This window comes from Xenopus tropicalis, chromosome 1 (assembly GCF_000004195.4).
Source record: "Xenopus tropicalis strain Nigerian chromosome 1, UCB_Xtro_10.0, whole genome shotgun sequence".
Lineage (NCBI taxonomy): Eukaryota > Metazoa > Chordata > Amphibia > Anura > Pipidae > Xenopus > Xenopus tropicalis.
Genome location: NC_030677.2, coordinates 176,479,361 through 176,581,001, shown reverse-complemented (window position 1 = coordinate 176,581,001; position 101,641 = coordinate 176,479,361). Strand labels below are relative to the sequence as shown.

The window sequence follows — 101,641 nt, the reverse complement described above, 5'->3', positions numbered from 1 at the left end:
GGGATCCCTTTTTAAATAACGGCACCACATTAGCAATCCGCCAGTCTCTTGGCACCATGCCAAACCTCAATGAATCCTGAAAAATTAAGTGAAGAGGCTTGGCAATCACAGCGCTCAGCTCATTTAATACCCTGGGATGAATCCCATCCGGCCCTGGACCTTTGTTTACCTTTACATGTTCAAGTCTCTTTTGAATTTCCTCCCGAGTGACCCATGCGTCCGTAGCTAAATTACTAGAACTGGGCATATTACAAGGGAAGCCTTCATTATCTGGCTCCTCAGATGTATAGACAGATGAAAAATAAGAGTTCAAAATTTCAGCTTTTTCCCCGTTTTCATCAACCAACGTACCCCCCCGTGATAATAAAGTTCCCACCCCTTCTTGCTTCATTTTTTTACTATTCACATAATTAAAAAATAATTTTGGATTCTTTTTACTCCTAGCTGCAATATCCCTTTCCATCTCTATTTTAGCTTGCCTGATAGCTTTTTTGCATGCTTTATTTGCTTCCTTGTACCTGATGAAAGTTTCCACTGTCCCAGCTAACTTGAGTGCCCTAAAAGCACGTTTTTATTGCACGTTTTTATTGCAACAAATAGAGATTCGTATAGCAATAAATCATATCTGCAGAGAACTGAACATGTAAACTGAGTGATGTACTCACAACCCAAAGTGCAAGCAGCACAGAATTTTTTTTTTTTTACATTTTCATATTTTTAAACAACATGTGTATAACATGGCTTGTACAGGCAGAAGGGCATGGGGCACTAAAAAGGCTAAAATAATTTGGTCTGCTGTGTGGGACAATAGTTTGACAGCTGGGTTAGATCTGAAAGTAGAATACAGGGGGAAGGGAATGATAATAAACAACTGTACTGACAGTGAGGAGAGGATCAGTGGCAAAGATAAATGTCAGTTGTGAGTAGACGGAATGAGATATTAAATATTGGTTAATATTGATTAGTAATAACATTAAATGAATAACAAAGTACAGATATGGGATCCCTTATCCAGAGACCCATTATCCAAAAAGTTCCAAATTACGGAAAGGACATCTCCCATAGACTCCATTATAAGCAAATAATTCTAAGTTTTCTTTCTGTTCTTTTTCTGTGTAATAATAAAACAGTACCTTGTACTTGATCCCAACTAAGATATAATTACCCCTTATTGGGGGCAAAACTATCCTATTGGGTTTATTCAATATTTAAATTTTAGCAGACTTTAGTTATGGAGATCCAAATTACGGAAAGATCCTTTATCCGGAAAACCCCAGGTCCCAAGTATTCTGGATATCAGGTCCCATACCTGTATAAGACTTGTTACTGTAAAATAAGCAGCAGTTTGTGTTTGGGAGTAGTGATGTGCAGCTTCAGTACAGATAGATGTGTCCTAAAGTGTTCAGAAGGAATATAGAGAAAAAAAGAAAGAAAGCAGGGGTTTTTCAAACATCAACTGTGGGTTGAAGTCTCTCTTACAAAAATAGCTACACTCCTTTCATGGGTCTATCTCTATATTTAACCCCCTCTCCTTCCACTCAAGAAATGTCCACTGAGTAGCAAACATTGTTGGGTCCAGTGGCCATTGAGCACACATGCCTCTTTCTTAAGTCTCCATCATGATTTGTTATTCTCCTTGGATACTTGTTGTCATGTTCAGCATGTGGAGGCAGGACGCAGACCCACTGGCAGAGGATGATAAGAGGTGATTGACTAGAAAGGAGTGCTTAGAGTCAAATGGCTCAAGGTTTTGGGCAGGAAGTGAAGAACAACCACTTCCTGCCCACTGACCAAGGGTATGTATGAAGGCGATACAGGAGAAACACAGTAGGAATCGTACAGTTGCAGTTATGGTTGTGCAACTTTTGGCACAGTTTTGGACAAAGTTTTTCCGTTCATTAAAAGGACTTGAGTCAAAATCCGCTCCACAGTCTTCCTAATAGTTGAACCACTGCCTTTATTCAAACTCCTGTTCCAAATTTTCTACAAATGTGTCTATTGAGTCCCGCCACCTCAAAGGGTTCCCACAGTGGCCTGTGTCAATAGGCGCAGCACAATTGCACCTAAAACAATCACACACAAATGTAGTTTTGATGGTGAGAGACAGAAAGGACAAAACCCTGACTAGAAAGGTTTTCAGTGCTACTGTGGTTGATTCACGGTGAGCAAGTGCAGTCGTGCTAGTTTTAATGCATCGGACAAAATTGTTTCAGACACATCTCCTTCTTATGGGGGAAATTATAGGGGAAAATGCAGCATTGTTGGTAAAAAAAAAATATGACAACTTGCACTCAGAATTGCACTTTGCACACTGCACTTGTAAATGACCCCAGCAAATACCTAATCCTGTGTCTTTGCTGTGTTTCTATTTTCATGTATTAACCTGGGTCCACTAAACGAAGTACTTGCCAATCAGACCAATTCATTACACTAACTGAAGATTTCATTTTGATTTTTGAACATTGGCATCGATCTCCTTGACACTGTCACAGCCAATGCCTCATCATCCCATCTGCTTGCCTTGCTAGGAGACTTAGATTAGAGATGCACATATGGATAACATTCCCTACGCTCCTGCTTGTCCATTAATCAAAAAGTATGTGTGATAGGAACCACTGCTGTAAAACTTCAGTAATGCTTTCACAGTACCTAATCCACCTCTCCTGTCCATAGCAGCATAAATAAATGGGGAGAAAAGCTTCCATCATGCAGATACTATGCTGCAAACACTATAAATAACACAGCATGGTGTGAGCTACAACACTTCCAGCTTAAAGTTTTTTGAAAACCTCTTTTGCACATTTCTCCTAAATCATAAAGCCCCTTGGGTTTATACATTTGGCCTTAGAAATTTTGGAAAAAAACCTGCTGACAAAATGTTCCTAATTATTACAATAACACAAATGGAATAGATGTACTACTTGCACCTGGAGTATTCTTCCTGGAATTATTTTAGTTTAGCAGTAATAATAATGTATTGCTCTAATGTTTTGGACAACACCTTGCTTGGTTTTTCACATTCAGTTCCTTCCTGATCTCCTTCACAAGCCATCTGTAGCCTGATTATCCCCTGGTCTAGTCTAGTAGCCAAGTTATTGGCTTGATGGTTTGGGGGTACTGGGGAAAGTAGGGTCAGATGAAAGAAGAACAGCAAAGAAAAAAACCCCAAAAGCCCTCTTTGCCATAAATATTTTCTTCTATACGTCATTAAAGTGGCACATCAGCTAGACACAGGTAACTAGATATAAAGGGATTATACAGAGACTCCTGGATTGGTAACAGGGAGCAGGTGCCATGATGGGGCTAGCAGGGGGATGCAATATTGTGCAGCAGGATGGGGGGGGGGGGTAACATAGACAGGAACTGGAAGTCAGGGCAGTACATGGCAGGGGGCAGCCTCCCCCCCCCTTTTTTTTAATCTTTCTTGAAGATACAGATTATCTGGCGGTAAAGTTTTTGTTTCTGTTTATTGTCTTTCTGACACAGCTTGTGTGAATAATATCCAAGGCTACTGTGATTCTAAAATCTACAATTAGTATAGATATTGGTATATATAGTTTATATATGTGAGTGTATAGATAGGTCGGTAGGAGTGTGCTTATATATGTGCACTGGGGTTCATTTGGAAAGGTTGAACTTGGTCTTTTTTCAACCCAACTGAACTATGTAACTATGGTATGGAGGCCTAAGGTTGATAGGACTAATAGCCAACAGTTAGATTGTTAAGTCACTCCATGAGCATGAGTTACTAACTGGATAACACTGGATACACTGTGAGTGGGAGATTATTCCAGCATACTACAATGAGTCTCAGGGAGGTACTGAGTATGATATGCTGAACTAGTCCTCTATACGTTTTAGAGATGAGTGTTCCAGCTATACACTATGTTAATATCTGACACAATGATTTGAATTATGCACATATGTGGACTAAATGTATATTTCTTAACACTTTTCTATATATAAGAATTTTCAAGTATTGGTTGTCAGTATGCACATACGGGGTTAAATTGTTGTAATTAACCATGCTATCACTGGAGTAGGGGAGGTTTTCTCTATCCCCACCCATTTCACAACCTTTATAAGTTGAACACTAAATAGTGCACCATTAGCTTGAGAAAGGGTCCCGAAACGTTGCTCTTGTTTTTTGTATGTACTTGGGCAAATAAAAACTTTTTTACACGGCTTGCAAAAAGTGTGCTACTGGATTAATTTGCTGTTGGATATTGACCCCCATGCAAGGTGAGGTTCTTCCAGTATTTGCACCTGATACCCGTTTGGGTAAGTTAACAGAGAGTTGAGCTCCCCAATACTGCTATTACTCCATGAGCATGGGTCTTGAAAGGAGACCAGTCTGGTTGCCTATCTTTATTTTCCTGCGCGGTCTGCCTGGGTTGGTAACTGGCATGGTCAGGTAACTCATAATGCGATGTGGCTTCAGGTTAATGTAGTCATTCCTAAAGTCATTGTCAACTCATAAATTCTAAGATGTTTGTACTAATTATAGTTTGTAACTGTGGCTCTTCAATCCCATACTGGGCTTGTCATTTGTCATTGTGCACTAGGGGTTATGTGTGCTATTACGTTCAGTCATGGTAGGCAAATGTCCTCTACTGTTAAGTCAACGCTGCACCAGTCAAGGAGTAGTAATACCCGGGTCAGGAGAAACTCAACCCGCACCAAACCCTAACCCGTAAAACCTTAACCCACACCAGACCCTAACCTGCAATACTTTAACCCACACCAGACCCTAACCTACAATACTTTAACCCACACCAGACCCTAACCTGCAATAGTTTAACCCACACCTGACCCTAACCTGCAATACTTTAACCCACACCTAACCCTAACCTGCAATACTTTAACCCACACCTAACCCTAACCTGCAATACTTTAACCAGCAAAATATTGCCATTGTAGGATCTGCACCCAACCCGTACCCATGTCTTTTTGCTCTGAACGCTACTTCTGCTTGTGCCTTAGGTTCCAAGACAGGAAAACTTTGGGAGCAGAGTGTAATTCCTCAGTCTGACTTGCACCCAACCTGAACCCACACTGGGTGCCCAAATTTCAACCCTAACCCGCTTGACCAAAGGGTAAACCCTAGGGTCCAGAAGGTTGCTGGTCAACCCACACCTCAAGGAGGCCTATGGGAGATAAGGAAGAATGTGACCAGCCTCTTTATAACTAAAGTGTCCCTTTCACCCTGATAATTGCACAGTTACCCCTTTCAGTAGATAAGGGAGCTCCATAAGTCTGCACTGAATGATACTGTATGTTCTAGAATTATACTGTATGTTATAGAATGATACTGAATACTGATATTACTCTGTGCAACCCAATATGTAGATATCTCGGCTATATCCATGTCCGGTTTTTTTACCAGTTCACATAATTAAAGGCAGATATTTTGGTCCAATACTTAAACTGCCTTGTCTATGTCAAGATATATTTGTACTTGATTTCATTTAACTTATCTGGTGAGCAATGTCAGCCTGTCAGCTTCTATTACTGATAAAAGTCCTTCTTTGTTGAAGATTTTTTGGACATTTTAATCCTTGCTCAGCAGAGTGCATTGGAACTGGCAGCTTTACATTAATTCCACTTGAAAATAAATTAGCTTTACATGCCAATGACAATTTTATCAGCTACCTTATAAAATTCCATGGAAGGCCGCCATTGAGCAACTGCACTTACTGGAAGCTTCTCACATTTTAGTATGACTAATGATAAACCATTTTCATGCATAAATAACTGAAAATTAATTCCAGATTGAGTACAATTCATATCTAAGGATACAGAGCAGTGGATTTGGTGAGGTTCTCTCCAGCACACTCTTCAAATAAATAACACATTTGTGTGAGTGAAGGAAGCGAGAAACCCCTCAGTTGGTGGAGCAAGCACACATCAGAATAGAATTCTGTTCCAGCCTAGATTATTTTTCCTATCATGGAAATAGAAAAGCTTAGAAATCTAACAAATGGAAACATTAAAGGATAAAAACCCAGGAAAATTAAAAACTTATGAGAAACAGGTAAAAATAGGCAGCATTTTCTAATGATTAATGTTATACAGGTATAGGACCCATTATCCAGAATGCTCAGGACCAAGGGTATTCCGAATAAGAGGTCTTTCTGTAATTTGGATCTCCATACCTTAAGTCTACTAAAAAATCAATTAAATATTAATTAAAGCCAATAGGATTGTTTTGCATTCAATAAGGATCAATTACAAGGTACTGTTTTATTACTACAGAAAAAAAGGAAATCAGTTTTAAAATTCTGAATTATTTGATTAAAATGTAGTCTATGGGAGACAAGCTTTCCGTAATTCGGAGCTTTCTGATTAATGGATTTCCAGATAAGGGATCCCATACCTGTATAAATATTAGCAAGAAAAATGAGTAAAAAATATTGGTAGTGTAGGCTTTAAGGCTGATGGCCCATGGGGCAATTAGTTGCCGAGATTATACCTCTGTAACCGCGGGTGACTTCAGAAACAAAGTGACGAGTATGCCTTTATTGCTGGGGAAATGCATTTCAGGGAGATTAGTAGACAAGATTACTGCAGGGAACTAATTGCCCTGTGGGCCATTGCTCTAACAGTGCAAGCAATAGCAAGCTGGTTGTCTAAATCCCAGGGGTGCTATTGGTCCAGCACAGTGAAGTATGACACACACCATTTTTCCCTTATTGCAGTCGCTAATGAGGTTATGTAATAAACGACACTAAGTTTGACCGGGAGCAGAAAACTATAGCAACCAATCAGTGGGTAGCATTTTCTGGTCACCTGTTTAAAAGTAAATGTCTTATTGGTTGCTATGGGTTACTGCTCCCGGTCAAACTAGGGGGCCCATTTATCAGAGTACGATCGCTTCCGAATACAAAAAAAGAATTTGCGCAACTTTTTCGTACTGTGTGTCAAAAACTATGCGACAAAATCGCATTGTCGCAACAAGTACGAAAGTTTTGGATTCATTCAAGCTTCGGTATCGTGACTTTCCTTGGGCCAGGTTGGAGCTGCAGAGTGCCATTGAGCCCTATGGGAGACTTTCCTTGGGCCAGGTTGGAGCTGCAGAGTGCCATTGAGCCCTATGGGAGACTTTCCTTGGGCCAGGTTGGAGCTGCAGAGTGCCAATGAGCCCTATGGGAGACTTTCCTTGGGCCAGGTTGGAGCTGCAGAGTGCCATTGAGCCCTATGGGAGACTTTCCTTGGGCCAGGTTGGAGCTGCAGAGTGCCATTGAGCCCTATGGGAGACTTTCCTTGGGCCAGGTTGGAGCTGCAGAGTGCCATTGAGCCCTATGGGAGACTTTCCTTGGGCCAGGTTGGAGCTGCAGAGTGCCATTGAGCCCTATGGGAGACTTTCCTTGGGCCGGGTTGGAGCTGCAGAGTGCCATTGAGCCCTATGGGAGACTTTCCTTGGGCCGGGTTGGAGCTGCAGAGTGCCATTGAGCCCTATGGGAGACTTTCCTTGGGCCGGGTTGGAGCTGCAGAGTGCCATTGAGCCCTATGGGAGACTTTCCTTGGGCCGGGTTGGAGCTGCAGGGTGCCATTGAGCCCTATGGGAGACTTTCCTTGGGCCGGGTTGGAGCTGCAGTGTGCCATTGAGCCCTATGGGAGACTTTCCTTGGGCCGGGTTGGAGCTGCAGTGTGCCATTGAGCCCTATGGGAGACTTTCCTTGGGCCAGGTTGGAGCTGCAGAGTGCCATTGAGTCCTATGGGAGACTTTCCTTGGGCCAGGTTGGAGCTGCAGAGTGCCATTGAGTCCTATGGGAGGCTTCCAAAATCATGCACAGAAGGTTCAAAGTCAGGAAGGTTTTCCCGCCGTTTGCAATCATTCGGATATGAAAATTTCATTACTTTCAGATCTCCAATACGATATTATAGTGACTAATACAATTTTTTCGTAAGCATTTTTGTGGCATTTGCGATCATCAGAAATGATCGTGTCTTTTTTGGGGGTCATATTGGGGTAAGTCACAAAGCATCCTGTTGCATATACAACACAAAGGGCCACGATAAAATGACAATATTAAAAGTCAAATATATACTTGCTTTATTTGTACCAGCATCTATGATGATTTTACATTCCTTTAGCCTTGTATTAGCAGCCACTCTGTCTCACTGCAGCCTGATCAAAAACTCCTATGGGTTTATAATGTCATTACAAGGGCCACAAGAGACGTGATCTACCAGTACAGGGGACTAATAGTGGTGTGGCTAGCCAAAGGGGGATATCACAGTTACTGTATATAGGCTGCAATGAGAGGTACCATAGTTCTATAGCTTATATGTTACTGTGCACAATTATGCTACAAAGTGTGAAGGTATACTTGCCCTTCAAAACTATTATTGAAAAAGGATATTTACTGTATATTCAACATTCAGTGGCGTCTAGTGACTTTGTAAAAAGACACTGACATTTTAAAAAGGTTATTGTATATGCATAGGGAACAAGGACTGAGTGGCTTTTACATGATAACCCGTTCCATCTCCCAGCTACACTGCAGCACTTTGCACTAGAGAGGGACATGGACAAGTGTGGCACATAACCTGACACAGGAGTCAGTGCAGAACGAGTCTTAGTGGGGGATTTTCTACATTTTTTTTCAGATGGGACCCTGATAAAATCTGGGAGTTGGCTTATCAATTCACGTTTTGTTTTTTTTTCTCTTCATATTACTACATAGATGAGATCAAACATAAATAGCCTTGAATTACAAAAAGTATATTACTTTTTATTTGGCTTTGCTATATTTTTCACCCAAGAACTGAAGAAATGCAAAAAGTGTTTCTAAAAAAATATTTTATTAGTATAATGTTTTAGATTTTAACAATCACATGTACTTTCTGTATATCAATAAGAAGTGAAAAAGGGTAACTTAGTAATAAAAGAAAGAGAACATACACATGGATACATGGAAACATGGACGTTGTTATTCCTGTAATACCAACTATATGTGTCAGGCCTAACAAATGATCTAACAGGAAGTGCAAAAAATACAGTAAGTGCAGCAAGCTTATCTAGACCAGACTAAGAGGTTCCTGCCCCTGAGAGCTGACAATCTGATTGTGAATCTGCAAGCTAGTCTTATTTTTACAAAATATTCACACACTTTAGGCTTGCATATGTAGCCGATGGTAAGGAAAGCTGTTGATGCATTTAGTAAATGTGAAAGAGGGAGGTGTCAAGTTGTTCTGGGGTGTATTGTGGGAGGGAGTGAAATGCTGGGTGTTTTTAGGGTGTATAACAAAACCATTCTAATTAAGTACCCTGTACACTCTTATATGACTTTTATCCATTCCTGGTAGCTACACATGGTTTTGGTTTTCATGAGCCAATATGTGTAATCAATATGTACCGTACTGTTGCTAGGCAAAACAGCTTATTATTTTGTATTTTGATATAATGTTATTTAGATACACCAAAATCACACAATGACTGCTGACCCTCAGTTATAATCTCACACTTTAACTCTCAAAGCCTGGGTCGTGTTTAGAACCTGTTCATGCTCGGAAAGTTCATACCTTAAGAAGTCTCTTTATTAAACAATGAGACTGTAGCAATATAAAATCCCAGCCTAAAATTTTTTGGAAATGAAGTTTTCTAATATTCTTGAAATTTATAGATGGAAAAAAAAAATAAATGGAACAATGCCTTTTCTTATTTTCCCATAAACTAATGTGATCAAGGTTTTTCTAATGCCAGCAATGGAGCAAAAACAAGCCAGCTTGCACAAACATTCAGTTGAGTTTAATCCCAATTATTTTTTTGCTATAGGAACATCAGAAAACATTAGAAAATTGCTAAATTTCACTCCAAGCCTCCAACCTGCTGCCTAAACATTGGATAAATGTGGAGGCAAGATTTTATTTTTTGGACAAGGCCCTTAAGAGTTTGTGAATTAGAATTTGTTTTCTAAATGAATAAACTTGCATATTGAATGCTCGCTTAAACGCGTCAGAATAAAAAAACTGGAATACCTCGAATTTTTGAGTTTACAAACTCAAAAAAAATCTGAAAACTTGAATATCTCAAATTAAAAATACCGCTTGATATTGCTTAGGACAACTCCCATTGACTTCTATAGAAACTCGCAAGCTTTTAGATGGCAAATTTTTGCATTTGAGTTTTTGGGTTTTTTGCATTTAATAAATACCAGACATTTGAGTTTTTGAACCATAATTGGAATTCGAGTTTTTTTAGAGCAAAAAACCTTGAATCATGAAAAAAAATCTTGAACTTTGATAAATCTGCCCCCTAAGACAATTTCATTAACATGATATGGTCTTAAAAACACAAAAGAAGAGCCGTAAGGGCACCGTATTCAGTCACCAGCTGGTGCATCTGCCATAACTAAATAAAAAATGTTAATATACTAATTGAATTGTCTTTTAAAAATGATGTTTTCAGCTGTGAGTTAATACATTAAATATATATCTAACACCAGTCGTCAGTGCTACTAAATGAATCTGGAATATTTTCCTGTGGAAATCTATTGGGCAGATGTAGAACCCTTCTCTTATTACACTATCCAAGATGAAGGCAATATGGTAAAGCCTTGCTCCATCAAACTGACGTGCTTCACTGGCAGAAGCCTCCCATGATCGTCATGTAAATAAACGGCCACATCTGCATTATTCCTTGTTTAATCAGAAGGTACGCTACATATAAATAAATAAAAAGACAAGCGGAGACACTTATCTGCCTTATCCTAGCAGAAAAGAATTGGCTCTAAATGCCAAAGTTTGAATTTTTTTTTGTATTCAAGTTTACGCTGCAGAGCTATAAAGCATTTGTTAGCTAAACAGAACATGCTTTGAAATGTATAGTTCAAAGAGAAATGTCTAAAAGTGATCCCTTATTGTTTAAGCTGGGTGGCCTTATGGATAAGCATTTGCAGAACACGTTTCTAGTCTCTGTTCCTCCAGCCTTATATGAAAGAAACACATTTACTAGTGATAACCATTTAACGTAAGGTCCATTTGATCAGGGATTCTGGAGGATGTAATGCAGTCACCATAGATATGGCTAAGGGCTAAGCCCAAGATTTCCTTCTTTTCTTTGTAGAACCGCAGCTCTCGCCCTGCTTTCCTGGATTCCTCGAGTTCCCGCAGAGCCAGCTGAAGCTCTTGAGATATGATCCCTGGCGCCTCTTCTTCCTTCATTATCCAGTCGAGTGCCATGTGACTTCGCATTCGCTCATCTAGGGAATATTGGGAGTAGTAGGCAATGACTTCCTGTTTCATAAAAAGAACAAGAAATGTATTGAAATGATATGTTTATTGTATACACAGCTATATTTTGATAATCAAAGAGTCATGGTTGGCCATATAGCTAATGAAGTTCCTACACCCCAATAATTTTGCCAGGATAAGCACTGATTCCATAGAATAACATTCATCCCCATTTAATTCACCATTTTTCAGCCATATTCTTTTAGAGTAATACACACATGCAACCAGTATATTGTACTTTATCTTGAAATGCGGCTACAGGAATATAAAAAAAAAGTACATCTTTAATATATTCAACATGTAAGAATAAAACAAAAAACCCCTCTTTAAACTTGGAATTCTAAGCTTGGGCTTTTCTGTTTGAAGCACCACAGAATGAACGGCAAACATATTTTTAGCTGCAGAAAACTCAGCCCGGACCTTCTTCAACACATGGTTTGTATAGGGCCGTTTCCCCCCCATAACACATGGTATTTGTTTGAGATTTTCAAGTAGATTAACAATAGTTATTCAGTGACTGAAACACAGGATATGTTGCAAAGAGGCAATTTTATAAATCCAAGATGAGACTAAAGTGGCATGTTCAGCTTCTAGCAATTACTTGTGTTTGGCTTTTTCTAGGCTTAGGGGCAGATTTATGAAAATGTAAGATTAGAGCTCGCCATAGAAAAATTCACCCACTTTCTATTCATTCCTATGGGATCTTTAAAGGTAAATTTTTCAATGGGTAAAAGTAACTATTTGATAAATAAGCTTCTAAAAATCCCATAGGAATGAAAGAAAGTGGGCAAATTATTCTGCGGCGAGCTGATCTGACATTTTGGTAAACCTACCCCTTAGTGATGAATACAGGGATGGAAAGCGGAGGGAGCAGCGCACACTATATAAACAGATACATACCTTTTTCCTTATAACCCATATATGTTAACATACCTTAATATTTGTGTTTTATAATGAAAGTGAAAGTAGAAATTTAATTCATGTTGTACCAAATATATAAACACTAGCAGGAGAAAATGTTGAATCCAGATAAGCCTTCAGTAAAGTTTCAAAGCATTTCCTTCAGGTACTGCACATTAGTGGCAGCCAATCTGCTCACTTAAACCATTAGCCAATATTTGGCACCTAACCTGATTGTAAAAGCTCATTCTAATTACCCCCTTAAGGGGCAATTACTTTTTCACACCTGTGATTGTGTGTTTCATTATCATCTGGACCAATAAATTACTCGAAAACAATAAAGTCATTTTTAAAGACTCTATGGAAACATTTACCAACTCATGGGCTACATCACTAACTCTTCCACCACCCTAATTAAAGCACTTATCATTTATTAGCCATTTGTTTTACTTCCTTTATTTCTGACATAGATTTCTGGCTGTCTTTCCACCATCTGGCACCCCATGTCTGTATGATTTCGACTGTCATATTAATGAACCCATCAAACTTGTCCTTCTTGCTTTGTGTCCCTAACCACTAATTAAGTTCTAGGTAAGAAGCCTGACACAACAGCATTCACTTTGATGGATTTTCCCTAGATCTTGCCTGTCCTAGAAATCAAACCTTAGAAGAGTTCTGTCCCTTACCTTTTGCTTTTTAGGCTCCCAATCTGAAACACAAACCCTCTCATCTCTTGAAAAAGATGTCTCTGTTAGAAATTTATAGGGAATCTAAACCCAAATAATTTATGCAAAGGTACTGTGAACACTTTTGCAATTTACATTCATTTTCCATTTTTAGTTGATACTTGGATAGTACCTGTTTAGGCTGCTATTAGCAGGCTTTCATCTTAAAAGCATCCTTCGAAGGTAGTGACCATAACCATGCACTTTTTTTGCACTTTCTATAGCGTCAGTTAACCCTAGGGTTGCCAACTTTCTAACTTTCAAAGAGAGCTGCTGAACAAAAGCCTGATATTAGCTGCGTAAAACTGTTACCTGAAAACTGTTAACTGAAACCACTGAAAATAGAGAATTAATGTATATTGCAAATCAGTTTGAATGATCATTCTGAAATACTTTCATTAAGCTAGAGGTTCTAGAATCTAGAGTATCTCAAACAGACAGTCTTTAATCCAGGTCTTGGATAGTGCAAAAAAAATGTGAAATAGCTACATTGCAACTAATTCCAGATATTGTATTGAAGTTAATGGAAAGGCATTTTTTTCTGCAAGTTTTTCTTCCCGTGAAATAAAAAGCAAATAATTGCCGGCACAACGAGAGTGATGTAAGTGGGGCTAAGCCTGATGAAGGGGTATGTTGCTGCTGTACTTTGAATACACACGCAGGGGCTAAGCCCACTTGCATCACACTTGTTGTGCCTGTCAATTTTTTGCTGGATTCCTGTGAAAGTGCTGACTCTCTAAGCTCTCGGGTCTAATATTGGAGGAGGTAAGGGTGTGCTAGTGGAACTTTTTGTCTTACAGAACTTTTAATATTGACATTTTCATTCTTATCCAGTGCAAAAAACTTGTTCTGCCAAAACGAAAGGCATGGCAAAATTGTAGTGTGGATTTGCCAAAAATATCCTGTAAGTTCTATCCTTATAAACAGTGCTTGTTGATGTCATCAGTTATTTGTGATGTCATTTCTGTTACATGGCTCACAGAAACTGCTGTATTATAATAAATAATGCGCCCCCTGTAGTAAAATATGAGGATATGCCCTGTATACAAGCACTCAGCCTCAGGATTTATATGGTCGGCAACCTATATTATAATTATATTTTACAACAGGGGTACATTATTCACTATAGAATTATCAAGACATGCATTGTAGCCTTTGCAATTAAATAAACCACACAGAGCTGACGTCTATAATTAACAGTATAACCTATAAAGGTTTTGTCTGCTCTAGTGGCTTGGAGGTTCCACCATGTAAGGATACGTTAGTGATTTATATTTTACATGTACATTAATGGTTGGAAATAAAAGAAAAGGCATAAAGATGAGACAGCAGCTCAGAAGTAAGAGTGCAAAGAGGGTTGTTTATAATGCAACTTGTACGCTGCTACATTGCTTCAAAACAGTAACTTCCTCATACAAACGAATTCAATTTATTATATTAAAACAACAAAGCAGAAGACTAGGAAATATAATTTTTACCATATGGTGTTTAATCACTCTCCAATTTTCCTTAGCCTTTCTTCTAAGTTCCAAATAAAACCAATTAAAATGAACATAATCCTCTGCTGATAATTTCATCAATGTCTATATGATTCCTCTCCAGCTTCACCCACTTATCTGTGCAAGCCACAAGCACACTGACTCTGCAGTGAACCCCGGCATATGTCTGCAAGTAGATTTCCCATTAAAGCACGAAACATCGAAAGTGAACTTGAACAAGACAATGAAATCAGATTTCCGACGACAGAAACGGGAAATTAAATATGAACAGGAATGTAAGTGATTTGCAAAGCGCAGAATATACATCCAAAAATATGACTCTCCCGCTCAAAGAAATGTTTGATCTGTTATGTTCCATCTATGAATTTACTGTCTAAGACAACAGATTAAAGGGCCATAATGATAATGATTTAATATGATATGATTTAATACTAAGCACTCAATGCACTGGGAATCTAAAATACTTTTATGAAGATATATTAGTAACAGAATGAGAGTAAATGCAATATTTAGGCAGTACAGTGGCTCTGTGGTTAGCAATCCTGAGTCTGATCCATCTGCCAGGAATTTGTATGTTCTCTCAGTGTCTGTGTGGGTTTCCTTTGGGTATTCCGCTTTTCTCCAAACTCCAAACTCATACAGACAGGTTAATTGGCTCTTGATTAAACTAACCCTAGCATGATGTGTGGCTGGGCACAATAAGGATAACCTACCAAGAGTCTTTCATTGTTTTAAATGTAATGAAAAAAAAGTTATGCTTTTGGTCAAGCAGTATTGTAGGGCTTAATTTTGGGGTATTTCCTGTACTTCCCCCTTGGGGAGCACTACTGAGCATTCAACAGACCAGCGCACTGAAATCTTTGTTCATGGGAAAATATAACCCCTTTTTGACATGAACTCATTCAGTTGGGTTTATGTAGAAAAGGTGCATAAAAACTGAACTGTCAGATTTAAATATAAATGTATTTTTTACACAGACCTACCCGATTCCACAGATTGAAAGGCAACCATGATATTCATAAAAGAAATTAAAAACAAACATTTTTTTTAAACCCTTCTTAAGCTTACAGTGTAATATAACCCTTCCCACACCTTGTTTCATTGTGAAGAAATGGATTCTGGGACTTGAAGTCCATCTGCTTTCCATAGTGTATGGTATACAGGTTCTCTGGAAAGCAGAGGGACTGCAAGTCCCACTCTTTGAGCCTAAGGCTGATGCCACACCAGGCGTAGGGCTGATTTTTTCGGCAAGCGGATAAACGCTTGCCGAAAATTCAGCCCTACGCCTGCTACTTGTGCCTGCACCCGAATGAATGGGATACGCTCGGGTGCAGGCACATGTAGCCGATATACGCAAGAAAACGCGTATCCCATTCATTTGGGTGCAGGCACAAGTAGCAGGCGTAGGGCTGAATTTTCGGCAAGCGTTTTTCCGCTTGCCGAAAAAATCAGCCCTACGCCTGGTGTCGCATTAGCCTAAAGGGGTGGGGAAATCATAGTTTCCTTTCAATATGTGAAATTGGCTATGCCTGGTTAAAAAAATACATTTATATTTATTTTTGGAAGTTTAGATAGTGTTTATGCACTTTTTCTGCAGAAGTTCAACTGAAAATGGAGGGGGAGTTATTTTCCCTTACCTACTTACCACTGCAACAATGCACAACAATGGCATCACATGGGTTCTGTTTCCAGGCTTTATTCAAATGCCAAATCTGGTAAGCTCTTACCTACAAAATCTATTATGATCAAAGTTGTGATGGGCAACCTAATAATTCCCATGGCCCATAAGGCCTTCTATATGCCATCAATAATTTGTCCCTAAACCTTAACATTGTTTCTGGCGTTCATGCCCTAAAATCAGCCTTTAGCAACCTATCTCTATAGGTCTGAAGTGTTTCCATTTCATAGGCAGTTCTTCTATATACAGAGGTGGCTTCTCCCACTGACACGTTGGTTTTAAGCCAAACTATTGTATCAATAGACAAATGAAATCTATGCTACCAATAATGATTTGTAAATATCAAGTGGATTGCTCAAGGGACTCATTCTACATGGGCAGTACTTGTGGGATTCTTCGTAGGTATCATAATTATAAAAGAAGTAACAGTCTTGGTACATTAAAAAAGCCATTATTTTTATGCAGGTGTCCGCCTCTTTAGTACATATCTTAACTAATAATTAGAGCCTACCTAAGCTACAGACTTATGAAGGAGCCAGCCACAAGTGAAATGATGCCCCCTTTTTTGCTACATGCTAGCTTTCAGTATCCAAAATGAAAGAGCTAAACCCCTTTCAGTCTGTGCACGCTATGCTTCCCAGGTCTTTACCAAGTTGTTCTACTCATATACAATGAAATTCAATACAATCAGAAATTAATGTCTGGAAAGCAGTAGATAATTACCAAAAAATAAGATACTAGATTCTTTGAGTTTTGGAACATATATTTCACTGAGCTTTCATCATCATAATTCTCCAAGGTGGGACAAAGGCTACACATGGTAATAATATCTGTAGAGCAGCAGATGCTGGAAATGATAAAGTACACTTTGTGTTTTTCCCTGACACCCACTGAATACATTCCTTACCTAATAAAATAATGAAAAAAAAAGAAGAAAACATTAAAACAAACCATGGAGATAAAAACAAATGGGAAATAAACAAGGGTAAGGAATTATATAGATAGAAAAGGGTTCAATATCAATTCTGTTAGTGGAAACATAGTTCAACCAACTTATGAATAAACGGCAAGAGTGGACGCCACTGCTAAGTATTCTGGGGGATCCCTAGAGTGTGATTGCCCAAAACAAAACATGGTAAAACCAATGAAATCATTTCATGTGTTTTGGACTTTAAAGAACCCCAAAATTTACTTAACCAGTCCAAAACCTATGGATCAGTGCACTATGGCCATCCTTATTTGTAGCTAGATTACACTAATATCTGAGCAATCATTCAAATATCCCACTACATGGCCTGTATGTGACCAGCTTTAGGCACTTTTTTGCACTGTTTATACTGTTTGTCCCTTTTGGCTGCTGATCAGCAAACATGTTAATAGAAAAAAAGAAATCTTAGTTAATCCACAAACCTAGAAAAATGGTCTTTGATATCAAGGTTAGAAAACACAATAAGTGGTTAGTTGGGCCAAGGTTGTAATGGCCAAGTTCACTATTTATCACTTCCCCCTTTATAGTACACAATTCTATCGGTAGGATTACTGTATCCATAGGACTATACATATCCTTTCCCAGTTAGTTATCCCCCCTCTTTCTTTCTTTCCCACCCCATAAACAGTATCTATTTGATATCCCAATCTCTTTCCCTTTCTAGACGTACATAACAAGTTAAATGGATAGCACGTCATCCTCTCCCAACAAAGACATTAATCATAACACATTGATAGTCCTATTCTTATTCTTTATAACAAATTCCAGTATATCAGTGCCCAATCTAAACCAGTTTGGGAAAGTAAGAGATTCTCAAATAAACTACAATAAATCCTACTCTCAAATTATTTTACTTCCATCACAAATGGTTCAAGGCCTATCTCAGTTCCTGTGTAAGTGGCGCCAAATAATATTACATATCTCGGCCTTGAGTTAACTATGATACATGAGGAATACTAAACTGTGCTCAGTTATTTAAAAAAAATCAAGGTTTATCTTAAAAAATGGAAAACTGGTACATTATATTGGTTTGGGCACAAGGTGAACACACTTCCTAGTTTATTGTATCTCTTTTAAGCTCTCCCTATTAAGTACCCAAACAGTTGGCTAAATAAATTCCAAGCATCCATAACTAAGTTCATTTGGCTAGATAAATTCCCCAGGTTAAGCAAACAAATCCTTATTAGATCAGGTGGAACTATGCTTCCAGATAAATACTATAAGGCGGCCATACTGAATAGATTACTGGACTGGTCTCACAATTTAGACAACAAACTATGGGCTGACAAATTTCTACCTCCAAACACCTCCTTCCTTCACCTTTTTCTGGATAGCCAAATCACATTGGAGGCTCTTATCATCCATTCACTAAATAATACCACCAACAATTCAGCATTTCCCCCAACCTTGAATAGGGAACTGAACCCTAAAAATGAATATGGCTAAAAATGACATTTTATATACCGAACTTACTGCACCAGCCTAAAGTTTCAGCATCTCAATAGCAGCAATGATCCAGGACTTCAAACTTGTCACAGGAGTTCCCCATTTTGGAAAGTGTCAGTGACACTCACATGCTCAGTGCGCTCTGGGCAGCTCCTGAAAAGTTAATCTTAGAGGTCTTAGAGGCACCATCAAGATTACACAGTATGTTTCCTAACTCCAGTCACCTTTGAAGGAGATGCAAGGGAGATATAGGCACTGTATTACATATTTTATGGACCTGTCCTCTTATTTTGCCATACTAGAACTCTGTAATTTAAATATGCTCACATACAGTGGCTTGCAAAAGTATTCGGCCCCCTTGAACTTTTCCACATTTTGTCACATTACAGCCACAAACATGAATCAATTTTATTGGAATTCCACGTGAAAGACCAATACAAAGTGGTGTACACGTGAGAAGTGGAACCAAAATCATACATGATTCCAAACATTTTTTACAAATAAATAACTGCAAAGTGGGGTGTGCGTAATTATTCAGCCCCCCGAGTCAATACTTTGTAGAACCACCTTTTGCTGCAATTACAGCTGCCAGTCTTTTAGGGTATGTCTCTACCCGCTTTGCCCATCTACAGACTGAAATCCTTGCCCATTCTTCTTTGCAAAACAGCTCCAGCCATGGGCGTCCACAGAAGGGGGCAAGAGGGGGCACTTGCCCCCCCCTGGAAAAGTAGCAAAAAAACAAAAACCTTACTCCGTTTCTGCATTTTCCCCTCAAGCCCGTTTTTGCTGTGCTCCGATTGGATCTTTCTTCTTGTGGATTCTCCAATCAGAGCACAGCTTCCTTGACAGACAGTAAAATTGACCAATCAGAGCACAGATGCACACAGGGATCGGGAGATTTTGCAAACTGGAAACAGAAATGAAGAAGCTGTAACTTTACCTAAGAACCAACTCTCAACTTTTGCTGCAGTTTTCATCCCACAGGTACTATACCCAGGCACTATACCCAGGCACTATACCCAGGCACTATACCCAGGCACTATACCCAGGTACTATACCCAGGCACTATACCCAGGCACTATACCCAGGTACTATACCCAGGTACTATACACAGGTACTATACCCAGGCACTATACCCAGGCACTATACACAGGCACTATACCCAGGTACTATACCCAGGTACTATACCCAGGCACTATACCCAGGTACTATACCCAGGCACTATACACAGGTACTATACACAGGCACTATACCCAGGCACTATACCCAGGTACTATACCCAGGTACTATACCCAGGCACTATACCCAGGCACTATACCCAGGTACTATACCCAGGCACTATACACAGGTACTATACCCAGGCACTATACACAGGCACTATACCCAGGTACTATACCCAGGTACTATACCCAGGCACTATACCCAGGCACTATACCCAGGTACTATACCCAGGCACTATACACAGGTACTATACCCAGGCACTATACACAGGCACTATACCCAGGCACTATACCCAGGCACTATACCCAGGTACTATACCCAGGCACTATACACAGGTACTATACCCAGGCACTATACACAGGCACTATACCCAGGCACTATACACAGGCACTATACCCAGGTACTATACCCAGGTACTATACCCAGGCACTATACCCAGGCACTATACCCAGGCACTATACCCAGGCACTATACCCAGGCACTATACACAGGTACTATACCCAGGCACTATACCCAGGTACTATACACAGGTACTATACCCAGGCACTATACCCAGGCACTATACCCAGGCACTATACCCAGGTACTATACACAGGTACTATACCCAGGCACTATACCCAGGTACTATACCCAGGTACTATACCCAGGCACTATACCCAGGCACTATACCCAGGTACTATACCCAGGCACTATACACAGGTACTATACCCAGGCACTATACACAGGCACTATACCCAGGTACTATACCCAGGTACTATACCCAGGCACTATACCCAGGCACTATACCCAGGTACTATACCCAGGCACTATACACAGGTACTATACCCAGGCACTATACACAGGCACTATACCCAGGCACTATACCCAGGCACTATACCCAGGTACTATACCCAGGCACTATACACAGGTACTATACCCAGGCACTATACACAGGCACTATACCCAGGCACTATACACAGGCACTATACCCAGGTACTATACCCAGGTACTATACCCAGGCACTATACCCAGGCACTATACCCAGGCACTATACCCAGGCACTATACCCAGGTACTATACCCAGGCACTATACCCAGGTACTATACACAGGTACTATACCCAGGCACTATACCCAGGCACTATACCCAGGCACTATACCCAGGTACTATACACAGGTACTATACCCAGGCACTATACCCAGGCACTATACCCAGGCACTATACACAGGTACTATACCCAGGCACTATACACAGGCACTATACCCAGGCACTATACACAGGCACTATACACAGGTACTATACCCAGGTACTATACCCAGGTACTATACACAGGTACTATACACAGGTACTATACCCAGGTACTATACCCAGGTACTATACCCAGGTACTATACACAGGCACTATACCCAGGTACTATACCCAGGTACTATACACAGGTACTATACCCAGGCACTATACACAGGCACTATACCCAGGTACTATACACAGGTACTATACCCAGGCACTATACACAGGCACTATACACAGGCACTATACCCAGGCACTATACACAGGCACTATACACAGGTACTATACCCAGGTACTATACCCAGGCACTATACCCAGGTACTATACACAGGTACTATACCCAGGTACTATACCCAGGTACTATACCCAGGTACTATACACAGGCACTATACCCAGGTACTATACCCAGGTACTATACACAGGCACTATACCCAGGTACTATACACAGGCACTATACACAGGTACTATACCCAGGTACTATACCCAGGTACTATACCCAGGTACTATACACAGGCACTATACACAGGCACTATACACAGGCACTATACCCAGGTACTATACACAGGTACTATACCCAGGTACTATACCCAGGTACTATACCCAGGCACTATACCCAGGTACTATACACAGGCACTATACACAGGTACTATACACAGGTACTATACCCAGGTACTATACACAGGTACTATACCCAGGTACTATACCCAGGTACTATACACAGGCACTATACCCAGGTACTATACCCAGGTACTATACACAGGCACTATACACAGGTACTATACCCAGGTACTATACCCAGGTACTATACCCAGGTACTATACACAGGTACTATACCCAGGTACTATACCCAGGTACTATACCCAGGTACTATACACAGGCACTATACACAGGCACTATACCCAGGTACTATACCCAGGTACTATACCCAGGCACTATACCCAGGTACTATACCCAGGCACTATACACAGGTACTATACACAGGTACTATACCCAGGTACTATACCCAGGTACTATACACAGGCACTATACACAGGTACTATACACAGGTACTATACCCAGGTACTATACACAGGTACTATACACAGGTACTATACCCAGGTACTATACCCAGGTACTATACCCAGGCACTATACACAGGCACTATACCCAGGTACTATACCCAGGCACTATACCCAGGCACTATACCCAGGTACTATACCCAGGCACTATACACAGGTACTATACACAGGTACTATACCCAGGTACTATACCCAGGTACTATACACAGGCACTATACACAGGCACTATACACAGGTACTATATACACAGGCACTATACCCAGGCACTATATACACAGGTACTATACCCAGGTACTATACACAGGTACTATATACACAGGCACTATACACAGGCACTATACACAGGCACTATACACAGGTACTATACACAGGCACTATACACAGGTACTATACCCAGGTACTATACCCAGGTACTATATACACAGGCACTATACACAGGTACTATACCCAGGCACTATACCCAGGTACTATACCCAGGCACTATACACAGGTACTATATACACAGGTACTATACCCAGGCACTATACCCAGGTACTATACACAGGTACTATACCCAGGCACTATACACAGGTACTATACCCAGGCACTATACACAGGTACTATATACACAGGTACTATACACAGGTACTATACCCAGGCACTATACACAGGTACTATATACACAGGTACTATACACAGGTACTATACCCAGGCACTATACCCAGGTACTATACACAGGTACTATACCCAGGCACTATACACAGGCACTATACCCAGGCACTATACCCAGGCACTATACACAGGCACTATACCCAGGCACTATACCCCGGTACTATACCCAGGTACTATACCCAGGCACTATACCCAGGCACTATACACAGGCACTATACCCAGGCACTATACACCGGTACTATACCCAGGCACTATACCCAGGCACTATACCCAGGCACTATACCCAGGCACTATACCCAGGCACTATACCCAGGTGCTATACAGTTCTAAAGAATCACTAGCTGACATTAAATTGTTTTTTGCCTGACCTGACAATTAAAATAATATATAATCTATCCCCTACCCTAACACATGGAGGGTAAGTTAACTCTTTCCCTCTGAAAAAGCTCATTGTGTGTTTATATATGTGTTGTTGTTTTTTGCACTTACTATTTTTTTTTTTTTTTTTGTCATTGTTTTGTTCATTTATAGTAAGTTACAGTGGGGCCAATGCTGTGTATCAGTGCCAGTGTTATAGTGCCAGGGCCTGAATATCTGCCATCAGTACCCACTGCTCCTCATGGCATATAATGTGCTGGGTTTGTAAATACGGACTGCGTCTCACTGTATATAATGGGGAGTCAGTACCCACTGCCTTTCTTGCTATAAAACTAACATAAACACATCTAAAGGGGAGGTTCACTTTTAAGTTAACCTTTAGTATGTTATAAAATGGCCTATTCCTAGCAACTTTGCAATTGGTCTTCCTAATTAATTTTTTTGAATAATTTGCCTTTCTCTTCTGCCTCTATACAGATTTCAAATGGGGGCCAAAAAATATTGCTCAGTGAGGCTACAATTTTATTATTATTATAATTTTGTATTACTTATTTTTCCAAGTAGGCCCCTTAACTATTCATATTCCCATCTCTTGTTTAAACCACTACCTGGTTGCTAGGGTAAATAAGACCCTAGCAACCAGATAGCTGCTGAAATACCAAATGGAGAGCTGCTGAACAAAAAGCTAAATAACTGAAAAACCATTAAAAATAAAAGTGAATTCGAATGCGAACTACCCCTTTAAGCTAACTGATCACAAACACAAATGTTTGCAGATCCCCTAACAGAAGTGCGCGTATGAATACTTTTACTACTAATACTAAACATTTTAGGGTAAAAAAAAAAAGCACCCCCACCCGCACTTTTGTACAGTATCCCTGGGAGTCAGTGGGAACGGCAAGAGGCAGTTGGGAGGTTAACTTTTTACGCCAGCAGCGAATCCACTAAGTGTCACATTAGCTGTAGGTCAGTCTGTGTATGGGCCATATTTAGCCTCCCCTAGTATCATCCTGCAAAAAAAAAATATATATTTATATATATATATATATATATATATTTGTCTGTTGCAGGATGATACTAGCTTACTTGCCCCCCCTTGGAAAATTTTCTGCGGACGCCCATGGCTCCAGCTCAGTCAGATTAGATGGACAGCGTTTGGGAACAGCAGTTTTCAGATCTTGCCACAGATTCTCGATTGGATTTAGATCTGGACTGTGTCCCCCACATGGCTTGTGGCAAACTGCAAATGGGACTTCTTATGGTTTTCTGTTAACAATGGCTTTCTTCTTGCCACTCTTCCATAAAGGCCAACTTTGTGCAGTGCACGACTAATAGTTGTCCTATGGACAGATTCCCCCACCTGAGCTGTAGATCTCTGCAGCTCCCCCAGAGTCACCATGGGCCTCTTGGCTGCATTTCTGATCAGCGCTCTCCTTGTTCGGCCCGTGAGTTTAGGTGGACGGCCTTGTCTTGGTAGGTTTACAGTTGTGCCATACTCCTTCCATTTCTGAATGATCGCTTGAACAGTGCTCCGTGGGATGTTCAAGGCTTTGGAAATCTTTTTGTAGCCTAAGCCTGCTTTAAATTTCTCAATAACTTCATCCCTGACCTGTCTGGTGTGTTCTTTGGACTTCATGGTGTTGTTGCTCCCAATATTCTCTTAGACAACCTCTGAGGCCGTCACAGAGCAGCTGTATTTGTACTGACATTAGATTACACACAGGTGCACACCCAACTTTGCAGTTATTTATTTGTAAAAAATGTTTGGAATCATGTATGATTTTGGTTCCACTTCTCACGTGTACACCACTTTGTATTGGTCTTTCACGTGGAATTCCAATATAATTGATTCATGTTTGTGGCTGTAATGTGACAAAATGTGGAAAAGTTCAAGGGGGCCGAATGCTTTTGCAAGCCACTGTATATCTAGAGCGAGAAGCCTATCCAACTCTTCCTACACACTGCTCTTGCATATGTCCTTAGGTGACAGATTGAATTATCAGTAACTCTGCCCACATCAATTTAACGCAGCTAAACTGCTAATCCCCAGATACTTGAAGTCCCAGCAGGTACCAACACTAGGGGAATGGCTATTACAAGTTGAGGAGAGACAAGGTTTTGAGGAACGCTACTCATTCCCTTCGCCTCCTCATACCCCCCTATTCTGTTCCTACTCTTATTTGATGTAAAGTTCCATTTCTGTACTTTTTGTATTACACTTACTACTGCAGACTTCTGTGCAAATTGTACAAAATTGATGTTACCCCATTAAAACTAATAATAATAATAATAATAATAACAATAAAGGGAAAAAAAAGTCTTATTTATCTGACATTATGCAGCTTTATTTTATATTTCTCTCTATGTGACAGACACATGCAAGTAGAAAAATAATATTTTTGACCAGTCTCCCTTCCCCCCTTCAAAGATATACAGGCAAGCTAATGGGGGGCGGTTGAATAAAGAATTTGTGGCATAATACTGTTTGGGCACATTTAGCCTTAGGATCAAATGTAATAATTTTTTCTTGGAAAGAGGAGGAGATTACACAATGTAGATTAAGTTTTGTTATACATTTCACATTGCAACTTGACCTAATCACTTGTGCATATATAAATATCAAAGATGTACAAAAGCTATTTGAATAGTTTAGCCATATGATATTTATGCATTGAATATTAAACACATGCTGCCTTAACAGCCTTTCCTGCTCGTTATGGTTTAAATATAATTGAATTTCGTAGGCATCCTTCAAAATCATTGCTTCACAGTATACTGCCAATGCAATGTGGGACCCTAAGGCAATGAATGTGGGAATGCCTATATAAATTAATTTGTTTTAAAAAATATATATATTTATATATAGGAGTTTGGCTGAAAGATTTCAGAGGGAACAGAACCTGGAAAATGTATGCAACAAAGATGTGGATTAATAATAATAATCAGACATTCACAGATTTCTGTGCTAGCTACAACTAAGACTCCCAGCATGCTTAGCTTTAGGTAAAATCAAACCACGGTTATATTGCTGAGATGATTAAACAATGTGGACATTTAAATAGTGTTTGGATTGGTGACACATTTATTAGCAAGTCAGTTCATCAAACCTTAAATGACTATTATTACACTTTTTATTACGGGAAACACTGCCACAAATATAACATAAACCTGTGGCAGGCCTCCTTTGGTATAGAAGTGAACCACAAAAATAAAATACCAAAACAAGAGCTGCAGCCTTAAAGGACAATGAAAGGTTAATATAAATTAAAAGCAAGTTTAAAGGCATTCTTTTTATGTGCTTACTGCATATCTAAATTCCCAGATCCCTGCTTGCTTCTCTGAGATATGGTGCTGGCAGCCTACATCAGTGTGAAGACTACAGTGACATCACTGAAATCTCTCTCCCCTTCCTGTAGGTGCCAGCGGCAGCATTCCTATTCTCTGAGCATGTGTGTAACTTGATCCTGTCTCCTGTTCTGAGCTACACATACCCACCAGCCGATCAGAAGCGGATCTGGCCGAGGGGAGGGGGGGAGGGAATGAAACACATGTGCAGTATGAAGCAAGGAGGGAAAGGAAGGGAGAATACCTTTTTAAAGATGGCTGCCTGTTCTAGAAAATGTGAGTAAGTGTGACTGAGTAAATATTTGATTAGGTGAGCCAAAAGTGTGGCGTTTTTACTAAACAATAGGAGGACTATTGGGCAGTATGCTTTTTACATTTGCATTCTCCTTTAACAATCTATGCAGGTTGATAAGCACACTTGTGCTTGGTTTTTCTCAAGCCAGGGACACCACTTTTTTGCCACATATCCTTGTGTCCTGTAGCCCACGATACTTGCTAGCCTTTTAGCTCTCAGATAAACAGATCTTTGCATGAACACTACCAAATGCATGGCACAGCTTGGTGAGTCTTTCTTCCTCTGACAGGGCATTGGGTACTGCACAATGCACAAAACCCTTCAGGGGCTTATTTTGTTGCTTATTTTGTTAAAAATAGTACCTCTTGTCCCTAACTTCCATCAGCAACCTTCTGTTTTATAGGAGCAAAAGGAATGGCACATCCAGAACCCTCTCTGACTAAAAGGGTCATTTACTATGCACCACACAGTGTACTAAGTAAAAACAAAAAAAGGGTCCAATAAGTAGTGCGCGGCTTACCCAAGTGACAGTTTAGTAAAGTTAATTGCTAGACAGGATAACATTCACTGAAGGCTCTGCCCAGGAACTGCTTTTGGACAGTGCCAGGTAAACTTTGAAGACTTGGTCACTATCAAGTAGATCAGTGATTCCTAACCAGTGGCTCATGGACAACCCATGCTACCAGTGGACTTAAAGCAGGTGCTTATTTATGAATTCCTGTTTTGAAGGCACATTGTAATTGCGTTAAAATCATAAGTATTACTAAACAGAGCCTCCTTTAGGCTATTAGTCCACATTTGGCACCCCCTGAACCTTTAGTATGCTTGTGTTGCTCTGCAACTTTTGTTTACATTTAAATGTGGATCATGAGTAAAAAAATGTTGGGGACACCTAATGTACATGAATGGTGGTGAATTAAGTCACCCATGATAGATCTCTGCTACTGAGGGTGACGGATCACTCCGAAATTCCTTTCCACTGGCAAAGGCTTATGCATCGTTTTGGTTTTCCGAAGTTGTGCAAAGTTTCCTCCTGCAGGCAAATTTGTGCGACTTCAGAAAGAGATGTGTAACCTTTCCACCTGCGATTGCCTTTGTTGCCAGTGGAAAGGCATTTAGAAGAGACTAGTCACCAACAGGAGCAAAGATCTATTGCAGGCGACTAACCTCTGTGTGGGACATCAGCCTTAACCCTATATTACTCCCAAATTCCCATAAGTTATGGTTAGAAACTACATAGAACACAGCAACTCTTCTTTACCTAGTTGTAGGAAACAGAACAGTTTAGACAACAAACTAAGTAGCTCTAGCATACACGTTCTTTGAAAAACAAAGTTGAGTTTTGGATGTGAATCTTGGCCAAATTTATCATCAAAGAACAGCTTAGAAGTCACAGTGTAAAAGAAGGGTGGTGTGAAATAGCACTCTTTAGTAAATGTATCATTACCCGGAATCCAAACAATAGACTAGAATAAGATATCCTGCTGTTAAAGTGTTCATTCCACTGTGATGTCTCAGTGTGCTTTACAAAAATGTTAGGTGAAGATTTGTTTCCATTCTCCACTTTGCTATAATCTGGGCCAAATCGTGGAGTTTATTTTGTTTGGGCCAGGCACCATACTTTTATGATGACTTGTGTACTTTAAGTTAGCATCTGCTTTGAGAACCTATTCCATGTATTATTGCCTTAGCCTAAACCTTAATTATAGTTTTCTTTCTTTGTTGGAAAATAAGTAGTGTACTAAAACCGAAGGAAACAAGCATAATGAGAAATAAAACATCAGGATTTTGAACAAAATGTTCTTGTGTTAAAATGCCCTCAACTCCATCAATCTGTCAATCAATACCCACCAGCCCAGGCCTTTGTGTTAATTGGAGTTTAAGAACAGCCCAGTTTTTTTGGCACATAAAACCCCACTTCCAGCTGGCTTCTGTACAGTTATTGGAACATTATTCTCTGTTGTGCTATATACCAGGAAAAAGGCTCCCAACAGAACCAAGAACTTTTAATTTAATTTTTAAAGGCAACACGATTTTGGGAACGGATGTACATTGACAGAGTGTTTATAGGTTGGGAGTGGTGAATAATATGTTTGCCATGTCTCACCTGGCGGGAGCACTTTGTTTCTCTGAGGGCTTTAAGGCTTCCATTCCAGTGCAGAAGTTGAAAGACTATCATAAGTTCCTGTAACAGAAAAGTAAAAATAAATGGTGTCACCAATATAATATAAATATAATAAAAAGTCCTTCAAGAATTCTAATCTACAAACATATGGTATTGGTAATGCAATGAAGCAAACATATAGATATCAAGGTAACAACTGCATATCCAAACCAGGAGACAAAGCAAGATGAGCCATTAGTACTCTCTGGCCCTTTGGCTTTTCCCTATACCTTTAGGGGCACATTTACTAACCCACGAACGGGCCGAATGCGTCCGATTGCGTTTTTTTCTTAATGATCGGTAATTTTGCGATTTTTTCGGCGTCTTTACAATTTTTGCGTAAAAACGCGATTTTTTCGGGGTCTTTACGCTTTTTGCGTAAAAACGCGAGTTTTTCGGGGTCTTTACGATTTTTGCGTAAAAACTCGAGTTTTTCGTAGCCATTACGAAAGTTGCGCAAAGTCGCGATTTTTTCGTAGCGTTAAAACTTGCGCGAAACGTCGCGCCTTTTAAGTTTTAACGCTACGAAAAAGGCGCGACTTTGCGCGCAAGTGTTAACGCTACGAAAAAATCGCGACTTTGCGCAACTTTCGTAATGGCTACGAAAAACTCGTGTTTTTACGCAAAAATCGCAAAGACGCCGTTTCCAATCGGAATTTTTCCAATTCGGATTCGAAATCGTGTCTTAGTAAATCAGCCCCATAGTCTTTTGCACCTTGTTTGCAGTACTGTTAGTGCCATTATATTACTATCTGACTACACAATGCAAATTTTTCTAGATGTAGTTAATGCTCACTTGTGAGCAGAGACATGGCAATATATATATTATATAAAGCAAGATAGTCTTAGATATACAGCAAACTTGGCATAGTGGTTTGATCTTATTAGATTTCATCAACTCCTTGGATTTATGAAGAATTGGTGTTCTACAAATATATTATCTAGACTAAATATATTATTTAGTCTGGTTGCATTGCACATTCACCCTCTGCATTCTCTGCATATTTACATTACATCAACATTCTTGGTAAATGCTCCCTTAATTACTAACTGGACAAAAAAGGTTAGTAAGATTAGTTAATATAGTGTTTGCCATTGAGGAGGCACAGCCAATGTGACAATGCAAGCTGGATAGTGGAAAGAACAAAAGATAAGCATTTCAAGCATATTTTGTCCTGTTTGGAATTGAAGTCCACTATGTTTATTGCACTATAGGGTCTTGAAAAATTGCTGGAGGTCTGTGTTCTGTATTCCTGAGGGGTAAGTGGGAGTGGCACATACAGTAGGCGTGCTCCCTCCCATACCTATTCCTTAACTTGCACATGATTCAGACGGGGCCCTGTGTCACAGGACAGGCATTAAGTACAGTTCTGCTTTGCCTTTGAAGTGCCCGACTGCCAGTTTGGGGCTAGGTGATTCCAGACCCCCCAGAGTGCAGCCAGACCCCAAATGCAAGTGCTTTTAGAATAAGCAAGGGGCAAGCTTTTGCACTTTTTAATGCTCTTACCCTTGGGTCCTGGTATCTGTTAATTAACCCACATTATATTTTTTGGAGTTACAGCAAGAAAAAAAATGCAAATTTAATTGTGCTAAATGCCTTAAATCTAGAATAATAATCTGATGCTGAGTGAAGATAAGGTTACTGCAATTCACAGAATGACCCATTTCAGGGACAATAATATATTACAAAATAATTTGGTGATATTAAATGTTTAGAGAGCAGATATATAAGTGCAGAGTGGAAGACACTTACCCCCTGCTTAGCAGATCCCTTATCAGAGAAATGGATTCAAATGTAGAAAGTACAATAATAATGTTCTGCCCAGAAATACTGTGTTTGATGGAATGTGGAAGTTTGCAACTGAATCTGTAACTAAAGATCTATGCATATTTCTTCCACTTCCCCCTTGAATCCTATATCCAAGGCAATCATGTAATACTCTTTGCATGAAGAATCTCATATTGTAGTACCTTCTTCACTTCAAAAGGGCATGGTACCAATAATTCATAAAGGACGTCCTGAGTTTAAAAATTAAAAATGTCATGCAAAGGCATCAAATGTTTTGGGCTTTTATAAATGAAAATATTTAACGCACAGCAAGGAGCAGCCTTTTGAAACCCTTGGATAGAAATGGAATTCATATATTCTCTTTGAAGGAAAAGGAGCAGCTGACTTAATCGGATCCGTATTCAGATTTGCTAAGTTTAAAAAACTGAAATACTGAGCATCAGTAAAAGATTGAAATTAAAAAAGGGGCACTGGCAGATCTGGAAACCTAAGCATTGTGAGAAGAGACGACGGTCCAGAAGTTGATGAAAGATTTTGTAAGATTCACTGGAATATGCTTTCAAAGAAGTCACGTTCCGAATTTCCTTAGAGCAATGAGCTCTGAGAATGTGGTGTCAAAAAATGTAAAGTAATTGCTAAAGACTACCTACCCATGTGAACACCAAGTATTTCTTAAATGTAGAGCAACAGCATTGAAGGGAGGGAAATCTCCAGCCGAATTATTTCTGGGAAAGGAAATATAGACCACATTTCCTGCACTGTTACTGATGTGTGACTACATTTGTGAAAAGGAGCAACACATGCAGAAGAGACAACCAAATATACGTAAAATATGTTCAAATATGAACCCACAGAAGGTGTATAATATGTAGATGGAGCATCCACAGGCACAAAAATGCACGATTTGGCTCATTTTTGTCATTCATGTTGTTAGGCAACATGAGGAACAAGAGAAAAGCACAGAGCTTACAATGCAAAGACTCTGATGTAGAGGAAAACAATTCCCCCGAACTACTGTTTGTAGGTCTCTATAAAAATATATTGCATAAACAGCTCAGATGTAAAGCCCTGCTTCATCTAAATAAACTACTTCCATAAAAATATACTTTTTTAGTTGTATGTGCTATTGGGTAATCCTAAATAGAAAATTGAAATTTTAATGGGATTCTGTCATGATTTTTATGGGGTACTTTTTATTTCTAAATTACACTGTTTACATAGCAAATAATTCACTCTACCATTTAAATTGTTATTCTTGAACTAAATGTATTTTTTTAGCTGTAATATTGGTGTGTAGGTGCATTGTGCCTGAGTCTGAGCTTTCAGAGTGCCACCGCTACACATTAGAACTGCATTCAGGTAACCTATTGTTTCTCCTACTCCCATGTAACTGGAGGAGTCCCAAGCCGGACTTGGATTTCTTACTATTGAGTGCTATTCTGATACCTACTGGGAGCTGCTATCTTGCTCCCTTCCCATTGTTCTGCTGATTGGCTGCTGGGGGGGGGGTGATATCACTCCAACTTGCAGCGCAGCAGTAATGTGTGACAGAAGTTTATCAGAGCACAAGTCACATAGCTGTGGCACCCTGGGAAATGAATATGACTAGCCCCATGTGAAACTTTAAGATTAAATATAAAAAAATATTCTAAAAACAATGGATTTCAATGCAGGATTCTGCTGGAGAAACTCTATTAACTGATGCGTTTTAAAAAAAAGAAACATGTTTTCCCATGACAGTAAGATGCACGGTGCACACAAACAAGCCAAAGCCTCACATACGTGTTAGGTCACATCAGCCAATTAATAGACAGAGTTCTGCCTTTTGCTCCCACACTACTTCCTGTTACAGATAAAGCTGCATTATTTCCTGTCAGGTGATCTCTGAGGGAGCACACAGCCCAGCACAAAATGGTGGATCTAGAGAAAAGATGTAAAAGGGCAATATTTACTGATATATATATTCCAGTTTGGTAAGACTCTTTAATAGGCCACTTAATATGATATAAACTGTGGGTTAAGTATTCATTCTGGGGGTATAGTTTTACTTTAAGTAAAAGGGAAGATGCAATATTTAAGGCAGCAATGAATCTACACTAAAACATGAATGAAAAGCCCTAGGAGAAAAGAGAAAGAAAGGGTTTTGTCATCAATAGAAGTCACCTATGGTTCCACTGTTCACTATTAATGGACATTGTTAAGACATTTTCTATGCTGTCATTCATATTTACTTCCAGTTGTTGTTATTGTTAATAAATACATGAATATGTTTATAGATTTACATTTTAAATAAACATCTTTTCATGAACATTAGCGGGGCCCAGATGAGAACCAAAGTTCAGTTTGTTATTCTACTAACTGTGGTGTAATCATATCTCTGGTGTTATGTTTCTACACAGCAAGACTGTTTGATTATTTGTTGGCCTCCCAAAACTGTCTGAAATGAAAAAGGAACAATTAGTGAGAAAAAGAGTAAAACTGGGCTAAGGACGATACTGATGCTTTAGGAATGTCCACATTTTTTGTTGGAGCATGCAGAACTCACATCCATACCTTGTCCATTACAAGTTAAGCCCCCTTTAGGGTAATATCCCATGGGAAGATTAATTGCCCATGATTTATCTCTGCTACTGCAGGTGACTAATATCCTTGAAAAGCCTTTCCACTGGCAACAAAGGGAATCACCAGTGGAAAGGCCTACGTATCGCTTCAGTTTTCCGAAGTCACGTAATTTTGCCTGTAGGAGGAATCTTTTGCGCGACTTCAGAAAACTGAAGCGATGAGTAGGCCTTTCTAATGGCGCTTCCCTTGCCAGTGGAAAGGCTTGTCAGGGAGATTAGTCACTTGCGGTAGCAGAGATTTATTGTGGGCGACTTATCTCCCTGTGGGACATTACCCTTACCCTTTTTGCATGGGTTAAGAACAAGTGCATGGACTGATAAAAAGGAACCCTGGAATTACTGTTAGTCTGAATCTGATGTTAATTCCAGGGTTCTTATTACCTAAAGCCTCAGTAGCTACAATTAACTAGTCCCAAATGAATGCTAATGCAATTACAAATGTTCTTCTACCTTACTTGATGATATGGCATTCAGAATGGCAGAACTCTAAATGGAATACCCTACTAAAGGAGTTGTTTTACTCTGGTTCCTCACTTCACAGCTATCCTCTGGCAGTGTGGATATGTTTTTATTCATCATGATGAATGAAGTATGGATAAGCGGGGATATCCAAGAGCCCATTGCGGATATCAGAGATTAGCCTCCTCTCCTCCTCACATATGTATCCTCTTCTCTCCAATGTTGCCTCATCCTCCTCTATACTCTCCTCTCATAGCCTCCTTCTCACTAGTTTTGCGTATTCCCCCTCTGGCTGATATCTATGTTGCTGCTGCTGCTACAGCTGCATCGTCTGCAAATTTTTTTATGGTGGTGGCCTGTCAAGGGCCCTATTGTCTGTCATTGCTTTTCTGTAATATGCAGTTTTCTTATCTTGGTGGGGGCTAGTTGTCACTCAAGCTGGGTCCTTCTCTCTAGTTTGTATAATCTGGAGCGACACCTGCATTCATGCCAATAACATTCTCTTACCAAATGCTCAAATTTTTCTAAGCTGTTGTCATCACAGGCCTAATGAGTGATACTACAAGTCAAGTCCTACTGCCTCTTAGCGCCTCTTACAACTAGCAGTATGTTTCAGGAGTGCTCAAATGTCTATGAATTGTTGTCATCACAGGCCTAGCTCTAAGCTGTTGTCACAGGTCTAGTGATTCTATTAATTAAGTCCAGCTGCCTCTAAGTGCTCTCTAGAGACACCTGCAATCACAATAATGTCTCTCTAACGAGTGCTGAAATGCCTCTAAGCTGTTGACGTCACTGGCCTAGTGATAATACTGACCAAGCCCTGCTGGTGCTTAGTAGGGACACCTGCAATCATATTAGCAGTCTCTTAAATGAGTGCAGCTGCTAAATCATATTTGTATTAAAGGTTTTTTAAATCTGTTTAATTGGGTATGAAGCTTTTCATTGTCTATGCGGTGTTAAAAAAATGCAGATTGGGATTTGACACCTTTTTTTATCAATAGCAAATGCAGAAAAATGGATGGGCACATCGAAAAATAAACCTCAGAAGGGGTCTGGTTTTGCATAAAAATTGACATACGTATAGAAAAATGAACCGCTGAAGGTGTCTGGTATTGTGTAAAAATTATTGCACATAAACATGATGCAGAGTTTGAGGTGAAAAAAACACATCACAGGGGTATCAAAATAAGCGTGGCACCAGTATTAATAGCCAATGACCAGCCTTTAGAGCTTTAGGAGTGGAAAACTTTTAAGCTGAGTATTGACTTGCCTCAGTAGCCTGGATGCACAGCAAGTGCTACCTCCCCAAATGTGGCAACACAGACTGGGGGGCGGTTTCAGGACCCATCTAACCTCATGTTCCTGCTATTCCAGCAGGTGAATAGTTTGAGGCAGGAGCTACAGGAGGTGAAGAACCTCAAACTAAATCTGAGGGACATCCCTCCTCCTCCTGTGTAAATAATGTCTATAAGCAGTTTAAGCACAATTGTGCTGTCTTTTATTAAAAAGTTTTTCTTCTATTTGGAGTTTTTTCATTTAACTACTCAGTTGTTTGGATTATTAACACAATCGTGACTATTGTCAATGTCAGTCATGTAACATTACATTATATTGTGTTTCAGATTCAATACACTTACACATAAATATATGGTTCAATTACTTTAATGTGGGGTACAAAGCACCCAGATATGGTTGGATTTATTCTTAGGTGTGCCTGTATTTGTAAACTAGTAATACAGTATATAAACTGTAGATGGTACTTTTTGGTTAAAGAGCAACATAGTTACTTAGTATAGTTAGAGTTAGCATTTCAAATCCACCAGAGGTAAAGTCAAACAATCAAGACATGTTTTTAAGAAATTCACAACGTGGAAGCCTTTTTTTTTCTATTGAAAAAGCAGTTGTAGCATAGTGAATAGGAGGTCCTGTAACAATGTAAGGCATGTGTGTAGCAGTAAGAGCAAATAAACACCTGTATTTCACCTTCCCATTAACTACAATATGGCAAATTTTTACCCTGGTTTGTGACTTTTTATACAAAGTGTAAGGCCGCAGATTCACTCATCACTACAGTCAACAAGACTTAAAAATAAGTAGATAATTGTTAGCCCAAAAGCGGGGCAAAAAAGTTTGCAACATAAACAGTCTCCGTGTCAAAAAAGTCTCAGTGATAAAAAAGTAGCTGAAATAAAAGCCCATAAACTTCAAAAATTATCTTGTGAATTATTTTTGCCATTTTGCGAATTTTCTCGTGGTTTCGCTAATATTTCAGCAAAGCATGAAAGAGCATATCAAATATTTTCATTTTGTAAGTCTCTGGGGTCATTGGGTTAGCCTCAAATATTATTGCTCTGTAAAGACTCTTCTATCCTTCTATAATTGTGGAATAACTTTTCCTTCCAATTGTCAAATCTGTCGATTCCTGCTCCTGAATTCCAGTTCTTTTTAATGGTGGAACAATGTTGCGTGATGGAAATCAGTATCAGGAATCATAATGCTATGATTCTTAGCTGTTTAGAGCAAACATGCATCATTCTGATTTAAACAACCATAAAAATGTCTTAAAATACGGGAGGTCTTTATTTGCAGAAGACAAGGACAAATCCTGAGCTAAGCCTGCAAACACATTGCCAAGCCCATGATTACTACCAAGCCCATGATTATTACCAACATGCTGCAGTAGCTAGAGACAAACATACCAATTCATTTAACAGACTAATTCAAATGTTTCCATCTACAACCATATTCTTAGCGTGTACAATTCACTAAACAATGTATTTAGCTTGGGAGTATGTACATTGAACTGTAATTAATGAATGCCAAATTATTTCCTAATCTTAGTTCCAAAATCTTTATTTTGGTTTATTTCCTTTCCTTCTTTATTTCCTATAATGTCACATTTCCAAACTATTTTTCAATCCTAAATGGGCATAAGATGATCTCTCACTTTGATTTCACATTGAGAAAGGCTGGACCTCTAGTTGAAATGTTGGTCCTTGCAATGAAGCACTTTTGGTGTTCTATGTGCTCTTATCTTTTTCTAGACACTTCTTTATAAAGACACATTAAAATAACTGATTTAGGTAGTGGGGAAGAGAAAAAAGATGGTGCTTATAGAAAAAATATAGCTTAAAAGTCACTGCCATTCCCTTCACATACAGAATGAGTAAGCCCTTAATTTGGAACACCTTACTGGGTGAGCAATAGGCAAGAACTAAAAAATGAAACCCAGGTCCCATGTCCCTATTGTATTTATGGGCCTACCAGTTACATACAAGAAACCTTCCTTTATAAGGAAAGAGGGCCAATGATTTCCAAAATATATAATACACATCTGGTCAAACTATATCTATATATATACAGCTTATATTGCCTAATGTGATGATATCTGTGATGCCTTCATGCTTTTTAAAGCCATTTCAGAATTGACCCTGAATAACCCTGATGAAGACACTAACTGATTACGGGTAAGTTCTGAAGGGATACCTAAGTCCAGGTCCAGACTGGAATTTAAATTAGTTCTTGAATGCTCCAAATGGCCTACACCAGTATAAAGGTAACTGTTTATGGCATCTTAGAGCAGCCCTCTGCTCTCAGTCCAGACTGGTGAGATATATTGGGATATTTTATATACAAATATATCCTACCCCTTCACTGGATGCACAAAGGTCTGAGTGCTTTCAAACCTTGATACCTGCAGCAGTTTTTCAATGTGCAGAGCAAGAGTGCAAACAGCCCAGAGAAGTATAAGAAACATGGTAGATCGCACTATTCACTTCCCCCCCAACTTTGAACCCTGCACTACGCAAATTACCCCTCTGGAGTTTTTGGTGAAGGAGAGTTGATTTCTCATACATTGTTTTTATAATCTGGCAAACTGAGAAGGCAATAGCAAAGGACAGGCAGATATTACTTTTAATTACAATATTTTTCATTGCATAAAGAAAAGAAATTAATTTATTTCAGTTTCATTTCAGTATTTCAGTTTTCATTTGAGAAATGTATTCAGGAGCAAATTCAGCTCCCATAGTTATCCCCCATGTCTTATGAAACCACTGAAAAATAGGAAATGCACATTCTATACCCAACAGTGTGGAATCCCAGGATGAAAGGTCATACAAACTCCATGGTTTTATGCCACCCACATGTCATATTTAAGAAAACAGCATGACAATGTGGAAACAGCTGTAGGCTTGCCTTTAATATAGCAGATTTAAAAAAAAACAGAAAGAAAATAAATATTTCTCTGTGTCTCTCAGACATATGAATAGGAGAGGGCCTGCATAGGAAAATAAGTAACAAAAAGTAACAATAACAATAAAATAGTATGTAACCTTCAGGGTCAGTATCGGAGGTGCAGGGCCCCTGCCGCCTTCACACCCCCACACCTCCCCCCCACCGCAGAGGTCCCCAACACCCTCTGACCCCCTCCCCTGAACGCCCCCAAAAAAATCTTACCTGCAAGGCATTGGGGGAGGGAGACGGCGGATCATGGGAGAGCCCTGGGGGGAATTGGATCTGGGCTGCCGAGGCCCACTAGGTGCAGGGCTAGTGTCGGACTGGGATGCCAGGGGCCCACCAGAAAACCTTAAACCATGGGCCCACACTCCAAACTATTTTTCATCCACTTCTTACTCAGTCTCTATATTTTCCTAGTTTTTTAAATCTTTGTAAACTTTAATCTATTCTTCTCTATATTTAGTTGTTTTATTCCCATATAAAAATAATTAATGTCCATGAATTAGGCCAAATGGCTAGAAGCAGGAGGGCCCACTTACACCTGGGCCCACCGGGAATTTTCCTGGTATCCCTGTGGGCCAGTCCGACAATGGGCAGGGTCCACCGGGTTTTTTCCCGGTACCCAGTCTGACGCTGGTAGCCTCACAGAGCAATCGTTTATAGGGAAAGGGCATTCTGTAACATACTGAAAGTTAACTTATAGGTAACCCACCCCTTTAAGTAGCCGTCACATCCATAAGTAATGCTGATTCTACTTTACTAATAGTAATATTATTTCTGATCTTATTGCCCCTTTGAGCCGCTTGTTCTTGTTTAGTCAGAATATTCCTCCCTATGTATACCAGCCTGCACTTTCTTATTCATAATCATTTGCAGTAATAAATACTAAAATTGGCTTCTTTGTTGCACTGGATAAACACACAGCTTGTCATATCTAGGAGCTATTTATACAAGTAAGATACAAATAGCAGATAAATACAATTTACTTTGCTGCATGTGTGGAGCCTTGCGATCTGTATAAGGGCATGTATTTATAAAGAACCATAAATATTATTTGGAAGTTTATAGCCAAGTGTAATAAATTGCATAAAAACCTGCGTAATTTTAAAATTCGTGTGAAATCTCTGTGTTGTTATAAAACTGTTATAAAACATTAACAAAACCTGTGCTATTTTCCCACATTTTACACTGGCTTCTTTTTTTATTGGTCCCATTGATTCCAATGGACTACGCCAGATTCATAGCATATGGCTGTTATTCTCAGTTATTTTGCATAGAACTTTTATTAATATGCAACTAGATATGGAGTTATGCAAACAAAGGAGCTCAGTGTTATTTCGTAAGCTTTAGAACTAGATAAACTGCACTTTCCCTGCTAGATGTGTTACAGGCACCACTAACAGTCCGTCAAATGCAGAAAAATATTACTTACAATTGGAGAGAATTACCAATCCTTATCTAATTATTAGACTTAATTTTACCTTACCCTGAACTCACAGCTCCCAACCTGAATTTAACTCTGTATCCATTGGCCTTATATCCATACCACCCCAGTAATGTCAGAGATAGGTGAAGTATAGACACAGACGTTACAGCAATTGGCAGGATATGCTGTTTACAGAGAAACCGTAATATGTGCGCTGATATAACCAAGGGGAAAATAGAATTCCCATGGTACTGTGCTGTCACCCAGGAGCTTCCCCAGCCATAGGTAAAGCCACTGTTTTTGGCTGAACCATGTACAGGTATAGGACCCGTTATCCAGAATGCTCGGGACCAGGGGTATTCTGGATAAGGGGTCTTTCCGTAATTTGGATCTCTATACCTTAAGTCAACTTAAAAATCAATAAAAGGTTAATTAAACCCAATAGAATTGTTTTGCATCCAATAAGGATTATTTATATCTTAGTTGGGATCAATTACAAGGTACTGTTTTATTATTACAGAGAAAAAGGAAATCAGCTTTAAAATTCTGAATTATTTGATTAAAATGGAGTCTATGGGAGACGGGCTTTCCGTAATTCCGAGCTTTCTGGATAATGGGTTTCCGGATAAGGGACCCCATACCTGTACTAACCACTACTCTCCTGACATACTTCGCCTTCATGTCATTTTGAATGTGTCACAGAAAGGAAGTGCTTGAGGAAAGGGAATTATGGGAAATGTGTCTGTCATCTTGGTTGGGGAAAGGATTGTGAAAGCAATAATTACATTTGGAAAGAAAAATGTAATGCTAAACACAACCCTAACTCATTTAATAAAAAGCTGCTGACTGATTGAAAAGAAGTCTTTTGCTGTTTTGGGGGGCTGACAGCTGAATTTTAGCTTTTCCTCATAATCATTAAGTAAAACATCTGGGTCCTAGGAAATATTTTATTTTAATGTGGTTACAATTTCTTATATTTGTCAATAATTTTTTATTATTACATATCATTCATTTTTTTTTCTGGTGATCAATTTGTTTCTGATGAAAACAAGAACCAAGTAATTGACTCATTTGATCCACAAATAGTTTTATGGGAAAGAATCTAGCTCTGTGAAAACATTTCCCTGGGGAGTGTTTAATGTTTATGGGAATGTTTGGTTTTCTTTTAAAGGGATACAACTAATATTATAGATATAATAAATACCTAAATAGCTGTGCTTTGCCTCAACATTACATCATTTCATTCTATACAAGTCCTGTGAGTGCTGACTTCTATTCAAAATATGTCTGTGTTTCTGCTCTGGCACCCACCCAACTGCATATTGTTTGAGTGATCAGTCTACTTCAAGTTAAATGAAAGCAAACATCTGATTGTTTGCTGTGGGTAACTGCATTTATACAATTTAGCCTATGTTAGTAAATCGGCCTCATTGTCTTTAAATTCACCTTAGTTATTGGCTTGCCTTAGAGCTTGATGGAACTATCCCTATGCTCCCACAGTGTTTTATATTGACTGTTCCCTGGTGTTTGCAGTCATTTGCTGCTAATTAAGCACAAAGTCACAACAATTTCTTACAAAACCTGCTCGAGAGTCCTTTGGAAAACTCTGTGTGCTGAGTTGGGTCTCTCACAATTAAGGTCCCCATACACGGGCAGATAGTAGCTGCCGATATGGGTCTCTTGGACCGATTCGGCAGCTTATCTGCCCGTGTAAGGGCAGAAACGAAGGGCCTGGCCGACTGATATCTGGCCTGAAATTGGGCAGATCTCGATCGGGCAGGTTAGAAAATTCAGTCGGATCGGGGACCGCATCGGCTCGTTGATGCAGTCCCCGAACCGACTGCCCCTTGCCGCCAGTATATTTTTTTTTTAACTACACTCTCCCCGATATCGCCCACCCGATATCACTTGCCAAGCGAGCGGATCTCAGCGTGTATGGGGACCTTTACACATTACAGCGAGCCAAATACCTTGCACTTTCTAACAACTGGGAGCAAGTTGCAGTTAGCATTTGCAGAGTGTTAATAGCATCACCTTTGGTGTAAATGCATACCACAATAAAGGTATTAACATGCGATTTGGTGCAAGTCAGTACTGGCTATTGACACAACCAATTAGGAACCCCTGGAACTCCTGCCATATTCAGGCGGGTGATAATCTCAGGGTTCCTTAGCGTCAGTGGGTGCCCTTGTGCAGTATTCATCAGAGAGCACAGACACTTTGGAGTTCCTGGCATTTTAGTATGCCACAGTTGAAATTGCATGCCCAGAGTCTGGGAGATCTCAGAGGAAGATATATTTACAATTTGCAGATTGTAAGCTCTTTTGGGCAGGGCTCTCTTCACCTCTTGTATCGGTTATTGATTGCTTTATATGTTACTCTGTATGTCCAACGTATAAAACCCACTCATTGTACAGCGCTGCGGAATATGTTGGCGCTTTAATAATCAGAATGCTGCTCTAACTCATATAGCAATGATTAAACAATAAGGCAAATATGTCACAAGGGTGTGTACAATGTGACATATATACAAGATAAAAAGTGCTGCCAGCCTCCCTGAGTGTGCTGGCTACGTTGCTCAGTGCAAGTGGTGTCTTTGTGAAAAGTATTGTACTTATCCCTAGTATCTTTCCTCCTGCTCCTTTAGAATTGTACCTCAAAACCAGCTGAATGTGGCTGCAAACTGCCTATCCCTGTAGTTTGGGGTTCCATAATTCCTATATTGCCCCGGAGCCTCACTTCTCTACCTGCAGTTTGAATAAACTTTCCTTGTTCTGTTTGAACCTTTTTACTAAATGTGATTTGTATATGGAACTAAATGTAAGTAGGAGGGGTTTAAGAATATTCCTTCCAGTTCTGCAGTTTACCAATCCCAAATGAGCAATTTCCAGGTTTTACTTCGCTGTCATATAACTTTTCTCACCTATGTTAAGTGTTGAAGTCCGGAAAGACCTCATTTCCTGCTCAGAATTACAGACAAGCCATTTTACCTATGGGACCCTAATACTTTATTCTCAGCATGTTTTATTCATGGGCATCTTCGGTGTAGCATCAAGTTCTGCTGGGTACTCTCATCACCTACTATATAAACAGACTGTGTGATTTGGAAATGTTTACTTAATCTGCTCTGATAATGGGCCAACGCAGTTTGGATATTACTTTTTTTCCTTTTACAGTCATCTGGTGCCTGTGTTATTTGCTGGCACCATTTATGTTTCTTTTATGTGGTGCTCAAAGCAATGTTTAGTAACAGGATAAAGTACATATCAAAACGCTGGCAGTAAATTACATTTGTTAAACTAACAACAGAAACAATTATTTTGCTTCTTATATTTCCCAATAGCATATGAAATCCTGAAAGTAAAATATCACTGAGGGAAAGTGTTCCTTCAAACACATCGCACCGTGCCACAGAAAATGCTTTCCCAATTAGAGTGAAACGTGAGCAGGTGCCCAGGTATCCACTCATTCTGCCACAGCCTAGGAAAGAATTCAGGGAGCATTTGAGAATAAAATGTCATATGTGATTTTGGGATTTACACCAAAACAATGTTTTCACACCTGTAATATAGCTGTACAAAAAGTAGCAGTTAGAGGTTAGTGAGCTGACCTTGATTTCATGTGCAGGGCTGGAAGTTTGCTTGTCAGTGATGAGTAGAAAGATCTAGCTTACTAGAAACCAGAGATATTTTAGGTAAATGCTAACAGAATGGATTATTCTCGGCCTTATCCCAAGTGGGGCCAAGCAGAAAAAACAGGTTATATAAATGTGGATTGTAGGGAAAAGGGACTGTGGCTGTGGGATAGCAGGTATAGTAGGGAGAGATGGTGCCTATAGTAGCAGTGGGGGGATAATAGCCCCTGGGAAGGGACTGTGGCTGTGGGAGAGCAGGTATAGTAGGGAGAGATGGCGCCTATAGTAGCAGTGGGGATAATAGCCTCTGGGAAGGGGCTGGGGCTGTGGGATAGCAGGTATAGTAGGGAGAGATGGTGCCTATAGTAGCAGTGGGTTAATAGCCTCTGGGAAGGGACTGTGGCTGTGGGATAGCAGGTATAGTAGGGAGAGATGGTGCCTATAGTAGCAGTGGGGATAATAGCCTCTGGGAAGGGACTGTGGCTGTGGCATAGCAGGTATAGTAGGGAGAGATGGTGCCTATAGTAGCAGTGGGTGGGATATTAGCCTCTGGGAAGGGACTGTGGCTGTGGGATAGCAGGTATAGTAGGGAGAGATGGTGCCTATAGTAGCAGTGGGGGATAATAGCCTCTGGGAAGGGACTGTGGCTGTGGGATAGCAGGTATAGTAGGGAGAGATGGTGCCTATAGTCGCAGTGGGGGGATAATAGCCTCTGGGGAGGGACTGTGGCTGTGGGATAGCAGGTATAGTAGGGAGAGATGGTGCCTATAGTAGCAGTGGGTGGGATATTAGCCTCTGGGAAGGGACTGTGGCTGTGGGATAGCAGGTATAGTAGGGAGAGATGGTGCCTATAGTAGCAGTGGGTGGGATAATAGCCTCTGGGGAGGGACTGTGGCTGTGGGATAGCAGGTATAGTAGGGAGAGATGGTGCCTATAGTAGCAGTGGGGGGGGGGGATAATAGCCTCTGGGAAGGGACTGGGGCTGTGGGATAGCAGGTATAGTAGGGAGAGATGGTGCCTATAGTAGCAGTGGGGATAATAGCCTCTGGGAAGGGACTGTGGCTGTGGGATAGCAGGTATAGTAGGGAGAGATGGTGCCTATAGTAGCAGTGGGGATAATAGCCTCTGGGAAGGGACTGTGGCTGTTGGATAGCAGGTATAGTAGGGAGAGATTGTGCCTATAGTAGCAGAGGGATAATAGCCTCTGGGAAGGGACTGTGGCTGTGGGATAGTAGGTATAGTAGGGAGAGATGGTGCCTATAGTAGCAGTGGGATAATAGCCTCTGGGAAGGGACTGTGGCTGTGGGATAGCAGGTATAGTAGGGAGAGATGGTGCCTATAGAAGCAGTGGGATAATAGCCTCTGGGGCAGGACTGTGGCTGTGGGATAGCAGGTATAGTAGGGAGAGATGGTGCCTATAGAAGCAGTGGGATAATAGCCTCTGGGAAGGGACTGGGGCTGTGGAATAGCAGGTATAGTAGGGAGAGATGGTGCCTATAGTAGCAGTGGGATAATAGCCTCTGGGGCAGGACTGTGGCTGTGGGATAGCAGGTATAGTAGGGAGAGATGGTGCCTATAGTAGCAGTGGGATAATAGCCTCTGGGGCAGGACTGTGGCTGTGGGATAGCAGGTATAGTAGGGAGAGTTGGACATAATAATTGTAGATTAGTAGCATTGAATTCTGTGTGTAGTAGCAGTGGGTATAATAGCCAATGAGAAAGTAGTCTCTGTAGGATAGCAGGAACATTGAAAGAAAAGGTAACACGTAATATTGGTGTTGCCCATCCAGTAAACATTTATTGTCTCTTGAATTACAATTCTCTCCGCCTTCCATCAGCTAAAGACTGCCAGGGAGTAGCAATTCAACAACATTGCATACTGTACTTGCAGGATATAAAGTCAATAGTCTTTACTTGCAGTAAAAAACAGGTTTTCCACAGTACCTGAAATTCCAGCATGGTTTTTCCAACGTTAGTCTCAAGCATATAATGGTATGCCCCAACACTTGTGCTTGGATCATCTGCATCAAGTATATTTCCCTGAAACAATAGACAGTAGATTCAGTATAGCTTGTGTTCTGTAAATGTTACAAAGTATAGTAATGGTTATTGTCACATTCATATTTTAGGCTCTTACTCCTGTTAACTGCTCACATCTCCCTATGTGTATGGTTACAATAGGAACTAGGGCAAAATAAATTCATGATCATGAAATCTCAATCTAAAGTTTTCATGAAGTAAAATAAAGTTATGACTTCGTCACCCATGCATTACAACAGTTAACACAAAATTCATGCAAAAATAGAAGCAAATCGCAAAGGCTGACTTTTGAATTACATATGAGATTGTATTGTACATACATACCACATCTTTGCCCTAGTTTTACATAGGCTGCTTTTTGAGAACTTGCTTTTTCTGGATACCTGTCAATAAATACTACGAAAGTCAAGTAAGTAATTTTCCCTATGTCAACACCTATCCCCATGGGTCTCCAGGAAAATACATTGCTGCATTTTACTTTGCTCTCTATTTAGTCCCTTCTTTTTGTTTACCAGCTTGCCTCTGTCTTCCAGTCTATTCCTTTAGCACCTTCTCATCATTCACATCCATGTCCTGTTTCTACTTGTTGAGCCTCTCCCCTACTCTGTTTGAGCCACTTTATTCTCTTTTGCTCTGTTTTCCATCCTTCTTTTGATAGTTTTGCATTCATGAGGCACTCTTGCGTGCCCAAGTTAACATTCAAAAGGTAAGTCTTGACTGCAGACAAGTACAGGAGAGTTACAAAAGAAGAAGAGGCTATTATATGTTGTAGAGAATACATAGATTTAAATTAGATTTAAATTCAGAAGAACAGCACTCAGGATTTGTGAATCAGTGCCAATGTGCCACTGTTTGACTTCTGAAGAAGGTCCCTGTGGGGGACCGAAACGTTGAGCAAAATAATCCTTTGGAAGATCAATTCAGCAAATCCTGTGAATGTGTTTCTTCTGCATTGTTTATATTGTTTCTCAGCTTGGACACACACGTAAAACAACTGTTTATAGTTACATAGTTACATAGTTACATAGGGTTGAAAAAAGACCATTGTGTTTATGGTGTGTACCTTATGTTTTTTCTAGATTTCATTTCAGGTACTTAACTGAAACTTGAAGCATCTGCAAAATAACAGTCAGGGTGCCCATACATGGGCTGATCTCCTACACTCTCTGACCCACCAGCCCAGGGGTGAAACAGACAGAGAACGTTCAAGGGCATCACACAGTGGTTCAATTATTACCATCATTTGTGCAAAAAGTGACTTCTCCTCACTTTCCCATCAGCTGATGCACCATGAACTGCCCAACCTGGTGACTAGGCAGATGACATTTTCAAACCTGAATCATTCCTGAACTGACGGTTATCCTCAGAACAGGTATATTGGTCATGATCTGCTGGCCAGCATGTACACACATATTACTGTATGAAACAAAAGTTTTCATCCGTGCATATGTTTTAAGTCTTCAGTAGACTCACTAAGTATATCTGCAAAAATCCTGAGGTCAACAGTCTATTGTGCATGGCAAAGTGGCACTTGCTTGACATCATATACAGTAATTAATATATAATTATATGTGCTGAGATGAAACACTTTAACCCGAGGAAGACTACACAGAGAGGTTTTGTGAAACCTGTGAATTAATGAAATCATATATCACAACCGCAGTTTTTTCACAATGATTTATTCTGGCTAAATATTGGACGTTAATTTAAGGTAATATATCCTTTTTATGGACATGTCTATGGTTTAAAAGAATAGACTTTGTAGACTTCTGGGCGCGAGTTTCCTCTGGGATATCTAAAAGCCAGCATAAATATTTCAGCGGCGCTGCGTTAATGTTGTTGAATTTAGATGCTATAAATTTTCTGATGCAGCTACACTTAGGAAAATAAAGGTCAAGGCATTTTGGCCCTAAGAATCTTGCAACAGTTGAGTCTATATTCCATTAAACAGGAAACTTTATAAGAACTCTTTTCAGCATAGCTTACATGTGAGAAACCGCAGTGTCACTGCGCACTATATTCCCCGACTTCATTACTCTGCTCATAAAACACATCCTCAGACCTTTCAAAATTAAGCTGAGACTCTGCTTCCAAAGCTTTTAATGGACTACATCATATGAACAATGAAAAGCTAAGCGGGGGGAATGTGACCTCAATAAGTGTGGGCAATTCTTTTGGAAGTCAAAAAAGCTGAATGCAAGAGAATAAACTTATAAATTTATAGGTCTCTATAAAAATATATTGCATAAACAAGCTCATATGTAAAAGCCTGCTTCATCTAAATAAACCAATTTCATAAGAACTTACTTTTTAGCAGTATATGCTATTGGGTAATCCTAAATAGAAAAATGCCATTTTAAGTACTAAAGGCTGCCCCAAGGGATCATAGGATTTACAGTGCTCACAAACAAACCAAAGGCACACATACAGGCTAGGCCCCATCAGCCAATGAATGGACAGAGTTCTGTCTTTCATTCCCACACTTATTCCTGTTACAGTTAGTGCTGCAATATCTCCTGTCAGATGATCATTTAGGTGCTGGTCAGGTGATCTCTGAGGGAACACACAGCCCATCACAAAATAGTTGTTCACGGGGGTAACTCACCTTCACAAAGCTTACTGATTTGCTTAAAGAGGCCCTCCACCGAAAAACTTTTTTTTCTCAAAATAACATTTTTAATGGCTTCAAAAAAATTATACATATTTATATATATATATATATATATATATATGTAATTTCTATTGATAGCTCTTCTGTTTATCCCTTTCTGTTCTCTGGGTCTGACTATGTAATAGGAGTACGTTTAGGTTTTTTGGTCAGCTTAAATCAGCCATTATTTCAGGAGTGCAGATAAAGTAAATAGACATACTGTATATTCCTTTTATTACCAATTATATTTTCAAATAACTTCACAGACATTGAAAATGTGTAATCAATACTGAAAAATTGCTTAGAAATACATTTCATTTGGGTCCCTTTCAGCAACTTTTTGTGGCCTTGTCTTTCACTTTCTGTACCTATTACTGCCATAGGTGGGAATATATATGTCTCCAACGTGGGTTGCGAGTATTTGCACATGGCAAACAATTGTATTGTGACAAGTGCAGGCTTTACTTGTACAGAAATGAGGCTCAGGGCCTGGGGTTTTCCCAATAAAGGATTGCTTTGCTATCAGTGATCATTCATTATGTCTCAGTTGGGCTCAAGTACAAGGCACAGTTTTATTATTACAGAGAAAAAGGGAATCATTTTTAAAATTGTGAATTATTTAATCAAGATGGAGTTGGCCTTTCTTTAATTCTGAACAGGTTTCTGGATAACAGATCACATACCTGTACTGCAGTAAAAAGGATTGGAAAAATGTTGCTGAAGGAACTATTTCCCCCCAAACTGACCTAATTTACTACATATTGCTTGCAAATTATGTTCAGTCCAAATAACAAAGCTCTAGGCTGATGATGGCACGCTGAGTGCTATTTAGCTGCCTGGTGAGTACCCAAACCCCACCAATTCCAACAGAATGAAATAGGTACTTCTTTTTTGCCCACTCTCTGCTCATATGTTCTTAAATCCCATATTTGATTGTTACCTAAGCTAATAGTGTAGATTTTTCCCATCACACAGCTGATACAACTTTATTTTGGAATTAGAAATCTTTAAATACATATAAATGTTCAGAGAAAAAAGTACCTTTTTATTAAAGAGTCCTCAGATTCACATTGATATTTAGACCTTTAGAAACAAGTGTTTCTGACTCTATCCTGATATCTATTTACTTTCAGATCTTAAAGTTGTATTTTCTATATCACCTCCTCCTCTTCATCTTTAAACAGATCTTTCTATTTGCCAGTACTTTAAACCATCTGGCTTCTGTTTATGAGTAATTTAGAAATCTTTAGAGCCGCTGTGGGTATTCTCTGTCTGTTCCTTAATCCAGCACTACAGTACCCTGTTAGTTTTACCTACTGTATATATTGATGAACACATCAATCTTGTTATTTCCATCCTTATTCATTTATCTTACTTTCTCCACATGTATTTCTGTGATTTTTCTATCAGACCTCTAATTCTAAAGGATGAAGAATCCAACTGGAAATAAAAGTTAAGTGTCTCCTTAATAATTTCTTTTGTAAAAAGTACATCTTCCACTACATAAATCTCCAAATCTAAGCAGAAACCTTGAAAATAAACCGCATTATGATGGACTGCAAGCCACCCCAAGCATATGAAATTGAAAGGCTGTATACCAGCTATGCATATTAAGCACACTTTTTTTGTTTTTTTTACTTAATTCAGTGCAACATCCTAGAAATCCTTGCATGGCAAGTAAGTTTTGTGGTTAAAACTTGTTTATTTGCCACCCAGAAGTTAAATAAAATCTTTTAAGCAGCTCGGCATCCAACAGCCATTACTGCAAGGTCAGATTACGAGTATGTACTAGGAACATAACGCACTGCCAATTTCTTCTCTTAGCTGTAAACCTCACAGGAACCAGTTTAACAAGCAATAGGATTATTGCATTGACTATCAATGTATCGATTATTATGAGAAAAGGAAACAGAATGTATAATGGGGATTTTTGTTTTTGCACTGTGTTTTACAAAACTAGCTTTGGCCCTTTGGAATGGTCCTGACTTTGGTAGGGCTTCACTCCAACCAAAGCACATCAACCTGTTATACATACAAGAACAGAATGGCTGTACATGGAACCAGTACACGGACAAAGGGTGTAGAAGTTTTTTAACAGGTGTAACGGTTATAAACACAACAATGATGTATAATCTGCATAGGTTCTTGTGCATATGGAATACTGAGGAAGATCTGGTGGTAGAACAGATGGTTGTTTGTGGATTTAAGGAGCACTTTTGCAGATATGTAGCCAAGCTTTAGCCAAGAGAGTAGTACAAATAATAAGGTGGCCCTGGCTGGGGTAGCTCAGTACTCAAATTCTCCTACATTACAGATAAGACCTAGATTTTAAAAGCCATTCCTAAAGCATGAAGGCCTACCAATTATGACTGATATCCACATACTATGGGTATTCCTTGCACATTGTTAAGCTGGTAATACGATGTGTTGCCCCTGGTATTCTCTTTCTCTTTCTCCATTCGGCCTGTGGACAAATTGGGTTGAGAGTGGGCTCAGTCGGTCCATGTTACACTTCCGTAGAGCAACCTTAGATATACCAACAAACTACCTATCAGTCTCCTCACTACATCTATAAATATTAATGCTGTATAGTAAAAATAAATAGCATGAGGTAATATTAGCCCAAAGCCAAAGTCATGACCCTTTATGTTTAATCTCCTGGGGTTGATTTCCTTGTAAAACAGTGATTTAAAATTCTCAGTTCTTGAGAAGGGATGTGAGCTGAACACCTGTGTTTCAAAAAATCTGCTCTCTTAATAAGGAGACGTAGTTCCATTTCACACATAACAGCAATTAAAAGGTACAGCTTGTTTATGTTCTCAGTTGTAATTTATGTCTACCACCCATGGACATTGTCCAACATTGTAGCCTATGTGATAGTGGTGAATACATTTGTGACCACATTTTGCTGCCAACACACAAATCATTCCTTATGGTTCAGTAAACGCTTGTGTTATATCTTTACAATTAATATAACTAAGTTCTCACACTAAAACTTTCAGGCTCTTGGCACGTACAGATGAAGATGCTGAACGGGTGCCAGATTCTGAAAACCACTTAAAACATATTGGTGTATTTATTTTGGAGAATACTCCAATGGAATAGGTTCAACATTCACAAACTGTTATGTAATTCTGAGCCAATTAAAGTAGTGAGGGAGGCCATTTATCAAAGGCTCTTGAGAGCAAAGATGGTACAGCTTAGATGTGCCGTGCAAGAAGCAGAATATATGCCAAATGTGAACACCAGTTGCATTTCTAATAAGTTCCTTTGCTGATTATGGTTTGTGATATTCCAGTTCAATTTACCCATTTAAAGTATATTAGGAAAACATGACTTTGCTGGTTTTAAATGTAGCTTTTACCAAAATATTTTGCTAAGTATGTTGATATTGAAAGTAAAATAGCTTCAGATTTTGTGGTTTGTATTGCAACAGAGGAAATCTGATTGGCCCAGATCTTTGTCTATTTAATCATAATGCACTGATCAAATGATACTTCAGCACTCATTAATCTATTGTGCTGGGTTGAACAAGGGAGTAACATTTCTAGGTATGACGCATAAAAAACCAGCATACAACCCACACAGCATGTATTGTGCTTATACTCAAGTGCCAGGAGCTCTCAGAAAGCATACTTCTTTTACTGTACAACATGCAGCCATCTGGAATGAAACATTTACAAATAACTAAAACTGTTGGAAAATATGAATTCATGTATGTTGGAAAGTTACTTAGAATTATATTTTCTTTCATAACGCAAAAAACTGTTTTGGGTGGAGGACTAATTTAACAGTTTCTATACCCCTATTACTTTTACCATTTTATTAAGGATCTCAAGTCTATAAAATATGTTTAAGCTTGTGTATGTGTGTATGTACAGTATATATATATATATAAAAAGTCAAAATGCAATACTGGCACTCACGTATAAATCTCAAATCCGCCTGGGTGCAGTCTTCACAGTGAAAATGAGATAAGAAGAAAAAGAAGCCGCTCTCTCAGGACTTAGGTGCAAAAATAAAAAGTAATTTATTGAGTAGAAAACTAGTTCGTCTACTCAATAAATTACTTTTTATTTTTGCACCTAAGTCCTGAGAGAGCGGCTTCTTTTTCTTCTTATATATATATATATATCGAGCCAAGGGTGGCACACCGATTCAATCCCTGTCCCGGGTGCACGGTAAAAGAGTTTAAATATTGAAAAAAAGACCAGCAACACCGGATCTATTGCAAACAATCAATTATATATTGAAAAATACATGAACAGCCAACGTTACGATTCGGTCCCCGTCGGGACCGAAACGTAACGTTGGCTGTTCATGTATTTTTAGGGATATGTATTTTTCAATATATAATTGATTGTTGCAATAGCTCCGGTGTTGCTGGTCTTTTTTTCAATATATATATATATATTTATACAAAGTTCACCTAGAAAAACTGGAAAGATTTTAACAACAAGTTATAGCTCTCCCAAAATGCTCTACAGAGCAAGTGTGGAGAATACCAGGAGCTGTGTTCAGTGAAGCTGGGAAAGCCAGTAAAAGTGTTGGGATTTATGAGTGATCACTTATGGAAACAGGGAGGGGCTGTGAGTGAGCCCTCTGTCAAGGAAGTAGGAAGTGGGAGATGTGATCGTGCAGATTGGGAGATCAGAGAAAATCAGCTTAAGCGTGTGAGTTAGTTCAAATATTTCTGCTTTTCTGGTTGTAGTTGCACTAATATAGGCTGAGGCCTTTTTAAATAGCAAGGTTCCCAAATTTGCTGAAAAAACGGCGTTAAAAACTGTGTAAAATAATTGGAGAGAATCGCCGTCCGAACACCAGATTTTACGCCGTTATTTTACATAAATTCAGGCAGAAGAAAAAACGCATAAAAAAATTACGCCAATTTTACGCCGTTTTTTACACAGCATAATAAATATGCCCCTAAAAGTCACCTCAGGACCTGTATAAATGATATATGGTCATCGAACGCCTTAGTGACTTATAATAAATACAGTATATTCTTTTATTTTACATAACAATATTTTACATAATAATAAAATATTCTTACATTTTACAATGGGGGTACATTATCTACTATATATATGTGCAGATGTATTAAGAGTTAAGCAGTCAAACATATCAACTTTCTTATCTTCAGTATATATGAACTACCACTGCATATATGAAATAAAAAGGCTTAAAATATAACATACAGGTGGTACAATATAGTTCATATTGTACCATAAAATGTACTTATCTTACTTGGTGGCAGACCTGAATGGCTTCCATTTTTAAGTGGCATTTGTATGAATTTAGAAGGGCATAAAGTACAAGTATCAGTGACCAAAAAGTGCTATAACCCTCGGAAGACCCTGTAGCTGATAAATCCATGGAAACATGGAGTTGGTTAGGTAAGAATTGGCTATAACCATACACATATACTAAATCAACACGTAGGCAATCCTCACTGCCAGTTTAACTTAGCTATAAATGTGCATTTAACTGTACTTAGATTGTAAGCCCCTCACTGCTGGGACCTTCTTCATAATCTCTTTTACTACATGCCACTTTTTCTCTGTATATTTATATTCTTGCCCTCCCTGTATGTACTATATTGTACAGTTGAACATCGCTGTGTATCCCAGTAGTGCTATATAAATAAAGTTATACATACATACATACTACACAGAAACATTTATACAACAAAAACAAAGGAGCCCCGTGAGTATAAAAAGATTTATGTCACCACTACAGTTAGATGGCAACACTAAATGGCAACTGTAAATGTAATAATAAATCCACTAAACTTTAGTGAATGTTCATGAATCTTTAAAAAAAAAAAAAATAGTCTAGTACCTAAACATAACTTTTATTTACTGCTACAACAACCAACTGGTGCTGTGAGTTGCATACAGATTTCTCTCATCTAGCATAAATCAGTGACTTAGAATACAGGTATAGGATCTGTTATCCAGAATGCGTGGGACCTGGGGTTTTCCAAATAAGGGATCTTTCCATAATTTGCATCTCTGACTTTAGTCTACTAAAGATCATTTGAACATTAATTAAACCCAATAGGATTGCATTGCCCCTAAAAAGGATTACTTACAGCTTAGTTACCATCAAGTGCAAGTTACTGTTTAATTATTACAGAGAAAAAAGAAAACATGTTTTAAAATTAGAATTATTTGCTTATAATGTAGGGATTTGGCCTTCCTGTAATTCAAACATTTCTGAACAGCAGGTTTGCAGATATTGGATTGCATACCCAACTGCCAAACACCATGACTGGCATGATGGAGCACAATCATTAACCCTATACATCTTAAAAACTATAGGAAAAAGGAAAAGTTTTATTCACTGCATGTTGGAGGAATGTTTATAGCTATTCCAGTTGTGCTTCATTTTAAACAAATAAATAAAATGTTTGAAAATGATTGTGTTTTCTCTGTAATATTAAACCAGTATCTTGTACTTGATCCCAACTAAGATGTAATCAATCCTTATTGGAGGCAAAACAATCTTATGGGGTTTATTTTATGTCTAAATATTTTTTTAGTAGACAAAATATGGTGAAAATTATGACAAATATCTGAAAAAAACACAGGTCCTCAGAAACAGGTCCCATAGTTGTGTACAGTTTCCAGGATTACTAAATGAATCCATTATTTCTCATGTGCACACATAAGTGTTATTATGAGGAATGCAACTGTTTATTATTGCTTTTTATGATATAATATACATGGATGATAAGATAAGAGTCATCATGTCTTTGGGGTTTTTCTTTATGGGTTGAGCAGGCTTCTACCATTTGGGAGCTGTTTATTTATTTTACGGTAAAAATGAAGGAGACACAAAAAAGTGAAGCAACTTAGCACCCAACTTCCATTCATGCACAAAAAGAGACCCTAGCGCTTACAAAAATCAGTGTACCCTAGAAAATAAAACCGCAATATGTTGTTTTTATGTTAAAGGAAAAAACCCCTGTATTTTACGAGAGTGTCCCTACAACGTATTTGGAGAATTTGAGAGGCTGCAACATCAGCCAAAGCTTTAAGGGCAGTTTACAGTTGAAAAGCTTTAGCAATGAAAATTTCATTAGTTCCTTTGAGGGTAGAAAGGTTTGGCAGAAGTTAGACAAGTTCCCTACTATTTCCCAACTTGAACTTAATTGAATCATGGATAGAATGGTGGGAAAAGGCTAAGGGCAGCTTTGGAAATCCTGGCAGATATGTGACGTCCTCGGCAATGCCAGTGAAAGTGAAATAGCAGAAATATGCAGTCGAGGTTTCAAGAAATGAAGTTAATGAAATAACCGGGGTGTTAAATGCTGTGTAGTTATGCATGTGAACCTTTAACTGGAAAGCCTCTGCTTTATAACAAAGTAACCTGCAAGAATTTCTCATCCTTTTACATGCACGGCCACATTGTTTTCTTTGCAATACATCAAGAGTTTTACCTACGGCAGCACGTTCTGTTCAAATTACCAATCATCAGGCAGTCTATTTAAAGTGACCCTGTTGGCCACAGGCATCTGTTCAATGTAATTCAGAGCTTTAAATGTATGTATTGCCATTTGTTTTCCAATATACAGAAAGGTCATGTACATGTGAAATAAGTCACGATAATTCGCTTTTTTGGCTGAAAATGGCAAGAAATTGCATTTGAAAACCACTGCTAAGAGGAGCGACAGTGTGCTGTAAAATTCATGGATTTCCTTGCCAGCAGCAACAGTTTGCAGTAATTACATTGATTGGTCCATTTGGGATAACTGTACATTATTCTAGAACACAAGTCAAATTTCATGCCGAGCCCTATACAATGAACAAAGGAAGCAGAACAGATCTTTTTTTGTGGGCATAAAGGCATGTTATTTTTACCCAAGCTCCAAAGAATTATTGTCCTGTCAATCAAGGGGCAAAAAATGCAATTATGAGCAGTGTTTTTCTAATTTATATTGTATATTTTTTGAGAAGTTTGACCTCTCCTTGAGTTTCCTATTAGGGACAGCGGCATGGCTTCATTCCATTACCATATATTAAACCTATCAAAAACATATACCCAACAATGACTGACTCTAATGAACACAGCTATTTTTGTGGGTGCTTCCGAGAAACTGTCATATTCCATATAAAGCTATCCTCATAGCAGCTGAAGGTTTATATGTTCGATAAAATGGATCTGGACTGTGCTGGAGAAAACTGATGGAAATATTTCCCATGCACATGATATAATCTATAAAAAGGAGGCCAGGGACATCATTAGACTATGGCACTTTTCTTTTAAAAACTAAATACATATCAAAACCTTATTAAGTTGCAACAGAATTGTAGGTAAGTGGCACCCAGTAGCAGCGTATAAAGGTGGCCATACACGTTAAGATCTGCTTGCTTGGCAAGGTCGCCAAGTGAGCGGATCTTCTCCCGATATCCCCACCTACGGGTGGGCGATATCGGGTGAATTCAGGCTAATTCAGTCATTTGGCCCTGGGGCCAAAAGATCGAATTAGAACGCTGATAATAGGCACAGTTGGTTGGAAGGCCGCATCAACGAGCCGATGTGGTCGCCAATCCGACTAAATTTTTTAACCTGCCCAATTGATATCTGGCTGATTTTAGGCCAGATGTTGGTCGTTTGTGCCCCTATCAGCAGATAGAATCAGCCCGTGTATGGACACCTTAAGTCTAAAGCTAGTGACAGTTTGTATAATACCATTACGAACAATTCCTCTACTCACACAGCATTTTACAAACTACAAGACAGATTACAATTGGGGGCTGATTTACTAACCCACGAATCCGACCCGAATCCCCCGTAGGTGGGGGATATGGGGAGAAGATCTGCCAAGCGAGCGGATCTGCCAGTGTATGGGGACCTTTAGAGGGCCTGGGAGACTGAAGCAGATCTTTAACTCTTAGAGCACCAGTCCCCAGGTACATTCATGTATGTATGCGCAACGTTGTGCATCCTGATGGGATTGTGCATTAAGACATCACAGTGTGCCTTCTGACATGTCAGTTTTTGAATTTAAAGGTCTCTTTTACCTGTTAACTGTATAGTGTATAGCAAGATGGCTAGCTACGATGAAAAACTGGACACTGACTGCTGTGACCTTGACTTTGGCTTGAAAAATATGCAAATCTATAGGTATATTAAGAGTACCAGAAGAAGATTACATGTGCAAAGTAAATATAAGAGATGGGGAGTGGTGTTAAAGGAAAAGTAGCCCACTTATATTCTGCAAAGGTTTCTGATACATTGCCACATAAACAACTACTGTATACACAGAGCTACAGTTGCCTTGCGAATTATACTTTCCATGGACAGAGCACAAGTGGTGGGCAATTTAATCTGTTTATTTATGACTTGGGAATTGGCCAACAGCAGAACATAGGTTGAGATGTAGGAAGCAAAGCCTACTTAGCAAAATATTGTCCTGTACTTACAGGTTATAGCCCCATGGGAAACTACTGACTGTAATAGTATAGAGCTGCCTATTTAGAAGCAGGCATTCCAACTCTAAGAACGCAGGATTTAATACATACTTGACATTTCATCAAATGTCTCTAAAGGTTTTTAACATGGGAGGACAAAATAGAAATGTGATTTTTCCTGCAATCTTACTTTTCATATGTTTTGAAATTCTCAAGTAAATTAATAGAAGGATTGTGATTAAAGGAATACTACATTAACAACTTTATGGAATGCTGAAAGTTTGACCGTGTTTTTTGCTGTGACTTTTCAAGGGAAAACTCACAATTTTTTGCTGTGATTTTCTTGAATCCTTGACTTGAATTAATAAGCCCCATTGTACCCATGTAATAAAAGGCACAAAGTACTGTAACCCATAGCAACTATTAAAATGTTTGCTCTTAAACAGGTAATAGTTTCATAGGGCATAGGGCTTTAGGTTATGGGTATGATATGATATGAGAACTCTTATCTAGAAATCAATCATCCAGAAAGCTACGAATCAGGTGAAGGCTATTTCTGGGTTTATTTAATGGGTAAATTAATTTTTTGGTATGGAGATCCAAGTTACTGAAAGATCCCTTCTATATATATATATATATATATGTATCAAAATACGGTGCACAAGGAAAGCTAGAGATACTGCCTGGGTGCAGGATTATGATCATATAATCATTAAGCACAAAAAAAACGCACTCTCAGAACTTATATGAAACAAGAAAATGTAGTTTTTATTTCGGCTCAAAACTTAAGCCATCTTAATCGTTTAAGATTTGAGCCGCAACATTTAATAAAAACACCAGTTTATTGTTTGTTTTAAGTCTGAGAGTATGGTTTTTCGTGCTTAATGATTATATATATATATATATATATATATATATATATATATATATATATATATATATATATATATAGAGAGAGAGAGAGAGAGAGAGAGAGAGAGAGAGAGAGAGAGAGAGAGAGAGAGAGAGAGAGAGAGAGAGAGAGAGAGAGAGAGAGAGAGAGAGAAGGGGATTAAAAGATTGGGCAAACTGTCTTAACTCTGAAACCTATAATACATGTTCTGTATGTTTGTATGAGGAAATGGCATATTATATTTCTACAGCAGGCATGTGTGATCCATGTTTCTTATCATGATGAAATACACTGATAGATCTGCTGGGGTTGCTGACATTGTACAACGAAATACAGATGTAACCCCGCACCTGGGGGTGTATGAGGGGTGCCATGTGACATGAGGCTTCCCCACTAGACATCTGGATGGATCCTGTGTCAGGACCTAGCACGTGTTGTTTTTCTCACTGGCACTCACCAGCAAGCACCATAACCTTTCCCACATCTGTATGCTGAGAGCAGAAACACTGCACCTGCATGGAGTGTTTTTACTATTTTTTTTGCCATGCTATGAACTTTAATCCATTATATATATCTGTTTCCAGATGTACAGTGAAAGAGGAAGCGGTGAGACAAAGACTTCTGAGGTCACAAAAGCCTGAGTACCAAAAGGAGAGCATTCCAAAAAAGCAGAAATAAGTTAGATTTAGAGGTTTTGGAGCAGAATATGGACACTTTAATGGAATTATTCTGTCTTCAGTTTGTATAACTTCATCAGTGTTTATAAGACATTGAGTAATAGTGCCTTCTAATGATTAACAGCTGATACACAACTGAACTGGGAGACCTGCATGAGGGATTAAACCACAAAATGTCCTCTACCGTTGTAAATGTTCCGTGATTGAGCACATCAAACATTGCTTCTTGGGGCTGTTATTTCTGGCATTGCTGCACTGCTTGGAACATACTCACAGCATTTTCACTGTTCTGCGATGGCTAAATTACTACAAACATACTCGGTAATGCTTCAGAACTCTAATAGGGAGACCAAAGCCAGTCTTGCTGAATGTTATTGTGAAAGTACTCCACCCTTGTTCGGACATTTTGTTTATTGTACATTGCAGGGAGCAACATAGAATTCATACTGCCACTAGCGCCAAAGCTGCTAAAGGATACTGCATGCTGAATTAGCTGGCTGCCAGACTTTCTGGATTTATGAAACCATTGGAAGAGTTAGCATATTTATTATTATATAATGCAAGCTTGTAGCATCCACAACAGACACTTCAATTTTATTATAGCTTATTGAAACACAAGGGTAGAAAAAAACATACAAACAACACATAAACCATTTCCCTCTGGGTACTAACTACTACTATAATTCTTCACACCAATGGGGCGCCTTGAAGACCACCAGCAAGACAAATAGAAATTATTGTGGTCATCGCTGTACTCACTCCAGCTGACAGTTCTTTGAGGTAATGCTCATTCTCCTGGCTTTACTGCTCATTGCAGTGCCAGACAGGGCCCCATCCCCCCCACCCAGAGTTCCTTCTACAGTTATGTATCCTTCCTGCAAAGAGATCATCCTATTCTATAAAAGGTATTAACCTTCTTGGAACTTGCCCCACTACAGTGAAGCAAGGAAGACCTTAAAAATGTAGGGCAGGAACTAGTGGTAGGCAGAACAGGCACTTGCCTCGGGCACAATATGTAATAATGTGATGTAATGTGCAGTCACCATCATATATGAACACCTAATAAACTCTGTTGCATAGGTAAGCCCCCTGTTCTAATTTTATAACAGTTTTAAAATTTTAAAGCCCATTAAAGAGCCCAATGTTGCACTGAATAAATTAAATGTGCAGTCCTTCTGCTTGTTATGTGCTCCTCTGTAAAGGTGGCCACACACATGGCGATTTGTGATCGTACAATCAGCCACAACCCGTTCAGGGCTGAAATGGCAGATAAGGAGGTAGAAACAATAGGATTTCTACCTCCTTCTGCCGATTCAGCACTGAAGGCAGATTTTAGTCAGGCGCCTTCTATGACGCCCAATCAAAATCTTTTAGCTGGCCCGATCAGCGAGTCAACCGATATCAGCAGCCTCCTGCGATATCAGTCGACTCGCCGACTTGCCATACACGCACCGAATATCGTATGAAACGAGGTTTCGTACGATATTTCCGGTGCGTGTATGGCCAGCTTAAGTTTGGATATAGCTTATTCCTCAGAAAGGGGTGTACCTTGGGTCTTGTCTATAACAGGAAAAAATCCCAGTGATATCTTAATCTAGTTAATAAGACTTTATGTAGGGAATAAGGGATGTGGCAAACTAAATGGTATTTTAGGTTTATTAATGAATAATATATTATGCCTTTAAGGATTAGTCCTTAGATGACTAAACAAACATTGGTTCATGACTGAAATCCAGACAGGTAACAGGTAACAGGTAAACATCTTTATTTGGTCTGTTTCAGTTAGAATAATTAAATCTAATCTTGAATTAAGTACTGTAAAATATGGCTACTAATTCAGCAGCAGTTTTAGTATGCAGTACATGTTGAACACCAGAAAGGACAACATTATCAAATAAAACTAAGAAAGAATGATTAAGAATTTGGGCAAAACTGTTCAGGAACTGAATTATACAGGGAACAACAGTCACAATGGCAATTGCCTTCGTGGGCCAGGCTTGTTGTACCATAGGAACTAGAGATTTCTTTGTAGCTAAAATCAAATCCTCAGGAGGTTGTGCTATAGGGAGGTAATAGGCCTGGGACTTTCAGTATATACTTTTCAGTATAACAGTGGTTAAGATATCAATCAAAAATAAATGATATATACACAGCAACTTTATATACAGTAGACATCAAACTTACACTGGTGGAGGAGACAGCCTCTTGCACGCTTTTCATGATGAAATCTGTAGTAATCCTTCGAGAGGGCAACTCATTGAAGAGAGAATTGAGTAGAGCCACTTTAGCTGCATCTCTCCGTGCTTCTGCTCTACTTAAACAGCACTGCAAAACAAAAAACTGTATTGTATGTATGTATGAATTTATTTATATAGCACACCATTTAAAGTGCTTTACAAGGTGTGAACACAAACAGGGGCATAGTTATATTACGTTATACAGTAAAAATAGATAAATCAATGCTTAAGCTTTCAGTTTGGATGGGCTCTGTGCCCCAAGGAGCTTATAATCTATTAGAAAAAACAAAAAGGGGTGAGATATAAGTGCATGGGGTAAGGCTGTGTTGCTGCAGGTGAAGGCTTGCAAAGTGCTTCATTTAGAAGGTGGAGATGTGGGTCAGGGAGACCAGCTAGTAATATATTACTTTTTTTTTTTTTACCAAAAAACACAATGTAAAAAGAGTGAGGGAGCCTGAAAAATGTACCTGGGTGTCCCCAATAAGAGCTGTGATTGGCTATTTGGTAGCCCCTATATAGACAGCAGCTTAGATGAGACTCTGTTTGGCGGTACACATGGTTGTTATGCAACCAAACTTGCCTTTGCGGCCACTGGGAGCAACATCCAAGGGGTTGGTGAACAAAATGTTGCACCTGAGCCACTGGCTGGGGGTCACTGGTCTATGGAATGTCATCAAAATAACCGCTGTGATAAATTAAAATTATTGCATGAAATTTAAATCCTATTCTGTGATTTACCAGCCTGTGTTTAGCAGGATCTGGTGGTTATCAATATATATCATTGTCAATGTGCTCGCTTGACAACAGCTTTTAAAATCACATACAGATGGAGCACAATGTATCTGGATATTTGGCTCAAGTGGCTCACCAAGGTCACCATGTTTCTCTTTTTTTTAAAAATACCATCATTACATTTTTTTCCATTGCAATTAATGCTGTGACATGTCATGAACTGTGTGCTCCATCTGTATCAACTGTCACTGGGGAATTAAGTAAATCTAAAGTAAAGTTAAAAAATGCCCATAGAGGTGTGCTCAGAAGGGATATACATTGCTATACAGTAATATGCTCTCAGACACCCATACACTCCCACCCAGTGCTGATATATACAGGGATAGGATCTATTATCCAGACTGCTCATAACCTAAGGCTAAATTATATTTGGTAATTGGAATCACACCACACCTTATGTCAGCTAAAGATTGTTTAAACTTTAAATAAACCTGATAGTATGGTTTCACCATCAATATGGATTCAAGCAGTTTAGTTACCATCACATAGAAGCTACTGTTTTAATATTACAGAGAAAAGAAAAATCAAAGGAAAATGCCCCAACTCTGTAATTCAGAGCTTTCTGGATAACGGTCAGGGATTCCCTACATGTGCTTACATTGTGTAGCTATTCTCTTTTCTCGGGGATAACCATAAACAATAAAGCTAACTTTATTCTGTACAATAGCACATGTTGACCCTAAAACCCTACAGGGAAATGACTATAATCAATTGTAAGAAAATGCAAGACATATAATAGGAATGATTATACACTACAGTGTCCTTGGTGTTAAAGACTTTTGTTTTCCTTTTGTATATTTAAGCTGGGGAATACTTTTCTACTGATACTTTTCATTATCCTTTCATCTGAGTATAGCATTCCAACTCTTCTTACGGAATATTCCTTTCATATCGGCATTCTGACACCTAGTATTAATCACCATGTATACTAACTTGACCTACAACCTCTAAGCTGCAAGATTTTCTGACTGTGTATTTTGTTTTCCTTATGTTCATTGGTAACATTCCCCTTCCAATTTTGGTAGTATGTATCTTTTTGATGGATGTATTTTATACACATTGAATTTTCTTATGAGATAACACAGGTTGAATTAATAAAAATGATCCCCTGAGTTTTAGTCAAGGCTAGCAGTCCTTGGAGGTCATAGTGTAATGAGATCCTTTCTGTAATATATTTCCTTTGCATTAGTCTGACCTCTGGCAACAATAAACTGTGCAATTTACATGAAACCAAACCTGAGCAAGGGTGAAAAGGTGAACAATTTACTAAAATTAAAAAAAATTAAAAATAAAGACATCTTCCCAAGAGCTTTTTACTACTATTTTTTTTCTTGAAAGTATATTTAGTGAAATCTCTTTTGCTTAAAGAGTAGTATGTTATGTAAAATATTGGAACAAGGTAACCCATGCATCAGCAGGCATATAGAATGCAGATTGCTACTTGGAAGTCAGTTGCAAGCGTAGCCATAAGGCATTAAGGCAGTAATATTTCAATTCACGCCCCACTTGATGGTCCAGCTTTTGGTCAGGGCCCTCTCAGCTAATGAAATGGGCACAAATATTGGAAAATATTGCTTTATCAGTCATTCATCCATATAGGCATGAATACTCATGGCGAAAAATACACATTTACCCCAAACCTCACCTGAATTGACTTTTAAGCTAGGCTTTCTAGTATATTTAGGAGAGCAATAAAACACTCTTCCCAATTCTCACCCTAACTGGCCTTCAGGTTCAGCCCCCTTGCCACTGCCTGTAGTCCCCCCACGGAGCCAGTTTAGGAACCACTACTCTAAGGGAACCCTCAAAGTAACAAAAAAGGGAGTTGTGGGTGGTGGGTACACTCCAAGGCTAATAAAAGGGAATGCACATTGATTAGTCCCCTTTCTTTTGTTAACCCTAAAATTCAAGTGTGTCTATGGGCCCTGTAATTTGCACCTAAAAAAAGACCAGCAGAATAGATTCAAATATGTTTGTAAATAATGTTTAACTATTGAAAATGCTTTTAAAGCACACATTTGATCTAAATAGCTGTCCAAGTGCCATTTGTGACTCAGAAAAGAATGTTTTATCCTATGTATAATGTTTCAAAGGACCTTCCCTGTTAAAGTAAGTTAACATTTAGGGTGAAGACACACTTAGTAGCAGCTACTTGTCACGGCTACAAAAAGCAAAAAAAACTCCCTGCCATAGACAATACTGAGAACTGCTAAAACACAAGTAGAGACAATTATCAGTAAATGATCAGCATTGTCTATTTTAGTAGCTGTGACAAGTAGCTGCTACTATAGCTCTGTGTGTCTTCACCCTAAAAGCCAGTCTCCATAATGACAACAGCACTCTGAAATCTGCCATTCAACCTACATGTCTTCAATCCACTAACCCCATTAATCATATCTTAAACATATTTTAAGGGCAATATTTGTTTAACCCAAAATGCATACTGTATATAAGTCCCCTCATAATCACCGGTTAATTAGGGTTATAAAAAACCCCAGCAGGCAAAGCTATGACATCGGGCATTCAATTCCTACCAGATACATCACACCAATAAGAAATATGTTTGTATTTCACCCAATAATCACAATAATATATTTGCAGACAGCAATGTTGATACATGTAAGCAATATTACCCTCATCTACTTATCCCGCACAGCTCCAACTGTGTAATACCTGTTAAGAACCTGAATACTACAAAGGATAAATGGGCACTTTTACATAAGGGAAAAAACTAATCACGTGTATTGGACAATATAAAGGATATAAACTGCAGCAGATTTGCACTCGATAACATATAGAGAATTATCTGAAATGATAAAAATCTTCAATGAAATAAAAAAGAGTGCTTTATGTTATTAAAAGCAAAAACATCTGCTGAAACCATAAGGGCTAAATGGCTGAGTTCAGGAAGAGGGGAGCCAAAAGTCAGATCAGTTGGGGCTAGTGTAGGTCTTACTGTGGGAAATGGAAATTACTGTACAGTTTCATGACCATACCATGTGGTTTTGAGGATTTCACAGACAGCCAAAAAATGGCATAGAAATATTTTTAAAAGCATAGACATGTAATATATGTTGTCAGTAGAAGATGGAAGGATTACTGAATCAGTCACCCACCCAAAACAATGTTACCACAAATATAGTACTCTATATTCTCAAAACATTAGGCTTTCCTCTCAAGGAACATTTTAGTCGAGCACACTATCCTTAAAGCTTTGCCTTTCAAAGCAGAACTTATTAAAAAAAAGAAAACAGAACAACTTTATATAGAGTTATTGTGGAAGGTTGGAAGATTCATGAGCACTTTGTAAAGTTATTTTAATGCATATAATAGTCTGAGTAAAACATATAAATAATAAGATAAGAGGTTATCAGATTTCCTGTCCTTATGGCCAGACTCCATGGCTTCCAATAAATGGGGCATCTTTATTATAGTGTGTAAGTCAACATCAATGGTGATGTTGCCCACAGCAACCAATCAGCAATTATGTTTGAAAGGTCAGATACAAGTTAGAAAATAAAAGCAAAGGTCTTATTGGTTGCTATTGGCAACATCACCATTGATGTTGACTTTATGTCTTGAACATAAAATGATTGGCAGACACCAGTCTTACAAAAAAGGCCCAAGGATATCATGCATACATGCGCAGATTTTTTCATTATCCAAATAAAATTTTCTAAGCTGTCCGATCGACTAAACAGCTGATCACCATGGTACAAAAATTATCGGAACAAAAGTTTAGAGCCCACATAGTCCAAAAATCTTTTTGTATAATTATATTGGTGCGTGTATGGCCAGCTCTAGTGTTTGCTTCTCCCTCACAGTGGGTCTCATATATATTTATATATATATATATATATATATATATACTCAACTTCACTGAAAAGAAAGGCTGCTATAGGTGTTTTTCTGCTAAGGGGGCCCAGCGGAACATTTCCCCATCCCTAAAAAACGGAAGCAGATCCTCAAAATCACTATGATGATACATGGAATGCTCTGAGGAGCAGGCTTTACAGTAAGTATGTGTACTCCTTCCTCACTATCTGTATGTATCTGTATATGAAACATAGATGGGGCCATCATTTTACGCATCTCAAATTGAGAGGAATATGCTGACCTTACTGTTACTCCAGGCAAATGTGAGCATAGAGCCTGCATAGATGGAGAATGATGTCAGCAGTGTCTTTGTACTGCTCTTTGCAGTCTGTCTGTCATTTTCTTATGCTGAGATGTGAGGCTGCAGAACGGAGGCTTGGGAATCAGAACTAGTAGACAGGTACCACTCTGTGGGTGGGGCCCTTCTGCAGTTCCTTCAAGCTCTTCTATGGTTTCTTCAAAGAAGCCATCAGTTCACTGTGTCCATCACTCATACAAGAACATGTTTTTCTGATTGTATCCCATATAATTACAATATAGAGGTATAGGATCCATTATCCAGAATGCTTGGGACCAAGGGTCTTCCGGATAAGGGGTCTTTCCATAATTTGGATCTCCATACCTTAAGTCTACTAAAAAATCAATAAAACGTTAATTAAACCCAATAGGATTGTTTTGCATCCAGTAAGGATTATTTATATCTTAGTTGGGATCAATTACAAGGTCCTGTTTTATTACTACAAAGAAAAAGAAAATCAGTTTTAAAATTCTGAATTATTTAATTAAAATGGAGTCTATGGGAGACAGACTTTCCGTAATTCGGAGCTTTCTGGATAACGGGTTTCCATATAAGGGATTCGATACCCATACTATATTAACACGCAGTGTTAACAGCTGGAGTGCTAAAGTTACATATACCTTCAGAAGGATAAAAAGTGCCTTTTCCTGGCAGCCACTAATACAGAAATAGCTTCTTTCTTTCTCATAATTCTGTAAAACACTGTGTGTCCTGTCGTATATGCTAAGTTCTATTAATGTACTACATCAGTTATATCTATAAAGGACTACAAAATACTTTTTTTTTTAATAGAAAAACAGGTTGCATTTAGTCACACTGGTCATTTACTGCTCTTACACTATTCTATCTAATATTGTTATGTGCTATGAAACTGTATCTTGTGATAATGGTATTTCTCCTATAAGACTCCATTACTGCATTACATAGTATTAAATCTGTTTTATTGCTCCCACATTCTCTAATGGAGAGTTCAAACACGGAACTGCTTCTTTCTTCCCAAAGTCTCATTCAGGCAAACTTTCTAAATACCGCTTAATGATGTTAATAATTCTCCAGAGAACCACTCACTAAAAAAACCCAAAAGCTATGTAAAAGGAAAGAGTCATGTGGGAATTCCATAAATTATAATTTATTTCGGGCTTATCGTGTTTATCTGAAAATGCAACAGAGTGAATTTTTATGATTTCCCCATTTTCCCAGAACATTGAGTTGATTCATGTCTATGACACAAATGATAAAAATGTTGTTCTGATCTAGATAATCTCCTGCAAACGAGTTTTAAATAAAATGCCAACTTGTGAGCAATATTTTTATTGAGATTTCCAGTAACGAGCAGCTGCACTACAATGCAGACAGGACTAAACCAATATAAATTCTCAGAACTCCCATCTTGGTCTTTATATTCTTTCATAGTTTGCGTAAGGATACACTGCACTTTATTTATGTGAGTTTCACCAAACTGGTAACTGGGAGCTCACTCCTGGTGTGGGTAGTGTAGCGCTCAATATGAGCATTTTCTGCCCAAAATAGTATTGTTTCCATCAACCAGATATTCCAAAGATCTGTGTTAAGGATGTTCAATTTGTGTCCCTCCACGGTTTGGATATATCTATTTTAAGTAATTTTCCGACTCTCAGATTGAAAGCAGATTTAATTGACAGGGGAACCAACTTTGACCTGGCCAACTGATAGACAAATATAGATAGATAATATTTAGAATAATGTACCCAATTCAATTGGAAATATACATGGAATAATGAACCCATATTGTAAAGTTTACTGATACTTTACAGTCATTAAGGAATTCCATAATCAAATAAAGGTATGTGTCAAGGCAAAGTGCTTTTTATACAGGTCAAGGCCATGGAATGAGTTATTTCTCATAATACACCAGTTTTACACTTAAACGAAAACTGATGCATTAGCAGTAAAAAGCATGGAAAGTTGCACCAGTTTTAATAACTATATACTTTTTTAGTACCCAATATAGCAGGCAGTATCATGGGCCTGAACACATAACTAGGGCACATAAGTACAATATATACTCGAGTATAAGCCGATCCGAATATAAGCCGAGGTACCTAATTTTACCTAAGAAAACTGAAAAAACTTATTGACTCGAGTATAAGCCTAGGGTGGGAAATGCAGCCGCTACTGCTAAGTTTCAATAATCAAATAATTAATATAGGACACTCAGTGTGACCCCCTGTGAACTCTTCATAAATATATAATGTTGGCAGCTGCAGATTAGGGAAAGGTGGATGGAGGTCATATTCTGTGACCTGCATGCGAGTTCACTGCATGTTCTGTGACCTGCGTGCAAGCTGTGCAATGTGCTCATGAGATTATGCATATGGATGCCAATGTGCCCCTAGTTATACAGTTTTTACACACTTGCATGCTTGACAGCTGTAGGCACAAACACTGGAGGAAGGGGCACTATAGCCAAAAACACTTACAACCATTATATATCCCCTTGGTCCTTACACTTCCGATCTATCCTGCGCTGACATTCATCTCCCCTGTGTCTGCCCGCGTCCGCGTTCGCATGTGCACGCGCATGCGTGCGGACGCGGGCAGACACGGGGGAGACAAATGTCAGTGCATCGTATATCGACTCGAGTATAAGCCGAGGCTGAGCTTTTCAGCACATTTTTTGTGCTGAAAAACTCGGCTTATACTCGAGTATATACGGTATGTTTGAGTAGAGGTTTATCTGGGGTAGGACAGATAGGATACCTAAGGATATTACAGTGCATGACTTTGTTATAAAAGCAGATAGGCAGCATGGAAGTATACATTTTGCTTATCTAAATTACTTCCTGTATATGAGCAATGCTTTCCAGTTGTTCCAGTAGTGGCCAAATATGTCAACAGAGTAATTACTTACAGCTGTGTATGAAGCTTTCCTTTCACTCATTCAGGCCTTGATGTATCTAGTCACAGTGAGTCAAAAATACCCACACTTGTAAACCTTTTACTACTCCCTACATTCAGTTAAGTGTCAGGACAGTTCCTGGAATTTTAACTCTAAAAAGACACTCCCCATGATTCAGTCATCATATGTGCCATGATACTTATTGAGGCAGGTCATAATAATTTGAGTTATATGACTGGAGGTGCAAATGATTACAGAATCACCATAAGCCCAACACCATGGTTCACAAAACTTGCTAAAACATTAATTGTTCATATTTCACAATTGGCGTTGTGTATTGTTGCAAAACCTCAGGGGATACATATGTTAGATGGCACTGTGGCTGATAGGTCACTTTACAGCCCTACTACTTCTGATTAGGGATCTTTTTGCAGCTTGGCTCCTTTCAAACACAATGTTTTCTCTGTCCAAAATGTGTACCGTGCCCTTAAATACTGTAAGTGTCCTGTATCTTTTAGGTAAAGATAGACTTCTGAGTCTTTACTAGTCTTGCAACAGTGCCATAACCCATAGCATCCAATGAAATATTTACTTTCACTGTTAAACTTGAAAGCTGACTAATCAAAGCTAAGAACTAATTGGTTGCTATGTGTCATTGCACTCCTGCAGATTTCCAGTGTTTGTAAATATGCCTAAGTGTCTTAATTCAATGGTTCATTTCATTTATGGTCTTACTTCTGCATTCTATTGGATTCTTGAGGCCTTGTAAGAGCCAACAAGCAGGGACCCATCCATGAAGCCCTTGGGCCCATCGTGTTTTTGGCGCAGAGAAAAAGGCAGACCTGTAATGAATTCCTGAATAGACAGGCATAGGTATCTTTGTTAAGTATCACTTTTTGAAAACAAAAAGTTTATTGTCTATATATGACTTTTTGGCATATTGTTTTTACCTATTTCTCCATGATAGAAGAGAATATGACATTTTTATGTGCAGGTATGGGATCTCTTGGAAACCCTTTATTCAGAAAGCTTTGAATTATGTAAAGACCATCTCATGTAATAAAGTCCATTTTTAATAAATAATTCTATCTTTTAAATTACAGGTCCTTTTACATAACGGAAACTAAGCTGCATTAATCCATATTGGTGGCAAAACAACACTATTGGGTTTATTTAACATTGACATTTTTTTTGCAGCCTTAATGAGATACTGACATTTAAAGTATTTTCCTAATGCTTTTACATTACCTGTCTGATCCCCATGTTCCTCTATGAGGGGGCTGCCATATTTGTGCAGCAGGAGGCCGTTAGCATTAGAAGCTATAACTGACAGGCTGAGAAGGGACAGTCAGGTTGGCAAAACAGTCAGGTTTAGGAACTTTATTACTTACAAAAGCAGCCCTATCAGTGAAAAATAATCAGTGAGACCTATTGGTAAATTTTAATGTACATTAATAATTTGGAGAGTAGTTTTTTTAGTGTTAGTATCACTTTAAGGCAGAGAACCCCAACCAGTGGCTTGTGAGCAATATGTTGCTCCCCAACCCCTTGGATGTTGCTCCCAGTGACCTCAAAGCATTATTTTTGAATTTCTGGTTAGGAGGCAAGTTTTGATTGCATAAAAACCCAGTATAAAGCCAAACAGAGCCTTCTGTGGGCTTCCAGTCAACATAGGGGCTATCAAATAGGCAATTATAGCTCTCATTGGCACCTCCAGGAACTTTTTTGCTCCCCAAAACGTTTTCCATTTGAATGTGGCTCGTGGGTATAAACGGTTGGGGATCCCTGCTTTAAGGTATGGTGATCGATAGAAATGGAATGGAAAGATCCCTTATCTGGAAAACCCCAGGTCCCAAGCATTCCACATAATAGATCCTATACCTGTACTGCAATACCAAGCTTTTACTAAAACCAAGACCAATTAGCCTTGAGATTACATACTAATCAAAAGCAAATCATGACCTGTCTATGCTGTAAATAGTACAGTGCTGCGTACATAAGTAGCGCTTTATAAATAAAGATATACATACATACATACAAAAGATGTATTTGTTTCCATTTACAAGATGCGAATTATAGGGGGAGTGTTGGCTCAGTTTGTGCCTTAAACATTCAACTTTCCCTGTGTGACTTTTCAGAAAGCAAAAGCAGGCATCAGACCTGAGTATAGTCTTTGGCAAAGCATACATAAAATATTTTTATAAATGCATATACATACACAGAGGGGGACGTGCTTTGTGTATGAATTTGTATATTATTTTTATTATTTGTATAATTTAATGTATGTACATGTAGAGACACTAAGATTGAGTTTTATTCCATTGCTTCTGCATGCAATGAGCTGAATAATACAAAGAGCTGTGCCTACTGTGCCCTATTACAGTAGGCAATATTATTACCCATACTGCTCTCCCTTTGCACTTAATTTATACACATTTGCATCCTTTCTCGCATTTTTTTTCTTTCTTTATGCTAGGGGTATAATTTAAGGCAGAATTATAGGCTACTACAAAAGTCCTTCAGGCACTATCGAGTTGTTTCCCTGTGTTTTCTATCACACAGTAAGTAATTTGATCTGCTTCAGTTCCCCTAAGAGGAAAAAGAGATCTACCACCTGGGAGATCTGAAAAGAACACAGCTTTTCCATCAACAGGACCACACAAACGGCAGCTGAGCAAGCCTACGGACCATGACAGCACCGAAGTAGAACAATTACAGCGCAGTGAAATGACAAGGAATTAGGATAACAAATATTGCATGGGGATAACGACAATTATGGCCCAATAAATCAGGGATGGGATTTGTTATTACAGTATGACATCCCTGGAAGGGGAATAAATACATAATCACAAATGATAAAAAGCAGATTTTTACGCCTAAAATTCTGGCTCCTGGTTTACAGTTATGACTTAAGCACAAGTGCAACTCCCAGGGTATCAATCATTGTTATAGTATACATAAATAGTCCTTCTTAGTATAGTACAATGCAATGCACTGTTTCTCTTCATTATTCTTCCCTATAGTATTTCTTTATTGTTTCTGTCTCTTGGCCCCTCAAAGAATTCCGCATCCTGTGCCAAGCTATATAATAAATAAATATTAACAGTCATTTTCCCTCCATCATCCTTATGGTTCTGTTTTTCTGCCCTTCCATCATAAAATTCCACCACCCTCTTCTTTACCCTGTCACTGTCTCTCATGTTTCTATGTGTTCAGATTCCTCTCTCCTACAAATGAGATCCCTACCAGTTCATGCTCTCTTTCCCACAAAATGTTGCCCTCTTTTGCTGAGTCTTCTTAAGTTAAGTGCACCCAAAATGGAGTACATCCACAACCAAAGGAGGCCATACACAGGCCGATAAAGCTGGCAATGAATGGCAAGTTATCATCCTGTGTATGGGTCCCTCAGATGGGCCTGCCCAACCAATATCTGGCTAAAAATCGACCAGATGTCGATCTGGCGGGTTTAAAAATCTCTTTGGACGAGGAGAACATCAGTTGATGCAGTCCTCATGACAACAGGTTCTTGACCAGGTTGTGGGTATATTATTATAATAATGTTTCCTGTTTTCTTAACTTTAGATGCCACCACAATGTAGATTTTAATAAAAAAAACACGGGATAAACAGACACTTATGCACAAACTGTGCTGCTGTCTTCTTTATTATTATATTTATTTATTATTTTGAGCTGTAAGCTCTTTCTCACGTTAATGAAGTCCTTGCCAAGATGGCCTGCATCTTGTCAAAGTGATCTGATCATTTGGCCAAACGATGGAGGACATATTTTGGATCATTTTGCAGCCTCGCTAAACGAACAAATCTTTCATTGTATGTCCAGCTTGACAAAATTGGAATTTTGGAATTCCACTTAGAAAGGCTTATTCTGTCAAGTCTTGCCTTTCTTCTCTGCTTGTTCTTAGTTGTTTACAGGGGAGAATGTTAAGAGTCTTGAAGATGCTTGGCATAAGGTTGTCTGTTGGAGTACCAACATTTTTTAGCCACCATCTCTGTCTTCAGACAGCTGACTGTGCCTAGACCTTGTGTTTTCTTTCTTCTAATAGGCAAGGCAAATACAATTACTAGTATCGGTATGCATTTGTATGTACATCTGTATGTGCCCTACTCCTATTATACTGGTCAGTTTAGAATTTTGCTGGCACAAACTGGATATTCTGGGAATGGAAAAACAGCAGAGATTTCAGTGGAATAAAAATTCCACTGAAATCTCTGCTGTTTATTCATATGTTGATTTGGGACCTATCAGTGGGATATAACTTGCAGATTCCCTCTTCTTAAACCTAATTTATTATTTAAATATTCTGGGAATGGAAGCAAACTTTTTGTTAGTTGATGTTTACATTTATGTTTAGTTGTGAAAGGATTAGTAGTTAAGGTTGTGAAAAATTAAGCAAATCAGATACTTGACTGTACCACCTTACAAGACGATTATCTGCAAAATCTGCTACCAAGTTTGCGATGCTTAAGAATAAATAACTTACAACATTTGGCCTTACCTGGAAGTTACCAAAGCAGCTCCCACCAGGCAGAGTCACGTAGCACACAAATGGAGGGTCTGGGGAGGGAACAGATTCATAAGCCACCAGACTTTCGCTGGGGAAAACTGCTCTTCTTTTTTCTTTGTTTTCCCAGAATTCTTGAAGCAATGCCACTACATTCACTGTACAGAAACAGACAAACAAGAGTGCTATATAAGAAAAAGTAGTAGAAATATGTAAAACTGCTATACACAGGTGTTTGTACTCTATGCAGAAATCAAATCATGTGCAGTTTTATCTGAGGTAATATTTCAAATAATTTTTTTCTTGGGTTCTACTAAGTTCATACATGTCGGTGCTGTATGTTTATGCAGTGTGTACATTTTAATACATGTCATTTTCATCATTTTCAGAATTGATGTGTTAAAGAGTATTACATCAGAGACAGTAATGGTACAGTGCAGCCATGACGTCATCAGCATGACCACTTTTTTGTGATTTTCTATGTCATAAAGGCGGTGATTTATACATTTTTTCTTGTAAAAAAACATGGTAAAACAAAATGGTGACATTTTACCGCAGATTCACAAAAAGTTTCACCATGAATCTGTATCATCCAGAAAAATTGGCTCATCCCTACTCCATACCCTTTTTTGACATAATTATTTTAAAATAAATTGAGATGTGAACATCTAGCATGTCAAATAATCAGCCTACTACATGGAAAAAGTTACTGTTTCTATAGTATTATTTTTTATAAAATAAGTGGCACCGGCCATTCTTAGGTTCAGCCTTGCTCAACTGCAATAAGTAGCCTTTTACTTCTGTACTATTCCCTCTAGTGGCTGCAAGGCATCAGAGCATGTATTATTCCTGTTACTAAAGTTATTAAACTGCTGCTCTACAATGAGATTCGAGCCATCGGTTTAGTAAAGCAGATATTAATCACCACCTGGGAATTTGGAGGATACTTGTATTTTCCTCAAATACAAATACAAGTCATGAAAAAGCAACAGTCTTTTTTAACACTGCATTGCATTGCTTTGACGTAAGTTCCTATTTCAGACATGCATCAAAATGTGCAAATTCCCCTTGTCTGCTCTTATTAACTCAAGTGCAGTCAGATGTTTATGTTCCTAGGGTGGAAGTGGTTGCCTGAAAAACAGTATAATATGCATTTAAGAGCACATTCTGATGATATCAAACATAAAGTCAGGCCGTTCTTGGTTTAAATATGTCGAATGAATGAATGGTTGGAACAGAATTCAAAGTTGAAAGCATTAGAAAAGGCTTACAATAATGTATAGCTGGCCGCACCAGAACCAAAAGAATTTAACTGAAACTGCACATTAAAGAAAACAATCTCTGGCAAGATCAGGCAGTATCATCACAATAGCCTTGTAGTTTATAAAAACCTCGGAAAATTTGCTTTTTTGGAGCAAAAGTGTTCCATGTGCAGTGTGACAGGCGGATGCTAATATTGGCACGATTGGGCCATATTGATGATTTCCCTGCTGGCATAGTTGCACTGGCAGGGAAAATACCATACCTAAACTTATCCTTACTCACCTGAAGCACCAAAATGTAAACTTAACAAAGGTTATTGAGCCTCAGATACAAACACTCCTTAGTGCATGTAAATCAGTCTCAGCTGCTGTAATTTGCCTGCTCAGCATGAACGTCTGAGAGTTTGAAGGATTTTCTGCCTACGGTGTGCAAAGAAATCTTGGTACTCAGCAATCCCACAAGTGTTTGTTGTAGGAGTTGTTATCTTTTCTAACAGCACTGGGAAAACAAGTCTGCACATTCACACCATTTGGTCTTGGGATTTTGGCTTTTTTCAACCCAGTTGGCTTGTTAGTTTAGAGATTTCTTCCCATATTAATATATGATATTTTATTTATTAAAGTTTAATCATCCCTGTAGTTCGTCAAAAATGTTTTCTGCTTACATAAAGGAATTGATGATATCACAACGTGAATCCAAAAGAGACAGCATTATCCAGGCCAGGATTAGGATAGATCTGCTGTTCCTACACACTGGTTCCTACAAACAGAGCTGCAAATGTAGATTGGTATCAATATGTGAAATGAGGCCAAAGAGAACAGAAAAGTACAGCACTGAAGTTTGGCGCTGGTAGCACTGAAATGAAGGGCTGCTTTTCACCAACACCTCTTTCTGGTTGCTAACAACTGCATCTTGGGTGAAGGTTAATTTCTTAGCAGGATAATGTTCCCAAACACAAGAACAAAGTAATAATGGATTCACTTAAGACATTAAAGGTGAATCGCCCAGTCAAAGCCCTGATTTCATTCCAAATAACAATCCCATTCTCAGTCTGTGGCTCTATTTTAAAAACAAAGCACGCAAGTAAAAGGACTAGTATGTACAGGTATGGGACCTATTATCCAGAATGCTCGGGACCTGAGGCTTTCTGGATAAGGGGTCTTTCAGTAATGTGGATCTCTGTCTCTTAGTCAACTAAAAAATCATTTTAACATTAATTCACCCCAATAGGATTGTTTTGCTTCCAGTAAGGATTAATTATACCTTAGTTGGGATCAAGTACAAGGTACTGTTTTATTATTGCAGAGAAAAAGGAAATAATTTTTGAAAATTAGAATTATTTGCTTAAAATGCAGTGGCCTTTCCGTAATTCAGAGCTTTCTGGATAACGGGTTGCCAGATAAAGGAACCCATACCTGTACAACCTACAGTAAATCCGCCTGGAATAATGGTCCTGTCCCTACAAAATATTTACACGCGGGAACTGGATAGTTATACAAGCAACAAACTACTGTTTTTCATTTCTCAAGATTTTTTTCCAAAGGAAAAGTCGTTTTTTAATTTTGTTTGAAATAAAAATATTAAAGCGAATAACATTTCATTATGTTTTTTTACTCAGTCTTAAAACTTTGGCAAGACACTGTTGTGTATTTTATTTAATCTTCTAAAACTTGAGAAAAGTCCCATTAAAAATACCAGCTTCATACTTATGGGGTTCTGCCCAGTCATCAAATAGAGAGAAAGTGCATTGAATGGATCCAGAAGTATAGTGCATGAATTATTATGAAAGCCTGCCAGGAGCATATGCCTCAGCCAGCAAAGTTACAGGGAATGAGGAGTTAGAGGAAAGGTTTTATCAGGCTTAGGCCCTAATTCATACAGCAAAACAGAGTCCCAAGGAAAACAACATTACATTGCAGTTTTTATATAAGAAATAAGATGGACAGGATCCCCCTCTCCACACTCTGGGTAGGAATGGAAGGAGGTGTGTGGGATTTGCAATGTCTAATTTAGGAGCTCAAATGCCCAGAATCTTGATTTTCTTTGGTTTCTCTAATCTTTCACTTTCTTATGACTCGTCTTAAGCAGCCAATAAAGGCAATTCACACCTCATGCTCACCTGCAGTGGAAACAGTATGGTGTTGAGAATAAAGAGATTTAACTAACAACATGCTGGGTCTTTAATGGAAACCTCTGCCTACACAATCCCATGACTGCAAACCTGCCAGTATGTTGACTGATTGAAGCTGAAACAGCCAAACACTGTTTAACTTTGCTGACACACATCCAACATCCCACACACTTACTGTGAAGGGATAAATAGTGGAATTTACAATGAATCACTCGATGAAGAGCGATATCAGAAACCAAAGACACATGTCTACACTAAGGTCCTACTGGTCGTTCATGTTAACTATCACATTCGAATTAATAACAAATATCTTGACTGAGTCATATCCTTAACAATTTTACAGCAATGCTTTTATGGCGAAGCGAAATAATCAAGTATTTTTAATGTCAGGCAAGTCTCATATTACTGGTTTTAATCACTAAAGCACCTAAGCTTGAGAGCTTTCAGAATTCACATTGGGTGGTCGTCTAAATTATTTTACCTTTTCAACTTTATTGGACTAACCCATTCTCTAACTCTCTGCCATGATTTATTGCACTGAAACTAACCTAAACTTTTTTTTATTATTATTGTTGGTTAAAACTGGAATTTTTATTTCTACATTCATTGGAAGCTTATATGCATAAAGCCACACGCCAATGGAATCCTCACCAGAGAGAGTTATGGCTGTTACTGATGTGCAGAATGCTGCCCTGCTAATAGCTGGGTATCTCTGATATATGGTTTGTTTAGATTCACCTTTCAAACAACGGTACCCTTGCACCCTTGGGACTTAAGGGCAGCTTTATCAAAATGTGAGTTTGAGCTTAGTACGTTACAACTCACCCACATTCTATTTATTCCTATGGGATTTTTAGGAGTGTATTTATCAAATGGTGAGTGCTAGCTCTCCCCCATTGATAAATATGCTTCTAAAAATCCCATAGGAATGAATAGAATGTGGGTGAGTTTTTATGTACTAAGCTCTAAACTTATTGTGATAAATCTGCCACTTAATTACCTCTTAATTGTAACATATTAAAAATGTTCTACCTCTGATATACAGATAGAGTCTCCATGTGTGGAGTTACTTTGATATTGCTTTTTTGATTGCCTTTGTAATTATTGTTGACCCAGCATAACATACTTAAATTCGATAACCATAACTCTTACAAACGCAACAGTAATCTTACAGAAATTCTTAGAGAAAGAGTAGGTAAAACATAAGAGAACTAAGAACAAAAACAGGTTTAATTAGATTTCATGCTATGGTATCTTTGTGTAGGCCACATCATGGATAAGTTTATCCAGTGCCCCTGTACGGAGAGAACAGCACCAGCCCGGGGTACCTGCAGCGCTTCCTCCTTCCTTCTTCGCCACGCACGCATGCGCAGTAGAGTGAATAGTGGAACTTTAACAGAGAAGTCTGCGTTTCACTCTACTGCGCATGCGCATGACTCACAGTCAAGGCTGAACGGAGCAGGAAGGAGGAAGCGCATCGCTCCAGGTGCCCCGGGCTGGTGCTGTTTTCTCCTAACAGGGGCACCAGCCCGGGGTACGAGGTAAGCGATTCAAGTCACTTAACATTTTAGCACCCCAAAGTGACTTAGCCTTTCCTTCCCCTTTAAGCTCTAAACTCATCTGGAAAGAAAGACAAATAATACAAAAGGGACAATCTTGCCTTCATCTTCTTCATCTGCTTACCAGATAGCATTTTAAACATCCTATTAGAGTCGAAAAAGAGAAAAAAAAACACACAAAAGTAAAAAATCAAGTTTCAATTGAACCTTAGATTGCGAAATTAATTGTAAGATAAATTAACAAATGAAAGTGCAACCCCTTTAGCGTGCCCATATATTTATTTATATCTATTTTTATCTACGTTGTGATGCAACTTTATATTTCATAGAGTTTGTTTATTTAGTTTTTTTGAAGCTTAGTTAAAAGCCAGCTGTTTAAGTGATTCACAGTGTGGCGGCATCCTTTGGAATGTGGCAGCCTGAAACCCATACCAACTGCCAATTAGTTAAACCACTGTTCTGATCCAAGATATCATGCTGTGCGTTTCCTCTTTGAAAAAGCAGCAGACAAGTTTTTGATATCAAAGAGACTCATAAGAAATCCTCTTAGGAAGATCTTGGCACCAAAGCCCCTTTGTAATTAATGTATGCAATGCATGGCATCCACACTCTGCAAACACCAGGGCGAATACATATGTGAAAAATGTGCTGCTTTGATGTTAATGTCAGCTGTAGCCTAAAGATTTTGAAAAGCTTTATATGTTGTAAAAAGTTGTCTGGTACTATTTCAGATGGGAATATTGCAGTGTTATTAATACATTGTAAGTGTTATTAAAGTGTTGTACATGGTTTTGTCAAAAACATTCCTTGGCATCCCATTATCCCAGCAGTTTCAGCTTTCAGGTGATTTACTGGTGGATTTTAAATGGGGGCACAAGTCTGCCAGAGCCGTTTGAGAGAGAGGCCCTGTATGCCAAGGAACTCTGCGAATGATCAAAACACATCAGAAAAAGTTATTTTACCACGGAATTCTGTGTCATGCTATAAAAAGTTGGGTATCACCTTAATATACAGTTTATATAGAGCAGGGAAGTCCAACCTTCTTTACCCATGATGTAAAAAGTGTTGGTGAACCACTCAAGTATGAAAAAGTCCTTTGGGGATCACAAATAAGGGCTGTGATTGGCTATTTGGTATCCCCATGTGGCCTGCTAGCCTGCAGGAGGCTCTGCTTGGAATAAAACTGTGTTGTTATGTTTCCAATACTTGCCGCCAAGCCAGAAATTTAAAAATGGCACCTACTTTCAGGCCACTGGGAGCAACATCAAAGGGGGTGGTGAGCAACATTTAGCTCACAAACCACTGGTTGGGGATCACTGATATATAGTGACAATAGTGAAAGATGTTTAATCGTCATATAATTGTATGAGCCCATTGGGAGGATTACCCAATGGCACATACTACTAAAAAAGTATATTTTTATGGTTTATTTAGATGAAGCAGGGTTTTACACATGAGCTGTTTATGCAATATATCTTTATAGAGACCTACATTGTTCGGGGGTATAGTATTCCTTTAAGTTATGCCACTGCTGTGGTTTTTAAATCAATAATCATGTCAATTGAAAGTATTTTTATCTGAGATGTCAGTCCAGTATGTAGGATGAAGCGTATCCTCTACCACAGGCAAAATGTTTTCCATTCTTTTGAATGGGAAGTGATGACAGGTGGGAAGTGGGTTCCTCCATGAAAACCCTGTTGTGTTCAAACCCCAAATGTACCATATGCTTTAAACAACTTAGCCAAGTGTAATTACCTTGTTTCAAAAATGTATAGGTTCAGAAAGCATCTTTGTCTTATAGTTTTACAGGTGTTGCTGAACAAATCCTCCAGCACCCTAAGCTGAAAGGTGGCCGCAAAGTGACAAGGTGCTAGGAATTATAGATCAGCAGCCATAGACTGGATACATTTGACATACAGATTATCAGCAGACCCAAAAACCAACAAACAATATTCTTACTGTTCTAGAATTCAAGTTTTTGATTAATCAGACTGCCAAGTATACACATCTAAGCTAGTAATAAAATAATAACAATAGCAAAATAGTAAAAATATAACCTGGGGATTGGTACTTATTTTGAAATACTTACTCTTCATATAATGTGCTCAATCATTTTGTCAGCTTTATCTCCTCTAGGTCAGTGGTTCCCAAATTTGATGCTGGACCCCATGGAAGCAGGGGCATAGAGCAGTGACATGGGGGCTCAGTCTGAATGACAGTCAGGGAGAGATTTGGGGTGAATGCCTATTTATTTTTCTAGATAGACATAGAAGCCCAGCCCAGTCAGTTTAAGATTTGGTGTGAAAAGCTATTTGCTCTCCTTGAGTGACCTTAAGGGCTCTGGCACACGGGGAGATTAGTCGCCAGTGACAAATCTCCCTGTTCGCGGGCGACTAATCTCCCCGAATTGCCATCCCACCGGTGACAATGTAAGTCGCCGATGGGATGGCACATGCTGCGCAGGTGATTTCGGCAAATCGTCGAAGTTGCCTCACGAGGCATTTTCGGCAATTTGCCGAAATCGTGCTGCCTCTTGTGCCATCCCACCGGCGACTTACATTGTCGCCGGTGGGATGGCAACTGATGGCAACTCGGGAAGATTAGTCGCCCGCGAACAGGGAGATTTGTCGCTGGCGACTAATTTCCCCGTGTGCCAGAGCCCTAAGTACCACTGAATGTTTGTTTTGCTGTATCTGTAACCTTGTTATGAGCAAATAGGGACCCTGATAAACAGAAAAAGTCTGAAAAACATTGTTCTAGGTTTTGCAGCTAATGTCTGTGTCAAGGGTTCAAAAACAGCAGAAACTATGCTAACTATTATAATCAAATAAAAGGCTCTTCTATATTCGTGTTCTACTCTTAGAAATATTAAATGCTGCTCGCTCACAACAAAAATAAAACAAAAATTATTTGTATCTTACATGATTATGTTCTTAGTACAAGAGTTTCAGGAGTTGTATTGTTCATTTCAGCTTTTAAGGAGCAATTCCCTCAGTACCATCTACTTCTAACCAAAGCCGTGCTCTTGCTATTGTTGGGGGATTTCCGCAGAAAGCTCTTTTGAGGCATGTAACATTTCAGCTTCATTTATTATGAATACATGCACTGTAATTCTACATTTCATTCTGGATTGTTAATATATTGCAAGATCTCTGTTTGTTATAATATTATTGTAAGACACTGCGTAAAGTGCTGGCACTATTTAACACCATGATCACTTGTACGAACCCAGATCCCATCCAAGTACACCAAATTTTATTAGCAAGATCCAAAGGAACACCTTTTATGGTTGGAGTTTAACAGGGACATGAAATTCTTATCCTGTAAATTAAAGACAATTCCCTTTGACGTACTGGTGCTTAAGTTACACCAGTTATATTGTCAGTAGAAAAATTCCCCTGTGATTAAACTTGGCACAAATATGCAATCTTTGGTATCCATGCTAAAAGCTAAACCTCCTCCACTTGATTAATAGTATATACTACACACATAAAATTAACTGCACTGTTTTCTTTGAAAAAATCCCTAATACTCAGTTCAAACCAGGACACACTCCATTACCTTTTCTATTTACCCTGCGTCTCTTAAACAAGGTAAAACAATATTGATTTCCTAATTGCACTTGTCATACAGCCACATTTAGCAATATCAGTCACTTCATATTGGTCATTAGCTTTAATCTGACCATGTTGCCAGCTAGGAATCTTATATTTCTTATACTCTTTCTGCAAACAGAGCCGTCACACAAATGTTATTTAAAGTAACCCTGTTAAACCCACACAATCACATGTAAACTCACTCTCTATGCAACAATTGTATCATTGTTTGTCTTGTAAAAATTGAATTGTTTGGATTCCGTTCTCCATCTGTATGGTTAGAATAAAAACAGGAAGATAATATCACCAGCTTGGTCATTTTTGAACCAGTCTGTACAACGTTTGTCTATAATAGGTAAAAAGGCCCTTAATGAAATGTATTACATTTATTTTTATAGCACAGTAAGGGGCAGATTTGTTTTATTATTACCAGGCTTTGCCAGGCTTGCCAGGTAAAAACCGCATAATTTTATGCATTTTTATTAAAGCGGGACTTCCACAAGATGGATGGTGTAAAATAAAACACACCTAAATAAAGCCATTTTACACAGCTTATTATGTTTTTTGCCAATTTAGTTTTACACAGCATAATAAACAGGCCCCTAAGGGGCAGATTTATTAAAGTATGATCGGTCCGAATCCGACTTTTTCATACTGAGCGTATTTTCTGCAACCTTTTCGTACCTTAGCACGACTTTTTCGTACTTTGCGACAAAATTTGTGCAACAAAGTCGTATTGTCGCGCCGAGTACGAAAGTTTCGAATTCATTCAAGCTTCGGTATCGTGGCTTTCCTCAGTTTCCAGGTTGGAGCTGCAGAGTGCCATTGAGCCCTATGGGAGACTTTCCTTGGGCCGGGTTGGAGCTGCAGAGTGCCATTGAGCCCTATGGGAGACTTTCCTTGGGCCAGGTTGGAGCTGCAGAGTGCCATTGAGCCCTATGGGAGACTTTCCTTGGGCTGGGTTGGAACTGCAGAGTGCCATTGAGCCCTATGGGAGACTTTCCTTGGGCCAGGTTGGAGCTGCAGAGTGCCATTGAGCCCTATGGGAGACTTTCCTTGGGCTGGGTTGGAGCTGCAGAGTGCCATTGAGCCCTATGGGAGACTTTCCTTGGGCTGGGTTGGAGCTGCAGAGTGCCATTGAGCCCTATGGGAGACTTCCCTTGGGCCAGGTTGGAGCTGCAGAGTGCCATTGAGCCCTATGGGAGACTTTCCTTGGGCCAGGTTGGAGCTGCAGAGTGCCATTGAGCCCTATGGGAGACTTTCCTTGGGCCGGGTTGGAGCTGCAGAGTGCCATTGAGCCCTATCGGAGACTTTCCTTGGGCCGGGTTGGAGCTGCAGAGTGCCATTGAGCCCTATGGGAGACTTTCCTTGGGCCGGGTTGGAGCTGCAGAGTGCCATTGAGCCCTATGGGAGACTTTCCTTGGGCCGGGTTGGAGCTGCAGAGTGCCATTGAGCCCTATGGGAGACTTTCCTTGGGCCAGGTTGGAGCTGCAGAGTGCCATTGAGCCCTATGGGAGACTTTCCTTGGGCCAGGTTGGAGCTGCAGAGTGCCATTGAGCCCTATGGGAGACTTTCCTTGGGCCAGGTTGGAGCTGCAGAGTGCCATTGATTCCTATGGGAGACTTTCCTTGGGCCGGGTTGGAGCTGCAGAGTGCCATTGAGCCCTATGGGAGACTTTCCTTGGGCCGGGTTGGAGCTGCAGAGTGCCATTGAGCCCTATGGGAGACTTTCCTTGGGCCGGGTTGGAGCTGCAGAGTGCCATTGATTCCTATGGGAGACTTTCCTTGGGCCGGGTTGGAGCTGCAGAGTGCCATTGAGCCCTATGGGAGACTTTCCTTGGGCCAAGTTGGAGCTGCAGAGTGCCATTGAGCCCTATGGGAGACTTTCCTTGGGCCAGGTTGGAGCTGCAGAGTGCCATTGAGCCCTATGGGAGACTTTCCTTGGGCCGGGTTGGAGCTGCAGAGTGCCATTGAGTCCTATGGGAGACTTTCCTTGGGCCAGGTTGGAGCTGCAGAGTGCCATTGAGTCCTATGGGAGACTTTCCTTGGGCCGGGTTGGAGCTGCAGAGTGCCATTGAGCCCTATGGGAGACTTTCCTTGGGCCGGGTTGGAGCTGCAGAGTGCCATTGAGCCCTATGGGAGACTTTCCTTGGGCCGGGTTGGAGCTGCAGAGTGCCATTGAGCCCTATGGGAGACTTTCCTTGGGCCAGGTTGGAGCTGCAGAGTGCCATTGAGCCCTATGGGAGACTTTCCTTGGGCCAGGTTGGAGCTGCAGAGTGCCATTGAGCCCTATGGGAGACTTTCCTTGGGCCAGGTTGGAGCTGCAGAGTGCCATTGATTCCTATGGGAGACTTTCCTTGGGCCGGGTTGGAGCTGCAGAGTGCCATTGAGCCCTATGGGAGACTTTCCTTGGGCCGGGTTGGAGCTGCAGAGTGCCATTGAGCCCTATGGGAGACTTTCCTTGGGCCGGGTTGGAGCTGCAGAGTGCCATTGATTCCTATGGGAGACTTTCCTTGGGCCGGGTTGGAGCTGCAGAGTGCCATTGAGCCCTATGGGAGACTTTCCTTGGGCCAAGTTGGAGCTGCAGAGTGCCATTGAGCCCTATGGGAGACTTTCCTTGGGCCAGGTTGGAGCTGCAGAGTGCCATTGAGCCCTATGGGAGACTTTCCTTGGGCCGGGTTGGAGCTGCAGAGTGCCATTGAGTCCTATGGGAGACTTTCCTTGGGCCAGGTTGGAGCTGCAGAGTGCCATTGAGTCCTATGGGAGACTTTCCTTGGGCCGGGTTGGAGCTGCAGAGTGCCATTGAGCCCTATGGGAGACTTTCCTTGGGCCGGGTTGGAGCTGCAGAGTGCCATTGAGCCCTATGGGAGACTTTCCTTGGGCCGGGTTGGAGCTGCAGAGTGCCATTGAGTCCTATGGGAGACTTTCCTTGGGCCAGGTTGGAGCTGCAGAGTGCCATTGAGTCCTATGGGAGACTTTCCTTGGGCCAGGTTGGAGCTGCAGAGTGCCATTGAGCCCTATGGGAGACTTTCCTTGGGCCAGGTTGGAGCTGCAGAGTGCCATTGAGCCCTATGGGAGACTTTCCTTGGGCCAGGTTGGAGCTGCAGAGTGCCATTGAGCCCTATGGGAGACTTTCCTTGGGCCGGGTTGGAGCTGCAGAGTGCCATTGAGCCCTATGGGAGACTTTCCTTGGGCCAGGTTGGAGCTGCAGAGTGCCATTGAGTCCTATGGGAGACTTTCCTTGGGCCAGGTTGGAGCTGCAGAGTGCCATTGAGCCCTATGGGAGACTTTCCTTGGGCCAGGTTGGAGCTGCAGAGTGCCATTGAGTCCTATGGGAGACTTTCCTTGGGCCAGGTTGGAGCTGCAGAGTGCCATTGAGCCCTATGGGAGACTTTCCTTGGGCCAGGTTGGAGCTGCAGAGTGCCATTGATTCCTATGGGAGGCTTCCAAAATCATGCACAGAAGGTTCAAAGTCAGGAAGTTTTTCCCGCCATTTATGATCGTTTGGATACGAAAATTTTGTGACTTTCGGATCGCCAATACAATATTATTGTGACTGATACGTTTTTGTCATAAGCATTTTTGTGATATTTGCGATCATCAGAAATTATTGTATCGAATCCAAATTTTATGGATGATTCAAACTCGTACTTTACTAATCCACAAATCCAAATCCGAATGAGAAAAATTCGGATTGGAAAATGAACATTTTGCGACTTTTTTGTATTTTTTGCGTTTTTTTCCTCACCGTCACGACTTTTTTCATAAATTGTTGCGACTTTTTCATAGCCATTACAAATTTCGTGAATTGTCGCGACTTTTTCATAGCCATTATGACTTTCGTGAATTGTCGCGACTTTTCATAGCCATTATGACTTTCGTGAATTGTTGTGACTTTTTCATAGTCATTATGACTTTTGTGAATTGTCGCGACTTTTTCATAGCCATTATGACTTTCGCGAATTGTCGCGACTTTTTCGTATTGAGCGCTCGAAAAATTCGCAACAATTTGCAAAAAAGTCGCAAAATACCGATCATTACGAAAAAACGCATTCGGACGCTTTTCGGACGTTCGTGGATTAGTAAATGTGCCCCTAAGTGTAGTCAATATTTTCAAAGGCATAACACAAACAGGGGTACATCTATTACGAACAGTGAAAACAAATGCATGTGCCTTGAGTTTCAATACACAGTTGGAATGAGAACCCTGTCCTGAAGAATTTACAGTCTATTCCAGTTGGAAGCTGCTTAAAGGGGGCATATTACAATCAAACATATTGGTAAATCCATTCAGCTGTTGATCCTAATTTGTGCATGTAATAGGGACCTTAGATTGTAAGATACACAGGGCAAGGACCGAATGATGAACTATCTCTGTAAAGCACTGTATAAATCTGTAGGCACTATATGAATAAATGCTTTGTTTTTTCCCATCTCCTGCTCGCTCCAAGCTCAGTATATGCAAAACCACTTAATCTGTCGACTTTTAAAAGACCACAGGGACATGCCCCAATCACAGCATGAAGAACACCATGCTCAAACACAAGGACTCTCACTGTGAAACAAATTGATACTAGGTCTTGCTGTGAGAATCATATGTCAGATCTTAAGCTCTTGGATGGGTCACTTGGTTTTCCTGAGCCCCAGTGCAGTGGAAGTAGGCAAAATAGACATCTTGGATCAACATAATTTTTAACATATGGTTCTCCAAAGTATATACAGGGTAACTGCAATTTTAAAGAGCCTGTTTTCTAAAATAAATTGATGAGTGTTTGTCAATGTTGTACAAATGTAATATAACTGGGCCAACATGAAAAATGAAGAGATGATCCACAGAAAAGACAAAGACATTGCTTGCTGACATGTTGGAATAAAGGTCTCTGTCATGGATAAAACATCTAAATGTGCTCTAGGATCTGCTGAACAGGCCCCTGACATTAATTATTCTCTAGAGTCAGAGATGTCTCATGGATTCTTAACAGACACACATATGATTGATGTATGCAAGTGCTAGGATTATAACACCTAGCTTGTCCTATCCTTTATATGAGACAGCAGTGCCAAAGGGAATTATTTATATCACTTTATAAGGGAGCCACAACCAAAAGAATTAAAATGTAGACAATGGAGACCACAAGAGAAGCATTTGGAGTTGAAAATCCAATATGAAATCTATTACATAAAGAAATTCTTTTGTGAAAGGGCTTCTAAGGCTAGATTACATTTCTTAAATCAATCTATGGCACATAATCAGTAAAACCATATCATTTAAACATAAAAATCATAAGTGCACCCTGCTACAGCTGTGTCCCATTATGAGCTGTAACTTAAAGCAAGACCCTGTGAAGCTGTTAAATTGCCTCAGACTAGAAAATGTATTGTAGACGTTTTGTTGATAAAAGTGATATAACAATGTGACTGGTAGCCATAATATTATGCCATCTCAAAATGATCCCAACATAGAGCTTTATGTGCTTAGTAGCTTAGTTGACTGATAAATACTGCATCTTTTAGGTGTAAACAAGTGGTTCCTAAACGGTGGAGATGACCTCCCTCTGGGGACCTAGTCCAGTGAATGGAGTGGGGGCAGTCAAAAAGCCAATTAGGATGAAATATGGGATTGAATGCTTATTTAATGTTGGATATTTCTGCTACCAGGTCCACAACTAGGGGTAAGCAGAAGAGGCATGTGCCTAGGGCGCAATGATGAGGGGTAGCTGGGCATACTTCTTCTGCTGTTCTGTCTGCCTACTACTAGTCTGTGGGTGAGTGAGAGAAAGAAAGGGTCTGGTCCCTGGTCCTGGCAAGCTCATCACTAGAGTGGGGAGAGGCTGGGAAATCCCGACCAGCTTTGTGTAGGGCACCCTTCCACTGTGACCCGGCACTGCCTGGTACTATAAAAGAGTGAATGCTGCAGGCATATTTTCAATTATCTGTAACCATGGCATGGCAATTAGGTTTCATTCAGGGACTGCTACTTGCTATTATTACTCTCTTTTTTTATAGTATAACAATATATTTTGTCTCTGAATTAAGGGGGGGGGGGGTGCTACAAAATGAACCTAAACTGGAGAAGCCAGAAAGAAGGGAATCTAAGCTGGTGAAGGGAATGGCAAGTCTCAGGAAGAAAGACTGCTCAAGTTGGGGTCATTTACACTTTAGAGGAGGTGCTTAAGGGGTGACATGATAACTATGTATAAATATATAAGGGGATCATATAATAACCTTTCTAATGTCTTATTTACCAGTTGGTCCCGACAACTGACACAAGGGCATCCATTCCGATTAGAAGAAAGGAGGTTCTGTCTAAATATTCAGAAAGAATTTGTGGAAGTTGTGGAATTCTCTCCCTAAATCAGTCATACTGGCTGATACATTAGATAGCTTCAACAAGGGTTTGGATGGCTTTGTGAGAAAAGAGTGAGAAAATACAGGATTACTGAAAATAGCTCTTAGTACAAGTTTATCCAGGGACTGGTCCGATTGCCATCTTGGAATCAGGAAGGAATTTTTTCCCTTCTAAGGCAAATTAGAGAGGCTTCAGATAGGTTTCTTTGCTTTCCTCTGGATCAACTAGCAGTTATGCAGGTTATGTATAGACAAGTGTCTTTTTTCAACCTAGCTTACTATGTTACTATGTAGAAAAACATATTTTGTGCTTATAAAACAAAAAATCATTGTGGAAGGAAAGGCAATATGTATGTAAGTTAATCCAACCTTATGTTATAATTACCACAGGGAGTCAAGCAGCACAATTTAGGAACAACTGATTTAGCAATTCAGGGAAATAGCAAATAGGATGTTTTGTCGCCAGTGTGGGGTCAACAAATAATCCAAAGTTAAATTCCTACTGGGATTTATGTGAATCACCAGTGGTAAAGCATATACATTACATATCCATAGTGTAGCAACTCAAAGTGATTAAATTACCATTAGGCAACTGATTGCCCACTGTTTTACCCAGTAATTACCTGATGTGCTTGCTCGTATGGCTAGAACTGCCATCAGAACACTAATCAATGCTGACATGGAGTGTACCAGTTCTCATGTGGGCATAGCATAGCTGAATAATCTCCCTTAACGGAATGCTGATCTGCAGATTTTGTGTTAATAAACATAATACCCAGACTACAGAAAACTATTTATGATCTGGCAAATATGTATTATGATAATGATAAAATGTAATTAGACACTTGGCACCTAAATTTTAAGATGAATGTGAGCCAGATGCAATAAACATGCCATACATGCGTCTAATGTTTCACGAGTCTGCACGAACAAAGACTTAACAGAGCAAGTAAATGACAGGAGAAAAAGAAAAATTGATGTCCCAATACTTTGGATAAATCTGATGGAGCACAGCGAAACCACAGAAATAAATCCCAATCATATAGAACTATGGCAACATCACAAGGTCTCGGCCATATGTGAGCAAATGTAATGCTGAACCAGTCCCAGGCATTTATTTATAAAGCCAGTCTGTGTTTAGGATAGCGAGGTTACTTCAGTGTCAGCTATCATTGTTTGATATTCCTTTTATGTAGATACTCTTGATTTTCAATAATACACCATCAGTTGCATTTTGACTCTATAGATATTCATTCGACTGTCATGGATTCAAGTGACCGGATAGATGCAGACTTGGCCTTTACTCGAGTATTATAAATATTTCAACCACACTTTTGCAAAATGTTAGTGATTCCAGCTGTAGTCATTGGAAATATTTGTAGTCAAAGATGAAAACATTACAGTTTTGCAATGTAGAAGACAATAATCCTAAATAATACCCACATTCTTTGGGTACACACACATGGTTCTGGATCCCTGTCTATAAAATTGAGAACAATAGATCAATGCTCCCTCTAATTTCTTTTTTGTCATATGTGCAGAAAATATCTTTTGTGTGTACTATTAAAACCATGTGCACACTTTTAAAAATTAAATACAAATGGGGCTTTTCCATTCCATTCTGAAAGACAGCTACCAACTCTAGCTTCTAGATCTAGATGATGCAGAAGATTTAGCCAAGTTTCTAGGCCTCAGTCTTGGCCATTACTACCTCTCTTCCAGAACCAGAATCACCATGATCTGCCCAGTATTCCAGAATACCATCACCAAGAAAGCTGTAGCCTAAGTAGATTACAGTCTAACAAAGCAGGCCTCCTACTATGAGAGCAAATCCACCTAAAATCAATGCTTTCTTGAAATATAAAAGTACATTACAGTCTAGGGGCCTTTTGTCTCACACAACTATTTTTAGGCACGCTACTTTTTATGCGTTCAACTTTTTTGGCATATTTTTTTCGTGGCAAATTTTCATAGCAGTTTCACGAAAAATTTGCCAATGGGGAAATTTGCCACAAATTAGTACCTGCTGAAAAAATTCACTAATCACCAACAACAATCAAGAGCATGCCTTTTAGAAGTCTGAACATGCAAACAGGTAACAGGACATTCTGGAGACACACTATCATGTGTGAGAATATGTCAAATAATAATTGTATCCTTTCACGTGGCTATGTACCACACAATTGGGCTCTAGTTTTAGGCTGCATATAAATTGGTATAATAAATTAATTCAAATGAATGTTTTTGATCTAATTAATATAATTCAGATTAATAAACCATAGTGTAAAGAAGTTTAAATGCCTGACAATGGGGCACTTACTATTTCCACGCTATAAAATATTATAAACAAACATATGAATGATTGAAAATGAACCTGTGCTAAAGTTGTTTAATAGAGGTTTTACATAGATACATTTACATAATTTAGGTTAAAAAAAAAGACAAAACTCCATTAAGTTCAACCCTTTCAAATGAACCTTAGTGTTACTGAAGAGGTTTAGCAATATTTTCAAACAATGAATCCTTTTAGGCTATACTTGCTTCTATTTACACTCCTAATGGTAACCCCATCTTAAAATACTCAAGTTTAAGGGCTCTGGCACACGGGGAGATTAGTCGCCCGCGACAAATCTCCCTGTTCGCGGGTGACTAATCTCCCTGAATTGCCATCCCACCAGCGACAATGTAAGTCGCCGGTGGGATGGCACATGCTGCTCAGGCGATTTCGGCAAATCTCCGAAGTTGCCTTGCGAGGCATTTTCGGCGATTTGCCAAAATCACGCTGCCGCGTGTGCCATCCCACCGGCGACTTACATTGTCGCCGGTGGATTGGCAACTGATGGCAACTCGGGGAGATTAGTCTCCCGCGAACAGGGAGATTTGTCGCGGGCGACTAATCTCCCCATGTCCCAGAGCCCTAAATATCTTGTTATTTAGCTGAATTTGGGACAAAGCCAACTATCCAGCATTAGGGACATTAAGGTTAAAAAGACTGAGTGTCCCTGCTTGGCAGAGTATGTACAATTGTATTCAACTGGGTAGAGTGCAGGTGGAATTGTGCACTGAGGATAACATTTAAATATCAATGGGGATATTAGAAGATTTGCAGAAAACATTTCTGAGCTTTACTGAAGCCAAAAAAGGGCTATTGCCGCAAAGTTTACCCTCTTCTGGAAATGATAACAGTGTGAGATTCCCAGCTGCCCAGCTTCATGTGCTAGCTTAATGGCATCTTCCCAAACATAGTTTTCCTCAGATGGAACATTTCTGTTATTACCAGGTTAAACATTTAATTCACACTCTCCTACACTCAGGATCAGAGCCTTATTGGAATTCCTTTTAGACAGCATGAAAGAAAGTATAAAAGAAACCTAAGTGGCAAAGGAGTATTATCTATGATTCACCACCTGCTTCTTTCCTACACTACTGATATATAAATCCTAAAGGGCTTCAGACATTGGAGAAGACATCACATCGGAACATTATTTTGAACAGAACTCAGACAGCTTCCAGAAATGTGGCCACAAAATAACTTCAAGTTCAAGAGGATGTAAACCCCAAAATATAATTTAGAATTTAATTCAAAGAAACTTTTTAATATATTTTAATTAAATAATGTTCAGTGGTTTTAAAGTTATTTGCAAATGTTATTGCAGTTCAAAGCAATATTTTTCTGTACCAGTCTGCACTTCCCAAACAAATGCAGCAGAGATCTTCTCCAGCCAAGACTCCGTTTCCCACAATACCTTGCATGTTTCTAGCTTTAGCTGGCTTCTTCAACGCTGTTCCTACAATTGTAATTCCATTTACGAATAACTTTAAAATAATTGTAAATTTCTAAAGAATGGTGACTGTAGAGTAGCTTAGAGTAATCGTTTTTTCAATAGGAAAAACTGTATGTTAGGGTTTAAATCCATTTTAAATGATGCACTTCTTGGTACCTGACCCCTCCAAAAAAACATAAATGAAGTTATTAGCCTCTTCTTATTGGTTTGCAGGTGACAAAGTATGGAAGAACTGTTCTAAAACAAATATGTCAGGATTAAGATCTCTAGTCTCAACATATTCCTCAGACACTGCCAAATGGGCTTTCCCCACCTATTGGCTGAATGAGTCAATCTCTACAAGGGGACTTTATAAAAACATTTGCATTTATGGATTGCTCTCAATTACATTATATGAAAATTCCCGGAATGACTTAAATTGTAGGTTTATGCTGCACTAAAACGAAGGAATAAATTATAAAAAGTAAATAATGTTAAATAATAAATTAGTTAATTAAGGCGCTCTAAAGGCCCCCATACACGGGCCGATAGAAGCTGCCGATATCGGTCCCTTGGACCGATTCGGCAGCTAATCGGCCCGTGTATGGGAAGAAACGAGCATCCTGGCCAACCGATATCTGGCCTGAAGTTGGCCAGATATCGATCGGCCAGGTTAGAAAATCCAGTCGGATCGGGGACCGCATCGGCTCGTTGATGCGGTCCCCGAACCGACTGCCCATGGCCGCAAATGTAATCCAATCGTTTGGCCCCAGGGCCAAACGGTCGGATTATTTTTTTTTTAAGCCACTTGCTATCCGATATCGCCCACCCGTAGGTGGGGATATCGGGTAAAGATCCGCTCGCTTGGCCAAGCGAGCGGATGTTATAGTGTATGGGGACCTTAAGTAATGGGATAGAGAGATACTGTAGTTGAAGTTATTCGTACCAAGTACCGCATGGAGACCCCGGGTGTATATACCTTGAGTCTATCTCCAACTAGGACCCCAAAACAGTCAATTCCGCTTTCATCATATAAAGATAGAAAAAACCAAAAGGCTCACCGCTGTCCAGAAGTGGCCCGGGTGCTTAAAGCCCCGAACCCGTAGCTGGAGAAGGCAGAATCATATATATGCAAGGAGGCTCCAAACACAAGAGGTTCGCTATAACTCAAACTTTATTGCTCCGTTTAAAATCAGTACGCCTGACGCGTTTCGTGCGTTTGCATATGTAGGTTTATGCTGGGCAGCAACATATTTACAGTGGTACTGCATTTGAAGTAAAAATCTCATTTGAGGCCTTACCTTTACTCTCAAAAACTAGAGGAGTTTGTAATGGGGTATATGTCCAATGTTGTGCATTGCCTTGTATGGAGAGCCTTTGTGTATTTGTAGAGGCTCACAAGGTTTAACTGAGCAGACAATAAAGACTTGTAAAACCTGATTGGGCCATGGCAAGCACATAAAAAGTATTAGCTATTAATTATTTTAATTAACAGGAGTGAATATAAAGTTTATCATGTTATTGTTTGTTTGCAAAATCAGTACTGTTAAGGGCATATTTGAGAAGAGTCTACTGTTTTAAAGAAATGTACCAGTGCCCTCATCCCTAGCTTCTGTAAATGCCCTATGCTGTATTTTTCCATCTTAAAGTACACTTTTTTTTTTTTACTCTTCTCTGCTGTCCTCAATTAAGGGGTTATTTTCTTTCTAATATATATTATCCTTATGCACCACCCATTGTTTAAAAATAACACCCAGGAACAAATTAACATCCCTAATTCCATAGCTAGGATGAGGGTAGGAACACCTTCTGGGCCCACTCTCACAAAGAGTTAAAAGGCTAGAAAGGCTAGCTTCAAACCAAACCTGCTGCTTAACAGGTAGGTTAATCCAGACAAAGCATAGCAGAATACATTCATGCAGTCTGTAAAGCCTGTTCCACATTTATACTTCTTTCCACTGAAAATCAAAAGCAGATGGACATTCACCTCTTAGTTTAGAACAACAAGATAGAGAACAAGCCTTTGAAGAGCATATGTATAAGATGCTTTCAATTTAGTTTATTGCTCAAAGTTCCCTTGTTGACCAGCCTTTGAATTTATTTAGTGAGGTGAATGTTTCTAATGATGTTATTTTGGCCTCTAAACTCGTGCCCTTAGATTTAATAGGGCAATCTTTCTGCACTGGTATTATTTGTGTCTGCGTAGACTTGTGCATAGACTCAATTCATAGTGTAGTAATAGCTATAAATTTGTATATTCTTTGTGAGGGATCTGGTTGACAACTGAAGTCCCATCTGGCTCATTACTTGGGTTAAAGAGGGCTTTTATTATATTGTGCATAAAAATTATACAAAGAAGACCAAGCTACTGGCAGACTCTTAAACAAATAGTCAGAAAATAGGTACTTGCACACTATATTACAAATATACACAAAAGTAAAGAACACACACCTGGAATTTGACTTGTGACGCAAATGCATTGGATGGCAGAAGCTATGGATTACCATCATAGATCTCTCTACATGTCATGAAACAATGGAATGAGAAAGAAGAAAAAAAGAAAGAGAAAGGGGATATCGAAAAATGAAATGTTGGAAAGGGAAAGGAAAGGAATGTTGATATAAAGATGTGGGACTAGCTGTATTCCAATCAAGGACATGCTGCTTTCTGACAGCTGTCGGTGGATGGGGATGTATCCACAAGTAAGCCCCAAGAAGTGGCACAATTTGCTCTGTGTAATTGTTAAAGGAATATAATAATAAAAAATGAATGGGATTTCACTGGAATTCATATGGAATAGTCACTATCTTATCTTTACCTTTCCTTTACATGTACTGATAAAAACTTGACATACTAGGAGTCATTTCAAAGCACCTGCAAAGCAATAAGCAAACAGGGCCCAGCTCCTTGTCAGCCTCGTCAGGGTGTGTAATATGGGGCTTTGCAGCTCAGTGTATGGAACAGGACCTGAAAAAATACTGCACTGCTAATGTAGTGTAAGTAGAACTCTATTTACTTGAAATCATCATGCTTCATAAACCCTACCCATGGTGACTATGTCATAAGCAAGCTAATCCATTTTCATGACTGAGCGTAGTTCTCTAATCCTTTCTGCTGATGACATAGGAGTCACTGATCTTCCTTATCTTGTTTATGATATTTAGCTGCTATGAGAACATTTTTTGAGTTCCTATGATTATAAAGTTCCCAAAGCAAGTGAATCTAGAATGTTTTTTTTTTACCAGAATACTATAGGGTCAGGTTTACCAGATGCAGATAACCCAAATGTTTTTCAGTGCTACATATCAACAGCCATCACATATCCTGGGAGCAAGTTTCTGCAAGCCAAAATAAACTCAGAAATCACCTGCACTCATGAAAATGCTCCTATGCACCATCTAGTGATAGGTATGGGAATAGCACCCAATAGGAGAAATAAGAGAAGCTGTGTCATATATGACCTGGAGGTAAGAACTGAATAGCTGAGATGACAGGTGTCTGAAAGGACTTGCTGGATGATACTGTGCTGGATGTTTTTGCAAACATCAGATTATGCATAATGATCTGTATTGGCTGTACAATACCATTATTAGCAATATATTATATTAAAAATTAACATTAACAAATGTATCCTATTAAAGGCTACTTATTGTAACAAAGGAAATAATAGACTGTGGATTTTACCTAGTTGATTTAAATCTATTAAAATCTTAATGCATTCAGACATCTCTGGTACTAGACACATAATTAAAGCCATGGGTTAGCTGTATACCTCCTTTATGCTTCCCCTGGATTCTCTGTAATGAGATTATTATGTAAAGTTTTGCTGCTACAGAGAAGAATTGCTGGTTCTTAGCTTGGCTTGCTCCAGATATTAGTGGCCATATGACCTGGGGACACTAGGGATGCAAGAGTGTGCCCCTTAGTGCTTGTTTGAGCCCTGATACGGGCTGCATGTTCTGTCTCTCCTACCTTGCACCTTAGAATTACGTGCAAGGAAGGAGTGGGTAGGGTCAGGAGGGTTGGACACCTAGGAGTCCCCCAACTGCCCATTTGAATCAAGCATGGCCCAACGCAGGATGCCTTTAATTCAAAGCGCAGTCTGCAGGTGTCTATTCTCCAAAATGGAACACAGATGCATTTGGCTATTTGCACAATGCCAAATGCAGCTAGAAAAGTGCAAAAAATGGCTCACTGCGGTCTTTTTTGCACTATGCACACTGCGCAGGGTATTGTAAATGAACTGTATTGTTTTTCACCTGTACCCCCACTTATGTTTATCCCCTTATTTTAGCCAGAAAGACTCCTTTGGATTTGTAGCAGAATTAGGTCAGACCAACAATACAGCAGTAGCTCTGGTGCAATCAGCTAGCTCAGGTTAGAAGTGGTACTGCAAGCGACCAAAAGTAATGGAAAGATATATTGCAGTGGAATAACATTTATGAAGACCTTTCCTGGAAAGTTGTTTTATCATCTGGAAGGGCTCCTCTCAAGTCTTAAACTGCTTTATCCTATAGCTCATAGCAAGCAAAAAGCATTTACTGATCTAGAGTATTTGTAATAGTGAAGTACACATCTGACTAGTTTCTATGGGTCACTGCCCCTTTGCCCGTGTGTAAACAGATTGATTTTGGGGCATAGGCTATGATAGAAGGGCCCATATTGTAAGATAGATGGAATAGCAAACACAATATATTGCTTTTAGGAAACTCTTAGTAATAGAACATTTTGGGACTAGATTGTCTATAACATTAAGGTTCAAAAACATGTTGACATTAAATAACATTACTGCCCATCACAGAAGATACAGATAACAACAAAGGAGAAAATCTGTTTAAACAGTAACATGGTATTTGAGACATTCATAAAGTTCAGTCTTGACTATATTTGCATAAGAAATGAAAATCTGAGTACTTAGAATAACTGTCAGACCTCTGGCTGCTAACATTCATCTGAATTAGGTAGAATTAGGTAACAGGGCAAAACATAAGAAAAAACCCCATTAACACTGTATAATGTATAATAATCAATAATGTAACTCACTGACTGTATCATTAATCCCTACAACCTATACAGCATTAGTGCACAAATGTTACAATACAGACGTAGTCATAGCTACTGTCAGTGAAATACGATCAATAAAATTCTAGCATATAGAGAGCACATCTGCTAATATACACACTGCAAAGCAATAAAAGATGAAACAGAAACACATTTCAGAACATTCTTTGTAGCTATTCAAAGGAAACTAAAATCCAGGACACAATGTCAGTATTAAAGCTGCCCGTAAAGAGGAAAAGTTTATTACGTACAATAGAGCATGAACTTGTTGACTAATATTTGTATTGTTTAACAAGTCATCCTGCAAATCTCTAACCAAAACCAGAAACCTAATCGACAGCTTGTAGGCTGGCAATAAAGCAGCAGTGAGCAAAGTGGCAGCAGGGAATTCAGTGCAAATGGGCACCGCTCTTTATAGCTCACATAATAAATCTTTCAGACATGAGATGTCAATGTGCCACAATGGGCCGCATCTCCCAGCAGTGAGGTGCAATTCACAGGGGGTGCCCAATAAAACAGAAACACGCTGATTTATCAGCTTTAAGAATGTGTCCAAATTCCTTAGAAATATTCTCATTGTGACTGTGCCTGTAGTTCTCATTCTAACTCCTAGTGCTTTTTTGCAGATACACAAACAAGCCAGAGAGAAAACTACATCTCATTTCTGGCACTTTAAGCACCGTTCCCCATTTACAGCTGCTTCCAAAAGTAACTCAGCTCCTGAGCAAATATGTTTCTCCAGAGTGAGTACTCATGCCATGCTGAAATGCTAGAAAAGCTTAAAAGCACCGCACACAGCTGTACTGGATCCCCCATGCATTCTAACAAGTGTGGTCTGTAATACTTACAGTCCTTGAATATTATGGTTGGGTCACTCTGGGGCAGCACCTGAGTCACTAGCAGCTGCAAAGAGTCCAATGTCCTGTCCATTTTTCTTGTGAGTCCTTCAAGCTGCCTGTACAAACTGTCCTCATGCCTGACTTACTCCACTTCTCCACCGAATTGGTACAGCTCATTGATGCAGCGGATTGCTAAGAAATCTCTTTTAACATCTGCCAATCAGACATAGGCCAGAATGTAAAGACCCTTAGGGGGTCCTCCTCCCTGGCTTGCTTATCTTTGTTGTAGGCTGAGCTAATTAGCTGTAAGACTGGCTGACAGATTCATTCCCAGTGCTTCCTTCTGTTCAACACACCCACCTACAGGCCAGCTCGAGTAGCTTGTTATGTGAAAAGCATTCCTCTATTCAGCTGCGCTCCCTCGCTTTTCTTTCTAAAGAAGTAAAAAAGGGAATGATTAGTGGATTTGAGGTGATGTTTTCTTTAGAGAGGAAGTGCTTAAATAATAGAAAAAAGTGCCAGCGGATCTGTTATCACAAGTTCAGTTTATAGCAGAATAAAAGCTTAAGCATTGATGAGAAATGATTTTACCATTGTTTTTTCCCAATTATTTCTGAATTAGGAGGCACTGTTCTGTCTATGTCAAACCATAAAACCAATGCTCCCATCAACAGCCATATCTTCTCCGATAGGAGTGAGAAGCTAAAATAAATCTTTTCAGTGTATTTAAAAAAGGAAAAGTGAAAGTTTTATGGTCACCGAAAGCCAACAGTTTGTTGCTGTCACCTAACATACTTATATAGTACAAGTATGGGACCTGTTATCCAGAGACCCATTTATCCAGAAAGCTCCAAATTATGGGAAGGCCATCTCCATAGACTCCATTTTAATCAAATAATTCAGATTTTTAAAAATGATAATGATAAAACAGTACCTTGTACTTGATCCCAGTTTTTAATGTTTAAATGATGTTTAAGTAGACAAAGTATGGTGATTCAAATTATGTAAAGACCCCTTATTTGGAAAACCCTAGGTCTCAAGCATTCTGGACATCTCCATCTAGTTCAGCCTTTTGTTTAAATAATCCCTATTCCCTACCCTTGCTGCCCCCATGATTATCTTTATTGTGCCCTGACCACAGCGAGGGAGGCTGCATTGCTAGTGGAGGGGTGCATTTGCGCTGCCCACACAGCTGAAGAGTTAAAGTTCCCATGAAAAAAATAAAATTTTGGCTCTTAAAGTAACAAAGATTTGACCTGTGGTACAGTGGCCACATTGCTGCTTGAGGAAAGATTCTCACCTTGCCAGGGGTGTCACTGGCGCTTTATTTATAGTTGAGCTAGCGGAAAACAAAAACCACATCGGAATCAGTCTCCATATTGCTCATAAATAGAAGAAAATCATTCTTTCTAAATTACACTGTTTACATAGCAAATACTTCACTCTACCATTTCAAATGTTATGCTTGAACCAACAAATGTATTTTTTTTAGCTGTAATATTGGTGTGTAGTCTGAGCTTCCAGGAGCCAGTGCTACACATTAGAACTGCTTTCAGGTAACCTACTCCCCATGTAACTGGAGGAGTCCCATGTCAGACTTGGATTTCTTACTATGGAGTGCTATTCTGATGTCTACTGGGAGCTGCTATCTTTCTCCCTTCCCATTGTTCTGCTCATCTGGTGCTGGGGAGGAAAGGTTTATCAGAGTAGAGGTCACATGGCTGTGGCACTCTGGGAAACGAAGAATATGGCAAGCCCCATGTGAAATTTTAAAAGTAAATATAAACAAAAAAATGAATTTCAATGCAGGATTCTGCTGGAGAAGTTCTATTAACTGATGCATTTAAAAAAACAAGCATGTTTTCCTAAGACAGTATTCTTTATATCTGGTCCCCTTATTTCTGTCTTAGGAGAGACAACTGGGGCAGCAGATGGCTTCTATAGGAAACCCTAAGCAGCAGGTAGAGATTTGTTGTGTTTAATCAAAAGAAAGGAAAAGATCCTTTACTTACCTACTAAGATTTCACATGTACTGTAGATGCCCATAACTTTCTCCTTATTGTTTTGTGATGCTGGCAGCCAACTGATTAGGCAAAGCAACAAGTTTGCAACAACATTAGCAAATATGCATCTGTCCTGTTGCTCTGCTGTTTTCTGCAAGTGGACCACAATTTAGTTTTGTTATATTTGTATAGAAGGTCATGCTAACTGTGCATCTTACTTATTAAAGTCTTCCATATTTTTGCATGCAACTTTAATAGAAGTCAATGAGTGCAATGAATGCAAATATGTATAAAGTGCCAACATATTCTGCAGTGTTGTACAATAGACAGTTGTATATACATCAGAATTTCTCATTGTGTATAAATACTGACTGGCATAGGAGGAAAAGAGGTCCCTGCCCAATAGAGTTTGCAATCATTCTCACTGGTACTCAGTGAATGCAATTTCTTGTATGGGCATTACAACAGTTGCTGCTGGATACCAGAAGGCAGGATACAAAGATCTTCACAAAACCCAATACCAGTCAGGGAAGAACTACACAGGAGATTTTGTTGGAGTCCCTTGCTGTTAGTCGTAAGCACTTGCACAACTCTAAAGCTAAAGATAATGATATTAAATCTTAGCTGTAGATTACATAAAAGATTTGCCATAAAAGAATACAGAAGAGAATTCATCTGACTGATAAGCAGTAGGCTGATCTACATGAGAACACATGAGTATTTGCGTAATTGATTGCAGCGCTGTCTCCCACCACATGGCACTGCATGTTTTCACATTTATCCCTGATGTCTGGGATCAAGATCTATTGTTTCTGCATTGAGGATTTTTCTCTATTCACACAGGAGCAAACTCACAGGAACGAATGGAACTGACAAATACACACAATGTTGTGAGAAGGATGGGGGGGGGGGGGAATGTACCACCTAGAAACAGAATAAGCAAACACTCATTGACACAAGCCCTAACACACCTGTGTTCTTAATACACACGGTTGTTCTGAGAAGAATAATAGTGACTGATAAAGTATTTAGCAACCCATGATCATTTCCAGTAGAACCTGCTCTTACTTACATTTAAAAAAAGAGATGCGATTTAAACTGGCCCACTATTCTTTACCTTCCGAGTCATTCTCCTGCATATGAGGAATGTATGATTCTTCTTCAGACAAGCAGGTTTAAGGGTCAATAACACTTTGATGGAATGCAGTTTCATGAGTCAGAACCAGGAGTAAGTGCAAAGAACAGAAACGGGGACTGAGACTTCTTTCAATTACATTGGAAAATTGCAAAGTTTCTTAGAATAAAATTTTCTTTCATTTGAGCAAAACTACACAGGAGATTTCGTAGGATGGTGCTGGATCGACAGAACATATTCTGGATTGGGTGTAGTTGCATGGGTCAAAATATAATTGCACTGATGTGAAAACTTCCATCTACGTGAGGCGTCGTTAGAAAGGGAGTGCTGCATCTGACAAGATTAAATCTGATGGTGTCTGATAGTCAATGTATTTCAATGAGAGAAAAAGTCTGTCAGATGTAGATGCAGGAACAAATCCCACTATTCAACTTTATCGACGTTGCATTGTCACATGTAGCATTATTACATCACGCTATTACAAAGTCCCAATGTGTCAAAAAACCAAATAAATATTCCTGTTGAAAACATTGTAATATGCTTGTTGTAGAACACATACACACATTACTTGCTTATATCTGCTTATATATTTTCACGTAGAGGAGCTTATATAACAAATGATAATCTGTTAAAACAATTACACC

The 101,641-nt window shown here is 39.3% G+C and overlaps 1 protein-coding gene across 1 annotated transcript; it reads right to left on the bottom strand.

The window, feature by feature from the left end:
• Nucleotides 1–10,768: 10,768 nt before the first annotated feature.
• Nucleotides 10,769–98,249, bottom strand: lix1 (limb and CNS expressed 1). The gene is made up of 6 exons (XM_002933433.5): nucleotides 97,869–98,249; nucleotides 73,294–73,457; nucleotides 60,881–61,021; nucleotides 44,963–45,058; nucleotides 28,795–28,872; nucleotides 10,769–11,241 (listed from the first exon to the last, which is right to left on the bottom strand). The coding sequence occupies exons 1-6, from the start codon at nucleotides 97,948–97,950 to the stop codon at nucleotides 10,957–10,959; spliced, it is 846 nt and encodes a 281-aa protein (XP_002933479.1). The 5' UTR covers nucleotides 97,951–98,249; the 3' UTR covers nucleotides 10,769–10,956.
• Between the last annotated feature and the right edge of the window lie 3,392 nt (nucleotides 98,250–101,641).

Excerpts from the sequence above, each read along its gene's own strand:
- lix1 (XM_002933433.5), bottom strand. The coding sequence starts at position 97,950 with ATGGACAGGACATTGGACTCTTTGCAGCTGCTAGTGACTCAGGTGCTG. Across the intron at positions 45,059-60,880 it reads AGGCTGTCTCCTCCACCAGT|GGAAATATACTTGATGCAGA; the intron begins GTAAGTTTGATG and ends CTATTGTTTCAG. Across the intron at positions 11,242-28,794 it reads AAACAAAGTGCTCCCGCCAG|GAAGTCATTGCCTACTACTC; the intron begins GTGAGACATGGC and ends TTTATGAAACAG.